Genomic DNA, 144,179 nt, shown 5'->3' with positions numbered 1-144,179 from the left:
CTCGTGAGGAATCTGAAAAACAAATGCGATTAGATTTGTACATAATAAGGATTAGTTTATTCAGAGTTGTGATTGTCACATTCAAATAGCTTCATTTTATCTGCGGATGCGACACCTTCGTATGGTTTGCGGGATCTTTTAGATCCAGGCATATCTTTTATAATATATCTGTCGTTACCTAAATATTTGTAAATCTGATATGGCCCAGAGTATTTGGGACTCAACTTACGTTTCCCTCCCGTGGCTTTTGTGTTCCTAATTAACACTAGCTGCCCGGACTTAAACTCTCTGCATTTCTTTTTCTTTTGGTCATATTTATATTTTTGATAGTTCTGGCTTCTTTCAATGGCTGCTTTTGCCTCATTCCTATGTAAAGAAACATCATGTAATTCCCCATTGGAAATTTCGCAACTTAGAAAGGAATCATGTTTTCCTCTTGGAAGATATCCAAATAAAAGTTCGTTAGGTGTCTTTCCAGTTGCCTTGTTAACAGTTGAATTTAAACCCCACTGAATATCAGTAATACACTCATCCCATTTCATCTCGTCAGTAGTAGAAGAACTCAGTGCCGACAGTATCGTTCTGTTATATCTTTCTGCTTGCCCATTTGCTCTGGGCGTTGCAGTAGCATTATGTACAACTTTTATTCCGTACTTATGTGAGAAATTTTTAAATTTGTGACTAGTGAAAGTACTTGCTCTGTCACAAACAATTCTTCGTGGTGTACCAAATATACCCATGAATTCATTTAAAAATGTTATAAATGGATCAACTTTTGTACTTTGGACCGGTCTAAGGAAAACAAATTTGGTAAATCCATCGACTAGCACAATAATATACATATTCCTATGGATACTCCTTGCAAAAGGGCCAATATGGTCGACGTGGACTGTATCAAATGGCACATTTATCTTCTCTATTGGATGTAGTTGCCCTGCTTGTTTTCCTGGTGGAACCTTATTGTAGGCACACGGAAGGCAACATGAAATGTAGCGGTTAACGTAACGCTTCATATCCGGAAACCAGTATTTGCTTTGAATACCGGACAAAGTTTTATCAAGTGAGAAATGGCCGTTTTTATCGTGATGGTTAAACACAATTTCCCGCCTATAACTTTGTGGGACTACCCACTTACATCCCGTATTTGTTCTCCTGTACAATCTTCCCTTCTTCAACTCATACTCCTTGTGAATTTGTTCACTTTCTTTATCCTTTGGAATATTTCCGAGTGTTTCGATTAGAAACTTACAACGATCATCCTTAAGTTGCACAGCCAAAACCCAATCCACATCTGAAATATCTATTTGTAATACCTCTAATGGACTAGACTCGATGGGATTTCTACTCAGTGCGTCTACGTGAGCCATGTGGTTACCAGGACGATATTCGACCGTAAAACTATATTCCTGCAATGTAAGCCACCATCTACCTATTCTTGGTACTAAATCTCGCTTTGAAAATGCAGTTCTTAAAGCAGAGCAGTCCGTTAATATCTTAAATTCAATACCAAGTAAATATATCCTAAAGTGTCTCACCGCATAAACTACAGCTAATGTTTCTAATTCATAAGAATGATAGCGTTGCTCTTCTTTTGATGTGGAATGACTGAAATACGATACGGGTTTTAAATTACCGTCTGTCTGTTTTTGAAGCAATACCGCTCCAACGCCCCATTTACATGCATCGGTGTGCAGCTCGGTATACAACTTACTATCATATAAAACTAATATTGGTCGCTTTGTCAATTTTTGTTTTAGCTCTATAAATGCTTTATTCTGTTCGCTACCCCAAACGAAATCCACCCCTTTTCTAATTAAATTTTGAATTGGCCTTGCAATAAGTGCGAACTGCCCTATGAATTTGCGAAAGTAATTGGCCAACCCCAAAAACTGACGTACTTCATGTACATTTGTAGGCGTAGGAAACTCAGATACCGCCTTTATTTTCTCCAATCCTGGTTTAATCCCACCTGCATTAATATCAAAGCCTAAATATTTGATGGACTCTTGTAAAAAGAAGCACTTCTTCAGTTTAAGTGTCACTCCGTTATCACCCAACCGTTTTAATATAATTTCTAAATTACGAAAACCCGTTTCAATTGTATCAGTTGGAATTAAAATGTCGTCCATATAAACCATTGCTGTTGTAAATCTTAATTCCCCTAAAACCTTATTCATGGTTCTCTGAAAAACAGCCGGCGCATTTACTAAACCAAATGGCATCCTTAGAAATTCATAATGTCCATCTGGTGTAATAAAAGCAGTCTTCTGAGAGGAGTCCTTATCCATCGAGATTTGATAGTAACCACTTGCACAATCTAGGCTAGTGAAATATCTACCACCTCTTAATCTATCAATTTCATCATCCATCCTGGGCATTGGAAACATTTCTTTTATAGTTTTCCGATTCAGAGCTCTGAAATCAATGCACATTCTGTATTCCCCCGTTTTCTTTTTGACTAAAAGAATAGGGCTAGAATACGATGATGATGAGTCCTGAATGAGGTGAGCATCTTTTAACTCTTTGATCATTTCTCGAACGACTTCCCTCTCAGACCAAGACATCCGATATGGTTTATATGATACTGGAGTATCATCAGTTAGTGTTATTTTCATTTCTGAATGTTTTATGTTTCCCAATTCCGATAACTGCTCAGCAAAGCAGTGCCTGTACTTATTTAATAATGACACTAAACGTGTAACATGAGCCTCATCCAAGCCTATTGCCTGTTTAGCTATTTCAGGTTCAGTGAAATTTCTAAATTTTCCAGGTTCGTCTATAATATCCAAAGAATAACAGGGGTACGTCTCCGTGTCGTCCAATTTACAAACATATACTCGGCTGATAAGCGACCCTTTCTTAAGGTGGAGGTCTGTGTTGGATAGATTACACACAAAAATGATCCCTTCTTTACCTAAGACACACCCCATTGCCCAAAACTGTGCATTAGGTTTATCGACAAGTAGATCATCCATATAAAAGCTTGTATTTGCATTTTCTTCCGTTACAACGTCAATAAAATATGAATGATTCTTAGGTATTGTCACATCTTCATTCACAAACAACGAATATTTTATCTTAGGGTATTCGATTTCGGGTAATTCTGGACTAAACCTTGTCGTTATTATCACAACGTTATTTTTCACCGTCATAACAATATTTGGATGATTAATGAAAGCTCTCCCGATTAAAACATCGAAAGTCTGTGCCCAATCTGGAACAATGAATAATTCAACAAAAATAGAGGCCTTGTCTACCTCGACATCACAAGACGTTTTGGATAATATGTGTACCACTGATCCTCCGTAACCAGTAACCTGTACATTACACTCAGTAAGTTCCACGTCTAATAGACGGGCACACGATTTCTTGATTAAGATAAGTGAGCTACCGGTATCAATAAATCCATTAAATTCGATATGATTAATTTTACATTTTACAAAATAACAATTACATGCAGCTGTCCCCTTGCTTTCATTTTGAACAGCGAATATAGAAGACTTACCATTTTTCTTTAAACAATCTCGCGATAAATGGCCCCATTTCTTACATTGATCACATTTCTTCGTTGGAAGTTTGCATTTGCTGGCGTAATGGCCTTTGGTTTTGCAGTTGTAACAGATAATTTCTTTTGCATCACCTACTATTGTGATCGAACGTCCCTCAATTTTGCGAGCCTTTGAAGGGGGTTCGCTAGTGCTTGGAAAAGTCGATAAATAATGTCCAAATAGATCTTCTGGAGAAACGAAACGACCAGCTCTTGCACCAATTTGTAGACTTCCTTTTGGAAGTCCATCGATAATGCAAGAAACAGCATCACTTCCAGAGATCTTGCACACATCTGCTAGCATTTTCTTTTCGAAGTAATAGTTTGCCATAGTTTCATCTGGTTGTTTTACTCGATTTACAAACCGTTTGAGGTTCTCAGCAAAGTCTCGATAATCAGGAAATGATTGAATAACCAAATTTTTCCATTCAGTCCATGTGGATACATATGATTGCAAGTTTTCAAACCAAGATCGAGCTAAACCTTTTAGCTTATTTTGCAATGCAAAGATTTTACTTCTTTCATCCCAACCATTCAATTCCCCAATCTGGTCAATTTTTTGTATCCACATTGTGGCGGACATATTTACCATTCCCGGCTCGAAGTAAGGGATACAATCTATATTCATATGGCTATGATTCGTTGCTCGTGTTGGTGTTCGCTCACTCAATGTTCTAACTAGGCTTTCAAGCGACTGCATCCGCAAAAAGATTTCCGATTGAGATATTCCTGCATCTCCATGATCTGTACTACTTAAATAGCAGCGTTCTCTTTCGTTGTCTTGATCTGCTGTGCTTCGTCCTATTTCGGGACGTTGTGCATTCATATTCGCCCTTCGATTTCTATTGGACATCCCACCGCTGTCACCAATTATAAGACTTTTCAAAGAAACGATCTTTTATTTTCAATTTCTTAACACAAATTAAAATTTTATTTTTCTCTCTCCCATACATATTTCAAAAGGGTTCCTTTTCTATTTTTCATTTCAAATTTGAATTCTTTAATCTCCAAAGTTTATTTTTCAGCAGTGCTTACAGACCGGGTGTGGCTTACTGCATGAGATGTCATCCATGGGATTATCTTGCATTAATACTACGACACCGACTCACTACACTTCAACGAATAGTACACTACTTGATTTATTTTTTGTTAGCGACGCTTCAGATGTATTGTTGTATAACCAAATCTCGGCCTCAATATTCTCTAGACATGATCTTATTTTTATGGTGTACGATATCCCAGTACAGCGATCCGTTGAGACTTTTTCTTATATGGATTTTTCACGAATTGATTACAATGAACTGGAGAATCTTCGCGTTTCACTTAATTGGGAGGATATTTTTCTGTCGAATAATGTATACGATCAGGTTTCTCTGTTCCAGGACAATATTACGTTTCTATACGATTCATGCGTACCGATTCGAACTAGAACTGTCTCAAATGGACGTCGACCATGGTTTTGTAGCGATATAGGACAGGCTATAAGGCAGAGGGATTTAGCGTATTCAAGATGGAAACGCTTTAGAACGGATGCGTTAAAGGAAGAGTTTAGAGCGGCTAGGAGACATGCTAATTCCGTGATTAAAAGAGCCAAGATTGCTTATTATAATGATAGATTTCACACAGCGTTAGGAACGAAAAGTACATGGAAGACCAAAAGAGGATTGGAGTCGAGAATTCTACTAATGCGCTTTACAGACTATCAGTTATTACGGACGACAGTGCTCGTGTCGAACATATCCCATATATTGTGCACATTATAAGTTAAGTCCGAAGGAATAATAGATACTGCTGCATGTTTATGGGATCGATAACACATTTACCCATTATTTAGTCTTCGCCGACAAGTCGTATTGATCCGACATACTGTAAGATTCTTTACAAACACCGACATTCCGTCCGGAATAACTGATAGTCTGTAAAGCGCATAAAAGGAGATGCAATCAGGATGCTAATATTCTGAATGACCAATTTACAGGATTTACGGCACCCCAAGTAGATACTGAGTACTACGATTTCGGCAGGAATTTACCGCAGTTGGAAGGAGATACTGATTTTGAATTTACTTGTGTGACGGAGAATGACGTGTTTCGCTCTTTCTGTGAGGTAAAATCAAACTCGATGAGATACTACAATATTTATCCGAGGTTTATTAAAATTTTACTTCCTGCAATATTACCATATGTGACGTATATTTTAAATTCCATTTTAACATCAAGTTACTTTCCTAGAGTTTGGCGACATGCTAAGGTAATCCCAATTCCAAAGGGAAATTCCGAATTTCGGCCCATTTCTTTATTGCCTTTTTTATCCAAGGTTTTTGAGAAAATTGTACAGAGACAAATGACAGAATATATGTCTTTTAATGATCTTTTAGTCGTCAGCCAATCCGGATTTCGCTCGGGTCATAGTTGTGTGACTGCTTTGGCTGATGTCTGCGAGGATTTGAGAAAGGAAGGTATCTATGCTCGTATTACTTGATCACTCAAAGCCATTTGACACAGTGGATCACGATCTTCTATGTCTCAAATTGAGATATCTTTTTAATTTCTCTCGAAGCGCGACAAGTCTTTTAGCATCGTATCTTGCTAGAAGGGTACAGACGGTTTATACGGGAAATGGAATATCAGACCCATTCCACATGTCACGAGGTGTTCCACAGGGTTCGACGCTAGGGCCACTTCTTTTCTCGATATATATTAATGATTTACCAGGCATTTTACTCAATAGCAAGATTCATATGTATGCTGACGATATTCAGATAGATCTTGCACAGGATCTTAATTCTTATTAGATCCTGATTAGAAGGCTTAATGATGACCTGGCAGCAATTCATAGGTGGGCGACTGCTAATGGTCTATTCCTTAATCCATTGAAGTCAAAGTGCTTAGTGCTACACAGGCGGGGCTTACAGATTCCTTATGAACCGGATGTCAGAATTGATGGACAACGAATAGGCATTGTTTCTTCTGCTAGGAACCTTGGCATTGTCATGAATAGTAAGTTGTCGTGGACGGATCATATTAAATTGTGGTAGGTCAGGCATATGCTAAGTCGAGATCATTATGGTTTGCACAAAGGTTGATCCCATTGAGGACAAGGATTCTGCTTGCTAATACTACTTTCGCACTAGACTCGAAATCTAGCTATTTAGAACCAAAATCTCTTTACAAATCTCAAGTATTCGGACTGGCAAAATAACGAGATTTCGTAGATTTGAGGATTTAACAGCTGTTTGTAAATATATCAATACAAACACAAACCCGTATATGCACACGCACATACACACTCATCTACAAGGAAAATTGGGGCAGGGTTGCAAAAAGTGAATTTTGAGTACTAAAACCACAGTTGTACCAGATAGTATAGGGGATTTTGAAAGTGATTTTGTTGAAATCCTCTACGAGCCAGCTACGAGCCTATTGCAAATCTACTGAGATCTATGAGGATTTCGGCCAAAATCCCCGTTTAAGAGGATTTCGTGTCTAGTGCGAACGCAGTATAAGACATATGTGTTGCCTTCTTTGTTATACGGATGCGAATTGTTTGCTGGTTGTGACGCGGCAAGCAAACGTAAACTTAATGGTGTCTATAATGGTGTAGTAAAATACGTATACGGATTGAGGCGTTATGACCCTATTTCACGATATAGATCCTTGATATTTGGGGTATCATTTGATGATATGATTAATATAAGATCACTTGTATTCCTTCACAAAATAATCAACTCGGGTCAACCACGGTATTTATATGAGCAGCTTCGTTGTAATAGATCGACCAGGGGTAAAAAAAAATTGTTCCAATGTGGTATCCAAGCCTAGTCTCTGAGTGGCATTTCTTTGTTTACATCATAACATAGTCATAGGACGGTCTGAAAGAAATAAGATCCCGATATCTTGTTTCTTCTGAAAGATAGTGCTGAACACTGGCACTGGAAGTGAAGTGAATCTTCCGTAGCCACGGAGTCCAAACGCCACCTACAAATATCATCATTCGCTAGACCGATCCTTACCATGTGTTTTCCCAGAGTGTTGTGTCCTGTTATGATACCTATTATCGGCCTCACATCCTCTCTTTGCAATGTCATCAGGATTCCAGAGTTCCTAATATTATTCTCGTCCCATATCAGTTTCGTTTGTTCACAGCCCATAGAAGAAGCCCATCGTCTCTTCCATAAATCTGCATATTTGCTACTGATCCTGTAAATAAACAAAGAAAACGGAGGAAAAACATCCGAAATGACGTTATCCATGCCACCTGCGCCTTCCTTAGCCAGTACATCTGCCTCTTAATTCCCAGTTATGCCATAATGTCCAAGTATCCAGCACAGAGTTACATTATGCTGTTCAGTGAGAACCGTACGTTTGTATTACCCAGGGCCGAGGTTTATTAAAATTTTACTTCCTGCAATATTACCATATGTGACGTATATTTTAAATTCCATTTTAACATCAAGTTACTTTCCTAGAGTTTGGCGACATGCTAAGGTAATCCCAATTCCAAAGGGAAATTCCGAATTTCGGCCCATTTCTTTATTGCCTTTTTTATCCAAGGTTTTTGAGAAAATTGTACAGAGACAAATGACAGAATATATGTCTTTTAATGATATTTTAGTCGTCAGCCAATCCGGATTTCGCTCGGGTCATAGTTGTGTGACTGCTTTGGCTGATGTCTGCGAGGATTTGAGAAAGGAAGGTATCTATGCTCGTATTACTTGATCACTCAAAGCCATTTGACACAGTGGATCACGATCTTCTATGTCTCAAATTGAGATATCTTTTTAATTTCTCTCGAAGCGCGACAAGTCTTTTAGCATCGTATCTTGCTAGAAGGGTACATACGGTTTATACGGGAAATGGAATATCAGACCCATTCCACATGTCACGAGGTGTTCCACAGGGTTCGACGCTAGGGCCACTTCTTTTCTCGATATATGCCATAATGTCCAAGTATCCAGCACAGAGTTACATTATGCTGTTCAGTGAGAACCGTACGTTTGTATTACCCAGGGCCTTTATAGCCTGACTATCGATGAATATCGCACCTAAATAACGGTCTCATCGATAGAAGTTCCGCAGCTTTTGCAATAGCAAATATCTCAGCATGAAAAATGCTGCATTTATCGTCCAATGAGGACTCCTTATTTCCGCTGCCTGTACCCTCGGCCATTTTCGAGCCGTCAGTATAGATGTTGAGATTTCCAAATGACCTCCGCGGTCCCCCTAATATGCAGGTCCAGGGGACATATCCCCATTAATACCTCCAGTGCGGCGGCGGTGTCCTCATCGCCCCGGTCATGTAGATAAAGGCCGTTCTATTTATTCTGCCCAATCTCAGTATATGATTGTTGTGGTTTGTGATAGGTCACCAGACGTGACATCCATACACAGCTGCTGGCCTTATCACAGCTGTATAAAGCCAGATGAAAATGGACGGTTTCATTCCCCCCCGCTCCCCAACAAGCTTCTGACATGCGTATAATGCCGCATAGGTCTTCTTCATACGATCCGCTATATTCTCTAGGCAATTCAATTTAGAGTCCAGGACAATCCCCAGGTAACGTGCCGAATTCGAGAGTGTCAATTTCAATACCAAAATCCTTAAGGAAGGTCAAAATCTTTGGATCCAAGTAAACTTTTTTTGAGTGCAGAAACTGGTGTAGTCTCCATTTGTAGAAATTTTAAATATAACTTCAGTAAGCATACCATTTGAACCGATATGCTTGGGAGATAATCTCTCTTTCACTTGTCCTTTATTTCTCTTCCGCGTCCTAATCTTTCATATTGGGTCAATATTTTTTCAGTGTGGGTGTTTGTTATAAACGTGTTCGGTTGTATAGGCTTATAAATTGTTTGTATTACAAAAGGACATCTACAAGTTTCTATAAAAATAACAATAGGATGTTTTCAAACGTTTTTTTATCGAAGCTATGGATCAAGTCGCCCACCGAGATTCGAGATTCGGTTGTATATGCTTCTAAGTTGTTTGTATTACAAAAGGACATCTACAAGTTTCTATAAAAATTAAAAATGGGATGTTTTCAAACGTTTTTGTTTTATCGAAGCTACGGATCAAGTCGCCCATCGAGATTCGCCGCCGATGTGTTCAAACATCTTATCTCTCACCAATTCAGAGATTTTTTGAACTTGTGAGGCTGCATAATGATCATATGGAAATCCCATTAAATATTTGCAAATAAGTTAATTAATTCAAAGCAAAGAAGCTTGATTTCTTTGCGCCTTTATGGATAACATTTGTTGTTTCTTTCACAACCATACAAACTCTCACTCTCATGTACCCAAAAACGAAAAAAAAGAGTACCAAATCAGTCAAGAGCCCGAAACTTTGCGATCGCAAAAGTAAGCCCTGTCTATTTGATACTGATGCTTCGATTAAACAAACAAAACTTAAACACCACCACCAGCAACAACAACATTGTTGTGGCCAAAATCTCTAGCTGCGAACTAACTGAATGTGACGACCTTCGTCGATGCCGATAGAGCCAAGTCAAGACAGGTAATAATTGTCAAGTCTAACAAAAACACGCCAATAAAATATATGCGTTTTATTACAATCCGAATACTGGCCGAGAGACAATGTAAATGGAGGCAACAATGGGACAATCGATAAATAAATAATAGCCAAATGACAACAATTCCATTTGAAACTCGAAATTGGTTATAGCTGAACTTCCGGTCTTGTTTGTTATGCCCCCACCCCTATCCATTTGCCCAGATTGGTATGAGCCAAGACATAAAATTACTTTTATTGTAACAGTACATCACCCCCATGCTAAACAAGTGGAAACTGTAATACTAAAGTCCATTGTATTTAAATTCGAGGAGACTGAAAACGGTCGAATTTTGTGATATATCCTCAGGCTCTGGCTTCCATTTGTGAAAGTTAGCCGACTTGAACTCGAATTTTATACCGAACAAAATTTTAATTTTTTACAGAACGGGAGAAAATCTATTTTGTCAAATCCAAAATAATAAATTGAGTACAAACAAGTATTAAAGCCTATGTGGACAACGGTATACAACTATGGGGTTGAACTACGAATAACATAATTCAAAACAGAGTATTAAGAGATATAGTAGATGCTCCGTGCTATATAAGAAACAACGAACTGATTAAATATACAGAAAAAATATTTTTTGTCTTCAATCACGAAAATGATAGTCAATTAAAAATTTAATTGATCCAATTAAAAAGTAAGTGATACATTTAATTTTGTGATTGATTTTTGTTTCAATTAAAAAAATAATTGTTTCAATAAAATTTTTAATTGAATATTTTTTAAAATTTAAATTAAAAAATTTTGGTGTTATTTTTTTTGTTTACCCACCACCATGGAACGTATACAATAATTTTCTTTGTAGACATCTCCTCGTAATGGATTGTCATATATAGTACATATATAATATCACGGCTTTTGCTGTGAATTTAAAAATGGTGCAAATTCGTTCAAGAATGAGAATATCAACTTTCTTATGATTTCAACCCAGTAAATAATACTTCAGCGGTAAGAGTTTAGTTGCTCTTTTTGGTATACAATAAAGTAGGCAGTGCATCCACACTACATGTATCGGTGGCAATAACGTAAACGTGTAATCAAACTAGTTTATGATCATTCGTTTACGTTATTGCAACCAATTCATGCAGTATAGATGCATGAAAAGTAGTGCTGTTTTCCTTCATACCAATAGCAATGTTGCTCACTTCTGACCAATATTGTTTTTGAAATGAGCAATTATATCAGCGCTATGTAGAAGCTGCTATAAATCGGGGCATCCCCCACAAAAATCAGCGCTGATTCGGTTGATTTGTAAGCAGTTGGTACTGCCTCTCTCCCTTACAATCCTGTTGAAATAGTGCTCCTTTTTTTGCTGGGATATACCAAAAGCCAAAGTACAGCTCTTTACTACATTGAAATATTGTTCTATACGAGAGCTACACACAAAAATAATTCATTTATTTTATGAATTGTGTTCACAAAAAATTTCCATTAATGGGATTCATGAATTGTACAAAAATCACTTTGTTGTGGTTCTCTCACGCTGAGAAAAACCCGATAGTTTTGGGTATATTATGAAAAACTTCATGAATTTTATGAAATAGTTCATGAACATGATTAAAAAATCATAATTTTATAATAACAAAACAAAAATATTATGTAAACGTAACAAAATATATAATTTAAACCTAGATCTATTTTATTGAAGAGTTCATATATTTTCGAAAATGTACAAATTTATATTTTATTTTTTTGTGTATATCAAATCATGGATCGATATATACCAAACTAAAATTATTATTCGATGTTTGAAGCGAATCGGATAAAAATTGCGGTTTGCATGCTCGCAAGAAGTCAAATCGGAGGATCGGTATATGTGGGAGCTATAGCAAAACTGTGCCGAATTTGGCACAACTATATAGGAACCTAAACTATTTGTAGATTTCAAATTTCAAGCAAATCGGCTGAAAATTGAAGCGTCCATGCCCTCAGGAAGTCGGCCTGTACGGGGTCTATATCAAAACATGAACGGACACATACCACATTCAGCATTTCCGGAATTAACCTACATTTTATTACCGGATGGTTGCACTTTTTTTGAGTGTACTCTTGACAAGGATTAATTGATTGATGGGACTGCTTAAATAGTTTTCTTTTAATTGAATAGTTTCCACATGCATACAAATCGATTATATTGCATAAACACTGAAAAATTAGTTAAATTAAGTTATCAGTGTGTTTCTTAATTAATTTTTCTTACTTTTATGCTGTCAAAAATTTCCATAAATCTTCGCTTTTAATTAGAAGGCATGAAATATCAATAAACGGGAATTATGATATAACATGCATGAAAGGTTAACATAAATTCTGTTTCAAATTTTATCATTTTCCTGTAACCGTTTCTTTCATGGGAAATTATAATGGCATTGAAATTCGTATCTCTATTAAAAAATTTAATGTTGCTACATTGTGATGTTAAAAATAGTGGAAAATTATGCTTCCTCAAATTAGGTCTAGGTATAGCGGCAGTCCGTTATTTATTTGTAGGCTCACTTAGACTATTTAGAGAAGTTCACCACTGTGGTATCACAATGGACTGAATAGTCTAAGTGAGCCTGATACGTCGAGCTGCCATCTAACCTAACTTAGACTATTTAGAGCTAATGACGAAAAATTAAATTAATTTGGTATTGCTCCAAGATAATTTGGCAATGACAATAAAAAATTGAATATATGCAAAGTCGGCCTATAAGTGAAATGGATTATTCAGCAAACTATAAGTGTGAAATTTATGTCATAATGATACTAGAATAATGATTTTTGGATTGTATGTGAAAATCTCTTATATGTATGTGCGGTGGACTAAGCGAAAACTACTGTAAATGCTAAGGGACCAAATGATGGTGTCTTTCGTTATCTCTCTCATTCGCCATCTTAATTTTTTCTCTATACTCTCTCGCTCTTTCTAAACATATAGACGTTTATACGCAGTTTATAATTGTGATTCACGCGAGTCGTGAACAAAATCCAATGTAACTCACGTGAATGTGCGTAAATGGGACTAAAATAAATATGTCGTGCGTGAGAAATAAAATCGGTTCGTGAATGTGCGTGAATAAAATTCCTGCAAAATCACGCTCACGAAAATAATCAAGATTTAATTCACACTTGTATGTTAACTGAAATTAATTAAGCTCTCGAACTGTATTCTATTTTTGAATTTTGTTACCTTTGCTGATTTCCTTTGGAAAATATCGTGAGTCTCTTGAATTTATCGTGAATCACGACAATTGTCGTGAATCGTGCGTGAACGTGATTCTTTAAAAGTATCTCGTGCGTGAATACTGGTTTTCATTTCGTGAATGTGCGTGAGTTGGATTTTCTACCACACGTATCGGGCGTGAGTGTGCGTGAATAAATATTTTGCTTCGTGAATGTGCGTGAGTTTGAGTGAAATTTCAGTCACGCGCACACCTCTTGTTTATAAATTGATATATGTTTGCATCAACACATAGTATATTTTAAAAAATCTTATGTCCAAACATACACCCAGAAAAAAGTGTCTTCGAAACTAAAGGAAAAAATGTTCATCAATTTAGTTTAGCCATTTTATTTCCATTAAGTTAAATTTTTATGTGAAATAATAAAATTTATTGTTTCAGTAAAAAATTCTAAAATGATAGCAGTAAGGAATAGTTCATTAACTAGAATAAGGCATGGAATGTTTGCGCGTGGGTTGTTTTTTAGTTGGAGTCGCGTTGTTATGGTATACGGAGAGATTGTTAAAAAATAATATAGTAAAATAATAAATAACAAATAAAATATATAAAATATTTGTTATTTTAAATTAGTGAGAAAAAATTATGTTCATTCTTCTTCATTTTGGAATCTTCAATTAACGGGTAACATTCAGTGACGCTACACTGAAAAAACAGTGAACCCACCAAGAAGAAAACTTTCGGTTAATTTTAGAAAATTTTGAATATTTGTTGAAAATTTTAACTAAACAGTATTACAAACGTTGGCCGATGTCGTAAAAATAAGTACATATTTTTCGACAAATTCAAGAAAATTTATTAGATATAACTAAGTTTTTTCACTTGTTAAAGAAAACTTCTAGTTTGTAGTGGAAAAACTTGGAGTTCAAAATTGCAAGAATGTCTTTAGTGATATACGAAGTTCATGATGGACGCATTTTTGGTAAAATTTACAAATTTAAAGAAATTCTGAACTATTTTGTGGAAGACACGAATTTAGTTCATCTTTATGCTTCATTTAAATATATTTTTTTCCTCGGGTTTAGTTAATTTAACTAAGGTACACAAAAAATTATTAGAGTAAAGAAAACTTTCTCTAAACATAATAATTCCATGAACTATAATAAAGTTAAATTGGCTTTAGTGAAATAGAGAGTTCACTTGTTTTTGAGTGTAACCTTTTGAAAAAATTTGTTTATGATTTTTTATATTTGTAGGTATTGAAATTGTAAAAGGAGGACAAAATCGTTATGCAGCAACTTATTAAAGTGAAAGGTACAAGAAGAAGAAAAAATTACGTTTTACAGTTGATAACGTTACATGGAAATTGGTAATAGTGGAATAATAAACTAATATTTCGATGCTGTTGATTCTTAATAAATATATTCAATATAATAATAAAACATGTCTTTTATTGAAGAAAAAATTGCTTATATAAATAAATAAACTTGTATTTAAAAACGAAGATAAGCAGTTCTAATTTTGAAGTAAAAGGTTTACAACAAATATGTAAGATTTGTCGAAATGAATGAAAAAGTTCAATAAAATCATTCCATATATGAATTCAATTCATATATTTTCATTGCTCAGAAGTGAGCAATATTGTTATTGGTATGAAGGAAAACAGCACTACCTTTCGCGCATCTATACTGCATGAATTGGTTGCAATAACGTAAACGAATGATCATAAACTAGTTTGTTTACTCGTATACGTTATTGCCGCCGATACATGCAGTGTGGATGCACTGCCTACTTTATTGTATACCAAAAAGCACAACTAAATTTTACTGCTGAAATATTTTTTGCTGGGTATTAAATTTTTAATATGAAACTGTTAAATGTGTCTTATTAAAGACTTAAAGTCAGAAAAGAACAGTGCTTGATATAAACGAAATGTATTATTGGTTAAAAAATAATTATACCCTGCGCCACACTGTGGAACAGGGTATTATAAGTTAGTGCATATGTTTGCAGCACCCAGAAGGAGATATATGGACATATGTCATTGACATATGGACATATGTCATAGACATATGGTGTCTTTGGCAATATTGTTCAGGGTCGGCCCCTGAGTCGATATAGCCATGCCCGTCTGTCCATTAGCGTAGCTAGACAATTTTCCTAGGGGGGGGGGCTATAGCCCCCCTAGCTAAAACTTTTTTTAGACTGAACTTATAGGTTCAACTAATGTTTTATTTCATAAAATTGAATAAAACAAGTAAGGAAAGTCTAAAGTCGGGCGGTGCCGACTATATTATACCCTGCACCACTATGTAGATCTAAATTTTCGATACCATATCACATCCGTCAAAGGTGTTGGGGGCTATATATAAAGGTTTGTCCCAAATAAATACATTTAAATATCACTCGATCTGGAAGAATTTGATAGACTTCTACAAAATCTGTAGACTCAAAATTTAAGTCGGCTAATGCACTAGGGTGGAACACAATGTTAGTAAAAAACAAGTAAGGAAAGTCTAAAGTCGGACGGGGCCGACTATATTATACCCTGCACCACTTTGTAGATATAAATTTTCGATACCATATCACATCCGTCAAATGTATTGGGGGCTATATATAAAGGTTTGTCCCAAATACATACATTTAAATTTCACTCGATCTGGACAGAATTTGATAGACTTCTACAAAATCTATAGACTCAAAATTGAAGTCGGCTAATGCACTAGGGTGGAACACAATGGTAGTAAAAAAAATATGGGAAACATTTAAATCTGAATCAATTTTAAGGAAACTTCGCAAAAGTTTATTTATGATTTATCGCTCGATATATATGTATTAGAAGTTTAGGAAAATTAGAGTCATTTGTACAACTTTCCGACTAAGCAGTGGCGATTTTACAAGGAAAATGTTGGTATTTTGACCATTTTTGTCGAAATCAGAAAAACATATATATAGGAGCTATATCTAAATCTGAACCGATTTCAACCAAATTTGGCACGCATAGCAACAATGCTAATTCTACTCCCTGTGCAAAATTTCAACTAAATCGGAGCAAAAAATTGGCCTCTGTGGTCATATGAGTGTAAATCGGCCGAAAGCTATATATTGGAGCTATATCTAAATCTGAACCGATTTCAACCAAATTTGGCACGCATAGCTACAATGCCACCGTGGTGCAATTGTTAGCATGCCCGCCTTGCATACACAAGGTCGTGGGTTCGATTCCTGCTTCGACCGAACACCAAAAAGTTTTTCAGCGGTGGATTATCCCACCTCAGTAATGCTGGTGACATTTCTGAGGGTTTCAAAGCTTCTCTAAGTGGTTTCACTGCAATGTGGAACGCCGTTCGGACTCGGCTATAAAAAGGAGGTCCCTTGTCATTGAGCTTAACATGGAATCGGGCAGCACTCAGTGATAAGAGAGAAGTTCACCAATGTGGTATCACAATGGACTGAATAGTCTAAGTGAGCCTGATACATCAGGCTCACTTAGACTATTACCTAACCTAACCTACAATGCTAATTCTACTCCCTGTGCAAAAAATTCAATCAAATTGGGGTAAAACTCTGGCTTCTGGGACCGTATTAGTCCATATCGGGCGAAAGATATATATGGGAGCTATATCTAAATCTGAACCGATTTCTTTCAAAATCAATAGGGATCTATTCTGAGCCAAAACACATACTTGTGCCAAATTTGAAGTCGATTGGACTAAAACTGCGACCTAGACTTTGATTACAAAAATGTGTTCACGGACAGACGGACAGACGGACATCGCTATATCGACTCAGAAACCCACCCTGAGCATATTTGCCAAAGACTCCCTGTGTCTATCTCGTCTCCTTCTGGGTGTTGCAAACATATGCACTAACTTATAATACCCTGTTCCACAGTGTGGAGCAGGGTATAAAAATAGACATCAAAATAACTCGACTAAAAGTACCCTACGGGAAATTGGTGCAAATTGCCACTGACGGAACTATCACAGAACTGGTACCTGTGCTCCAGTTAGTTGCAATTTTCACATTTAGTGAAATAAAATTATCAGAACAACCTTTTGTTCGACAAAGTATTTTTTCCTTTCGGGTTCTATTAGCAGCCCAATTTGAAAGAGATTTCTAAGAGTTTGTCCGAGACTGGTTCCTGAGGACCTGTTTATGGGTTGCTCCTGCTAAATTGTCCCAGGACGTGTCCTTTGGGATGAGTCCAGACGCGTCCTAAAATGTAAGTTTACTCCGTCAATGAAAAACCCATGTTAAAGTGGACGGTCCCTTCCATACGTTTTGATCAGAACTGGGACTGGTCCATACACACCAGGGACTAGTCCTGTACCAGTTCTGTGGTTGATCAATTTCCCGTAGGGTAGTTCCACACTTTTCCCAGCAAAAAATTGGGAGTTGTTCTAAAGGCACAACTTTAAAAGCACTTCCAAACATGTCCTCACAAAGAAGTTAACTATTTTAACTACACAGGAAGTTTTTTACTTCATTTTTTTTATATTTTAATGCGTAATTTTTTGTTTTATTTTTTCAAATAGTTTTAAAAAAGAGTAAGAATAAATAAAATGGTACAAATTATTCAAATTTTGCCACAAAAATGCTAAATCCATTATAGAAAAATCGATAATATTTGAAAAAAAACGTTTCAAACAAGCGTTAGAATGCATTAAAAATCATAAAAAAGTATAAAAAATATTTATTTGGGAAAATATCACAAAATTTTTAATTCACATTCAAAACACTGAATTCAGATCACACCTTAAGAATTGATGCAAATTCATTGCAACGGTGGACATTCGTTCTATGAAAAGTTCATATTACATTCATCGCTTCTCCGCCAATTTTGTACCACTTCCAGGCCCAAAAAGAACATTTTCACTTCTTTTTGGCGACGCTTTTTTTGCAGCATTATTAAGATATTAATTTATGAAAGAATAGTTTTAATATCAATTACTATTTTTTATTCAACTAAATCATAAGTTCAACCACAGCTTTATTTCATAAATATCAGACTTCTACCACAACCCAAGTAATTCGATTGTGCATGAAAGTCTTTAGTGAAACTTTGTGCGTTGTACGAGTATATACTTGTTTAATTTTTATAACAAGTAAGGAAAGTCTAAAGTCGGGCGGTGCCGACTATATTATACCCTGCACCACTTTGTAGATCTAAATTTTCGATACCATATCACATCCGTCAAATGTGTTGGGTGCTATATATAAAGGTTTGTCCCAAATATATACATTTAAATATCACTCGATCTGGAAGAATTTGATAGACTTCTACAAAATATTTAGACTCAAAATTTAAGTCGGCTAATGCACTAGGGTGGAACACAATGTTAGTAAAAAATATGGGAAACATTTAAATCTGAAGCAATTTTAAGGAAACTTCGCAAATGTTTATTTATGATTTATCGCTCGATATATATGTATTAGAAGTTTAGGAAAATTAGAGTCATTTGTACAACTTTTCGACTAAGCAGTGGCGATTTTACAAGGAAAATGTTGGTATTTTGACCATTTTTGTCGAAATCAGAAAAACATATATATAGAAGCTATATCTAAATCTGAACCGATTTCAACCAAATTTGGCACGCATAGCAACAATGCTAATTCTACTCCCTGTGCAAAATTTCAACTAAATCGGAGTTAAAAATTGGCCTCTGTGGTCATATGAGTGTAAATCGGACGAAAGCTATATATGGGAGATATATCTAAATCTGAACCGATTTCAACCAAATTTGGCACGCATAGCTACAATGCTAATTCTACTCCCTGTGCAAAATTTCAACTAAATCGGAGCAAAAAATTGGCCTCTGTGGTCATATGAGTGTAAATCGGCCGAAAGCTATATATGGGAGCTATATCTAAATCTGAACCGATTTCAACCAAATTTGGCACGCATAGCTACAATGCTAATTCTACTCCCTGTGCAAAAAATTCAATCAAATTGGGGTAAAACTCTGGCTTCTGGGACCGTATTAGTCCATATCGGGCGAAAGATATATATGGGAGCTATATCTAAATCTGAACCGATTTCTTTCAAAATCAATAGGGATCTATTCTGAGCCAAAACACATACTTGTGCCAAATTTGAAGTCGATTGGACTAAAACTGCGACCTAGACTTTGATTACAAAAATGTGTTCACGGACAGACGGTCATCGATATATCGACTCAGAAACCCACCCTGAGCATTTTTGCTAAAGACACCCTGTGTCTATCTCGTCTCCTTCTGGGTGTTGCAAACATATTCACTAACTTATAATACCCTGTTTTTTCTGATTCAATCACGAAATTAATTGATCCAATTCATTTTTAAATTGAAATGCCTTCAATCACAGAAATGATAGTATCAATTAAAAAATTAATTGACAGTCAATTAAAAAATAATTGATCCAATTAAAAAATTAATTGATACTATTAATTTGTGTGATTGATTTGTGTTTCAATAAAAAAAAGTGTTGAATCAATTAAATTTTTAATTGAATATATTTTAAAATTGGAAAAATTTTCGTGAAATTTTTTTCTGTGTACTGGGAATAATGTTGACCTAATATATAAGATTATGCAACCTAAAATTTAGGACACGCAATTTACAATTCTTTAATATAAAGAAACTTTAATTAAAGTCGTATGTCTTTTATGTAAGGAAATTTTTTTTTCTAAAGTTAAACAAAAAAGGTTTAAAGGAAACATCTTTAAATTAACTGAGATATTGATGAGATTTAAGACAAAAACGCTTCAAATATAGGGAAAGACTTATTTGGAGGATTTTGCATCTTTGGTTTAAATACACAGAAAAAAATGTTTCCAATTAAGGTCTTAATTGAGTTTTAAAAAATATTCAATTAAAATTTAATTGATTCAACAATGTTTTTAATTGAAACAAAAATCAATCACAAAAATTAATAATATCAATTAATTTTTTAATTGATACTATCATTTCTGTGATTGAAGACATTTCAATTACAAACTAATTGGATCAATTAATTTCGTGATTGAAGACAAAAAATATATTTGTGTGTAGTTGGACAAAATCATAGAACTTCATTATGATTTTCAATAAGTATTTTTTACAAATTGAAAAATAACAAATTTCGACAACTGTTTTCGAAACCAATTTTTTAGGGGGAAAGCAAAGCGGAAAGGGATTATTGTGGTAAAGTGCATATTTCGTCGTGCAAAAATTAAAAATGTGGCAATAAAAATGTAGTGTACTGCAAAAAATATTGCCGTTTTTGCTTAGCATAAAAGACGCATTTCCCTGATAAAAAGTTTTTTTCCTTGTCCAAAAGTCGATAATATTTCCAACGAAGTACTTATAATTAAGTGATTCGATTAAAAAATGGACATCGTTATATGAAACAAAACATATTTTTTCTCCTAATCTTAATCGGTTCAGATTTAGATATAGCTCCCATATATATGTTTTTCCGATTTCGACAAAAATGGTCAAAATACTAACATTTTCCTTGTAAAATCGCCACTGCTTAGTCGAAAAGTTGTAAAATGACTCTAATTTTCCTAAACTTCTAATACATATATATCGAGCGATAAATCATAAATAAACTTTGGCGAAGTTTCCTTAAAATTGCTTCAGATTTATATGTTTCCCATATTTATACCCTGCGTCACACTGTGGAACAGGGTATTATTTTTTACTAAAATTGTGTTCCACCCTAGTGCATTAGCCAACTTAAATTTTGAGTCTATTGATTTTGTAAAAGTCTATCAAATTCTGTCCAAATCGAGTGATATTTAAATGTATGTATTTGGGACAAACCTTTATATATAGCACCCAACACATTTGACGGATGTGATATGGTATCGAAAATTTAGATCTACAAAGTGGTGCAGGGTATAATATAGTCAGCCCCGCCCGACTTTAGACTTTCCTTACTTGTTTTCTACTAACATTGTGTTCCACCCCAGGGAATTAGACTGAAATTTTAAGTCTACAGTTTTTTGGATGTCTAACAAATTTTGTCCACACGCAGAGAAGGAATATGATCACCCCAACCATGTTCCAAGAGCAAAATGTTACTTTTTCACGGAAAACATGTAGCAAGTTTGTCGAAACCATGTTCTTTTCTCGGAGATTATGTATCTGATTTCGGAAAGCATGTTATGTTTGACGAGAAAAGAATATTTTTGCGACAAAAATGATACATGGTCGCTGTGAAAAAGTAACATGGTGCTCTTGAAACATGTTTGAGGTGATCATATTCCTTCTCTGGGTGCAGGTCGAGTCAGATTTAAATGCATGTATTGCGGAACATAAATGTTTATATATAGCACCCAACACATTTGACGGATTTGATATGGCGACAATGTGGCTCTACAAAGTGTTGCAGGGTATAATATAGTCGGCACCGCCCGACTATAGACTTTCCTTACTTGTTTTTTATTGAAATAATAAAAATTTTGTAATAATGGAATTTTTTTGTTGATAAAAGTTTAAAATTTTCGAAGAAATTCAAACAACTCTAACAAAAGAAAAACGTTTCCGGTAACGGTCTCCAAACGTTTTTTTTTGTTGCGTGTGGTGACAGTGTTACAAAAGTGAGAAAGATGTCAGGGAAAATGCAATTAGCCACAAAAGATTGTTTTTTATACCCACCACCATAGGATGGGGGGTATATTAACTTTGTCATTCCGTTTGTAACACATCGAAATATTGTTCTAAGACCCCATTAAGTATATATATTCTGGGTCGTGGTGAAATTCTGAGTCGATCTGAGCATGTCCGTCCGTCCGTCCGTCCGTCCGTCCGTCTGTTGAAATCACGCTAACTTCCGAACGAAACAAGCTATCGACTTGAAACTTGGCACAAGTAGTTGTTATTGATGTAGGTCGGATGGTATTGCAAATGGGCCATATCGGTCCACTTTTACGTATAGCCCCCATATAAACGGACCCCAAAATTTGGCTTGCGAGGCCTCTAAGAGAAGCAAATTTCATCCGATCCGGCTGAAATTTGGTACATGGTGTTAGTATATGGTCTCTAACAACCATGCAAAAATTGGTCCACATCGGTCCATAATTATATATAGCCCTCATATAAACCGATCCCCCGATTTGGCTTGCGAGGGCCCTAAGAGAAGCAAATTTCATCCGATCCGGCTGAAATTTGGTACATGGTGATAGTATATGGTCTCTAACAACCATGCAAAAATTGGTCCACATCGGTCCATAATTATATATAGCCCCCATATAAACCGATTCCCCGATTTGGCTTGCGAGGCCCCTAAGAGAAGCAAATTTCATCCGATCTGGCTGAAATTTGGTACATGGTGTCAGTATATGGTCTCTAACAACCATGCAAAAATTGGTCCACATCGGTCCATAATTATATATAGCCCCCATATAAACCGATCCCCCGATTTGGCTTGCGAGGCCTCTAAGAGAAGCAAATTTCATCCGATCCGGCTGAAATTTGGTATGTGATGTTAGTATATGGTCTCTAACAACCATGCCAAAATTGGTCCACATCGGTTCATAATTATATATAGCCCCCATATAAACCGATCACCAGATTTGACCTCCGGAACCTCTTGGAAGACCAAAATTCATCTGATTCAGTTGAAATTTGGTACGTGGTGTTAATATATGGCCTCAAACTCCCATGCAAAAATTGGTCGATATCGGTCCATAATTATATATAGGCCCCATATAAACCGATCCCCAGATTTGACCTCCAGAGCCCCTTGGAAGAGCAAAATGCTTCCCATTCGGTTGAAATTTGGTACGTGATGTTAGTATATGGTATCCAACAACCATGCAGGAATAAGAAGTTTTAACATACCACAACCAAGTAATTCGATTGTGGATGACAGTCTTTCGTAGAAGTTTCTACGCAATCCATGGTGGTGGGTACATAAGATTCGGCCTGGCCGAACTTGCGGCCGTATATACTTGTTTTGAGTTAGTATTTATGAAATTGTTTTTAAAGGTTTATCTCATAAAGTATATACTTTTCTTCCAAATAAACTTCCTTACAGCAAATGAGAAACGATCTTTGTCTGTCTAAAATTTCGATTGAGAGGAAAGAATTATTTTTTGCGTGCAGTATTACTGAGAGACGGATACGGTCGTGGTTAAACTTTAATGATTCACTTTTTTCTGCGTAATTAAAACATGAAAGCCGTTCCTGATTAGAGACAACAAAATTAGGGTACGAGAAACCCTCTTCGTTTTTTTCTAAGATTTCCAGAAAATCCCATCAGCTTCCGTTCGCTTTATCATACTATACCACAGTACATTTTTCAAGTATTTAGGTTTTCCCAACAGCACTAATTAACATTAACATCATTCATCTACCCCACTAATGTATCAATAAAACACGAAGATATGGCAACTATGGTATATGGATCACAGAAACCCGGCCTTATTATAGAGCACATGTACTGGGATTTGGTCGGAGGCCTTAGATAAAGCTCAAACCTGTATGCAAGGCACGTTGTGAGATTCTCATCTAACCTGAGTATGACTCTACGTTGAATGATTGTGTGTACGAGTAGTGGTATAGGAGAGGTTTGATGGCAAAAAGAAAAAAAACCAAAAACAAAAAACGGAAAAACATTTGAGCCATGGCCCAAACACATTGCTCACAAACAAACATTCAGTTTCGATTCAAGATCGGTACAATACGGTACAACTTTACGGTCGATTCAAGTTGCTATTCAAGTAAATCTCCACGAAACGTAACGATCTCGAATTTGCATTTCTTGTTATTTCGATTTTTGTTAATTTTTGAGTTATCACCTTTTTCGGTGTTTATTTCTATTTCGTTTAGTTCATTGTTTATTGGTTAATGGTCATAGCTTCTATTTGTTTTCGAAGGTAGGTAGGTATGTACGTAATTGGCAGAAAGGTGGAGTGAAGTGACTATATTGGCAATAAGAGTGCGTCCACGTCTATTCGTTCGCATGTCGTCGTTGTTACGGTTTTCGAAAGTTAACGTGCCCGGATTATAAATTTTATGTTATCGTCACCACCCGATCGTCTCCCCCACACAGTTATATCTGCTGAACGTTTCATTAAGAAAAATTTATTCCAAATAAAAGAGGAAAACCCCACAGCGGAAGAGGTTTCTTTCCCAATCGTTTAATTGAGATCAAATAACAAAAGGTAAAAAGCCCAAAGGAAAATACGCGGCAAAAAAAGTTACAATTGTAATTCCATAGAAATTTTCAAAAATTAAAAGAAAAACGTGCTTGATTTGTATCACCGCTCATAGCGGCAGTCAGAATATCAACATCATTAACAGCAGTAGCAGTAGCAGCAGCAACCACTTGACTATCTCCCGCTTTATTAGCATTCAATGCATTTAACTGCTATTTTGAGCTGAAAACAAGGTGAGTAAGAGACTTCATTCACACGAAATGTAGAACACAATGCAATGTCAAATTCGAACCAGGTGTCTTAATGAACGTAGATCCACTTTTAAGTATACCGATCGATTTAGAATAGTGATTGTTATCGAAATTAAATAGTTTGACATATCTAATTTTCAAATTTTATGTGGCATTTAATATTTCAAATTTGTTATCGAAAATGGTTTCGTCTAGAGCTTTCGTCAAAAAGCGAATATTGACTTTGCGACTAATCGCAAATTTTTGGCTATCTTCAAACTTAACTTTTGAAATCTTCGAATATCGTCTTAAATCTTATGCTGACCAAAATCGACTACTCGACCTTTAAGGAAAAAATTTGAATTGAAAGGGAATAAGGCGGAAATCCTTTCTATGGTAACTGCGACAATATCCCAGCAAAAAAGTGTCACCAAAAAAGTAGCGAAAAATGTTCTTATTGGATCCTATTGGATCTTATTGGATGTGGTGCAAAATTGGCACAGAAGCGATGAATTTGTCATGGGCTTATCATAGGACGGATGTCCATCATTTTAATAGCCGTTGCACTGAATTTGCATCACTACTTAGGTGTCATGCGAATTCAGTGTTTTGGATGTGAATTAAGAAATTTTGTGATATTTTTACAAATAATTTTTATGATTTTAATGCATTCTAACACTTGTCTGGAACGTTTGACAGAAAGTATTTTCAAAAATTCGCAATTTTTCTAGAATGGATTTAGAATTTTTTTCGACAAAATTTTAATAATTTGTACAATTTTATTAATTCTTAATCTGTTTTTAACCTATTTGAAACAAAAAAAAAAATCCCATTAAAAATATGAAAAAAGCGAGTTATAACAAAATTGACTCATATTAACTTCTTTTGCAGTTAAAATAAAGAAACACATTGGGAGGACATTTTTGGAAGTGGTTTTCAAATCGTACCTTTAGAACAACTTTCAATTTTTTGCTGGGATGTTAAAGTATATCATTTCACAGAAAAAAATTGGATGTTGTTCCACAAACATTTCTTTTAAAGCGCATCCAGGGATCCCCCATCGATTTCTTTCCATTTACGATGCAGTCCTTTTGTGAAGAAGTATGGAATTAGACAGTTTAAGTGAACAAAAAAAAAAATAATAATAAAAATAAAATTAAAAATTCCATACCCGCTGGGATTTGAACCAGTGTCGTTTGACTTTTTCACTTCAATGGAAGTTCTTTTGAGAAAATGTTTCACATTTTTAGAATATATTTATACAAAAATATATGCCGAAAATAACAAAATAAAAACGATGTATAGAATAAAAAATAATATTTTAGAAAAATATTTAATAAAAAATTCACCACTGGTGAGGTTCGAAACTGCCTTCTTCATTCATACTAACGAAGAACATCTCGAGAAACAGTTAGAATGTTATGCCTTGGTGACATATTACGATTCCATTATAAACATTTGAATTAACGTTTCGACGCTTTGTGCTTAATGGCGTTTGCGGCTGTGTGTGCTAAGGCGTTGTGCCAACTTATCCAGGGTAAACCCCCGGTGGAGGCAAAAGAGTTTTTCAAATTGTAAAAAGTAGATAATATGAAAATAAAATTATAACAATAAAGATTGCTAAAAATAAAAAGTGAAAGTGACTTGCCCTATGACCCATGTAAACTTCATTGGATGATAAGTCCCCGGTCTGACACATAGATGGCGTCGCTGGTATTAAATGCATATTATTTTTATATAGTACCAACCTACAAATGATTCGTGTCAAAATTGGACGTCTGTAAGTCAATTAGTTTGTGAGATAGAGCGTCTTTTGTGAAGCAACTTTTGTTATTGTGAAAAAAAAATGGAAAAAAGGGAATTTCGTGTTTTGATAAAATTTTTTTGAAAATTCGGTGGAAGCAAAAACTTGGCTTGATAATAAGTTTTCGGACTCTGCCCCAGGGAAATCAACAATAATTGATTGGTATGCAAAATTCAAGCATGGTGAAATGAGCACGGAGGACGGTGAACGCAGTGGACGCCCGAAAGAGGTGGTTACCGACGAAAACATCAAAAAAATCCACAAAATGATTTTGAATGACCGTAAAATGAAGTTGATCGAGATAGCAGAGGCCTTTAAAGGTATCAAAAGAACGTGTTGGTCATATCATTCATCAATATTTGGATATGAGGAAGCACTGTGCAAAATGGGTGCCGCGCGAGCTCACATTTGACCAAAAACAACAACGTGTTGATGATTCTGAGCGGTGTTTGCAGCTGCTAACTCGTAATACACCCGAGTTTTTCCTTCGATATGTGACAATGGATGAAACATGGCCCCAGCGACTCCATTGAGTGGACAGCGAGCGGTGAACCGTCTCCGAAGCGTGGAAAGACTCAAAAATCCGCTGGCAAAGTAATGGCCTCTGTTTTTTGGGATGCTCATGGAATAATTTTTATCGATTATCTTGAGAAGGGAAAAACCATAAACAGTGACAATTATATGGCGTTATTGGAGCGTTTGAAGGTCGAAATCGCGGCAAAACGGCCCCATATGAAGAAGAAACAAGTATATACGGCCGCAAGTTCGGCCAGGCCGAATCTTATGTACCCACCACCATGGATTGCGTAGAAACTTCTACGAAAGACTGTCATCCACAATCGAATTACTTGGGTTGTGGTATCTTAAAACTTCTTATTCCTGCATGGTTGTTGGATACCATATACTAACATCACGTACCAAATTTCAACCGAATGGGAAGTATTTTGCTCTTCCAAGGGGCTCTGGAGGTCAAATCTGAGGATCGGTTTATATGGGGCCTATATATAATTATGGACCGATATCGACCAATTTTTGCATGGGAGTTTGAGGCCATATATTAACACCACGTACCAAATTTCAACTGAATCAGATGAATTTTGGTCTTCCAAGAGGTTCCGGAGGTCAAATCTGGTGATCGGTTTATATGGGGGCTATATATAATTATGAGCCGATGTGGACCAATTTTTGCATGGTTGTTAGAGACCATATACTAACATCACGTACCAAATTTCAGCCGGATCGGATGAAATTTGCTTCTCTTAGAGGTCTCGCGAGCCAAATCGGGGGATCGGTTTATATGGGGGCTATATATAATTATGGACCGATGTGGACCAATTTTTGCATGGTTGTTAGAGACCATATACTGACACCATGTACCAAATTTCAGCCGGATCGGATGAAATTTCCTTCTCTTAGGGGCCTCGCAAGCCAAATCGGGGGATCGGTTTATATGGGGGCTATATATAATTATGGACCGATGTGGACCAATTTTTGCATGGTTGTTAGAGACCATATACTAACACCATGTACCAAATTTCAGGCGGATCGGATGAAATTTGCTTCTCTTAGAGGCCTCGCAAGCCAAATTTTGGGGTCCGTTTATATGGGGGCTATACGTAAAAGTGGACCGATATGGCCCATTTGCAATACCATCCGACCTACATCAATAACAACTACTTGTGCCAAGTTTCAAGTCGATAGCTTGTTTCGTTCGCAAGTTAGCGTGATTTCAACAGACGGACGGACGGACGGACGGACGGACGGACATGCTCAGATCGACTCAGAATTTCACCACGACCCAGAATATATATACTTTATGGGGTCTTAGAGCAATATTTCGATGTGTTACAAACGGAATGACAAAGTTAATATACCCCCATCCTATGGTGGTGGGTATAAAAAGTGTTGTTCCACCAAGACAATGCACCGTGCCACAAGTCATTGAGATCGGCAAAAATTCATGAATTGGGCTTCGAATTGCTTCCCCACCCACCGTATTCTCCAGATCTGGCCCCCAGCGACTTTTTCTTGTTCTCAGACCTCAAAAGGATGCTCGCAGGGAAAAAATTGGGCTGCAATGAAGATGTGATCGCCGAAATTGAGGCCTATTTTGAGGCAAACCCGAAGGAGTACTACCAAAACGGTATCAAAAAATTGGAAGGTCGTTAATCGTTGTATCGCTCTTGAAGGGAACTATGTTGAATAATAAAAACGAATTTTGACAAAAAAATGTGTTTTTCTTTGTTAGACCGGGGATATATCGTAAATCGAAGTTTAGTTTGTTCACTACACTTGAAAAAAGTTAGGCTAAGGGAAGCATTCCGATCCGACCAAATATCGAATATGAAGTATCTTTGTATAGAAGCCATCCCAAACATTTGCGGAAATTTTCAAGCACATCGGTGAGATTTACTTGAAATTTTAAAAAGTCGGCAAAGAGGAAGTGCCCCTCCCCGACTAGATATCGAAAAATCAGGTATATTAATATCATATTAATTTCATAACTTCTACCCACGTTATCTGCAAATGTCAAGATCGGATGATGTTTGTTCTTCCAATAGGCTTTGAAAATCAAATCTTGGGGTCGGTTGACACGGGGGCTATACCTAATACCTAAAAGTGGTCCAATATGTAATACCATTTGACCTATATCAATAATAGCTAACATATCGAGAAGAAGTTAGAATGTTATGCCTTGGTATCATGTTAGCGGCATTTGAATTGATATTTCGATGCATCAAACCCAGGTTCCACCCCCGTCCGGGGCAAACAATTTTTTAAATTGTAAAAATTAGATAGTATGAAAATAAGAGTGTAATAAAGAATTTTTTTCATTTCTAAACGAATAAAATAAAAGAAACTCAAAATAATTTTATTTTTCCTTTATTCATTCTTCAATTCTAAATAAAGCAACAAAAAGCGCAAAACAAAAAGTAAAGAATTCAGAGAGATAAATAAACATAACAAAAACAAACTCGCATGTACTCAATTTTGTATTTTTCTATACCGGTGTCAGTTGGAAAATTTTCCAATACTTGGCCCTTTATTTTTTAATAGCATATTTATACGCTTTGGCATACTTTCAACCAATTCCTTTATAATTTCATCTGCACTCAAAAAAAAGTGAACTCTCTATTTCACTAAAGCCAATTTAACTTTATTTTAGTTCATGGAATTATTATGTTTGGAGAAAGTTTCCTCTACTCTAATAATTTTTTTGTGTACGTTAGTTAAATTAACTAAAACCTAGGAAAAAATATACACAAATGAAGGATAAAGATTAACTAAATTCGTGTCTTCCACAAAATAGTTCAATATTTCTTTAAATTTGTAAATTTTACTACAAATGCGTTCATCATGAACTTCGTATGTCACTAAAGACATTCTTGCAATTTTGAACTCCAATTTTTTCCTTCAAACTACAACATTTTCTTTAACAAGTGAAAAAACTTAATTATGTCTAATAATTTTTTTTTCATTTTTATTTGCTCAATTTTGTAATTTAAAGCCGTAAGGCCGATGCAAGATAAATTACAATAGAACTACTAATACAATACAAACATTCCATAAACAATATAATGATGATAAATTAAGGTAAATAATAAAAATATTGACGAATAAAATTACAATACATTTTTTTTACTTAAAATTAAAAGTTAAATAGTTAAATAATAAAAATATTGATCAAAATTACAATAATATTTATTAATATATTTATTTATTTATTTTTTCAGTTTTCTTGAATTTATCGAAAAATATTTACTTATTTTTATGACATCGGCGTGATGCCAGCGTTTGTTATACTGTTTAGTTAAAATTTTCTAAAAATATTCAAAATTTTCTAAAATTAACCGAAATTTTTCTTCCTGGTGGGTTCACTGTTTTTTCAGTGTGGTATATTCTCCCACTCAAGCTGTACTCGTTCCCACTGGTCTTCTAATTTTGATGGAACTGATTTTTAGAATCCCAGCCGTCTTCCCACGATTGACTATAAATTCTCAATTTGCTCGAGGTCGGGGCTTTGCTGGCCAATTCATCACTTGAAATTTTTGGTCACTAAGCAATTTTTTCACTATTTTTGCACTATGCTTCGGATCATCATTCTGTTGAAATACGACTTCATCTTAAGGATAGGCACTCTTGTCAACAAACTCGGGAAAACGAGTCTGCAAAATTGCGAGGTAGTCTTCCTTCTTCATTATACCAATTTTCTGCAATGGACCACTGTGTCACCAAGTGAAGCAGCCCCAAACTATGATGCTTCCACCACCATGCTTCAAAGTTTGAATGGTGGCACAGTGGTGGCGTTGAAAGGTATCACCGCCAGCAATATTGTTTCCCGTCCGATTGGAAACAGTTAAATTTTGATAACACGTTTCCAGTCATCTGTCGTCCAATTTTTATGCTCTCTTGCAAACTTCATTCGCGCCTTTTGATTCTTTTCGGACAATGCAGGTTTTACAGCTGAAACATAACTAATGTTGTGGAGCGCTCGTCTTGCTGTCCATTCACTAACTTGCTTATTTTTGGACTTGTTCTGCCTCATTTCTGCTATCATAAGGCGAGCGTCCGCTTCGGTCAACAGTTTTCGGCGGCCTCTGGTTTGCTCTTTGGGAGTAGTATTTCGTCTTTTTTGGACGCGAATGGCCACAGACTGAACTATATTTAGTGCCTTGGCTATTTTTCGCGATGAAGACCCATTTTTTGTTAAGGAAACTATATTGTCCTCCACATCGTGCGATAACTTTTTCATTTAATTTTTACTTGATATTATTGCAGTACACTTCGAATAAATCTTTAACTCTTAGTACACCCAGAAAAAGGTGACCACTTCTTTAAGTTAAAATGAACTCATTGTGAAGAAAGTTAAACTTCGTATAGCGGCAAAGGCATTTTTATTTGTTTGAACGATGTAATTTTTGTAGAAATTAGATCATATATTAGTTAACATTTTCCTATATTTATGTACCACTATGTTTTATTAATATATTAAATATATTTATTAAGAATTAATAGCATCGACTGGTCTTGAAATATTAGTTTATTATTCCACTATTTCCAATTTCCATGTAAAGTTACCAACTGTAAAACGTAATGCTTTTCTTCTTCTTGATCCTTTCACTTTTAATAAGATGCTGCGTAACGATTTTGTCCTCCTTTTACAATTTCAATACCTACAAATATAAAATAATCATAAACCAATTTTGTCACAAAAGGTTAGCGTCACTGTATGAATGTTACCTGATAATTGAAGATTCCAAAATGAAGACGAATGAAGGGGTTGTTATTCTGTTGCTGGTTTCTTTCTTTATACACCATCACGAACATTGATAGACTTATTGTTTGTTATTTCTGTTCAAAAATTTTGAAAAAAAAACGAAACATTTTCTCACCAATTTAAAATAACAAATATTTTATTCGTTATTTATTATATTATTTTACTATATTTATTATTTTTTAACAATCTCTCCATATACCATAACAACGGGATTCCAACTAAAAAACAACCCACACGCAAACATATCCATTACATCGATGACAGGTATCGATTACAGGTAGATAAAAGAAATATAGGGAAATTTCCTATATTCTAAAAAGTGTGTTTCCTTAAGTTTTGAAAGGATTGAATACTTCTTAGTACGAATGGACTAAAATATTTTTCTATGCCAAGTGTTATTCGTATGTATGGTTAGGTTAGGTTAGGTTAGGTTAGGTGGCAACCCGATATATCAGGCTCACTTAGACTATTCAGTCCATTGTGATACCACATTGGTGAACTTCTCTCTTATCACTGAGTGCTGCCCGATTCCATGTTAAGCTCAATGACAAGGGACCTCCTTTTTATAGCCGAGTCCGAACGTCGTTCCACATTGCAGTGAAACCACTTAGAGAAGCTTTGAAACCATCAGAAATGTCACCAGCATTACCGAGGTGGGATAATCCACCGCTGAAAAACTTTTTGGTGTTCGGTCGAAGCAGGAATCGAACCCACGACCTTGTGTATGCAAGGCGGGCATGCTAACCATTGCACCACGGTGGCTCCCAATGATATGTATGATAAGCTTTCTATAATAAAGGAATTCAGTGTTACCGTTTTACAAGAAATTTTACTAAATTTGAGGAAACTTGGTTTTAGTTCGGTTTTTGTTTAGTTTTACGAATGCTTTGCTATCAGTGAATAAAATTTTCTTGTAGAGTAGTAAATTCTTATACCCAGCGAAGAAAACAGTATTAGTAAAATTCCATGCATTATTCTAGTTAATGAACTATTCCTAACTGCTTTCAGTTTAGGATTTTTTTACTGAAACAAGTAAATTTTATTATTTCACACAAAAATTTAACTTAATGGGAATAAAATGGCTAAACTAAATTGGTAAACATTTTTTCCTTTTGTTTCGAAGGCACTTTTTTCTGGGTGTAGCAGACACGTTTCTAAACACAAAGTTGTATTATTGATCATAAAGAAAGATAAAAAATAAAAAGTAACGGTATATTTTCGTTCTATGCTGAGTCCATCTAAAAGTGCAAAATTGAGTACATGCGAGTTTTTTTTTTGTTATGTTTATTTATCTCTCTGAACTCTTAACTTTTTGTTTTGCGTTTTTTTGGTGTTTTATTTAGAATTGAAGAAGGAATGAAGGAAAAATAAAGTTATTTTGAGTTTCTCTATTGTTGATTTTTTATTCGTTTAGAATTGAAAAACGTTAATTATGTACTCTTATCTGCACGCCACTGTATATATTTTATGGGGTCTAAAACCAATATTACTGGTAGGGACGTGGTTAGGGTTTAAAAAATTGACAAAAAATAGGAAGTGATCTTTTTGGTTCTTCACATTTTTTCATTCATATGAACTTTCAAGGCATAAATTCAAAGGTAATGCAAAGGATCGGAAAACGGAGTACTTATGTCGTATGATGAGCCCGCGTATAATTTATTGGAGATCATTCAAATTTGCATTACTTTCGAATCACAAGTAGGGGATCCTCTTGGAAACTCTTTGTTTGCTGGGAACATGAGATGGAAGTTGATGAACGTTGAGACTATATATACCAGGGATCCGAAGCGGAGCGGAGCGGAGCGTGGAGCGGAGCAAGCCCTTTTTTTGCCGGAGCGGGAGCGGCATTTCTAAAATCCGGAGCGGAGCGGTCTCCAAATGAAAAACCGCTCCGCTCCGAATAAAATATTACTTGAATGAAATGTGTAACTTTGAAATTACACTGTGTAGGTAATTTCAAATTTAGCTAGTACTTAGCGTAGTGTGAGTAAACGTTTAAAATGTACGATATGTATATTTGTACGTACGTACATTGGGGAAAACACAACGTGTTTTTTAGTAATTGTTTTCAAAAACGGCAAATGTCAAAATATATATCTAGTATGAGTTGTAAAAGTAACAACAGTACTTTCGATCAATTTCATCCCGTATTACTACAAAGATGTTTGTAATCAGCGTTGCCAGAATTGTTTCACCAAAAACCGCTAGATTTGCCCAAAAAAATAGCTAAAAAAAGCTAAAAAATGTTAAAAAATAGCTAGAAAAAAAGCTAATTTTTTTTGTATCAAAAGTCACATTTTTGATTGAAATTTAACAAACTTAAAGGCTTTATTTCACTTACAATGCATATTATTTTCATTTTAATTCCACTTCTGTGAGACTGTAACAATATCTAAGGCATAGTAGCTCTGTTTGCGTATTCGATACATTTTGATTACTATCACAAATTTTTTACTGGAAGTCCTTCGTTTTGTGGGAGTTACCTTCCCAACATCTCTATTTTATTTACTTGTTATTTTAAAATATTAAATGATCTAAGCATGCTTTGGATTTGGTAAAAAAATGATTTCTCATTTTTTTTAAATAAAATTTTAGTTTGGTTTTGAAATTGTGAAAAATTCGAAATACATTACTATTATTTAAATTGCAGAAAATACCTATTGTTTACATTTCCCAGTAAAAACATTTTCCTTTTCTTCATGAGCTATCAAAGTGCTTTAAAAACGTGCTAACGCCAACTTAAATTTCCAAATTCAGACTCGACTTCAAGTAGAAATTATTGTATATATACGTTTTTAAAATAAAGTGTTGAAAAACATCTTCTATTTTTGAACGCTATTTTGGTTTGTGGTTAAGATGCAAAAACTCCTCACATTTAAAGACTATTTCATTAATTATTCCTTCTTTCATGAAAACATACCCATTTTTAAGTTGAATCACTTAATTATAAGGACAAAACGACTTTATCGTCTTTTGGACAAGGAAAACAGTTTATATAAAAGAAATTCACAAATGCTATTATAACCAAAATTCGCGTTCGTATTTTAAGGCGATGAAATCTTTGGCCTCACGACAATATTTTTTCAGTGCACAAAGCGATTCACATCTACTATTTTAATTTAGTAATATCGTAATAACTTTAGAATATTATAATAACATAAAAAGGATAAACGAGTCAAATGATAATATTCCCAATAATTTACTGACAGTCTATCTAACAAATTTGTATGGTAATAGTAGATTTAAATTTTACGATAACTTTTATGTATATAATGAAAAAACTTTACAACAAGGTGTATTTGCTACAAAAATGCCCGCATAATGGCTGGAATCATTATTAATGTTTCAACTGAGCTTTGAAATATGTGGAAACCCTTATTCTTGCAGCAAGGCTTAGATAAAAACGTCGATTTATCCATATTTCAATAGAAACATGTCGAAAATAAAACCAGTAAGGAAAGTCTAAAGTCGGGCGGGGCCGACTATATTATACCCTGCACCACTTTGTAGATCTAAATTTTCGATACCATATCACATCCGTCAAATGTGTTGGGGGCTATATATAAAGGTTTGTCCCAAATACATACATTTAAATATCACTCGATCAGGAAGAATTTGATAGACTTCTACAAAATCTATAGACTCAAAATTTAAGTCGGCTAATGCACTAGGGTGGAACACAATGTTAGTAAAAAAATATGGGAAACATTTAAATCTGAAGCAATTTTAAGGAAACTTTGCAAAAGTTTATTTATGATTTATCGCTCGATATATATGTATTAGAAGTTTAGGAAAATTAGAGTCATTTTTACAACTTTGCGACTAAGCAGTGGCGATTTTACAAGGAAATTGTTGGTATTTTGACCATTTTTGTCGAAATCAGAAAAACATATATATGGGAGCTATATCTAAATCTGAACCGATTTCAACCAAATATAGCACGCATAGCAACAATGCTAATTATACTCTCTGTGCAAAATTTCAACTAAATCGGAGTTAAAAATTGGCCTCTGTGGTCATATGAGTGTAAATCGGGCGAAAGGAGATATATGGGAGATATATCTAAATCTTAACCGATTTCAACCAAATTTGGCACGCATAGCTACAATGCTAATTCTACTCCCTGTGCAAAATTTCAACTAAATCGGAGCAAAAAATTGGCCTCTGTGGTCATATGAGTGTAAATCGGGCGAAAGCTATATATGGGAGATATATCCAAATCTGAACCGATGTCAACCAAATTTGGCACGCATAGTTACAATGCTAATTCTACTCCCTGTGCAAAATTTCAACCAAATCGGAGTTAAAAATTGGTCTCTTTGGGCAAATGAGTGTAAATCGGGCGAAAGCTATATATGAGAGCTATATCTAAATCTGAACCGATTTGGCTGGTATTTTGCTAGTTTTTCGAGACCCATAAAATATTCGGATCTACGGAATTTGAGGAAGATCGGTTGATATACACGCCAATTATGACCAGATCGGCGAAAAATATATATGGCAGCTATATCTAAATCTGAACCGATTTTTTCCAAAATCAATAGGGATCGTCTTTGAGCCGAAACAGGACCCTATACCAAATTTTAGGACAATCGGACTAAAACTGCGAGCTGTACTTTGCACACAAAAATACATCAACAGACAGACAGACAGACAGACAGACGGACAGACAGACGGACAGACGGACAGACAGACAGACGGACATCGCTAAATCGACTCAGAATTTAATTCTAAGCCGATCCCTATACTAAAAGGTTGGTCTATGATTACTCCTTCTTGGCGTTACATACAAATGCACAAACTTATTATACCCTGTACCACAGTAGTGGTGAAGGGTATAAAAAGCCAAAAATAGCTAAAAGGGTCATGAAAAAAAGCCAGAAAAAAAGCTAAAAGCTAAATGCATTTTTTTCCCGCTAAACGTCTTCAAAAAAAGCCAAATCTAGCGGGAAAAAAGCTAAATTGGCAACGCTGTTTGTAATGAACGTCAAATAAATGCAATTAAACGATCTTATTTATATTTAATTTTTTAGTTTTCTACACTGAAAAAAATATTGTCGTGAAGTCAAAGATTTCATGTCCTTAGAATAAGAATGCAAATTTTGCTTAACATGGAACACGCATTTCTCTAAAATAAAGTTTTTTTCTTGTCCAAAAGGCAATAAACTTTTGAATGAAGTTGTAATGTCCTTATAATTAAGTGATTTTACTTAAAAATGTGTATCATAACATGAAAGATAAAATTTTTGAGGTAAGGTCAACGTGACTTTAATAATTAAGAAAAATTCTTTAAAATTAATAAAATTGTCTTTAAATTTGTTTCCTTTTTGCATCTTGCCTACAAAGCAAAAAATCGTTAAAAAATAAGACATGTTTTTCAACACTTTATTTTAAAGACGCTTTTTACTTGAAAAATAGCATAATTTCTACTGGAAGTCGAGTCTTAATATGGAAAAAAAAATAACTCGTTAACTCGTTTTTAAAGGATTTTGATAACAACTGACGAAAAAAATCTAAAAAAATGAAAAATTAACATTTTTCTTCCTAGAAGCAAGTACATAACCCCCAAATTTAAAAGAGAATTACGTCTTTAAAGTATCCTTACTTGTATTCTCCGCTTCTTTGGCTCGGAATTAATACCCAAACTGTTAAAGCAAAGACAAAATCTTTGGAACCGGGCATGATTTTTTTCATTCACATTTGCTTTACTATTGTACTACACGCACAGAAAAACCATGTTTGGACATGGTTGCCGCATCCATTTAATGCTTATTTAGAGTATGTAATTGTCGCGAAAACCATGTATTTTGTCTTTGTAAAAATAATTTTCGAGCGGAGAAAAATATATGTTGGTAATAAGCATTTAAATGGTTCTCAAATGCCGCAAACATGTTCTATTATTTAAATGATAGAATTTGAGACCATTATATGGTCAGGAAAATCATGTATCTGACCATTCAATTTTTTGACTTTTTTGCAGAGAAAAAAATATTTTTATAGTTTACGTATAGACATGTCTACAACCATTACATGGCCATAAAGACCATGTACATTGTTTTCGTGACCATTTAATTTTTTAATTTTTTTGCAGCGACAAGAATTTTATAAAAACATTGAGCAGGTACACACGATTTTCATTTTGCGCGTCAGTCGTGTGTTGATTGTTTCTTGGAATGGACGGAGAATACGGAATTATTGTGTTTTGTGTTAATTTATTTATTCAGAAATGGCACGTGGTTTTATGTGAATACAAAAAAGGAAAGTGTAATTGAAAAAAATATACCTGGTTTTTGTTCTGCATTTTGATATATGGTATAATTTATTTTTATTTGCAGTTACATGATGTCTGCGTTTGTACATTTGATGGGCACGAAGTAAATATGGAATGATTACTTATTGTTGAAATTGAACCAAACTAGAGTGTGTAAAAATATGTGAAGTTTGCTTGCACGACATTATAAATACAAATAAACAATGAATTAGTTTATAAATAAATAAAAACAAATAAATAAAGTTGATTTTGTGTTTTCTTTTCTCAAGTGGCGTCCTTTTTTCGACGACGAAAAAAGTTTTTTCATAAAAATCAAAACATTTTAGGTTGTGACCATGTTCTTTTAACTAGAAGAAAAACATTTTTGACGAATAACATAACATTTTAGATCGTGACCATTGTCTTTTAATGGAAACAAAATTCTTTTTATCAATATAATAACATTTTAGATGAGGACAATTGTATTTTTCTTAGAACCATGTTCACTGAGCCAACATGGTTGCAGGTTAAAATGTTACATGGTCGCCGCAAAAATAGCTGCTATCATATTATTTTGCTCTTCGAATATGATTGTGGCAATCATGTTTCTTCTCTGCGTGTATATCCTAGCATTCTCTTATTTCTGATATTAGTTCTCGAAAATTTAATTAAAATTATGGATAGTTTCAATTTTGGTTGAAAAATGTGCGCATATACATTTATTATACAATAAAGGGGAAAAAGCGAAATTAGGTAACACTAGATCTGAGTAAGAATATTCGTAGGTATACCACGGACTGATGTCGATGGAGGTTGTTGCAAACATAAACATACACACACATTACAAATATAACAAAACCTCTTCTCTACGTCTGTTGCAAAACAAAAAAAACTTTCGGAGAGTAGTTACTTCTACTCTGTGTATAGACTTTCAATTCCAATCAGCGTTGCCGTTTTGGTCCGATCGGACCAAAATTGGTCCAAAAGATTTCTAATTTTTAAATTTGGTCCGATGGTCAGATCAAACAGAATGTGGTCCATTTTGGTCCATTTTCATAAACCACATAGTGGTTAGGGTATAATAAGTTTGATCTGCCAAAAAATGTGCCTACAAGAAATATTGATTTTAGACCCCATAAAATATATACCGATCGACAGAATCACCTCCTGAGTCGATCTAGCGCTTGGCGTCCGTCCGTCCGTCTGTCCATGTATTTGTTGTTCACAGGATTTCGGTCGCAATTATTAACCGATTTTAATGAAATTTGGTACAGGGAGTTTTTTTGGGCACAAGGACGAACGTTATTGAATTTGGAAGAAATCGGATCAAATTTAGATATAGCTCCCATATATATGTATTGCCCGATTTCGACAAATGGGGTCACGTTGCACTTTTTTTACTAACCGATCGTCGTCAAATTTAGCACAAAATAATCTTCTGTATCACCCTTTAAGTCTGAAAATTTCATCGAAATCGGTTCAGATTTAGATATAGGTCCCATATATATATATCGCCCGATTTTGTCAAATTAGGTCATAAAACCCTTATTTATCAACCGATCTTACTCAAAGTTGGCGAAATGTAATCTTCTATAGCACTATCTATATGTGCAAAAAATCATCGAAATCGGTTCAGATTTAGCTATAGCTCCCATATATGTACCGCCCGATTTTTCTAAATAAAATAAAACTCAATTGAACAAATAATACAATGTTTGTACTATAATTTTCTCGAAGAGGAGCGGAGCGGAGCGATTTTTTTTCTCGGAGCGGAGCGGTTTTTTTTTTCTCCGGAGCGGGAGCGGAGCGGAGCGAAAAAAATGGACCGCTCCGGATCCCTGATATATACACCCTCAAAAAAAAAATCGCTTCTCTAACATAGGTTCCAAACATATTTTGCAGGAAGCACATATATTATTGAATACTGCCTAAACATTAATATGTTTGTTTTATGTAAACATATTATATGTTTGGAAGCATTTTGAGCCCAAAAATATTATATGCTTGGAAGAATTTTCCCCAAAGAAGATTGTGCTCATTCCCTCACATAATTTTCACTTCCACGAATTTTTTTATTCTTGGCACCTTTTTCTGTAATACAAATAATGTTGAAGAAATTATTCAATTTTATAAATTTTTTAAATTTTACCTTTTGCCTGGACGGAGAATCGAACCGAGGACCATACAGTTTGTAAGCCAACACACTATCCACTGGGCTACGTAGCTGTTATAGTCACCAGTAGACAATTATCGTTAAAGTTACATTTATATAGCATAGTTTGCAGCGCCCACGAGCCCATGCAAACATATCATTATTTAACAGAAACATACATTTGTTGGCCACGTGGAGCAGTGGTTAGCATGTCGTGGGTTCAATCCCTGCTCCGCCCGAACACCATTTTTTTTTTTTAATTTTCACATTTATATTTATACTATATCAAATTTTTATAATGAAAATTTGAAATGTGGGTTATAAAAGATTGATATAAACGAAATGGACTGAGCTTTTGGATAAAATATTATTTTTTTAATGCAAAAATAACAATTTTGTAACAAAAAACTGTTTTTGGTATAAAAGTTTGAAATTTTGGAAGGAATTCAAAAACTCTAACAAAAGAAGAACGTGGAGTCGAGTATAAAAATACATAAATAATTTTATAATATACACATAAATTTATTTAGGCGTGAACAGTTTTTACTAGCATTTAACACCATTTTTAATGCATTTAAAACTTTTCGTGTATTGTACTTAATTTCATTTTTACCTTTAAGGCCGATATTAAGTTGGCATTATCGCTCTAAAATGACCCTGTTTTGCTTTTTACTTTTCTTTAATAATTCATTTTAAAGAAAATAAACTTTTTCAATTGTTTTAGCTGCAAAACTCGAACTTAATGCCCGCTATTATATTTGAAGGTTTCCGTCAACTCCTCTTGGACTATTTATTAATAAAGAGGAATTAAACTTTGTTTTTATACACTTTACTGTTTATTTTTTCACTATTTCCTCCTTTTGTCAGTATAGTGTCCTTTCGTTATTTTTATGAAGATCCCTTTGTAATTTTTGTATATTTTTCTCCGTTTTTTTTTTAAATTTCCTTTGCCTGAATATTTTGACTTACTCCTCGTACGTTCCGATTTCTTTCATCGAACCAAGAAAAAAAATTGTGCACATAATGCCAAAATGATAAACAAAACACGTGTCCACACATACATAAAATGCTGCTCTCAAGGCGAAAACACATGCTGTTTTTTTTTCAATGTCTATTCTCTTGGTTCCGAATGTATATTCTCTTTACTCCGAATACTCATTCTAATATTCAAATTAAATAATATTTAGACTTAAGCATATCACATTTTTGGCCTTATCATAAAACAGTTTTCCGAAACAACATACAAGCGGTTTCACAGAAATTCTCTCGCTGTGTTATGTTGATATCTTTCGTCAACCCTCCCGGTTTCCATCTCTCTTTCTTTCTCTATGGTTAGGTTAGGTGGCAGCCCGATGTATCAGGCTCACTTATGGCGATTTCGATTGGGGAAAAAGGTGCAACATTCTCGAAATTGATTGGAAAATATAAAGAAGACTGTCATAGATTTTGTATACTGTATTCCTCACAATGTTATGAATTAACAATAACTTTGGAGTGACACTATAATTTGGGCGAAAATACAATGAGGGGAAAAGTAGTGTAACACCAAGTCCACATATTTTTTGCGAATCGAAAACGCCCTTAGACTATTCAGTACATTGTGATACCACATTGGTGAACTTCTCCCTTATCACTGAGTGCTGCCCGATTCCATGTTAAGCTCAATGACAAGGGACCTCCTTTTTATAGCCGAGTCCGAACGGCGTTCCACATTGCAGAAATGTCACCAGCATTACTGAGGTGGGATAATCCACCGCTGAAAAACTTTTTGGTGTTTGGTCGAAGCAGTAATCGAACCCACGACCTTGTGTATGCAAGGCGGGCATGCTAACCATTGCACCACGGTGGCTCCCATCTTTCTCTATACTCTCTCTCTCTCTCCATCGCTCTCTGAATAAAATATCACAACATATATATGTTTACTCGAAATTTGTAAATTTATATATGTTTACATTCACACATATTATTTTTATGAAACATTCATGCCCCAAACATAATATATTCTAACATATTAACATATGTGTCCCAAACATTTAGTTTTAGTTTAGGGACATTTCATGTTTGAACTTAAATATATTGTGTTTAAAAATTGTGCCCGAAACACATTTTGATTATATCGGAACATATGAAAAACATATTTTTCTAACAGTGTATGTATCGACCGATGGATAGCTAGATCTACAATAGATCGACTCATGGTTTGCGGCAGATAGATACAAATTCGAATTAATGGGATTTACAAGTAGATCGAGCATTTTTTCCTTTATGTGTATGCGCTTAACTCTTAACTTTGCATTTGTTTCCTAGAGTAGGTAATCACAAGAGTACATTGAAACTACAGATTACGGGCGCACATGCGCATATGTGTATGATGAGTTATTACGCTCATTCACCCATTCTTATAATAAATTTCTGTGTCAAATTCTGTGCTAGTCATGGATGGTGCCAGTCATACTATTTTGACCATAGTTTCAGGAAATATTCCAATGATGTATGCAGCAACGTTTTATTCTGATTTGGATTTTAGCAACAAAAGAAAACGAAGAAGATTAATTAACCAGTTTTATTAGCTAGCGTTTTATTGTGAGTCAAGCATTGTGGATGCCCTTGTTGTTATTCTTGGATATAATTTAAATTTTTGGACGAATTATAATGTCGACGGGGTATGATGAGTCGCCTTAGAGGCAGGGAAAGACAATGGTTTATAAAAACTTTCTCGATTTACTTTGTGGCGCCTTCATCATTATATCATCATTATCTTGATCGAAAAATTCAATTCAATTCGATGGAGAGTCAGAGAAGGTGTCAATAAAAATTACAGCGTAAGTGTTAATGGGCCACAGTGGGCATTAGCAAATAACCACAAACACTCATACGTGAACTGGTAAATTCGTAAAAGCGATTTTGGTGGATGACAACCAAAAACATTTGAAAACGAATTGAAATTGAAATTTTTCTTCAAAGTGTGCTCATTTAGTTGCCAAACCCATACATGTAAAATTGCATCGGACTAAATTGTTTATAACTTCTATCATGAAATGAATCACAAAAAAACATGAATTTATACACAATTATTTTACATTTTTATATATTGATGGAATTTTGGTTAGTGTATATGAACCTTTATATCATGTATTGTTTTCGTAAATACTTGCTTTTAAATTATGAACTTTTAATAAATAATGTAAATTAAGCCATTCATAAAATACTTTTTTTCGTGAGAGAACCTTCACATAGTGCTGCTCTCATGTACACGCAGAGAAGGAATGTGGTCACCCCAACCATGTTCCAAGAGCAAAATACAGGTGTACAATGCAAATAATGCGAGACAAGAAAACTCAAAACATTTATAATTAAAACAAATGAGTAAAGCAGAAAGTCGGGAGAGGCCGACTATATCATACCCTAAACCACCCCTACTGAATTAGTAAACATGGTTTGTTGGATATCAATGGTATAGGTTTGGGGAAAAACCGCATTTCCACATTTAAAAACATTAAGGGGTACATGGGAGTTTTATCACAATCTGAACAGAAATGTCTGATATTAGGAGCTATAGTTGGTTCTGAGCCTACAGAGTTAGTATGCCACTAATATTGAGTCCATTATTAAAAAAAGATGAAATCGCTCAATTAGTGGGATAATAAAGCCAGATTTCTGAAAATAAGATAATAGATTTAAGAGCTACATATAAGTCTAAATACGATCAGCTCATACATATACATTTGAAATTTGAGCAACATTGGTTTATAAATAAGAGTATTATAGCCTAATTTGGGAAAAATCGATCGATGCATATATATGGGAGCTATATATAAATCTGAACCGATTTCGATGATATTTCCCAGATTTGGTTGAAGGTTACCTTGTGCTAAATTACAGTAAGATCGGGTACTAAATAAGGCTATTATGGTCAGAAATAAATTTGTAAGGGGTAATTTTTTCAAAAACGGCCGATACATATATATGGGAGCTATATCTAAATCTGGACCGATTTGGATTATATTTTGCAGGCTTTGTTGATATTACAGGAGATTACCTTGTGCTAAATTTGAGTAAAATCGGTTTATAAATGAGGCCACTACGGTCAAAATTAAAGTTATAAGGGCCAAATTTCTGAAAATCTGGCAATACATATAAATGGGAGCTATAGCTAAATCTGAACCGATTTCTATGATTTTTTGCACATATACACGGTTGAAAAAGACTGTTTTTCATATGTTTGGCTATAAACATTATATGTTTGGAACACAAATTTTTAAACACAATATTTTTGAGTGCAAGCATATAATGTTCATAAACTAGCATAACATGTTCGGGACATATATGTTAATATGTTAGAACATATTATGTTTGGGACATAAAATGTTTGTAAATATAATATGCTTGAATGCAAATATATATTAATTTAGAAATAGCCTATAAACATATATGTGTTCAGTAGCTTGGAGCGCTATTTAACAGGGAGCGATATTGAATTAAGTTGGTGGTTGTGGCTTGTTATTACAAAATTAACATTTTATTTTTCCTTGGGCAATTGATCAGCTACTTCTTTGATCCTTACAAACTGTGTGGTCCGCTGTTCGAATCCCCGTCCGGCAAAAGGTAAAATTAAAGTAAAAAAAAATCATACAATTGAATAATTTCTTCTACAATGTTTGTATTACAGAAAAAGGTGCTAAAAAATCTCGTGGAAGTGAGAAAGATGTGGGGGAATACACAATTGGGCAGAAACAAAATTTTGAGCATTCAGGTCGAAAACCTATGTTGTTAGCACCTATATTACCTGTTTATTTTCATAATTCATTATGATTGTAAATATATAAATAAATAAATAAAATTTTGAGCACAATATTGTTTGGGAGAATTTTTTAAGCATATAATATTTTTGGGTGCAAAATGCTTCCAAACATATTATATGTTCACATAATGACATATTGTTTTTTGGAAGACAACATTATTGAATTTGGATGCAAAAATACAAAATGTTTGGAACTTAGACTACCCAAACATATATTGTTTAGACCAATATGCTTTCAAACATATTATATATTGGAAGAGATCAAACATATAAATGTTTGGGCAATACCCAGAAATGTATATGCTTGAAGCAAAATATGTTTGGGAGTATATGTTACAGAAGCGATTTTTTGAGAGCGTGTACTAAGTATTAGAGAAAATTAGATTTGGCCAAGTTTGAGTCAGATCGGTTGATAAATAAGGGACTTATGGCAAAATTTGTGAAAATCGGGCGATACATATATATGAGATCTATATCTAATTCTGAACCGATTTCGATGAAATTTGGCACACTTAAAGGGTGGTCTATTGGAGTACTTCATTTACTAACCGATCGGTTAGTAAATGAACGCAATCTGACCCCATTTATCGAAATCGGGCGATACATATATATGGGAGCTATATCTAAATTTGATCCGATTTTTCCAAATTCAATAGCGTTCGTCCTCGTACCAAAAAACGCCACATACCAAATTTTATCAAAATCGCTTAATAATTGCGACCGGAATCCTGCGAACAACAAATACATGGACGGACGGACACCAAGAATAGTCTTAAAAAATGATGGAATTCATAAATTGCATGACAACATTTTTTGTTGAAATACATATGAGAGCCGTGGTGTTTACAAAACTATATATTTTATGGAGAAGTCCATAATGTTTTTATAACTGCACAATAGAGCTCGACCGAAGCGGATTACATGGGATACATCAAAGATTATAGATTACAGAAGATTGGCTACTGAGCACATCAAACCATTTACCACATTAGTTTAATACTCGAACCAAACGCATATACAATAAGTATTGACATAGCATTAAAATGCAAATAAAAAGAAATTAAGAGCACGAAATAAATTTGCATAAAGGGGAAAATGTATTTTTTTGTTGTTGCCTAAAATTTAACATTGTTTCATTAAGAAAATTACATTTTTCATTTAAGCAATAAAAACGAAAAACAACTAAAAGATTACAAACATGTATTAAACTAATCTGGTAAATGCAACATTTGGTGTGACGCAAGCCAATCTCCCATCTTCCTCAAATCTATAATCTTTGGGATACAACTGTATCCAGATATTTCGAAAATGTTCGTAGAAAAAAGTTTGACACTTATTTTGGTCAAATATTTGCCAAATGTGAACATATCCTTATAAATTCTTGTATACCTTACAGACTTTTTAATATTCAAAATTCTGTAGTTTGATATTATAATAAAAAGGAATTTTTGTACACTTGCTCCATGCAAACTCGATCTTCGTTCGGAAAAAGACGTTTCGTCGCACTGAAGAATTGTTCACTGGCCACATTTGTCGGTGGAGTACCTAATTTGTTTATTGCCACTACTCCTAAATGTTACATTACATAGTATAGTAGGCTCCGTAAATAATATATGCATCCATTTCATTCTCTAATACTGTTATGTACTGTTCTGAGTTTTATTGGGCATGGATTTGTTTTCTCCATAGGGAGAACTTTTTGTTTAAAACACTGTTGAATTTAGTTTTAAATAAACTAATGAAGTGAATTATTTAAAATCTTCAGCTTCGGTTAATCGACCTCTTGATGCCGAAGGTAAATCGATCCTTCGGTCGAGCTCAAATGCACAAGTTTATGAACAGATTCATATTCTATTTTTTCTCTGTAATGTAGATCGCTTTTCGTACACATTATGTAAGGGTACCTACACACAAAAAAATTTCACCAACATTTTTCCAATTAAAATTTTAATTGAGTTTTAAAAAATATTCAATTAAAAATTTAATTGATTCAACAAATTTTTTAATTGAAACAAAAATCAATCACAAAAATAATAGTATCAATTAATTTTTTAATTGGATCAATTATCTTTTTAATTGACCTTCAATTAATTTTTTAATTGATACTATCATTTCTGTGACTGAAGAAATTTCAATTAAAAATTAATTGGATCAATTAATTTCGTGATTGAATCAGAAAAAAATTGTTTGTGTGTATTTTTCATTGTCGAAAGGATTGTATATTTAATATATAATTAGGTATGTACACAGAAAAAAATGTCCGTAATTAAACTAACGGTAAATGTAACTTATTTTTATTGCAAAAAAATATTTGTTTGTAATTAAATTTTATTAATAGTTGCGTAATTTTTCACATTCCAATGAAATTTTCATCTTTTTAAATGTGTTACAAACATTTTATGGACTAACAGCCGGTTTCTGTATGTCGATCGACTGAAATGCCTAGAAACAGCTGATTTTTGTTTGTAAATTCAGCTGTTTGTTGTCATTTCACCGATCGACAGAGCTCGATCGACATACAGAAACAGGCTGTAAACGTGTGTATACAGTTCAGTAAGAATGAACTGCTGTATGGTATGGTTCCTTACTTTTACTTCATTTTTTCTTCCATGAGAGGATGGTATTTCGTGAGTTGTAGTTCAAAAGTACACCAGGACATTCAATTTTCCTGGTTTTAATAACGCTTTGTGGAAATATCAAAATGTGGAGTATAATTTAGTTAAATTTTCTTACGAGTTAGTTTATTCTTCTTATGAAACAATTTATGTTTTTTCGGTGTTATTTCGATTGGTATAAAATGTCCTGCATATTTTACACTTTTTCCCTATAAATTGAAAATTTTTGTTCGAAAATCTATCAATTAAAAAATTTTGTTTTTAAGTTTTTGATAACATTTTTGTGGTCTATGAAAATTTATTTCGTGGAAAGAAGTATTGCTTGCAATAATATATGTGTATAAATATCCCTTTAATTGTAAATGTGTCGAGTTTTTAGCTTGTACCAACAAGGGAGAGTTACTACTTTTACTCACAACACAAAATTTAAAATTTTTAAAGATATTGAATTTATAGAAAATTTTGTGAAAATTTTATTACTATAGAAAATTTTGTCAAAATGTTATTTCTATACAAGATTTTGTCAAAATTTTATTTCTATAGAAAATTTTTCAAAATTTTATTTCTCTACAAAATTTTGTCAAATTCTTTTTTCCTTTAGAAAATTAGGTGAAAAGTTTATTTCTATAAAAAATTTTAAGCTGGAATCAAAAACAACAATAATGATTGAAGAGAAAACCAACAATAACAAACAAAACGAATGAAAATAGAGGAAGCACGCTCAAAAACAAACCAAGCCAACTACATTCAAATCGATGATTTGAGTTTGGCAAAGGAAAGAGATATGCTTGCAAATTTGTTTAGCCGACTATCTTACCTTTTTTTCAGAAGGTTCAAGTGTAGTTCACTTTGGGTTGAGTGAATTACCCGAATTTATTCTGATAATTGGTTGATATTTTTGCTGCAAGTAGAGGATGCTGATGAGGAATGTGGTAATTCCGAAACACCTGTACATCCAACCATCTTGCAGTCTATAGGGCTTTGCCCAAGGTTAGGTTAGCTTAGGTTGCAGCCCGATGTATCAGGCTTACTTAGACTATTCAGTCCATTGTGATACCACATTGGTGAACTTCTCTCTTATCTCTGAGTGCTGCCCGATTCCATGTTAAGCCCAATGACAAGGGACCTCCTTTTCGAACGGCGTTCCACATTGCTTTGAAACCCTAAGAAATGTCACCAGCATTACTGAGGTGGGATAATCCAACGCTGAAAAACTTTTTGGTGTTCGGTCGAAGCAGGAATCGAACTCACGACCTTGTGTATGCAAGGCGGGCATGCTAACCATTACACCACGGTGGCTCCCTGGGCTTTGCCCAACTAAATTTGACAAGCATACTTTTCCTCTGTTGGTTAATCTACACTTGTAGTTTAGTCAATGCATGGTTTTAAGCTGAAATCAAAAAAAAAAAAAAAAAACAATAAAATTGTATTTCTATAGAAAATTTTGTGTAAATTTCATTTCAATTTTGTCAAAATTTTATTTTATAGAAATTTTGTCAAAATTTTATTTCTACAGGAAATTTTGTCCAAATTTGTTTTCTACAGAAAATTTTATCAAAATTTTATTTCTATAGAAAATCTTGTCAAAACTTTATTTCTATAGGAAATTTTCTCACTTTGTTTTTTCTATACACAGAAAAAATTTCACGAAATTTGTTCTAATTAAAATTTCAATTGAGTTTTAAAAAAATTTTCAATTAAAAATTTAATCGATTCAATATTTTTTAATTGAAACAAAAATCAATTACAAAAATTAATAGTATCAATTAATTTTTAATTAAATTTAATTTTCAATTAAATTAATTTTTTTCAAAATTTTATTTCTTTAGAAAATTTTGCCAAAACATCGAGAATTCTACCAATCTACCAATCAGCGAAATACTACAATGGTAGAATTCTACCAAATGTGGCAACCGTGGATTTAAGCAATCGCAAAACCAAAAGTGTTGCCTCTTTTGCACTGTAGGTAGTCTGCTATGCAGATGATTGTCACCGTGGTGCAATGCTTAGCATACCCGCCTTGAATATATAGGGTCGTGGGTTCAACCCCAGTTTAGATCGAACACCAACAATTTTTCAGCGATGGATTAGCCCGCAATGCTGGTGACATTTCTGAGTGTTTCAAAGTTCTGTAAGTGGTTTCACCGCAATGTGGAACGCCGTTCGGACTCGGATATAAAAAGTAGACCACTTGTCATTGAGCTAAACAAAGAATCGGGCAGCACTCGGTGATAAGAGATAAGTTCACTACTGTGGTATCATAATGGGCTGAATAGTCTAAATGAGCCTGACATAGCTGGCTGCCAATATATCTAATTTATCCTAACCTACGGTGTAGATGGTTGTACATTGAAACAGTCAGGATTGGTCCAAACAAAATATTGTTTTTATTGTTCAAACATATTATGTTTCACCTTAGGGCATACGCTGGTAGTAGAAAATTTTAATGACATTTTCTTTGTGTGGATGTATTTTTAAGGTGCCAATTGGTTACTTCCATTAGTTTTCTTTCAGCATACTCTCTAGGTCTCTCTTTCTAAACACATATATGTTTATAAGCTATTTCCAAATTAATATATGTTTGCATCTAAGCCATTAGCGTAGCTAGAAAATTTTTCTAAGGGGGCTATAGCCCCCTTAGCTAAAAATTTATAGACTGAACTTATAGGCCTCTGGGGAGGGGTCTAAGCCCCCTCCCCAGAGGCCTTCCTACGCTTATGATCTAAGCATATTCTATTTACAAACATTTTATGTCCCAAACATAATATGTTCTAACATATTAACATATATGTCCCAAACATGTTATACTAGTTTATGAACATTATATGCTTGCACTTAAAATATTGTGTTAAAGAATTTGAGTTCCAAACATATAATTTTTATACCCAACCATATGAAAAACAGTATTTTTCGTCCGTGTGGTTGAAAATACAAAAGAAATTGTATGACGCGTGTATCGTGGTTGCTTTTCAATTTCTTCACCACAGCTGATGAATTTACCACGAAGAAGCATTTTAATTGTTTAGTGCCCTGACAACAAATTTGAGATTGTATATATTTAAAATAAACGAAAAATTCAAAAAGCAAATGGGTTTTTTAATTACAGTTGTTAACAACAATTGAACAATTTGGCTTGCAGACCCTCTATGAGAAGCCAATTTCATCCGATCCCGCTGAAATTTGGTACATGGTGTTACTATATGGTCTCTAACAACCATGCAAAAATTTGTCCACATCGGTCCATAATTATATATAGCCCCCATATAAACCGATCGCCCGATTTGGCTTGCGGGGCCTCTAAGAGAAGCAAATTTCATCCGATCCGGCTGAAATTTGGTACATGGTGTTAGTATATGGTCTCTAACAACCATGCAAAAATTGGTCCACATCGGTCCATAATTATATATAGCCCCCATATAAACCGATCACCAGATTTGACCTCCGGAGCCTCTTGGAAGACCAAAATTCATCTGATTCAGTTGAAATTTGGTACGTGGTGTTAATATATGGCCTCAAACTCCCATGCAAAAATTGGTCGAAATAGGTCCATAATTATATATAGCCTCCATATAAACCGATCCCCAGGTTTGAACTCCGAAGCCCCTTGGAAGAGCAAAATTCATCCGATTCGGTTGAAATTTGGTACGTGATGTTAGTATATGGTATCCAACAACCATTCATGAATTGGTTCATATCAGTCCATAATTATATATAGCCCCCATATAAACTGATCCCCAGATTTGACCTCCGGTGCCTTTTGGAGAAGCAAAATTCATCCGATCTGGTTGAAATTTGGTACGTGGTGGTAGTATATGATATTTAACAACCATGCCAAAAGTGGTTCATATGAGTCCATAATCATATATAGCCCCCATATAAACCGATCCCGAGATTTGGTTTTGGAGCCTCTTGGAGGAGCAAATTTCATCCGAGTCAGTTGAAGTTTGGTACATTGTGCTAGTATATGGCCGTTAACAACCATGCCTTACTAGGTCCATATCGGTCTATAGTTATATATAGCCCTCAGATAAATCGATCCCCAATCTCACAAAAATTGGTCCATATCAAGTTCATAATTGTATATAGCCCCCATATAAGCGACCCCATTTCAATTCTGGCTTCCTACGTACCGTGCAAAAGTCCATATCGATTCGTAATTATTTGTAGACTTACCTACACATACCTTTTTTGTCTAATATATACCACGTATGGACTAACACACAATTTCGAAAACGATTTTAGATACCACAACCCAAGTAATTCGATTGTGGATGACAGTTTTTCGTAGAAGTTTCTACGCAATCCATGGTGGAGGGTACATAAGATTCGGACTGGCCGAACTTACGGCCATATATACTTGTTTTTCTTTTTGATTTTATATCAGTTCAACTTTTTGTTTTAAATGTAAACAGTATAGTCTTCGCAAGGGGTTTCGGCAACATTATGGTAGCACCATAAAATGATTTGTCATTTGTATACGACACATTTTCCACAAACGAAATCACCATAGGTTAGGTTAGGTTAAGTGGCAGCCCGATGTATCAGGCTCAATTAGACTATTCAGTCCATTGTGATACCACAGTGGTGAACTTCTCTCTTATCACTGAGTGCTGCCCGATTCAATGTTAAGCTCAATGACAAGGGACCTCATTTTTATATCCGAGTCCGAACGGCGTTCCACATAGTAGTGGAACCACTTAGAGAAGCTTTGAAACACTCAGAAATGTCACCAGCATTACTGAGGTGGTATAATCCACAGCTGAAAATTTTTGTTTTCTGTGTATGCACACAGAAAAAAATTTCCGTTGTTAAACTAAGGCCCAATTTAACTTATTTTTATTGGAAAACATTTATTTGCTTGTAGTTAAATTTTATTATTTTCATCGAAATTTATGTCCGTGAAGTTAAAGTTAACATTAGACAAAAACCGAGATATGTTCAGTTGGTACAACAGTTCAGCTAAATAATGAACATAGCTCAATTACGTACGAGAGCTGTCTCCACCACTACTTGGTATATCCCCCCATGCCGATTTTTGGCACAGTGGCCCAAATACTAAAATCGACTCAAAATCTGAATTTCAATTTAAGACCGAAATTTCTCAAAACTGTTAACCAATTGAATATTCTGATTTCAGATTCGTATTCTACTCGTAGAGAGCTGTCTCCACCACTACTTGGTATATACCCCCCATGCCGATTTTTGGCACAGTGACCCAAATTCTAAATTTTAGCTTTCAGTTTTATAGTCCAATTTTCGCCGACTCTGTGGGATTTTCAATAAATCTTTGTATTTTTTCAGCACTTTATACATATTTCTATTAAATTGCTTTAGCTTCTTGTACCTACAGGATGTTTTGCATTAAAAATTAATAATTTTATTTAATATTCATTTTTCCTTCGTACGTAATTGAGCTATGTTCATTTTTTAGCTGAACTGTTGTACCAACTGAACATAGCTCGATTTTTGTCTCCGCTAAGATAAAGTTAACTTTAACTTCACGGACATTCGAAATTTTCCACAGCTTAATAAAATCTTACTTTTTTAAGTATTAAAGATTTAATTTTAAGAACGTGAGTACACATAAGTTCAATATGAACTAAAGCAAAAGAAGATTTTCGTACGATTCCCAAAAATAGAACTACTGTATGGTTAAAATGGTCATGATTTGGTACGAATGATTTTCTTCTTTACTTTTAGTTAATTTTTTCTTCTATGAGATGATGTAATTTCGTGAACTGCAGTTAAAAAGTACAACAGGGCATTAAAATTTCCTGGTTTTAACAACGCTTTGTGGAAATCTCAAAATATGGAGCAAAATTTAGTTCAATTTTCGTGCGAGGTAGTTCAATCATCTTATAAAACAGTTCACTTTTTTCGGTGTAAGGCGGGCATGCTAATCATTGCACCGCGGTGGCTCACCATAAGTCAATATTTTTACGGCGTAGGTCTACACACTTGAATTAAAGGTTAAAATGGCAACCCGATTAAGTTTCAGGCTCACTTAGACTATTCAGTCCATTGTGATAATTGGGATACTCTAACTTGTCAATATAAACAAACACATAAGCAGTTTATTTTGTCACATACATAACATCTTATGTCGAACATCTAGCATATTTCCATATTTCGATATCCTGTTGGAAGATCTAAAAGCGAGCTCTTACATAATATTATTACGTTTCTACAAATTTAGGAATGAATAGATATGTATTCATTCGAAGAAAACAATTGCTTTACCACTTGATATAGATTCCAATGTCCACAATAAAACAGCATGTTCATTGGACAAACAACATTCTTCAGAATTACTACAAACCCTAACTAAAGAGACATTAGACTTGGAGCAATAAAAAAAGAGATCACTTGACAAAAAAGAAAACGGCGAATTATTCAATCGACATTGCCATTAGAACTGTCATTAAAATCAGAGCACAATCGTAGTCAATTCATTTGATTGATTGACGGCTTAATTAATGGACATTTCAAAAGCAAAAAAGCGAAATGGGGATAACATGTGTACATACATGTTGTCAAGTGATGGAATGTGTTGGAATGGTAACGTTTAGGGCGTTACTTCTAAAACATTTGATCCCGGATCAAGAACAACCACAATTGTTTTTGCAGATTTCAATTGAAATATTTCCGTAAAACGGCAATCCCCTTGTACGTCATTGTGGTCAATCAGCTATTAAAAAGCGATCATTAAGATTGTAGTGAACATGACTCTATTAAAAATGCGGGAGGAGGGTTTTTTTTTATACACAGATAAAAATACCGTTTTATTAATGTGATCACTAAACGTTATTTTGTTTTCACGAGGCTGGGCAAAACAATTATTTGAAAAAAGAAAGAAAATCCTTATCCCAAGGATTTTTCAAAAATTGTACGAATTTATCGTCGGTATTACAAAGATTGTGCAAACGTGTTTACATTAAAACTAAACCAGAAGCAAAATTCCCTTACGATTCCCAATTATAGCAAGAATGAACTACAGCACGTTTAATACACTAATGCGCTTTACAGACTATCAGTTATTCCGGACGACAGTGCTCGTGTCGAACATATCCCATATATTGTGCACATTATAAGTTAAGTCCGAAGGCATAATCGATACTGCTGGTTATGGTATCGATAACACATCTACCGATTATTTAGTCATCGCCGACAAGTCGTATCGAACCGACACATTGTAAGATTCTTTACAAACACCGACATTCCGTCCGGAATAACTGATAGTTTGTAAAGCGCATAACAAACGCCTACCCAGTTCCACAGATTTTGTTTGTACTTAAGTTATTTTGGTATGGTTTCTGAGCCAAAGTAGCGAAATATTTAAGATACAATTCACTTCTAAACTTAGTTTTGGATAAGTGATACTTTATTTATTTGTTTTTCTCTCTTTAAAATTCCAAACTTAAAGTACAAATTGTTCCATTTTTCAAGTAAAAGGCGTCTTTAAAAGTTTTTAAGTTTTTTTACTTTAAACATGGCATGTTTTGTATATAAAGTAGGCTTGCCAGATGGCCGGGACTCGACTGGAATGGCCCGGATTTTCGTCTTCAGGAAGTGTCCCGAATCTTTTACAAATTTTGCCAAAAAAACAATCCCGGAATTTCAATTACTCAACGCATATCTTCAACATTTTCCGATCCGAACATACCGGGAAACTGCGAAGCGGATGAGTTAACAAGGCTAGGAACTACCTTTCATATTCCAGAGGAACTAGAATCTGTTGGTATACCTCCGGCTACCTGCAAGCTCTTACTGCGTCAGAAGGCTATTATGATGGCAAATGTTCGATGGGAGAATTGCAAGGGTTGTAACGACACCAAGCAAATATGGCCCCATTTAAACTTAAACCGCACACTAGATATGCTAGTATTCTCGAGACGTCAGATATCACTCCTGAGACCTGTTATAACGGGTCGTTGCCTGATAGGCGATTTTGCAAAAACTATTGGCGCGAAGTATAATGACTATTGTATGAGCTGTCATGATGCGGAGGAAAAGGAATCAATTAAACACCTCTTGTGTGAGTGTCCTTCATTTTGTGTAAGGCGTAAGCAAATTTCTGGGGCATATAGCTTTAGATTACTGGCGGACCTGGAAAACGTTATCTTAAGCAGTCTGCTAATGTTTTTGGAACAGTCTGGTTGATTCCACAGAAGAAAATAATCGAGAAGGTTCAGCGGTTAAAACTAGAAGTGCCCATATGTAATAGGTACTTTTAGTTAATGTGGTATCACAATGGACTGAATAGTCTAATTGAGCCTAAAACTTAATCGGGCTAAAGTGGCAGCCTAACCTAACCTAATATTTTCCGATTTTCTAGAAAAGAAAACGATTTGAAATCAAATCGCTTTCAAATTATTTTTGATTTTAGAATTTCATACATTTTAAAACCCCATTTGACTGTCAGATTTTGTTCCATTTCATTCAATCTCATCACTAACAAATACAAATCAATTTGCCATCACTGTCTTTCGAACCATCAGCTGTCACAAAGTAAAAGAAATGTACCTAAATGTATAATTTTGTTTCAAATTCACGTTTTTGTGTGAAATGTTTTTTTTTTGTTAGAAATTATAACAATCGGTTCCCTGTCAACATTTTAATGTTCGATTTTATCCCCATTGCTACCATAGACTGTTAAGTGACACTATACCAATCGCCACCTGTGATTGGAAATGTACCTACAAAATGTAAGAATTTTGTCCACGAAGTACCAAAATGTCAAATTCAAAAGATTTTGGCAGGGCACATTCAATGAATCTAAAAATATATTACTATAGTAATATGCCAGTGAATATGAGCATAGTTTTCGATTTTCTAGAAACAACAACATTTGCAAAAAAAAAGAAAGTTTCAGAGGCTCCAAAATATTTAGAAATTTCCCAGTCTGTAGATAATGTACTTTATAATATACTTTATAACGATAAAAAAAATAATTTAATATAATTTTTATATAATTTAATTTTATATGAACTTGACACTCAAATGTGACTGTTTTTGTTTATCCCGACAAATCCCGAAATGTACGGCACAAAGTCCCGGATTGGGGCAACCATCATCTAGCATCCCTAATATGAAGTCGATTTGGTATTTGAAAATTTAAGTTTGAAATTTCAAGTTTTGGAAGGACTAAATTGAAAATTGAATTGGAATCAATATTAAAGCCATTAAAGCTTTTTCTTTGCTTTGGAAATAGTATACAGTATGGACTTTCTCCTATGAACAGGCAAATTAAATTAGTGAATACAACAAAAAAACACACAATTTAATGAAGTAAAAAATAAATTATTTTCTTCGTACACTGAAATTTGGACATACAAGTTGTCATTGAGACGTTTTTGAAAGACTTTGATGGCACGTAAAAGAAGTAGAAAAAACGAATTCATTAAAATTTGTTCCCCAGAATAAAGTACGCTAAAGTCAAATTTAAAAGAGAATTGTGTCTTAATGTTAACCTTACTTGGGTCGGAATTAAGACAAAGACAAAACTTTGGAACTACCATCAGTTAGTGTTAATTTTCACACACTCAAAAAAAGTGAACCCTCTATTTCAATAAAGCCAATTGAACTTTATTTTAGTTCATGAAATTATTATGTGTGGAGAAAGTTTCGTTTGCACTAATAATTTTTTGCGTACGTTAGTTAAATGAACTAAAAACGGAAAAAATTATACACCAATGAAGCATAAAGATTTACTAAATACGTACTTCTCACAAAATTGTTCATTATTTCTTTAAGTTTGCAAATATTTTACTACAAATGCTTAACATGTCATTGAGCTTAACATGGAATCGGGCAGCACTCAGTGATAAGAGAGAAGTTCACCAATGTGGTATCACAATGGACTGAATAGTCTAAGTGAGTCTGATACATCGGGCTGCCACCTAACCTAACCTACTACAAATGCGTCCATTTCCAATTTTCTCCAATTTTGTCCTTCAAACTACAAATTTTCTTTAACAAGTAAAAAACAATTATGTCTAATAAAGTTTCTTGAATTTGTCCAAAAATATTTACTTATTATTGTGATATCGTTTAGTTAAAATTTGCTAAAAATAATCTAAATTTTGCTAAAATTAACCAAATTTTTTCTTCCTGGTGGGGTTACTGTTTTTTTCAATGTTTCTTTCGAATCAAAAGTGAAAATGAGACCTAATTTTACTTTGGGGTCGATTTTCATGCTTCATTCACATTTTGTTGAACTCATTTTCATGGAGCTCATATTATCATTATAAAGAATCGCCCCTGTTTTGGAGCCCGATATTTTAGGCAATGTTAGACTATTGTAACCATTATGTTACCACAAGTGGTGAACTTTTCTCCTATCATGATTTTATGTTAAGCCCACTGATAAGGGTCTTCCTTCTTATAGCCGAGTTCGAACAGCGTTTCACATTACGATGAAACCACTTTGGAGAAGCTTTGAAACTCTCCAGCTTTACTGAGAGGGGTAAAACGCCGCTGAAAAACTATTTTTGGTCGAAACTGGAATTGAACCCATGACCACTTGTAAAGTTAAGCCACCACCATCGGAACCATTACTTTCATTGGTGTCTGGAACAACACTACAATCAAAACATTCCCTAGCACCAAATGACGTCATTTGGTGCTAACAATATTGAAAGTTTAATGCCAACATTTAAAGTACCCACAAAAAAACATTTTGCTTATTCAATCACGAAAATGATAGTATCAATCACAGTTTCAACTGGGCATACAAAATGATTTTATTAAAAATTGATTTGACTTGAAATTTTCAAATAATTTTGTAATTGATTCAAATAAAAATTTTATTTATGTTGATTGCAAAAATCAATTGATTTTTTAATTGATTCAATCAAAAATGTAATTGATGGCGATTGGAAAACTCAACCATTGCATCACGGAGCCACCGTGGTGCAATGGTTAGCATGCCCGCCTTGCATACACAAGGTCTTGGGTTCGATTCCTGCTTCGACCGAACACCAAAATAAAGTTTTTCAGCGTTGGATTATCCCGCCTGAGTAATGCTGTGATATTTCTGAGGGTTTCAATGCTTCTCTAAGTGGTTTTACTGCAATGTGGAACGCCGTTCGCACTCGGCTATAAAAAGGACGTCCCAATCATTGAGCTTAACATGGAAACGGGCAGCACTCAGTGATAAGAGAGAAGTTCACCAATGTGGCCTGATACATCGAGCCTTTAATAGATTCAATTAATTATTCAGTTAAACTTTTTAATGAAATCAACACAACACAAAACAATCAGTTGAGGTTTGCAATCGACATCGATTAAATTTTTAATTAAATTGATAATTGGAACCATTAATTGTTTAATAAATACCTCGAAAATGTTCATTCATTTTCTTAACTAACTGGGTGTTCTTAGTTTGGTTAAAAAATGATTGCTTCAATTAATTTTTTAATTATAGACAACTATTTTCAATAACTTTCTTAATTGACTATGTGTTTTTATTTTGATTAAAAAATTGATTAAATCAAGTTTTTTTTTAATAAAAATTGGAATAATTTTATAACAGACTTCCGAGTGATTCGAGTTTGATTAAAAAGTTAATTGTATCAATTAATATTTTAATTAAAAACTTAAAAATTGTCAATCATTGACTTAATGTTTCTAGTTTGATTAAAAATTTAATTGTATCCATAAATTTCTTAAGTGAAAAAGTTTTCAGATTCAATTAACTGTTTAATCCGAAATGTTTGGGTGGTATTTTTTTCTGTGTACAAGACCAAAAATATCTCAATTTTGACAATTTTGACACAAACTTTATTCCATCAGCATAATGAATTTGTTATAATATACCGAATGCCACCCGATAATCACAAACTAATTCTAAAAACTGATAAAACGCCAGTAAATAATAAAGAAAAATAAATGAAGTTCATAATATCCTAAAAGGCAACCACATTAGTTTTATTACCACTATGATAACTGGGTGAACATGGTTGCGTTGAAAATGAAATATTATTTTGATCTTCGAATATGTTCATAACATGCATGCAAGATATTAGCTCGACTACAATATACACTCTAGAATTATCAAGTTTTCAAGTTATTCAAAATTTGAAGTTGACTTTTCGACTTTTGCAAAATTTGGAAAAATCAATTGAAACTCGACATTTTTGAAAAAAGTCGATTAGTTGCAATGTCGATTTTCGACATTTGTCTCCCTAAGATATACTGATAAAAACGAGCAAATCTCCATGGTCTTAGAATTTCACGCTATTCCACGTTCAAAAGCATGACAATGAATCCAATTACATATAATATTTTATGACTAGAATATATCTGTGTTTGACTCAAACCCTTTTCTTTTCTGTGTGTAGAGTATATCGTTCTTGAATTTAGCTTGAAACATTGTGCTCGTATTATGTTTGGTTAACTTGAATATGGGGATAGGGAGCCACCTGCCAGCCAAGACTTAGTTCACATTTGTAGTTGAAAAATTGCGACAACGTTTATCGCTTCTACTTGATTACATTGGTCAATCTAAAAGTAGCTCTTTTTTGTTTGTTTCTCGATGTCCGTCCCAGTAGGTGTAATAAATTATATGGTGCGAGATATGAAACGGACATATGCTACTTTACGATAAAGAACAGCTCCAGCTCTACAATGGAAATATCTCATTTTAAGATTGACAGGGAGTTACAAACGTTTGGAAACTCACTCATACCTACTATATGTCCCAAATGAATCACAATAGAATTGTGTTCCGTATTACGGTTTCTCATGCCATTAATATTGGAACATTGTACGTACATCCGGTTATTGGTGAATTTATGACCATGTTACAATTAGTGGTTGGTAATTAAATTTGCATGTTTACATTCAAATGTAATTCTAATATCTAAATTATATGGCCATTCTGATTGTATAGAGCTATACTACACATGACACTTATTATAGGTATCTTTTGAGAACGTGGTGGGATGCCCACCTTTTACTTGTTTTAATGTACATGCAATGCCAAATGAATGGAGTGAACTTTTTATTGTTGCCCAATTTATAATTGATGGATCTATTGCTATATTTTTTTACTAAATGTAAATCTTCAATATAAGGTTTTTGTATCGATAACAGTGTTGCCAGGTTAGGGTTTCCCCCCAAATTTAGGGGGTTTTCACGTTTAGTGGGATTTTTACACTGAAAAAAAAGTATGCCGGGTTCCAAAGTCTTAACTTTAAAGATTTTCTATTGATTCCGAGCCATAGAAGCGGAGAATGAGATTGAGATTGAAGATGTAGAACACTTCATAGTACGATGTCCAGTGTTTCGTGAAAACAGATTAGCCATATTTCAAAAGGAATGTCTTACTCTAAACGAGTTAGTCCTTATTATGGATGGTCAAGAAACCAATAGCTGGAATAATTTCGTAAAATACCTAAAATACTCTTTGAGATATCGAACTTTCCTAATGAACGAAAACGCCTAACAGACATGGAATTACGCCTGACGCTACAAAGTAGCATGGCTTTAAATTAATAAATATAACTTCTTATATATTTATTATATATATTCAAATTTGTCCATAGTTAATATTTAATAGATTAACAATTTGTATATCCAGATTGCAGTTGGATGACTCATGGGGAAAAGTGCAGACTCGTCTAACGAAAAAAAAAAAATAAATTTCGTTATACAATGAATAAAATAAAAGTTCCCACCAAACAAACATAGAAATCACAACAACAATCACACCAATTCAATTTACAACAAATACTAGGAAGTTCCCAACGGCACGAATAAAAAATCGAGAAAAAAATCCCAAAAAATCAGACGCAGTACCAAATGAGTGCAACAACAACTATGTATCATAAACCATCATGAGCACTTCACCGGGCAAACAAGTTTCATTTAAAAGAAGAAGACAGAAAAATAACACCAAAATAATCATAAAAAAATTAAATAATAATAAAATAAAGTTCAATGCACCAAGGCAACCGATCGCACAGCCAAATGTCTCAGACACTGTTAGGCAAAATGAAAAACAAAAAAAAAAGAATCTGCAAAAGTATCAACTCACGATCGGCGGCGGAATCGATTAACGACAAAAATAAAAACAAAACGGCTAAAAACGTTACAATAACAGTCACGTTAGTACGTGTCACTAGTCAAGCCAAAGTCTGTCGTCAGTCTATTGATGAGTAAGTAGTCTTCCATTTTATGTACTTAGCGGAGGTCACAATTGTTTTGGGCACAGTAAATGAATATACAATTGACACCACATCATGTGTTGGAATGTCCAAAAACTTTGGAACTTCTTCCTAAGTCATTACTTTTAATGTACATCCAAAAATGCTCTTTTAGAGATGGACATAATTTGCATATCATAAGAATTTCTTTTGAGGTGATAAATCGGCTGTTAAACGTAGTTTTCGCAATAAATTTAATATTTCTACCTTTTACTGCTACTTGCACAGTAAGGATAATAATAAGAATAATAAAACAATGTGCTAAATAGTCTAAGTGAACCTGAATCAAATCGGGCTGCCACTTTAAGGATAATTAATATAATGGAAAATTCAAAAAAATATGGGAAAAATGTACCCATCCATTTTTCGCTAGACATGGAATTTGAGCTAATATATTTGTAGGTTTCATTCAACATGTTTCTAATAATTTTTATACCCTCCACCATAGGATGGGGGTATATTAACTTTGTCATTCCGTTTGTAACACATAGAAATATTGCTCTAAGACCCCATAAAGTATATATATTCTGGGTCGTGGTGAAATTCTGAGTACGTGGTGTTAATGTATGGCCTCAAACACCCATGCAAAACTTGGTCGAAATCGGCCCATAGTTATATATAGCCCACATATAAACCGATCCCCAGATTTGACCTCCGGTGCCTTTTTGAGAAGCAAAATTCATCCGATCTGATTGAAATTTTGAACGTGGAGTTAGTATATGGTATCTAACAACCATGAGCAATTGGTCCATATCAGTCCATAATTATATATAGCCGCCATATAAACCGATCCCCAGATTTGACCTCCGGTGCCTTTTGGAGAAGCAAAATTAATCTGATTTAGTTGAAATGTGGTACGTGGTGTTAATATATGGCCTCAAACACCCATGCAAAACTTGGTCGAAATCGGCCCATAGTTATATATAGCCCCCATATAAACCGATCCCCAGATTTGACCTCCGGTTCCTTTTTGAGAAGCAAAATTCATCCGATCTGATTGAAATTTTGAACGTGGTGTTAGTATATGGCATCTAACAACCATGCAGCAATTGGTCCATATCAGTCCATAATTATATATAGCCCCCATATAAACCGATACCGAGATTTGACCTCCGGTGCCTTTTGGAGAAGCAAAATTCATGCGATCTTGTTGAAATTTGGTACGTGGTGTTAGAATATGATATTTAACAACCATGCCAAAAGTGGTCCATATCGGTCCATAATCATATATAGCCCCCATATAAACCGATGCCGAGATTTGGTTTTGGAGCCTCTGGGAGGAGCAAATTTCATCCGAGTCTGTTGAAATTTGGTACATTGTGCTAGTATATGGCCGTTAACAACCATGCCTAACTAGGTCCATATCGGTCTATAGTTATATATAGCCCGCAGATAAATTTGATAAGGCTTCCATATAGACCAATTTCACTTCTTGAGGGTAAAGATGGCGCACTGATCATGAAAATTGCTTGAAACTGAATGTAAAATTTCCAGATTTTACTTCTCGTAATCATTTAAAAAATGGAGGTGAAAATCTGCAGATTTTAGATTTCAAATCCAGGCGTTATTTCATCATTTTCTTGCACACTTACAAGAGATATTAATGATTCCTCTAATACTCAAACAAAAAAGGTTCTTGTAAATCCAGAATCTGATATAGTCTTCATGTCTGTCATCAAACCCCCCTGAAATTTCAAAGGAAACTATAATATTTGATTCATGGTGGTGGGTATTTAAGATTCGGCCCGGCCGAACTGCTGTGTATACTTGTTTTTTATTACGTTTTTCACAGCAATTAACTTTTTAATTGGAAGTATTTTGGCTATATTTTTTGCTGTGTATGTAGCCCCAAAATAAGTATTACTTTATTCGGGTATGTTTTAATATGATAATATACCAATAACAATTGTTGTATTAGCTGTTACCTTACACCTATGGCCCTGTATGTAAATCGTGATGCCATCAAATTAATGGGCTTGAATTAAGATTTATTGCATATTGGACAGCCTCATCTATATTACCGAATTACATGGTAATGACAAATTCCACTGGATATACATTTACATGATAAATCAATTATGTCATCGATTGCGGCTTACATCCCATTCCCCACCTATCCCATTAATGATCGATTAGTGTAAAAACTACTCCAACTAACATTCCAGGGAGGCATTATTCACTTCGTTACAACAGGTAGTTAAATGACAAACTATCTCACTTAGAATCAGGTGGACTTCCTAATCTGGCAGCAAGCTTAGCTGACTGACTTTAATCGCAGATAAATTATTGAAAAGCGTGCTAAGTATGCCAATAATTTATACGTTTCCCCAGAGTGATCGAGTGGTCGATCAATTGTGATTGGATGGAAACGTACAATTAAATTGAATGATAGTTTCCATTCGATAAATATTTATTATCACTTGTTTTGCAATTAACACATTTATGAAGGCAATCATTATTTAGCCTGTTTGTGGCTAATATTTATTAATAGGCATAATTAATATCGATGGCTTTTGCAAAGTTTATCTAACTGGGTTAAACGATTCGTAAATACATCTGGTGAAATAGAATATGGATCACATGCATTGAGTAAATAAGTCAGAACGACATGAAGTCTACTAGAGTCGTAGCTCAAATGCACTGAAAAAGATTTTAAAATAATAAGGGCCGGTTTCTCAATGTGTTGTTATTATTTATCGTGTCGATTAAACAGCTGATCACGTACACGACATTTACTAAAAAGTTGTCTATCTTCCAGTTAAGTATTAATCGGAGGATGACCATGATAAATATTATATAACCGACATTATAGAACCCAATATGTGTTAAGGGAAAAAGTCTTTATTTGAAAGGAATATTAATATATAGAAAATATGGTTTAGTTTCAAGTTTTTGGTTTTTAATTTTTAAGAACTATTAGGAATTAAAAAAAAAACTAACTAAAACTAAAATGCAGAAAAGTGCACACAATACACACAAAATTTTTTTCCTATTCAATCACGAAGTTAATTGATCCAATTAATTTTTTAATTGAAATGTCTTCAATAAAAAATGATATTATCAATCATAGCTTTAATTGGGCACACAAAATATACTTGATTAATAAATTAATTGATTAAAATTTAAATTATTTTTTAATTGATTCAATTAAAAATTAAAAATAATTGTTTAATTAAAAACGTAGCTATTTTAAATTAGTTTCGTAACAGTCTCACGGGCATTTTCATGTAGATACGTTAGGTTTTATCTGTCAGTTAACAGAAAGTAAATTGGAAATATCTTTAAACTTTAACTGAAGAATTGTCAGCAGTTAAGTGTTTAACTGACATATGGAATACAATCAAAAAGATGACAGATATGCCCATAGTACGGTTCGTTAGCTAACGTAGCACTTACAGAGCTTTATAAAATTTTATAATTTATAATTAAAAATTAAAAAAATTCCATCACACTTAATTTATTAATTGAAACAATTTTCAACTTCAATACATTTGGTGATATTTTTTCTGTGTAATGTGTGAAGAATATTTCATATAAATGTTGGCCACGACTGCGTCTCAAATGGTTCATCTGCTTAGTACAATTTCGACCTACATTTCGGTCAGTATCTCACGAATAAATGCTTTAAAATAGCTCTGCCCAAAATAATTTTAAAGGCCTTAAATCGCACGTCAAAAAAATGTTCACCGAACTCGCCTCAATCATTGTTATGCGTGGTGGGTGGCATGTGGCACCGCTTTGTTGAACCCACATGTCATGGAAGTCAATATCTTGCATTCAGGACAAAAAAAGTTGAAGATCATCTCACGGTAGCGCTCACGTTACGTTATGATTCATATCATCTTTGAAGAAGTAAGGTACAATGATGCCACCGGTCCATAACCTAGAGCTGTAAATTCTTCATAAAAAGCGATATTCAAATTTATTATCGTATTTGGATGTACGATCAATCGTTTAACCTAATAGGTTCAGGTTTAAAAAACGAATCTCGCGGATAATGATTAGCGTTTTGGCTGAACAATATATGGGAATAAGGAAATATATTTCTAAAGCAAAATTGAACACACAAATTTAAAAAATGCGTCCTTTTTAGTGATAATTTCGCTAATAAACACTTTTTAAATTTAATAACAGACGTAAGTGAAAGATAGTTAGTTTTTATGTTTGTGTGTTATATTGAGATGTTTATTATCTATGTTGAAAATATATTTAATATTATTATAAACAGATTGTAATCATATAGTTTATAATATTAATTTAATTTATTATAATATACTTATTGTAGATCAATACTTCCTGAAGAAGCAATTCAAGGAAATTGCGAAATATTGAAGAAAAATAAGAACTATATATCTCAAGCTCAAAAAAAACAGAAAAAAACTTTTATTTTAAATTTAGCATTATTTTTGTACAATTTAATATTTAGTTTAGCATTATTTCAATGTTGATTTAGCAGCAACAGTTTTTGAGATCTAATCACACTGATCAGATATGACAAACGCAATGGATTATACTCTACCGGCCTTTTTTCGACAAAAGATTTAAAACACTAATTCCCAACAGTGAGGCCTGGTACACACAAACTCCAGGAAATAAAAGTTATGCAGGATTTTATACCGATGCCTTCAAAGACTTCGAACTTAAATCGCGAAGAGATAACCAAATCACTGTAGTGTTTTCTGAAATATCAGCAATAAAAGAAGTGGGAAGTATTGTTCCAATAAATGTTGTCATAAATTTATACACCTGCAATAAAATGATTGGTCTCTGCGTTCCTCAACTCGAAAGCGGCCATAGACTGCCGCAAATCTCTCAACGAGATGTCTAACCAGTACTATATTCACCTGGTCATAGCAAAGCAGATGAGTTAGCAAGGTTATGAATTACCTTTCATATTCCAGGGGACCTACAATCTGTTGGTATGCCACTGGCTATGTGCAAGCTCATACTATATGAAAGGTTGTTATGATGACGAATATGCGATGAGAGAATTGCAAGGGTTGCTAGCGTTTACAAGACGTCAAAACTAAACTGGTTGCACAGAAAGAAAAACTGGTAGTAGACAAGGTTAGGTTAGGTTAGGTTAAAGTGGCAGCCCGATTAAATTTCAGGCTCACTTAGACTATTCAGTCCATTGTGATACCACATTTAACTAAAAGTACCTATTACATATGGGCACTTCTAGTCTTAACCACTGAACCTTCTCTATTATTAACTTTTGCGGAACCAACCAGATTGCTCCAAAAACATTAACAAACTGCTAAAGTTAACGTTTTCCAGGTCAGCCAGTAATCTAAAGCTATATGCTCCTAAAATTCGCTTACGCCTTACACAAAAAGCAGGACACTCACACAAGAGGTGTTTAATTGATTCCTTTTCCTCCACGTCATGACAGCTTATACAATAGTCATTATACTTCGCACCTATAGTTTTTGCAAATTCGCCTATCAGGCAGCGACCCGTTATAGCAGATATTAGGAGTGCTATCTGACGCCTTGAGAACACTAGCATATCTAGTGTGCGGTTTAAGTTTAAATGGGGCCATATTTGCTTGGTGTCGTTACAACCCTTGCAATTTTCCCATCGAATATTGGCCATCATAACAGCCTTCTTACGCAGTAAGAGCTTGCAGGTGGCCAGAGGCATACCAACAGATTCTAGTTCCCCTGGAATATGTAAGGTAGTTCCTAGCCTTGCTAACACATCTGCTTCACAGTTCCCCGGTATGTTCCAATGACCAGGCACCCATATTAGGTGAATATTGTACTGCTCAGCCATCTCGTTGAGAGATTTGCGGCAGTCTATGGCCGTTTTTGAGTTAAGGAACACAGAGTCCAAGGATTTTATTGCAGGTTGACTGTCTGAGTATATATTAATGCCAATATTTGTTGGAACATTACTTCTCAGCCAATTCACCACCTCTCTTATTGCCAATATTTCAGCCTGAAAAACACTACAGTGATTAGGTAATCTTCGCTATTCGAATTTCCAGATCTTTAGAATATACTCCGAACCCCACTTGTCCATTCAATTTGGAGCCATCAGTATAGAAATCTATATATCTTTTATTCCCCGGGGTCTGTGTACACCACGCCTCACTGTTGGGAATTAGAGTTTCAAACTTTTTGTCGAAAAGTGGTTTTGCCAGGGTGTAATCCACTACGTTAGGCACATCTGGCATTACTTTGAGGACCGAACTATGACCGTACATTTTTTCCGACCACAGCGATAGCTCGCGCAACCGCACAGCCGTTGTTGCAGCTGACTGTTTGGCCAAAATGTCTAAAGGCAATAGATGTAGCATGACATTAAGGGAGTCTGTTCCTGCCTTACTAAATGCGCCTGAGATACATAAGCTCGCCATACGCTGAACTTTATCTAAACAAGTCGGTTTCTGAAGTGCCGGCCACCAGACTACAACACCATATAGCATTATAGGTCTAACCACTGCCGTGTATAGCCAATGCACAATTTTTGGTCTTAGTCCCCACTTTTTCCCTATTGCCTTTTTGCACGAGTACAAAGCTACAGTGGCTTTTCTCGCCCTCTCTTCAATATTAAGCCTAAAATTCAGCTTCCTGTCCAAAATAACGCCAACGTATTTTGCACACTCACCAAAGGGAATTTCAGTACCCCCTAAGGAAATGGGCCTAACCGTGGGAGTTTTGCGATCTTTGCAGTACATGACTATTTCTGTCTTTGCTGGATTTAAACCAAGACCATTATCTTTCGCCCATTTCTCAGTCATCCGGAGAGCTCTCTGTATAATATCTCTGATTGTGGATGGGAATTTTCCCCTGACTGCTAGCGCCACATCATCTGCGTATGCCACCACTTTTGTCCTTTCTTTTTCTAGAGAAACCAGAAGGTTGTTTATAGCAACATTCCAAAGAACAGGTGATAGAACTCCTCCTTGGGGAGTGCCTCTGTTCACATACCTTTGTATGTTTGCTTGCCCTAGTGTGGCTGAAATACGTCTCTTCATTAGAAGTTCGTCTAACAGCCTAAGAATACCTGGATCAACATTCAGAGTTGTCAGTCCATTTAATATCGAGCTCGGATGGATATTATTGAACGCCCCTTCGATGTCTAGAAACGCCACGATTGTGTATTCTTTGACAGATAGTGAGCTTTCAATAAAGCTGACCAGTTCATGCAATGCGGTCTCAGTAGACCTGCCCTTCGAGTATGCATGCTGTCGTTTCGAGAGCAAACCTGAATCCACGCTAGTTCTAAGATACATGTCTATCATCCTCTCCAGGGTCTTAAGTAGGAATGAGGATAAGCTGATTGGTCGGAAATCCTTCGCACTCGAGTGAGAGGCTTTTCCTGCTTTAGGTATGAAGACGACTTTTGTTTCCCTCCACTTTTCTGGAATATATGCTAAGTTTACACATTGTTTATATATCACCGTCAACCAGGGGATAATTCTTCCAGCCACTGCCTGTAACTCCGCCGGAGTAATTCCATCAGGTCCGGGGGATTTGAATGGTCCAAAGCTATTTAAAGCCCATTTTATTCTAGATTCCGACACAATTTCCTCGATAGGAAATGATCGCTGAGCCTCTGTTACACCGCCGGAACATGGTTCAACCGTCTGATTTCCAGGGAAGTGTGTGTCCAAAAGTACCTCCAACGTCTCCTCACTGGACGTTGTCCAATTTCCCTCCGATGTTTTAATGAAACCTGGAGCGGTGTTAGTGGATGCTAGTACCTTCCGTAGTCTGGAAGCCTCTGACGTATTCTCAATACTGCTACAGTAATCATCCCAAGAGTTTTGTTGAGACCTTCTCAGTTCTCGTTTATATTCTCTCAGATTCATCTTGTAAGTGTCCCAATCCTCCGGAGCTCTTGTGGACTTTGCTTTGTTAAAGAGCTTCCTGCAGGATTTCCTCATATTACTTAACTCCGTAGTCCACCATGGCGGCCGATTTTTTCCCCTTGGCTTTCCTCTAGGGCATGCAGCTTTCAGTGAAATGTTGAAGGCCTTAGTAATCCGCTCCACTGCGTGTTCGATATCGTGCACAGTGCCCATATTTGTCTCCGGCACTTCCGGTATCATCAAATTGAACGATTCCCTATACCTATTCCAATCAGCTTTCCTAACATTTGGCGGAAATATGGTCTTTGAAGTACGAACAGCCAATCTGAAACTGATGTAGCGATGATCTGAGAAGCTATGTTCCCTCAAAACTTGCCACTCAGATATCTTATCATTCAGTTCCGGAGAGGTCAACGTTACGTCCAAAACCTCTTGTCTGTTCCTGGTGACGAAGGTTGGTGCATCTCCCTTATTGCAAACTACCAGGTTAGTACGCAAAATAAACTCTATAAGCGACTCTCCCCTTGCATTAGTATCACTACTTCCCCAAATACTATGATGTGCATTTGCATCACATCCCATAATGAGTTTTATCTTTGTTTTTAGTGACTCCTCAACTAAGGTCTTAACGGCACAGGGTGGCATATCCCTATCATGTCCCATGTAGACCGAAGATACCCAATATTTGCATGTGGATATCTCTAGACTGGCTACGACAGTGTCTGCATTGCTCAATGAAGGAAGCAGAAACAAGTTTAGTTCGTTTTTAGCAATTATACATGCTCGATTTATATCGTTACCGGTATTATGCAAAAGTTTGAAACCCGGAGTGCTTAATTACCAGATCTTGTTCTTATATATGTATGGTTCTTGAATAAGAACTATATCTATGTCTCCTTTCATCAGGAGAACTTTTAAGGCAGCACAAGCGGCCTTACAATGGTGAAGATTTATCTGGAGGAACCGTAGAACCATCCAAATTTTCAACCACCGTCACATCAGCCGCTTCAATTGAGTCATCAAGGGCTTCCTCTTCACAGATCTCGGTGACTCTCGCAACAATCCGCGGTTCTGCTTTGGTGAGGTTTGAGCCTGTAGAAACTTCCCGCATATGATTTTCGCCATAGTCTGTAGGTTTTATGTCTCCTTCGGCTTCGCTAGGAGATTTTTTCACTGCTGACTCTACCGGAGGCTTGTCCGTTTCGGTATCCTTTGGCTGATCGCTTTTGTATACCTTCATATGGATATCATGAAAGCCATAACTTACGCGTCCTTGGGTCTGGGCTAGATGTGGCAGCGACTCTATGTTTAATATAAACACCGCATGTCGTCTTGGTCCATCCACCTCATCCAAACGACCAACCTTCCAATCGGCGGTTGGAAGATCTGGGTTACATTCTTTTAGTCTCTCTAGTATTGACTCAGGATCAGGAGGGTTTGCCGGTATCCATGCATGTGCTCTAGGTTTAGCCGGTATGTCTTTTTTATCGACTAACTCCAAAGCGGCTCCTTCCCAAACTTCACCAATTAGCATCAATGCAGCTTTAAAGCAATCCATAGACCTCTGGTCTGCAAAAGCTATTAACTTATATCGTCCTTGATACCATCCAGCATCTTGCCGTCGAGGACTTGGTCCGGGAAACTTTTTTCGCACCTCTGAGTAGACACCAGACATCGCGTTCTCAATTTCCCCCCATTTTTGCCTTGGAATCATACCGTCCAATGCTCCTTTATTAATAATAGCCATCACAAGGCTGTCTTTTGCAACTGAGGCAAACGATCTTTGATCCCGTTTAGAGGATGGTAGCTCATCCGGTGATCGTTCCCTTTTTCCAGCTTCAAGAATTCCTTGAGCCCATTTTAAGGAATCGCTTTGCTTAGCCGACAACGTGCTTGGGTCGACTGATCCTAATTTCTTTAGGATAAACAAAGCATTTCTTCGTTCCTTGAATCTCTTTCGAGAGGGATTGCCTCCTTTTGATGTCGTCACCTTAGAAAAGGTTCGACTTGCCAAAGTGTCACTGCCAGTCGACCCGTCTACAGGTCGACTAATTGGGTCTGACTCTTGGTCGCTGCCCAAATTTATAACTTCAGTCGTTACCCGTCCACTGGGCCCTGAAGTTAGCAACCCAGTGGATGACTTTGAATTTCGCTGCATGGTGGTTTATTATTTCCACCACACGTGAAATTCGTAATAAGTACTTATTACGATGAAATACTCCGCTATTAGAAAACACGTCCGTTCAGTTCGACGGTTGAATAATAACTAGTAGACAAAGAAAATTTCATAATTGAGCCAACGATATTTTGTTTATTGATATAACGAAACATTTTCATGACCACTATGATAATGTTCGTTAATACAACGAAAAGTTTTTTTGTGTAATAGCCAAATCATTATAAAACAAGTGAGTAAAGTAGAAAGTTGGGCGGGGTTGACTATATCATACCCTAAACCACCCATAGTGAATTAGTAAACATAACCATTTGTGGGATATCATTGGTATAGGTTTGGAGTATAAACCGCATTTCCATATTTACTCGTAAGAACATTATGTACCCCTTAATTCATGGGAGTTGTATCACAATCTGAACAGAAATGTCTGATATTAGGAGCTATAGTTGGTTCTGAACCTACAGAGTTAGTGTGGTTAATAAATCAAAATTTGTGAAACTTGGGAAATATATTTATGTAAGAGCTACATGATCGGCTAATACTTCAATATTCGAAATTTAAGTAACATTAGTTAATAAAAAAGTGTTTTATGGCCAATATTTGGGAAAATCGAGCGATGCACATATATGGGACCAATATCTACATCTGAACCGATTTGGATGAAATTTTCCAGGTTGGGTTGATACCCAGAAGGTTACCTTGTGGTAATTTTGAGTCGAAAATTAATAAATGATGGTCAAAATAAGGTTATTAGGGGAAATCTTTCAAAATATATATGGGAGGTACATCTAAATCTGAACCGTTTCGGATGATATTTTGCAAAGTTACTTTGTGCTAAATTTCAGTAATAAATAAGGATATTATGACCACATTTTGTAAAATCGGGCGATGTATATATATGAGAGCTACATCTAAATCTGAACCGATTTCCACGATTTTTGGCACATGTAATTAGTACTATATAATATTAGAGTAGGCCAACTTTGAGTAAGATCGGTTTATAAATAAGGGTTTTGTTTTGGCAAATTTGAGAAAATCGGGTGATACATATATATGGGAGCTATAGCTAAATCTCAACCGATTTCGATAATTATTTGCACATATAGTAAGTACAACTTTGAGTAAGATCGTTTTATAAATAAGGGATTTATGGCCAAATTTGGCAAAATCGGTTAATACATATATATGAGAGCTATATCTAAATCTTTCAATGATTTATTGCACATATAGTATGTGGTATAAACATTTTGATTTGGCCAACTTTGAGTCAGATCGGTTGATAAATAAGGGACTTGTGGTCAAATTTGGAAAAATCGGGCGATACATATATATGGGAGCTATATCTAAATCTGAACCGATTTCGATGCAATTTGGCACACTTAAAGGGTAGTCAATTGGGTTAGGTTAGGTTAGGTGGCAGCCCGATGTATCAGACTCACTTAGACTATTCAGTCCATTGTGATACCACATTGGTGAACTTCTCTCTTATCACTGAGTGCTGCCCGATTCCGGGTTAAGCTGAATGACAAGGGACCTCCTTTTTATAGCCGAGTCCGAACGGCGTTCACATTGCAGTGAAACCACTTAGAGAAGTTTTAAAACCCTCAGAAATGTTACCAGCATTACTGAGGTGGGATAATCCACCGCTGAAAAACTTTTTGGTGTTCGGTCGAAGCAGGAATCGAACCCACAACCTTGTGTATGCAAGGCGGGCATGCTAACCATTGCACCACGGTGGCTCCCACTACAGTCAATTGGGTTACTTTGTGACAAATTTAATGCCGTTCGGTTAGTAAATGAGCGCAAACTGACCCCATTTATCGAAATCGGGCGATACATATATGTGGGAGTTGTATCTAAATTCGATCCGATTTTTTCCAAATTCAATAGCGTTCGTCCTTGTGCCAAAAAAGCGCCACGCTCTTGGCGCTCTTTTCTGATGCAATCACGAAATTAATTGATCCAATTAGTTTTTTTAATTGAAACGTCTTCAATCACGAAAATGATAGTATCAACATAATAAAAATACTTGATTAAAAACTTAATTGATTGCATTAGCAAATTCAATTAATTTTTTAATAAAGTGAATTAAAAATTTAATTGATTTGATTGCAAAACACAATTAATTTTTTAATTAAAAAAGTAATTAATTTGAAGAACTTTCTTAATGGCTTAGAGTTTTTGTTTGATTAAAAATTGATTGTTTGAAACTCAGTTAAAAAAGTGACGAAATTTTTTTAATTTTTTATTTTTAAAAAATTTCCATCACTTTTTTAACTGACTTCGTCTTCAGAGTTTGATTAAAAAGTTAATTGTATCAATTAATTTTTTAATTAATTGACTTCATTAACGTAATGTTTCTATCTTGATTAAAGAATTCATTGTATCAGTTAATTTATTAATTGAAAAAATTTTCAACTTCAACCAACTTTTTAATTCGAAATATATTAAGGATATTTTTTCTGTGTACACGCAGAGAAGGAATATGGTCTGCCCAGCGAAAGTTTTGACAAATGACATTTTCTTTTTATTTCAAAAATGTTCTTTAAAAGCATATAAAAACAAGTAATGAAAGTAGAAAGTCGGGAGGGACCGACTATATCATACACAAAACCACCCCTACTGAATTAGTAAACATAAGCAAATTCAATAGCGTTCGTCCATGTGCCAAAAAAGCGGCACATACCAAATTTCATCAAAATCGGTTAATAATTGCGACCGGATTCCTGCGAACAACAAATACATGGACGGACGGACACCAAGCGCTATATCGACTCAGGAGGTGATTCTGAGTCGATCGGTATATATTTTATGGAGTCTAAAATCAATATTTCTGGTAGGCATATTTTTTGGCAGATCAAAGTTATTATACCCTAACTACTATGTGGTTTAGGGTAAAAAAAGATGAAATCGCTCAATTAGTGTGGGTAATAAAGCAAAATTTCTGAATATAGGATAATAGATTTATGTAAGAGCTACATATAAGTCTAAATATGATCAGCTCATACATGTACATTTGAAATTTGAGAAACATTTGTTAATAAATAAAAGTATTATGGCCAAATTTGGGAAAATCGATCGATGCATATATATGGGAGCTATATCTAAATTTGAACCGATTTCGATGATATTTCCCAGATTTGGTTGATACCACAGAAGGTTACCTTGTGCTAAATTAGAGTAAGATCGGGTACTAAATAAGGCTATTATGGTCAGAAATAAATTTGTAAGGGGTAATTTTTTCAAAAACAGGCGGTATATGGGAGCTATGTCTAAATCTGAACCGATTTCGATGATTTTTTGCATATATAGTAAGTAATATAGAAACTTAGATTTGGCCAACTTTGAGTCAGATCGGTTGATAAATAAGGGACTTATGCCTAAATTTGGGAAAATCGATCGATGCATATATATGGGAGCTATATCTAAATTTGAACCGATTTCGATGATATTTCCCAGATTTGGTCGATACCTCAAAAGGTTACCTGTGCTAAATTAGAGTAAGATCTAGTACTAGCTATTATGGTCAGAAATAAATTTGTAAGGCGCAATTTTTTCAAAAACGGGCGGTACATATATATGGGACCTATATCTAAATCCGAACTTATTTCCATGAAATTTGGCACACTTAAAGGGTGGTCTATTGGATTACTTTGTGGCAAATTTGACGCCGATCGGTTAGTAAATGAACACAATCTGACCCCATTTATCGAAATCGGGCGATACATATATATGGGAGTTATACTAAATTTGATCCAATTTTTTCCAAATTCAATTTCGTTCGTCCTTGTACCAAAAAAAAAACGCCACACACCAAATTTAACAAGTATATACGGCCGTAAGTTCGGCCAGGCCGAAGCTTATGTACCCTCCATCATGGATTGCGTAGAAACTTCATCTAAACACTGCCATCCACAATCGAATCACTTAAGTTGCGGTAACGCTTGCCGATGGCAAGGTATCTTAAAACCTCCTAACACCATCTTCTAAATTGTATGTAAGTCCATACGTGGTATATATTAAATCAAAAAAGATCGATCCAATACGTATATAATTCTTTTTGACAAAGTAGACATAAAATTTTGACAAAATTTTCTACAGAAATAAAATTTTAACGAACTTTTTTATAGAAATAAAATTTTCACAAAATTTTCTACAGAAATAAAAATTTTGACAACATTTTCTATAGAAAGAAAATTTTGACAAAAATTTCTACAGAAATAAAATTTTAACAAAATTTTCTATAGAAATAAACTTTTGACAAAGTTTTCTATAGAAATAAAATCTTGGTAGATTATTTTTGGCTCGAGTGTCAACCATGATTATGAACCGAATAAAATTTGAACAAAATTTTCTATAGAAATAAAATTTTGACAAAATTTTCTATAGAAATAAAATTTTGACAATGATGAAAATTTTATTATGAACCGAATACAATTTTAACAAAATTTTCTCTAGAAATAAAATTTTGACAAAATTTTCTATATAACTAAAATTTCGGTAGATTATTTTTGGCTCTAGTGGCAACCATGATTATGAACCGATATGGACCAATTTTTTTGTGATTGGACCAATTTTGGTATGGTTGTTAGCGACCATATACTAACACCACGTTCCTAATTTGAACCGGATCGGATGAATTTTGCTCCTCCAAGAGGCTCCGGAACCAAATCTGGAGAATGTTTTATATGGGGGCTATATATAATTATGGACCGATATGGACCAATTCTGGCACGGTTGTTAAAGATCACATACTAACACCATGTTCCAAATTACAACCGGATTGGATGAAATTTGCTTCTCTTGGAGACTTCCCAAGCCAAATCTGGGGATCGGTTTATATGGGCGCCATATATAATTATGGACCGATGTGGACCAATTTTTGCACGGTTGTTAGAGACCATATACCAATACCATGTATCAAATTTCAGCCGGATCGGATGAAATTTGCTTCTCTTTGAGGTTCCGCAAGCCAAATCTGGGGATCGGTTTATATGGGGGCTATATATAATTATGGACCGATGTGAACCAATTTTTGCATGGTTGTTAGAGACCATATATAAACACCATGTACCAAATTTCAGCTGGATCAGATGAAATATGCTTCTCTTAGAGGCTCCACAAGCCAAATCTGGGGATCGGTTTATATGGGGGCTATATATAATTAAGGACCGATATGGACCAATTTTTGCATGGTTGTTAGAGACCATATACCAACATCATGTACCAAATTTCAGCCCGATCGGATGAAATTTTCTTCTCTTTGAGGCTCCGCAAGCCAAATCTGGGGATCGGTTTATATGGGGGCTATATATAATTATGGACCGATGTGGACCAATTTTTGCATGATTGTTAGAGACCATATACCAACACCATGTACAATATTTCAGCCGGATCGGATGAAATATGCTTCTCTTAGAGGCTCCGCAAGCCAAATCTGGGGATCGGTTTATATGGGGGCTATATATAATTATGGACCGATGTGGACCAATTTTTGCATGATTGTTAGAGACCATATACCAACACCATGTACCATATTTCAGCCAGATCGGATGAAATATGCTTCTCTTAGAGGCTCCACAAGCCAAATCTGGGGATCGGTTTATATGGGGGCTATATATAATTATGGACCGATGTGGACCAATTTTTGCATGATTGTTAGAGACCATATACCAACACCACGTGCCAAATTTCAGCCGGATCGGATGAAATATGCTTCTGTTAGAGGCTCCACAAGCCAAATCTGAGGGTCCCTTTATATGGGGGCTATACGTAAAAGTGGACCGATATGGCCCATTTTCAATACCATCCGACCTACATCGATAACAACTACTTGTGCCAAGTTTCAAGTCGATAGCTTGTTTCGTTCGGAAGTTAGCGTGATTTCAACAGACGGACGGACGGACGGACGGACGGACATGCTTAGATCGACTCAGAATTTCACCACGACCCAGAATATATATACTTTATGGGGTCTTAGAGCAATATTTCGATGTGTTACAAACGGAATGACAAAGTTAATATACCCCCATCCTATGATGGAGGGTATAATAAAATCGGTTAATAATTGCGACCGGAATCCTGCGAACAACAAATACATGGATGGATGGACGGACACCAAGCGCTAGATCGACTCAGGAGGTGATGCTGAGTCGATCGGTGTTTATTTTATGGGGTCTAAAATCAATATTTGTGGTAGTCACATTTTTTTGGCAGATCGGGTATAAAAATAGTTACAATAACGAAAAACTGTGTGTGTATATGTACAATCCATTGTGTTAAGATGTGCACCCTCAAAAAAATCGCTTCTGTAACATAACATATGCCCCTAATACATTTTGCTTCAAAAATATATATTTGCAGGATCGGTGCAAAGAAAATATTGTTTGTATTGTTAAAATATATTATGTTTCACCTCAGGCATACACTGGTAGAAAAAAATTTTAATGAAATTTTCTTTGTGTATATATATTTTTAAGTCGCCAATTGGTTACTTCCAATATTTTACTTGCAACATACTCTCTAGGTCTCTCTTTCTAAACACATATATATTTATAGGCTATTTCTAAATTAATATATGTTTGCAACCAAGCATAATATAGTTACAAACATTTTAAGTCCCAAATGTAATATGTTCTAACATATATGTCCCAAACATTTTATGCTAGTGTATGAACATTATATGCTTGCACTTAAAAATATTGTGTTAAAAACATTGAGTTCCAAACATATAATTTTTACACCCAGACATATGAAAAACAATCTTTTTCGTCCGTGTGGTTATTTAAGAATAGACCCATCCGCACTTTTGACATTATATATTTGTCTCCACTCACGGAATATACCTCATCACAGGTGCACATAGGCCCTCAATCAGTATTCCATGATCATGTCCAATTTGTTCAGAAATCCATCATGATTAGTTTGAGGATAACTAATTTGTTTCAAAAACCATTGGTGAAATTTCCATACAAAACTTAACTACACGCATTAACTTGATCACGACCACACTTTGGCATGTGCTATGGCATCCGAGCCCAAATGCGAATTAGCAAGTATCTGGTTTGGGAAGATTGCAAATTTTCTATCCGCATTTCACTACACTTGTATGGCCTACAAATTACATCCATTGGTTGGTTTTATTGGATCTTCATCATTTGAAAAATTGCAAATGGTAAAATCGAGTGACACCCCTACACAAACCATTCACTTTCACTACATTGGCTGGCAGGTAATTAAGTAAAAACAATCAAAGTTTGTCTCTTTGTATCTCTATACAATCTGTGCACTTTATGTTTTCCCATTCGAAATGACACCTCTCTGTGTTTGAGGTTTTATTGTCTGGGACATATTAACACCTTCTTTGTGGACTTGAATGGGAAGACGATTGATTGATTTTTACAAATCGCCACACAATTAATCAATCTTCATGGGAGGAGATATCCAATCGATCATTTTATGGGAGAAAAACAAAATGGAACGATGGTCCACTGGTCGTATTTGCATATAAATAAATGAAACCCCTCTCCACACTCCATTTCATTGTATTGTATTGTAAAATTGATTTTATTGACATTTTGTTAATTGTTTTGCTTTATCTCATTGTTTTGTTGTTGTTTGAATTTCAGGTGCCTAGGCGCGAAGCAAACCCAAATGCAGATACAACGACGCATGCGTGAACAATGAAGAGTATTATTTGTCATCTTTCTAGTTATAATGGAATTAAATTAATTTATGTGGTGAGTATTTGTAAAAGAATGCATTTTGTTTAATGGCGTCTATCACAAACCCAGTGGGATAAATACAAAAACATAATTCATTTATTTAATGAATATGTTCACAAAAATCTTTCTAATGATGCAATTCAACAATTGCATGAAGAAATTTCGTATATTATAAAAATATTAGTTTTTAATGGAATTAATGACGAATGCAGGTTTACAAAATATAATAGGATGTAAAAATCAATTTCTTACAGACAAACAAAAAATGTTCGAAAGATTCCGACATTACATACTACTATATTACATGTTTACTATGAAGGTTCAAAATGTGTCTTATTAAAGACTTAAGGGAAGAAAAGAACATTGTTTGATATAAACGAAATGGACTGTGCTTTTGGATCAAAAAACATTTTTTATTGCAAACATAAAAGTTATGTAAGAAATTCAAAAAACTCTAACAAAAGAAAAACGTTTTCGGTACACGTTTTCCAAACGATTTTTTTTCTTTACGTGTACTAACATTACGTACCAAATTTCCACCGGATCGGATAAAATTTGCTCTTCCAGGAGGCTCCGGTGGTCAAATCTGGGGATCGGTTTATATGGGGGCTATATATAATTATGGACCGATATGGATTTCCAATTTTTGCATGGTTGTTAGAGACCATATACTAACATCACGTACCAAATTTCCACAGAAGGACGGGCATCGCTATATCGACTCAGAATTTCACCACGACCTAGAATATATATACTTTATGGGGTCTGAGACAAATATTTCGATGTGTTACTGGCTTCATATCAGACTTTTTATAATATGCGAAAATAAAACATTCGTTACTTGAACGAAAAACTACACACAATTGTTTTTCTGATGCAATCACGAAATTAATTGATCCAATTAGTTTTTTAATTGATACGTCTTCAATCACGAAAACGATAGTATCAATTAAAGTTTTAATTGGACATAATAAAAATACTTGATTAAAAACTTAATTGATTGCATTAGCAAATTCAATTCATTTTTTAATAGAGTGAATTAAAAATTTCATAGAAATCGATTCAGATTTCGATATAGCTCCCATATAAATTTGAGTAAGATCGGTTAATAAATAAGGCTATATTGACCACATTTTATAAAATCTGGCGAAGGATTTATATGGAAGCTATATCTAAATTTGAACCGATTTGAACATATAGTTAGAGTAAGATCGTTTGATAAATAAGGGTTTTATGGTAAATTTTTTGAAAATCGGGCAATACATATGTATTATGGGAGCTATATCGAAATCTGAATCGATTTCTATGAAATTTTGCACACTTGAAGGGTGGTAAATTATCGGGCTATACCGACTAAGGAGGTGGTTCTGAGTCGATCGGTATTTATTTTATGGGGTCTAAAATCAATATTTCTGGTAGCCCCTTTTTTGCAGATCAAAGTTATTATACCCTGCCCACTATGTGGTTTAGGATATGATGATTTGAGACAATCGTCAAAGCACTTCTGGTAAATTAGGGGTTATTTGCTCTCAAAGAAAGGACTTTACCGCAAAGCCGAATTTCGTTTGACTAAAACTTCGTTCCGGAGGAAAATATTTTTTGTGCTACTTAGTGAAAACGTGTTGTAAGTAGTCAGTTGTTTCTCATCTTCAGTACCTCTTTACAAAAAGTTCAATTTTCGGAAGAAATATATGACAAGGTAACTAGAAATTTCATTGAAATTCACACAACCGATGGTCAAAACCCGGTTTTCGCGATTAACCGCAAATGCCAATTATTTGCGCAATAAAAAACGTTTATTGAGTCCAATTGCTACAAAATTTATTTAGTTTATACTTTATTTCCTGATAAACAATACTATACATTCTGATAAATTATATATCCATCCTACTACATTAATAAAACTAAAATAAAAATTAGCCTGTATCCAGTTTTGCACTTTATGCATAATACATTAAAATCAAATGTTTTAGTATTTTGCTTCTAATTATAGATTTAACTCGTCTGAACTTGGCATCTTTATTTTTTGGTGCTCTTTGGCGTAATCTTCAGCGCCTTTTAACCAGAGACCATAAATATTCAATAGGATTGAGATCGGAGTTTTATGGTGGCCATTTGAGCATTTGAAAACGTTGCTCCGTTTATATACAATTTTATAAGTATGCTTGGGTTTGCCGTTTGGTGTTTTTGGAGCCTTTGTCGTTACCAGTAATATTCCGAGGTCGTTACCAGTAATGTGATTTTGCATTGGATGGAAGACGGTTTATTTTTTGTTTCACATGACCATATAACTTATTTCCAGTCATCTACCGTCCAATCTCTGGGCGCTTTACTAGACATTTTCTATTTAATAAAGATTGCGAAAAGTGAAAACATGCACTCTGTTTTGCTCCCCACTGTATGTATTAACAACCTATATTTTCTGACATCTGAAAGTATTTATTATCGCATGGCAGTAATAAATATTAAATTTAGAATTTTGATTTTTGGAATGGGCCCTCCAGACCATAGTGCGTTGTTGCCACAAAGATAATAGCTAAAAAATCACCCGTTATAAACTTCCTCTGAAACTTAGAGCCGTTCTTATTTGGTTAATAATAGACTCAATTAGACGCAAAAAATAATTCTTTCCTACCAAACGAAATTTTAGACAAATAAATATTGTTTACCATTTGTATGTATGTTGTATATATGTCTTCATTATTTTTATACCCTTCACCACTACTGTGGTACAGGGTATAATAAGTTTGTGCATTTGTATGTAAGGCCAAGAAGGAGTAATCATAGACCAACCTTTTAGTATACGGATCGGCTTAGAATTAAATTCTGAGTCGATTTAGCGATGTCCGTCTGTCTGTTGGTGTATTTTTGTGTGCAAAGTACAGCTCGCAGTTTTAGTCCGATTGTCCTAAAATTTGGTATAGGGTCCTGTTTCGGCTCAAAGACGATCCCTATTGATTTTGGAAAAAATCGGTTCAGATTTAGATATAGCTGCCATATATATTTTTCACCGATCTGGTCATAATTGGCGTGTATATCAACCGATCTTCCTCAAATTCCGTACATCCGAATATTTTATGAGTCTCGAAAAACTTGCAGAATATCAGCCAAATCGGTACAGATTTAGATATAGCTCCCATATATAGCTTTCGCCCGATTTACACTCATATGACCACAGAGGCCAATTTTTAACTCCGATTTAGTTGAAATTTTGCACAGAGAGTAGAATTAGCATTGTTGGTTGAAATCGGTTCAGATTTAGATATAGCTCCCATATATATGTTTTTCTGATTTCGACAAAAATGGTCAAAATACCAACATTTTCCTTGTAAAATCGCCACTGCTTAGTCCAAAAGTTGTAAAAATGACTCTAATTTTCCTAAACTTCTAATACATATATATCGAGCGATAAATCATAAATAAACTTTTGCCATTAATAAACTTTTTTTACTAACATTGTGTTCCACCCTAGTGCATTAGCCGACTTAAATTTTGAGTCAATAGATTTTGTAGAAGTCTATCAAATCCTGTCCAGATCGAGTGAGATTTAAATGTATGTATTTGGGACAAACCTTTATATATAGCCCCCAACACATTTGACGGATGTGATACGGTATCGAAAATTTAGATCTACAAAGTGGTGCAGGGTATAATATAGTCGGCCCCGTCCGACTTTAGACTTTCCTTACTTGTTTCGTATTAGGTTTGGTTGTACAAGTACAGTATGTGTATTTATATAATATAACATAATATAATATAAAGAAGATACTATATTCTAATTAATACGCCATGTTACATTGTAACGTCTGGCAATAATGTTTGCCGTCAATTAAATTCATTGATAAGAAAGTTTCTATATCGTAAATAGTAACTTATAAATTTTACAAGATTTTTCCAATGATTTCTATCTCGGCCATCTAATATATCAATTACTTCATTTGCGTTTAGGTAGTTCTTTTCAAATATCGCCAAACTATTTTCTCTAAATTCAGAACATCGCCCGATGAAGTGTTCTTCTTCTTGTAAATTAAAGAGACTTCATTTTCTCCTTTCTTCATTAGCTCCGAATATGTTGCAGTTTAACTTTATCACTCCTGCTCGAGCTCGAAATATTGTTGAAACAATTTCTTCACGGTTTGAGTCAATTATATAATATTGCGATCTCATATCATCAAGATTTTTGTATATCCTCGTCTCACTTGCCTGCTTTCTCTGTATGCGTGTGGATAAATTGTGTATTTTTGTCGTATATAATAATTCATTGATAAAGGAGTTCCATTGTTGTGGCTTCGAAATAAGTTGTGGTCACGTTATGTTTATTTTATTAGTGAGCGCTTTTAATTCTTTAACCCAAAAAATAATCCTTTCGAGTAGAAGATTTGTTAATTGTTTCGGCAACAGATTTGAATTGCATTTAAGCACAAGTTTTCCTATGTATTGGGTGTGTAATTTCAGGGTATATAAGCTTGTTTCATCAACATGGGTCTCCAGTGCAGGAGCGTAATTTGGTGTGTGACTTGGCAGTCGTAATATTTTTTTGAGAAAGAATCTCTGAACAGTATTCACTTCTTCCGTAAATTCAAAGCCCCAAACTTGTGCTGCATACGATAGAATCGATTTGCAAACAGCATTGTATATATTCCATTCCGTGCTCAGGTTTATGTCTTTCTTACTGATAAAATCTTTCCAAGTTGTGTTTATACCATGTTTTGCTTTATTTGTTCTATTATTTAACATACATGTTTTATAAAATTCACCCTTGAAGTTAATAATACTTCCAGATAGTTTAATTCATTGACTATATTCAGTTGTGTTTCTTTATATGTTCACATTTCTTCCGCTCTTATAGATCCACCATTTCGAAAGATAACCACTTGTGATTTTTCCCTATTGACCTCCAAGCACCAAATATCACGGTACTTCGAAAGTTTATTTATCATGCTCTGCAGTGTATCTACAGTTACTCCCAGTGAAAATGGCCCATTTTCTAAAAAAATGTAATTTAGTCTAAACTTCGAGTGTATATTTTAAATTATTCGTTTTATTAAGGGAAATACAAAAAATATTCTTAAATAACATGAAAAATTCATTTCTAAATGCGAATTCACAAAATAAACTTAAAATTCAATCTCACACTCAAAATTGTCCACTTATATTACAAGTTAAGAAAATGATTACAAATATTTTTACTTTATCATCCATACTTTGTAGGGAATCCACGTTGTTTAATAACAGACTTTAGCCTATTTTGCATAGACAATTTTTTTGTGTATGTGGGGTTAATATTTTCCCATTCTAAGAGCAGGACCCTCGTTTTTATTGGAAATTTTGTGTTTTCTTATCTCATGCTCTAGTTGATTCCACAAATGTTCAATAATGTTTAAATCTGGTGAGTGTGGAGGCGTTTTAATAACTCGGGGACAATTACAGAGCAGCCATTCCTTTAAATCAATGATGTATGCTTGGGCTCGTTGTGAAAAGTATACAGTATACCCAATTTTTCAGCACTTTGCTTCAGATTTTCTTTAAGGATGTTTAAATACTGATACTTGTCCATATTCCTTTCGATAAAATGTAATTTGCCGACTCCAGCTGGTGAACAAGCACCCCATAGCATAACATGGCCCCGCCATGTTTAACAGTAGGACGTAAATGTTTGGGATCTAGTTCGGCATTTGGTTTTCTCCACACATTTACTCTACCATCTGAACCGAATATGTTAAATTTACTTTCGTCAGTAAATAAAACATGTTTCCAGAAAGAAATATCTTTCATTATGTAGTTGTGGGCGAACTCCAAGCGAACCTTCTTGTTTTTGGCGGATATAAAAGGTTTTTTTTTTCGACAATTCGACCATTTAAACCGGCGTTTGGTAAAACTCTTCGAACTGTCTCTGCACTGCACTTAATGTTTAATTGTTTTTCGATCATATCCCTTAATTTTGGAGCTCTCAGTCGAGGGTTATTTTGAGATTTTCGGAAGATCCAACGCTGATGTCGTTCACTGAAGATTTTTTGGGGACTTTTTCGGATCTTATTATTTATTCTTTTCTCTTCTTTATATCTTTTAATAATGTTTTTCACTGTTCCTCGAGGCCCTTGCACAATTCTAGAAATTTCTCTTTTACCGTTTTTGGTGTGTTTTATTATCAATTTCCAAATTTCGTTGGAGGTGTGACGACCCATCTTTAGAATGCGAAAAAAGGGAACCAACCTTTCGCGAACATAGTTTAGTAATGACTAAGATAACGCCGACAGTCAAAACAACGATTTATTTGACAACTTCACCCTAAAAAAAATCGCCTCTCTAACATATGTTCCAAACATATTTTGCAGGAAGCACATATATTATTGGATACTGCCGAAACATTAATATGTTTGTTTAATGTGAACATATTATATGTTTGGAAGCATTTTGAGCCCACAAATATTATATGCTTGGAAGAATTTTCCCCAATGAAGATTGTGCTCATTCCCTAACATAATTTTCACTTCCACGAAATTTTTTAGTTCTTGGCTCCTTTTTCTGTAATACAAATAATGTTGAAGAAATTATTCAATTTTATAATTTTTTTTTAATTTTATCTATCGCCTGGACGGAGAATTGAACCGAGGACCATACAGTTTGTAAGCCTACACACTACCACTGAGCTACGTAGCTGTTATAGTCACCAGTAGACAATTATCGTTATAAGTTACATTTATATAGCATAGTTTGCAGCGCCCACGAGCCCATGCAAACATAACATTATTTAACAGAAACATACATGTGTTGGCAACGTGGAGCAGTGGTTTGCATGTCTGCCGTACATCAATTGTTTTTTTTTTTAATTTACACATTTATATTTATCCAACTCAAAACATTTTTAACAAACTCGCCAATTCTTGCATTCCCAGACGAGTCCGGATTATTTATTTTGGATACCGATGCGTCTAAAAATGGCATTGGCGCAGTGAGTCAATGCCAAAATGGGGAAGAGAGGGTCATAGAGTACTATAGTTCAACTTTGGATAAGGCTGAACAAAACTACTGTGTAACAAGAAAGGAACTGTTGGCCGTTGTACTTGGAACTGCCCATTTTCGTCACTATCTCATCGGTAGAGAATTTGTACTCAGGACAGATCACGCATCGCTTCGCTGGTTGTACAATTTTCGTGAGCCTGAGGGACAACTGGCACGATGGATAGAGAGACTTGAAGAGTATCAATTTCAAATACACCATCGCCCTGGGAACAAACATTTAAATGCTGATGCATTGTCCCGTCGCCCCTGTGGTGATTGCAAATATTGCTCCCGCGAAGAAACCCGAAGTGGACTAGAAGTTTTTGTTTTGGCCGTAGGCATTGAGGTCGAGAACTTAAAAAGGGATCAACTTGAAGATCCCGTGCTTAAAGTAGTCCTGAAATAGGTTAATGATAAACATCGCCCTGCTAAGTCTGATATATTGTCGCTTGAACCAGAACTCAAAACCTGGTGGACCCTATTTGATCAATTATGCGTAGTTGACGGCCTTCTAAAAAGAAAATTTAAGAATAGGCTCGGAGAGACCATGCTGACCATTGTGCCACGTAAACATATACGTGATATCCTTATACAAGCTCATAACAGTGTAACAGGTGGACATCTTGGTCGATATAAAACAATGCGTAAAATTCGAGAGCGGTATTACTGGATCGGGTGTACCGATGAAATTAATCGGTGGTGTGCTATGTGCAAGATTTGCTCATCGAGGAAAGGGCCACCACAAAAGACTGTGGGACGTTTACAGCCACCCTCAATTGGGGCACCTTTCGAGCGTATAGCGATCGACATTTTGGGACCCCTGCCAGTAACCGAAAGAGGCAACCGGTACATTATTGTCATAATGGACTACTTTTCAAAGTGGCCCGAATGTATTGCCGTTGCAGATCAGTCGGCTGAAGTTGTATCCAATCGTTTAATAGAAGATGTAATTTCTCGCTTTGGAGTGCCGCATATTATACACTCTGACCAAGGTCGCAATTTCGAATCGAATGTTTTTCAAAACGTGATGCAACTTTTAGGAGTTCAGAAGACTAGAACAACGGCTTTACACCCGCAATCAGATGGAATGGTTGAGCGATTTAATCGCACGTTACTTGATTACCTTGCAAAATTTATACACACCAATCAGAGGAATTGGGATAGGATTTTGCCTTTGGCCCTGTTGGCCTACAGATCAGCAGTTCATGCATCCACAGGGTATACACCAGCTCACCTTGTATTTGGCAGGGAAATTCGTTTACCAGTGGACATAATGTTCGGAAGCCCTACGCCAACGAATAACTCATTTCACGAATATGTCAACAACCTTCAGGAGGTTATGAAGAGGATCCACGACATCGCCAGGGAAAATTTAAAAATCTCTGCTGCATCAATGAAATCACGTTACGACCTCAGATCAAATCATGTCGAGTTTAAACCAGACGATTTAGTTTGGGTTTTTATGCCAATGAGACGTAAGGGTTTTTTGCCCCAAACTTCAAAATGACTGGCTTGGACCTGGAAGGATCATATGGAGAATAACGGACCTTGTGTATGACATACGATTACCGTCAGGGAAAAGCAAAATACTTCATGTTAATCGCCTTACACCATATAACGGAACTTAAGACTTTTGCTCGGTCAGGAGCCGCGAGCTTAATGGAAGGGGTAATTTTGTAAATTCCTAACGTGAGCAGAGTCCATAGATCCCCTTTTAAAGGGTGATTCTTTTGAGGTTAGGATTTTCATGCATTAGTATTTGACAGATCACGTGGGATTTCAGACATGGTGTCAAAGAGAAAGATGCTCAGTATGCTTTGACATTTCATCATGAATAGACTTACGATCTGCCACAACGTCGAATTTTCAGTGAATGGGCCCTAGAAAAGTTGGCAGAGAATCCGCTTTTTTATCGACAAATTTTGTTCAGCGATGAGGCTCATTTCTGGTTGAATGGCTACGTAAATAAGCAAAATTGCCGCATTTGGAGTGAAGAGCAACCAGAAGCCGTTCAAGAACTGCCCATGCATTCCGAAAAATGCACTGTTTGGTGTGGTTTGTACGCTGGTGGAATCATTGGACCGTATTTTTTCAAAGATGCTGTTGGACGCAACGTTACGGTGAATGGCGATCGCTATCGTTCGATGCTAACAAACTTTTTGTTGCCAAAAATGGAAGAACTGAACTTGGTTGACATGTGGTTTCAACAAGATGGCGCTACATGCCACACAGCTCGCGATTCTATGGCCATTTTGAGGGAAAACTTCGGAGAACAATTCATCTCAAGAAATGGACCGGTAAGTTGGCCACCAAGATCATGCGATTTGACGCCTTTAGACTATTTTTTGTGGGGCTACGTCAAGTCTAAAGTCTACAGAAATAAGCCAGCAACTATTCCAGCTTTGGAAGACAACATTTCCGAAGAAATTCGGGCTATTCCGGCCGAAATGCTCGAAAAAGTTGCCCAAAATTGGACTTTCCGAATGGACCACCTAAGACGCAGCCGCGGTCAACATTTAAATGAAATTATCTTCAAAAAGTAAATGTCATGGACCAATCTAACGTTTCAAATAAAGAACCGATGAGATTTTGCAAATTTTATGCGTTTTTTTTTTAAAAAAAGTTATCAAGCTCTTAACAAATCACCCTTTATTATCAAATGGCAAGATTAGCAGCAAGCAGCTGTTGTTTTTTTTTCATGTGTATTTTTTTTTTGGAATGAATTATTCTTACCTTTGGCACGTGCGTCTCTGTTCAAAGAGATACAATTTGTTTTCTTTTGTATAAATTGAATAAAGAGTTTTGAAATTATATAAAAACAAATAAATCCTCTCGGGAACCATTATTCAAATAAATAATTTCTCACTCACCAAACAAAACTTAAAAATTCGCCACACTATATTAAATTTTTATAATGAAACTTCGAAATGTGGGTTATTAAAGATTTACAGTCAGAAACAGTGCTTGATATAAACGAAATGGACTGAGCTTTTGGATAAAATATTATTTTTTATTGCAAAAATAACAATTTTGTAATAAAAAACTGTTTTGGTGTAAAAGTTTGAAATTTTGGAAGGAATTCAAAAACTCTAACAAAAGAAGAACGTGGAGTCGAGTATAAACATACATAAATAATTTTATAATATACACATACATTTATTTAGGCGTGAACAGTTTTTTACTAGCATTTAACACCTTATCGTGTTTTGTACTTAATTTAATTTTTACCTTTAAGGCCGGTATTAAGTTGGCATTATCGCTCTAAAATGACCCTGTTTTGCTTTTTACTTTTCTTTAATAATTAATTCTAAAGAAAATAAACTTTTTCAAATATTTTAGCTGCAAAACTCGAAATTAATGCCCGCTTTTATATTTGAAGGTGTCCATCAACTCCTCTTGGACTACTTATTAATAAAGAGGAACTAAACTTTGTTCTTATACATTTTTTAATTTTTCACTATTTCCTCCTTTTTTCATTTTACTGTCCCAACTCTAAAAAGAGTATAATGGCCTTTCGTTATTTTTATGAATATCTCTTTGTAATTTGTGTATATTTTCCACCGTTTTTTTTTTGTTTTTTTTTTTTTAATTTACTTTGCCTGAATATTTTGACTTACTCCTCGTACGTTCCGGTTTCTTTTAACGAACCAAGAAAAATAGTGTATCCATAACGCCAAAATGATAAACAAAACACTTGTCCACACATACGTAAAATGCTGCTTTCAAGACGAAAACACATGCTGTGTTTTTTTTTCAACTGTCTATTCTCTTGGTTCTGAATCTCTATTCTCTTTATTTCGAATACTCATTCTAATATTCAAATTAAATAATATTTAGACTTAAGCATATACAATTTTTGGCCTTAGTGTTAGTTTGGGAACATTACATGTTTGCACTTAAATATATTGTGTTTAAAAATTGTGTCCGAAACACATTTTGTTTATATCGAAACATATGAAAAACATATTTTTTCTAACAGTGTTGGCATACCCTGTACCGTTATTTAATGTAACATTTATGGTGGGCCATTTTCAGTGGTACATGCAGTTTTGACATTTATCCTAAATTTCACTTACCCATTTTATTCTTATGTTTATAAAGAGACATTTTTCAGTTATTATAAATGTAAATGCATTAGTCATTACAAAAATGTGGGTCAAATTTCAAAATTTGAATACATGTTTTATAAAATAATAGGGAAAACCAAATCTAGGGCCATTTCGCTGGGAGTCACTGTATATCATCAGCCAAAATGACAATATCGTCTGTGTATAGTAGAATTCTGATATTCTACTGATCAATGTTGAGCCTGTTATCCAAATATTGTTACAAGTCATTTACATACAATGCGAATAACAAGGGGGATAATAAACATTCTTGTTTGACTCCTACATTCGTATCAAAGCATTCGGATATCTCCTCGCCATTCCACACCGCTGATGTTGTACATTTGTATATATTATTTATCACATTCTTATATTTCATGTTAGCCTGATACCGAAACAGGCAATTAACGTCCAAATGCATTATGTCTAATTTTACAATTATTAATCGAGCTTTATGGACAGATTTAGATTAAGGAACATGATTAAGGAACGCCTGGACTGTACATGTTTCGATTCGGGCGAATGAATCTTTCCACAGCCTTTAGTATAGATCTGGCTGGGAGAGATAACTTAATTTTGGGCTCTTTATGCTAACTCCTTATGGAGAAAACATTTCGGAATATTCATCTTACAAATTGAATCATTTTTTCCCCACTGTACATCATCACATTCACAAACTTTGACGAACCACCTGCAGTGTGCACTTTATAAATAAGTGACGATCTCGCTATTTTATCAAATATCAAAAATACCTTAAAGTCGACGAAAAAAGTGTAGACTTTATTTTTTTTTTCGGCCAATTTCAGGTGGACGATAGCAGCTTGGCTTTATATATTATCTGTTGTGGAGTAATTTCTCCTAAATCCGGCCTGATATTAAACCGAAACCTAATTTTTGTCCACCCAGTTGAAAAGCCATCATGACTTTGGCAATGCAATTCATGAACGAAATTCCTCGATAATTCCTCGTTTCCCATTTGCTTTTCGCTGTAAAGTTGGGTATTATGTTCGGTTTTCGAGTTGAAAATCATACATTCCTGTAAAGTCTTCCCGAAATCTAGAGGAACAAGAAACTGTGCACTAATTGATTTAATTTATCTGATTTATATTGAACTATTTTAATAAAGTAAACGCGAAAAGCGAACATAATGCTGACATAACCCAATATTTTTTTAGTTTTCTGTCTAGTTGCATCTTCGTTCACATCTTTCTCACTTCAAGGAGGTTTATTTAGTCCTTAGTCCTTGATTTTATGATTTTTTTACTTTACCTTTCGCCTGAACGCGGACTCAAACTGCGGACTTTGTAAGCCAACAGTCTATTTCTGTAATAAAAAAAGGTTTATGTGATAAACTTTCTATAGACATTTTCCAAACATCTTTGTTTTCTTTGCGTGTATAAGTACAGTTTCAGTTCAGCGCACCATATACTCGGATAAGCCCGACTATAGCTCTTTCTTATTTATTTCTAATTTCATTCCACTTCCACTAAAAATCTTTAGTAATGGTGGATTTAAATCTCGCTATATCGGATTGATGAGGGCTTTTTATGGTTTATGATTTTACAAACATCGCTCTCCTAATTGATTTTTATCTTCTCGTCTCTTTTCAGATATTAGTTTTTACAACATATATAATCAGCTGTACGGCACACACACCACCCCCGTGTGGACTATATGGTGCACCGCCATGCCGATTTTTACCAGCACCACCAGGCCAAACACCCTCCTGTGCCCGACCAGGAAAGACCTACTGCGAGCACATAGATAACTATCCAACGTAAGTAAAAAGTGCGTTTGTTGTCATCGATTCAGCAAAAAATACGCTTCAAATTCTTATGTAATATTTGGCCATAGACACGGGCCATGTCTTGGAAATTCCTAAATTCAAAGACAAGTTCACATGCTAAACCAGCATGTCCGTCCTTCCTCACCCGGAAAGCTATAAATTCAACTGTGTGTTTTCTTGTTCATTTAGTATGAGCAAATTGCCATCTCCCACGTCGATGGCTTTGAGGTCGTTTTCTTACAGAGAAACTACGGACCACATGAGCCATGCAATGACTAGACAACCAAGTACAATTTATCGTTGTCGCCGCCATAAAGAAGACATTAATACAATGTGATAAATGACCTACCTGACCAGCAACAACAATAAAACGCCAAATGAGAAAAAAGACTGGTTTTCCATACTTTTTGAGAGAAGAAGACACCTATCGATCGATCGATTGTAACACGAGATAGACGAATGGGCACAATCGATAGTCAATAATAACGTTAGATCCAAAAACTGTTGAGTACTTAGTTGGCGTTAAGCTTGATGTTCTTTTTCATAAAATTAATTAACGCACTGTAAAGTAAAACCACAATAATATCCCAACTAAAAGGAGCTTTCAAAAAAACTAGTTTGGATACCCAAATTGTGGTCCGGAAGTAGTGCAAACTTTGATTATCTCCAATGAATTTGACATGGGCTTGTTATAGGACGTAAGTACTCCAATTTTGGATCCTTTGCCTTGCTTTAGAAGTTCATTTGAATGAAGAAATTTAAAAAAGTAAAAAAAAATACTTTTTCACCAATTTAACTTCTTATTTTTATCAATATCAATTAATCACCTGTACTGAATAACAGGCTAACATGAAAAATAGTTTTTATTAGAGCCGCGTCGCTGGCTCCTAATTTTTTATATTATTTTGAACTGTATGTCGGAGAACATATTAACATATGTATGTCCTAACATACTAACATATATGTCCCAAACATTTTATACTAGTTTATGAACATTATATGCCTGCACTTAAAATAATGTGGTAAAAATTTTGAGTTCCAAACACATAATTTTTACACCTAAATAAATGTATGGAAAACAGTCTTTTTCGTCCGCGTGCTATTGTAGAATTGTGATGGGAGTGTAATAAGTTTGTCATTCCATAGTACATCGAAAAGTCGATATGCAACTATATAAAGTAAATATATTCTTGATCAGTAAGAAATTGTGAGACTATATAACCTGTCCGCCTATCTGTTCGTTGTAATCAAGCTACAGACTTCAATAATGACACAATAATCGTGAAATCTCGCAAAAACTCGTATTTTGTCTTCAATCGGTCCATACACGTAAAGAAAAAAAAAAACGTTTGGAAAACGTGTACCGAAAACGTTTTTCTTTTGTTAGAGTTTTTTTTTTAATCTCTTCGAAAATGTTAAACTTTTATTACAAAAAAAAATCTTTTGTTACAAAATTTTTATTATTTCAATAAAAAAAAAACTATTTTTGAACCAAAAACACAGTCCATTTTGTGTTGGTTTACAAATTGTATGGTCCGCGGTTCGATTCTCCGTCCAAGCGAAAGGTAAAATTAAAAAAAATTTATAAAATCGAAAAAATTTTTCTACATTGTTTGTATTACAGAAAAATGTGCTAAGAACTAAAAAAACATCGTGGAATTGAGAAAGATGTGAGGAAAAATGCAATTAGCCAGAAAAGATTGTTTTTTTAGTTGTCTTTTTAGTTAGTCTTTATGAAATTGTTTTCACATCCTGGAAAAGAATAAACACAAAAAGTTTATACTTTTCTTCCAAATAAACTTCCTTACGATCTTAGTTTGTCTAAAATTTCGTTTGGGATGAAAGAATTATTTTTTTTTAGTGTATAGACAAATCTCTCGATTTGATTTTATGAGCGTTTAGACACCCCAATGTTTATCCGATTTGCCTGAAATGGGAAATGTATAGCTGTTTTAGACCGTTCTACCCACGAAGTTCAAATTCTAGCGGAATTTTAGGTCCAAAAAGACCTGCACACAAAAAAATATTTTTCTGATTCAATCACGAAATTAATTGATCCAATTATTTTTTTAATTGAAATGTCTTCAATCACAGAAATGATAGTATCAATTAAAAAATTAATTGACGGTCAATTAAAAAATTAATTGATCCAATTAAAAAATTAATTGATACTATTAATTTGTGTGATTGATTTTTATTTCAATAAAAAAATTTGTTTATTCAATTAAATTTTTAATTGAATATTTTTTAAAACTCAATTAAGATTTTAATTGGAAAAATTTTCGTGAAATTTTTTTCTGTGTGGGTAGAATTTGGTTTTATCGGTTTATGTTTTGGTAAAGCCCCCACATAGACCGATCTCCCGATTTGATTTCTTTGGCTTGTTTCGGGAACTTTGGGAAGTATATGATTTGAACCTATCTGTTTGGGACGGTATCTATCATTGAATTCACCTAAAAACTCCCGGCAGAACTTGGGGTCGTATGTACTTGTTAAACTTAATTAATCGGATCGTAATTAAATGCAAGAGGCATAAAAGAAATGCGATTGATATTGTGTATGCCTGCTCTAAAGGCTCTTCTCGCAGCACATTGTTCCGTATTTCGCTATTTTCTTGTAAAGAATATTGCCGTAAGCGTGACATTCGATTTCGGGATTGGTCGTTGCCTTCGGCACGCTCTCTTTGTGTCTGTTGTAAGCTTAGCACACTCATATGATTTGGGAGCTGATCACGGCAACCAATATTTGCACGTGGTCGTGATATTTTTTACTGTAGTACCTTTTTCATGAATTTATTTTTTTTTTGTTATTGCTGGGGTGGGGAGGCTGTCTTCCATGTAGCTTGATTACTTTCTTCAATAACCTTCAATAAAAAAATTAAATTTCTTTCACAAGCACTTTTCATGAAAAGAGGTGTCCAGATTGTGTCGGCTTATTAAGCACCCTACCCCTTGGGCGAAATGCAGCATAGGCTTACCGCTCAATTCCATCGAGCAAAACCCAAAGAACTACATAGTTTGCTAGGGTTAAAAAAAAGTATATACGGTCGTAAGTTCGGCCAGGCCGAAGCTTATGTACCCCCCACCATGAATTGCATAGAAACTTCTTCTAAACACTGCCATTCACAATCGAATTAGTTGAATTGCGGTAACGCTTGCCAATGGCAAGGTATCTTAAAACCTCCTAACACCGTCTTCTAAATGGTAAGTAAGTCCATACGTGGTATATATTAAAACAAAAAAATACCGATTAAATACGTATAATTCAGTTTGACAAAGTTTTCTATAAAAATAAAATTTTGAAAAAATTTTCTATAGAAATAAAATTTTAACAAAATTTTCTATAGAAATAAAATTTCGACAAAATTTCTATAGAAATAAAATTTTAACAAAAGTTTTTAAAGAAATAAAATTTTGACAAAATTTTCTATAGAAATAAAATTTTGACAAAATTTTCTATAGAAATGAAATTTTAACAAAATATTCTATAGAAATAAAATTTTGACACAATTTTCTATGGAAATAAAAATTTGACAAAAGTTTCTATAGATATAAAATTTTGGTAGATTATTTTTGGCTCGAGTGGCAACCGTGATTATGAACCGATATGGACCAATTTTTGTGTGATTGGAGATCGGCTATATATAACTATAGATCGATATGGACCAATTTTGGTATGGTTGTTAGCGGCCATATACTAACATCACGTTCCAAATTTGAACCGGATCGGATGAATTTTGCTCCTCCAAGAGGCTCCGGAGGTCAAATCTGGGGATCGGTTTATAAGGGGCCTATATATAATTGTGAACCTATGTGTACCAATTTTGCATGGATGTTAGAGACCATATACTAACACCACGTTCCACATTTGAACCGGATCGAATGAATTTTGCTCCTCCAAGAGGCTCCGGAGGTCAAATCTGGGGATCGGTTTATATGGGGGCTATATAATTATGAACCGATGTGGACCAATTTTTGCATGGTTGTTAGAGACCATATACCAACACCATGCACCAAATTTCAGCCGGATCGGATGAAGTATGCTTTTCTTAGAGGCTCAGCAAGCCAAATCTGAGGGTCCGTTTATATGGGGGCTATACGTAAAAGTGGATCGATATGGCCCATTTGCAATACCATCCGACCTACATATATAACAACTACTTGTGCCAAGTTTCAAGTCGATAGCTTGTTTCGTTCGGAAGTTAGCGTGATTTCAACAGACGGACGGACGGACATGCTTAGATCGACTCAGAATTTCACCACGACCCAGAATATATATACTTTATGGGGTCTTAGAGCAATATTTCGATGTGTTACAAACGGAATGACAAAGTTAATATACCCCCCACCCTATGGTGGAGGGTATAAAAAAAGAAATAAATAAATATTGTCGGACAAACAAACCGGAACATACCTCACGGCCCATATAGCATGAATTTACTATTTGGTCAAAATCAGTCCAGTAATTTTGAGTTTATCGATTACGAATATACACTCCATTTTATTTATATAGAAATTTATTTATTGCCACATATTTAAGCCTTAAGAGGCCGATTATATAATATTTACGAGACGAGACGCCACAAACGCAGGTTCAAATCTCACCAGCGGTAAATTTTTTATCAAATATCTTTTATGTTATACATCGTTTTTAATTTGTTATTATAGGCATATATTTTTTCCATTTAAACTGTTTTCTTTGCGACATTTAATTGTCGTAAATTTTAATTTTGACTTTCAGAGGCCATACAGCGTTCTTCTAATATTGGTGCAAAAAAACATTCGAAACCTTTTTTGGCGAAAATAAGGAATTTTTATATATCACATCAAAAGAACTTCTTGTGAAGTGAAAATCAAGTCCATCTCTGAAAGAGAATTTTTCGATGTAACATACATTATTAATGTAATGACTTAGAAAAAACTTCCCAATATTTTGCTGGGTAATGTCTATGTCCACAGCAAAATCGGTATGTCTGCCTACATAGATCCAGGCATAAGAGCTGGTGTACGAGTACAGTGAAACCTCCCAGAAGTGGATACCCGCGGTCGCCTACATTTTGTCCATATTTGAGAGGTTAATTTTAATGTGTTAAATAGCAAACTTCTCACGACAATTGCCCACTTTTGAGAGGTGTTCGGTTATCAGAGTGTTCAAATTTGAGAGGTTTCATTGTATTCAAGAATATTTCTAGAATACGGGACATAAAGGGTGATTTGTTAAGAGCTTGATAACTTTTTTTTTTTAAAAAACGCATAAAATTTGCAAAATCTCATCGGTTCTTTATTTGAAATGTTAGATTGGTCCATGACATTTACTTTTTGAAGATAATTTCATTTAAATGTTGACCGCGGCTGCGTCTTAGGTGGTCCATTCGGAAAGTCCAATTTTGGGCAACTTTTTCGAGCATTTCGGCCGGAATAGCCCGAATTTCTTCGGAAATGTTGTCTTCCAAAGCTGGAATAGTTGCTGGCTTATTTCTGTAGACTTTAGACTTGACGTAGCCCCACAAAAAATAGTCTAAAGGCGTCAAATCGCATGATCTTGGTGGCCAACTTATCGGTCCATTTCTTGAGATGAATTGTTCTCCGAAGTTTTCCCTCAAAATGGCCATAGAATCGCGAGCTGTGTGGCATGTAGCGCCATCTTGTTGAAACCACATGTCAACCAAGTTCAGTTCTTCCATTTTTGGCAACAAAAAGTTTGTTAGTATCGAACGATAGCGATCGCCATTCACCGTAACGTTGCGTCCAACAGCATCTTTGAAAAAATACGGTCCAATGATTCCACCAGCGTACAAACCACACCAAACAGTGCATTTTTCGGGATGCATGGGCAGTTCTTGAACGGCTTCTGGTTGCTCTTCACTCCAAATGCGGCAATTTTGCTTATTTACGTAGCCATTCAACCAGAAATGAGCCTCATCGCTGAACAAAATTTGTCGATAAAAAAGCGGATTTTCTGCCAACTTTTCTAGGGCCCATTCACTGAAAATTCGACGTTGTGGCAGATCGTTCGGCTATTCATGATGAAATGTCAAAGCATACTGAGCATCTTTCTCTTTGACACCATGTCTGAAATCCCACGTGATCTGTCAAATACTAATGCATGAAAATCCTAACCTCAAAAGAATCACCCTTTATAATCTTATCCTCCTATCCAAAAATTGGATGCAAAACACTGTGAAAAATTGGATATGTGTAGACTTATCAAAATTCCTTGACCTACTAAACTTGCTTTGACAGCTCGAAAAAAATCGTTGATAAAATATGGCACTTGTATTTTTGTTGTCTTCGAAATTTATGGCCTGAACTGGGGATTTTTGCTTCTAACTGCTGATTGTTTCTCCAAACGTCTAAGCGTAGGCATTAAATACAACAAAGCTCTAACATTTTTCTCTCCACCGGTTGACTAAGTTAATAGATTTTGTTGTTGGTGTTGTTGATGATTTGTTTTTTGGTTTCTCTTTGTTATAAATCGGAAACCAGTTTACATTCCCCCTGTCACAATATGAAAGACAACAACAACAAATGAAAAATGGCAAAATAATTCTATGGCAGACGATCTATCGATCGATCGAATTAATTGGTTATTACTTAATATCATCCGTATTAAGAAGAGCTTTTTGATGGGCATCATCATCCCCAAGTGTGGTATGAATCACGGGTATGACTATAAACATTCTTTCGTTATCGGAATTTATTTGAATCAATTTGGAATATGACATATTTACGATTTGTTTTTGTCGATTGCTCTTCTGGTGATTTGCATACTACGTCAATGGAATTCCAGACCAGTATTGTGGTATGTGGGCACACGCCTGCTTGATGATGGGTTTGTAAGCCAGAAAGTTTTCTAAAAATAGACACAAAAAATAATGGCATATTAATAGGTCTTCTTATTGGATTTGTGACCAAAGAATGCAATGGAAACCCATATGCATTGGAATGCAGTTGGGTTCAGCGATCTACGTACAATCGGGTTTTTGATGGGTCCATTTAAATGACCATAAAATACTAATGGAAATGTTACAATCTGGTTATACCGAATTACGCACAACTTCACCCTTGGAACTGTAATCTCGATTAATTGCTGATGATAAAGACGCCACTTTGGAATGCATTTAATAGCTTTAACACGATTGACCACTCAATAAATGATATAAACCTTAAAATATACGAAATACAATTGGTGAACTGTGATCGTCTGGTGTGTGCCAGTGATAACAATGGGCATTTTCCATTAGGGACAGACGAAAATTTTACAATAGAAACTAGCACATAGGGACAAACCATGGATCACATGCAAAATATTTCTAATAGGTTTTAATCGCATAACTGCCATTGTTGGAAGTTGGATTTTTTTTGTTACACAATAAATAAAAGTTTAGCCAAAAACGTCTTTAAATGATAAGGATTTGTATATAGAATCAGTGCACGCAAAAAAATAATTCTTTCCTCCCAAACGAAATTTTAGACAAACAAAGTTCGTTTCTCATTTGCTTTTCGCTGTAAGGAAGTGTATTTGGATGAAAAGTATGTACTTTTTGTGATAAACGTTTATTCTTTTCCAGGATGTAAAAACAATTTCATAAAGACTTACTCAAAAAAATTGTTTTCTTGCTAATTGCATTTCCCCTCACATCTTTCTCACATCCACGAGTTTTTTTAGTTCTTAACACCTTTTCCTGTAATACCAACAATGTAGAAGAAATTATACGATTTTATAAATTTTTAAATTTTTTTTACCTTTTGCCTGGACGGAGAATCGAACCGCGGACCATGCACTTTGTAAGCCAACACACTAACCACTGAGCTATGTACCTGTTGTGGTCATCAATAGATAATTATCCATATAAATTATATTTATATAGCATAGCTTGCGGCGCCCACGAGCCGAATAAACAAAGTTTATTTAACAGAAACAAACAGTTAGTTTGGCGCCGTGGAGCAGTGGTTGCTACATCTGACTTGCATGCCAAGGGTCGTGGGTTCGATCCCTGCTTCGACCAAAGTTTTTTTTTGTTTTTTTTTTTTTTACATATATTCCAGATATGTTCGGAAGATTCCGAAAAAATGTTGAACATTACATTGTACTATATTAAATTTTGAACTGTAAAATGTGTCTTATTGAAGACCTAAAGTCAGAAAAGAACAGTGTTTGATGTAAACGAAATGGACTGTGTTGTTGTTTCAAAAATAATTTTTTTTATTGAAAAAATAAAAATTTTGTAACAAACGAATTTTTTTGGTGATAAAAGTTTAAAATTTTTGAAGCAATTCAAAAAATTCTAACAAAAGAAAAACGTTTTCGGTACACGTTTTCCAAACGTTTTTTTTTGCGTGTGTAAATAAATAAATTTAAAACTAAAATCCTCAAATTTTGTCCACATGATGACTAACTATGATACGTCCCACAGATGTATGTTTAGCTTATCCGGTATTTTTGATAGGTTAAGCTTTCTAGAGTTAAGACTTCTTTACTTTGGGCCGATATGGTTGTTAGAGGATTTCAAAGGTTCTCCAGTAGGGTAGGCTCCGACACCAACTTGTACATCCAATTTGGAGCCCTTGGTAAATATAATGTTTATTCCCCGGGGTATATATGCACCACGCCTCACTGTTGGGAATTAGAGTTTCAAACTTTTTGTCGAAATGCGGTTTCGACGTTTGCCAAATCTGGCATTATTTTGAGGACCGCACAGTGATCGTCCTTTTTTCAGACCATAGCGATAGCTCGCAACCGTATATCCATTGTTGCGGCTGACTGTTTGGTCAATATGCCTAAAAGCAATAGATGCAGCATGACATTAAGGGATCCCTGATCTTACTGAATGTGCCTGAGATACACAAGCACTCCGTCAGCAGAACTTTATCTAACTTATCGGCTGCTGAAATACCGTCCACCAGACCACAACACCATAACCACTTTCGTGTAGAGCCAATGCACAATTTTGTGTTTTAGTACCCACTTGTTTCCTATTGCCTTTTTGCACGAGTACAAGGCTACCGTGGCTTTTCTTCAATATTATGCATAGTTCAATTTCAATTTCAATGCCACTTAAGGATATAGTATTTACCGTGGGAATTTTGCGTTCTTTGCAGTACACGACTAATTCTGTCATTGCAGGATTTACCCCTAGACCATTCTCCTATGCACATTCATTTCATTTCATTTATTGAATGGTATTTCCAGTACAACAAGATTACATCTTATAAATTATAGTACTGGAGTAACATGGTTAGATTATTACAGTATTGTTATTAATATGTATTAAATTAAATTTAATTAAAATAACATATAAGTATACATAACAATATTCTAAGGTGTATTAGTGTGAAAAAAAAAGAAAAATTTAGCGTCCCCAATATTAAAAAATATTTATCAGTCATCCTGAGGGTTCTCTGTGGACGTTTTTCTAGGACAACCAGAAGAGGTGATTGAACTCCTCCTTTGGAGATTGCCTGAAAATAAATCGGGCTACCACTTTAACCTAACCTAACCTAGTGTGTAGTAAGTATCCCTGGATCAACATTCAGAGTTGTCAATCCATTTAATATCGAGCTCGAATGGTACAATGACAAAAAAAGTAAAGTACGTGTAAGTAAAAATTTCGTTACTGGCACGAAATAATTACCAAATCTTTGTAATTTCAAACTATATCGGAGTTCACCACTTTAAGTAAAATTTGTAACTAATTTTAAAGAGTCGCTTGAACTGCAAAAGAGTTAAAAATAATAATTATTACGAGATTTTCATAAAATTTTTGAAATTTGAACTACCTGGGTAGAGATGCGCCTAACTAAATTGAAGTTCAAAATTTGCCATAAATTACGAGCTACTTTTTTTTCTTTGTAGTTATGTCCCTACGTTATTTAGAAAAGCCACGATTGTGTGTTCATTAACAGATAATGAGTTTCAATAAAGCTGACTAGTTCATGCAATGAGGTCTTAGTAGGTCTGCACTTCGAGTAAGCATGTTGTCGTTTCGAGAACAGTCTAGAATCAATACTAGTTCTAAGATAAATGACTATCAGCCTCTCCAGGAATTAGGATATGCTGATTGGTTGGAAATCCTTCGCACTCTGGAGAGGACTTTCCCGCTTTAGATATGAACACGATTTTTCATTGTTAGTTTTCCACATAGCATCATAGAACTCTATAGCCTTAGGCTGTTTCTAATTTCCTGATTTCCAAAAAGAGTACCATAGGTTAAATAGGTATAGTGGCTGCCCGTTATTTCTGGCTCACTTAGACTATTCAGTCCATTCTAATACCACAGTGGTGAACTTCTCTCTTATCGTTGATTGTTGCCCTATTTCATGTTTAGCTCAATGAAAATGGACCTCCTTTTTATAGCTGAGTCCGAGAAGCTTTGAAACACTATGAAATTATACCACGCTACGCCTTATCAAAGGAATTTTTTTTTGAGCGGGATCCTGGGAAAATTTCCGCTATCCCAGGTAAACAAAAGATCTTGATATAAACCAATCACACGATCAACCTTGAATTCCATCATGAATCACTTTATTTTTGAATTCAAAAAATTAAAATGTTTTTATAACCTTGTAAACAATAAAATAAACTGTCCCTGTAATAAGTCTGTCAGCTGCCAGACGAGTGGCTTAGAAATGATAGCAACCTGAAGTTCACATATCAGCCATACTGTATGTGGGAGCTCACTAATTACGTCATAAAGACAATTACAAAAAAAGGCCGTAGTAACGAAATTCTTCTTTACTAAACAAACAATTCATTCTAGCAGTGTACGTCAAATTTAAATCGTTTAACAGAGGTCTTACTCTCTTTCAGATATGTCATTAAGCACCTTGTTCACAAGTGGGGATACGAGGCAAAAAATCTACTGGTCGATGAGACTTGGGATGATTTTGCGACAGTGGCGTGGCATGAAACGCCAGTGTTCTATGACCCAGCTTACATATTCCCCCAACACAATAATGGCAAAGATTTCAATGGGTACAGCTATGACACACCGCCCTTTGGCAGCAGTAGTAGTAGTAGTAGCAGTAGCTCTTCTAGCAGTATAAGCAGTGGATCTGCAAACAACTACAATGATGATCCTTACCAATACACCACCAAGTCGTCTTCTACCACGGAGGGACCCACGTAAGTATCTTGGTGTGTGGATATAACATATTTTGACTTGTTGCTATAACCTTTGATCTTACTTTACAGATTTCTTCTATATACATCGGCAGGTCAGCGCCTTAATTTCAATAAGAATCAAATGTCTTCTTTTGGTAATGGCAACTCGAAGACGACTCCTAATAATCCCACCTTGTGGTTGAAGCGAATTGTACGCGACCTTAGCAGGAAAGTCAAAGAAAATGAAACTAACAAGTCCCTCATCATTGATACCATAGATGGCGCTGATGCTTCAAACCATCCAGTATCGACACGTGATGTCTCTCTCAATATGGATCTCTTGGATATTGTAGGAGTTGACCGAGGACAAAAGTCGCGTGTGCGACGTCAAAGTCCTGGTCGCACTTCACTTTGTCCAACCACTTCTCAATTTATAACTCCACAAGCCGCCTTAAATAGCAAAGGTAAGTTGGTAACCGGTAGACAACCAAATACAACATTCATGGCGCATTGCTTCTTCTGTTTCAGGAAATTGGATGTTTGTGGTCAACGAAGCCAGCACAGCTCGTCAAATGGTTAAAGCTGAACTGTGCGCGTAAGTATTTGAATTGTGAAGAGTTAATGGTTTTCGGATGTCCATAGTAATTTGAATAGAATTTTTAATCCTACAAACTTATCGAGAAGCTAATTTTCTATGTACACTCAAAGAAAATGTATGCATTATGATGTGTGAAGTAATTCATCTACACGCAAAAAAATAATTCTTTCCTCCCAAACGAACAAACAAAGTTCGTTTCTCATTTGCTTTTCGCTGTAAGGAAGTGTATTTGGAAGAAAAGTATATACTTTTTGTAATAAACGTTTATTCTTTTCCAGGATGTAAAAACAATTTCATAAGGACAAACCCAAAAAACAAAAAAACATTGTTTTCTTGCTAATTGTATTTTCCCTCACATCTTTCTCACATCCACGAGGTTTTTTAGTTCTTAACACCTTTTCCTGTAATACCAACAATGTAGAAGAAATTATACGATTTTATACATTTTTAAAATTTTTTACCTTTCGCCTGGACGGAGAATCGAACCGCGGACCATGCACTTTGTAAGCCAACACACTAACCACTGAGCTATGTACCTGTTATGGTCATCAATAGATAAATATATATAAATATATATTTATATAGCATAGCTTGCGGCGCCCATGGACCGAATAAACAAAGTTTATTTAACAGAAACAAATATTTAGTTTGCCACCGTGGAGCAGTGGTTGCTACGTCCGACTTGCATGCCAAGGATCGTGGGTTCGATCCCTGCTTCGACCAAAGTTTTTTTTTTTACATATATTCCAGATATGTTCGGAAGATTCCGAAAAAATGTTCAACATTACATTGTAGTATATTAAATTGTGAACTGTAAAATGTGTCTTATTAAAGACCAAAAGTCAGAAAAGAACAGTGTTTGATATAAACGAAATGGACTGTGTTGTTGTTTCAAAAATAACTTTTTTTATTGAAAAAATAAAAATTTTGTAACAAACGAATTTTTTTGGTGATAAAAGTTTAAAATTTTCGAAGCAATTCAAAAAACTCTAACAAAAGAAAAACGTTTTCGGTACACGTTTTCCAAACGGTTTTTTCCTTTGCGTGTAAGAAGGTTATAATTATGAGCCAATAAGTTTTGTTTTTTGAATCACGATAGTTCATGATCTCACACTTGAACTCACGGCGGCGGGTTCTCTGCACTGATGGTTTCAGCTCATCGGCCAGTGGCTGCCACAGGAGCCTCCCGGGTAGCTTTCCCCGTTTGCGTTAGGTCCAAGCCGGGATAGAGAGAAACCCCGGACCATGATACTGTTCAGTCTCTGAAACCAGATCCACCATCTGGGTTGGGTGCACTTCCGGAACTGTTAGTCCTAACCTCGCTACAGGAGTATAGTAATAAAGGCTACGTGGCAGGACGTTGTCCCAACGACAGCAGCAGTGAGTCGTCAGACTACTTAATTCGCAGCAGCATGTGATTCCGTGTGTGTAAATTGAACAATTAATCAATTATCTTGGCGAGATCTAGCAAAAATCCTTACAAAATCGCCACTGTTAAGAAATTGCCTCAAATTATCCTATGCCTATAATACACATGTATCGCCCGATTAATCATAACATAAATTAACTTTTGTGCAATTGCATAAAAATGGCTCTAACATAGCTTTATTCTTCCCATATTTATACCCTGCGCCACACTGTGGAACAGGGTATTATAAGTTAGTGCATATGTTTGTAACACCCAGAAGGAGACGAGATAGACACATGGTGTCTTTGGCAATAATGCTCAGGGTGGGTCCCTGAGTCGATATAACCATGTCCGTCTGTCCGTCTGTCCGTCCGTCCATCCGTCTGCCTGTGAACACATTTTTGTGATCAAAGTCTAGGTCGCAATTTAAGTCCAATCGCCTTCAAATTTGGCACATGTTCCTAATTTGGGTCAGAATAGAACCCTATTGATTTTGGAAGAAATCGGTTCAGATTTAGATATAGCTCCCATATATATCTTTCGCCCGATATGGACTAATATGGACCCAGCAGCCAGAGTTTTATACCGATTTGCTTGTACAAACATAACACTTAGTCGTATAGTAAAGTGTACAAAATTTGATTGAAATCGGTTTAGATTTAGATATAGCTTCCATATATATCTTTCGCCCGATATGGACTTATATGGCCCCACAAGCCAGATTTTTGGCCGAATTTGGTTGAAATTTTGCACTAGGAGTAGAATTAGTAGTATATTCAAGTGTGCAAAATTTGATTGAAATCGGTTCAGATTTAGATATAGCTCCCATATATATATATTTCGCCCGATATGGACTAATATGGTCCTAAAAGCCACAGTTTTGGCCCAATTTGTTTAAAATTTTGCACTAGGAGTACAATTGGTAGTGCAGTGAAGTGTGCAAAATTTGATTGAAATCGGTTCAGATTTAGATATAGCTCCCATATATATCTTTCGCCCGATATGGACTAATATGGTCCTAAAAGTCAGAGTTTTGGCCCAATTTGGTTTAAATTGTGCACAGGGAGTAGATTTAGCATTGTAGCTATGCGTGCCAAATTTGATTGAAATCGGTTCAGATTTATATATAGCTCCCATATATAGCTTTCGCCCGATTTACACTCATATGACCATAGAGGCCAATTTTTTACTCCGATTTAGTTGAAATTTTGCACAGGGAGTAGAATTAGCATTGTAGCTATGCGTGCCAAATTTGGTTGAAATCGGTTTAGATGTAGATATAGCTCCCACATATATGTTTTTCTTATTTCGACAAAAATGGTTAAAACACCAACAATTTCCTTGTAAAATCGCCACTGCTTAGTCGAAAAGTTGTAAAAATGACTCTAATTTTCCCAAACTTCTAATACATATATACACGGATGAAAAAGACTGTTTTTCATATGTTTGGCTATAAACATTATATGTTTGGATCACAAATTTTTAAACACAATATTTTTGAGTGCAAGCATATAATGTTCATAAACTAGCATAACATGTTTGGGACATATATGTTAATATGTTAGAACATATTATGTTTGGGACATAAAATATTTGTAAATATAATATGCTTGGATGCAAACATATATTAATTTAGAAATAGCCTATAAACATATATGTGTTTAGTAGCTTGGAGCGCTATTTAACAGGGAGCGATATTGGATTAAGTTGGTGGTTGTTGCTTGTTATTACAAAATTAAAATTTTATTTTTCCTTGGGCAATTGATCTGCTACTTCTTTGATCCTTACAAACTGTGTGGTCCGCTGTTCGAATCCCCGTCCGGCAAAATGTAAAATTAAAATAAAAAAAATCATAATATTGATTAATTTCTTCTACAATGTTTGTATCACAGAAAAAAGTGCTAAGAACTAAAAAATCTCGTGGAAGTGAGAAAGATGTGGGGGAATATACAATTAGGCAGAAACAAAATTTTGAGCATACAGGTCGAAAACCTATGTTGTTAGCACCTATATTACCTGTTTATTTTCATAGTTCATTATGATTGTAAATATATAAATAAATGAATAAAATTTTGAGCACAATATTGTTTGGGAGAATTTTTTTTAAGCATATAATATGTTTGGGTGCAAAATGCTTCCAAACATATTATATGTTCACATAATAACATATTGTTTTTTGGAAGACAACATTATTGAATTTGGATGCAAAAATACAAAATGTTTGGAACTTAGACTACCCAAACATATATTGTTTAGACCAATATGCTTTCAAACATATTATATATTGGAAGAGATCAAACATATAAATGTTTGGGCAATACCCAAAAATGTATATGCTTGAAGCAAACTATATTTGGGAGTATATGTTACAGAAGCGATTTTTTGTAAGGGTGTATCGAGCGATAAACCATAAATAAACTTTTGCAAAGTTTCCTTAAAATTGCTTCAGATTTAAATGTTTCCCATATTTTTTTACTAACATTGTGTTCCACCCTAGTGCATTAGCCGCCTTAAATTTGGAGTCTATAGATTTTGTAGAAGTCTATCAAATTCTGTCCAGATCGAGTGATATTTAAATGTATGTATTTGGGACAAACCTTTATATATAGCACCCAACACATTTGACGGATGTGATAGGTGTCGAAAATTTAGATCTACGGACATAAGATCTACCCAACGGACATAATGATTTTTGGACGTTATGATCTCCATTGGGGCGGTCACCTCGCCCAATTTTAGTTTGGGCTTTATGTCCTCCCTCATCGCGGTCTTATGTCCCAAAAAATAGGCGGTCAAAACGCCCAATATTTTATGGGGAAAATGAATGTCTGAATACAAATCACGCACGAAAACGTCGTGACTAACGAAAAATACCGTGATTCACGAAATATATCGTTACTCACGGAAAATATCGTGACTCACGAATAATTTTATGATAAATTTACCTTACCGAAGTGTCTGAAAACATGAGCATTATTAAAATCGAGAGCGTTATTAAACTCTTAACATCCCAGGTGTCATTAAATTGTAATTGAATTTAACTCTTAAGCGTTTTATGTTGGTGAGCAGGAATATTTTCGTGAGTATAATTGGTTACTCACGCACACTCACGAAGATATTATTTTCGTGACTCACGCTCACGCACAACATTTTGTTTTGTTAATCACGCTCACGCACACTCACGCTGTTGTCATGAGCGTGACTAACGACTCACGCACGAATCACGAAAATTTTCGTGAGTCACGACAATTTCGTGTCACGTGCACACCTCTATTTTTTACACGCTTTCAAAGTTTCTAGTTGCTAATTGTGCATTTCCTATTTTGTTGCGTTCAAGTAAAGTAAAAGTTTAAGCAGGCCGTATTCAGTTGAAACATATAAGTAAAATGGAAAATTGTAAAGCAGGTAAATATTATTTAATCCAATTAGCCAAATAAAATTATAATTTAAATTCCTACTAGTAAAGCAGCATTGAAAAATATGGTATTTTAGTAAATTTCAATGGGTACCAAAAGCGAACTCTGGTCAAAAAGTTATGCCCCACCACTCACCACCACTTCACGGTGGTCATATGTTTGGGTGTAAAAATTATATGTTTGGAACTCAAATTTTTAAACACAATATTTTTAAGTGCAAGCATATAATGTTCATAAACTAGCATAATATGTTTGGGACATATATGTTAATATGTTAGAACATATTATGTTTGGGACATAAAATGTTTGTAAATATAATATGCTTGGATGCAAACATATATTAATTTAGAAATAGACTATAAACATATATTTGTTTAGAAAGAGAGACATAAAGGGTATGCTGGAAGTAAAATAATGGAAGTAACCAATTGGCGCCTTAAAAAATATATACACAAAGAAAATTCCATTAAAGATTGGAAAAATACTATGTGTGAATATAAACAAGTATAAATTTACAAATTTGGAGTAAACATATATATGTTGTGATATAAGACCGCCAAAAATTGTATATGCTTAAGTAAAAAGATTAAAATGAGTATTCGGAGAGAAAATTCATTCGGAACCAAGAGAAAAGACATTTAAAAACAAGTAAGGAAAGTCTAAAGTCGGACGGGCCGACTATATTATACCCTGCACCATTTTGTAGATCTAAATTTTCGATACCATATCATATCCGTCAAATGTGTTGGGGGCTATATATAAAGGTTTGTCCCAAATACATACATTTAAATATCACTCGATTTGGACAGAATTTGATAGACTTCTACAAAATCTATACACTCAAAATTTAAGTCGTCTAATGCACTAGGGTGGAACACAATGTTAGTAAAAAAATATGGGAAACATTTAAATCTGAAGCAATTTTAAGGAAACTTCGAAAAAGTTTATTTATGATTTATTGCTCGATATATATGTATTAGAAGTTTAGGAAAATTAGAGTCATTTTTACAACTTTTCGACTAAGCAGTGGCGATTTTACAAGGAAAATGTTGGTCGAAATCAGAAAAACATATATATGTGCAAAATTTCAACTAAATCGGAGTTAAAAATTGGCCTCTGTGGTCATATGAGTGTAAATCGGGCGAAAGCTATATATGGGAGATATATCTAAATCTGAACCGATTTCAACCAAATTTGGCACGCATAGCTACAATACTAATTCTACTCCCAGTGCAAAATTTCAACTAAAGCGGAGTTAAAAATTGGCCTCTGTGGTCATATGAGTGTAAATCGGGCGAAAGCTATATATGGGAGATATATCTAAATCTGAACCGATTTCAACCAAATTTGGCACGTATAGCTACAATGCTAATTCTATTCCCTGTGAAAAATTTCAACTAAATCGGAGTTAATAATTGGCCTCTGTGGTCATATGAGTGTAAATCGGGCGAAGGTTATATATGGGAGCTATATCTAAATCTGAACCGATTTCAACCAAATTTGGCACGCATAGCTACAATGCTAATTATACTCCCTGTGCAAAATTTCAACTAAATCGGAGCAGAAAATTGGCCTCTGTGGTCATTTGAGTGTAAATCGGGAGAAAGCTATATATGGGAGCTATATCTAAATCTGAACCGATTTCAACCAAATTTGGCACGCATAGCTATAATGCTAATTCTACTCCTTGTGCAAAATTTCAACTAAATCGGAGCAAAAACTTGGCCTCTGTGGGCAAATGAGTGTAAATCGGGCGAAAGCTATATATGGGAGCTATATCTAAATCTGAACCGATTTGGCTGATATTTTGCAAGTTTTTCGAGACTCATAAAATATTCGGATGTAAGGAATTTGAGGAAGATCGGTTGATATACACGCCAATTATGACCAGATCGGTGAAAAATATATATGGCAGCTATATCTAAATCTGAACCGATTTTTTCCAAAATCAATAGGGATTTGAGCCGAAACAGGACCCTATACCAAATTTTAGGACAATCGGACTAAAACTGCGAGCTGTACTTTGCACACAAAAACACATCAACAGACAGACAGACAGACGGACATCGCTAAATCGACTCAGAATTTAATTCTAAGACGATCGGTATACTAAACGATGGGTCACAGACTTTTCCTTCTTGGCGTTACATACAAATGCACAAACTTATTATACCCTGTACCACAGTAGTGGTGAAGGGTATAAAAAGCATGAGTTTTGTTTATCATTTTCGCATTACGGGCACTTTTTTTGTTTCGTCAAAACAAATCGGAACGTACACTGAAAAAACAGTGAACCCACCAGGAAGAAAACTTTCGGTTAATTTTAGAAAATTTTGAATAATTGTCATAAAAATAAGTAAATATTTTTCGACAAATACAAGAAAATTTATTAGACATAACTAAGTTTTTTCACTTGTTAAAGAAAATTTTGTAGTTTGAAGAAAAAACTTGGAGTTCAAAATTGCAAGAAATGGAACACAATGTTAGTAAAAAACAAGTAAGGAAAGTATAAAGTCGGGCGGAACCGACTTATACCCTGCACCACTGTGTAGATTCTCATTATCGATACCACATCAAATCTGTCAAATGTGTTGGGTGATTTATATAAAGGTTTTTGTTCCCATACACATACATTTAAATTTGACTCGATCTGGACATGACTTTTTACTTCTACAGAATCATAGACATAAAATTTAAGTCGGCTAATGTCCTGGGGTGGAACGCAATGTTAGCAATAAATATGGGAAACATTTAAATCTACAGCAATGTGTATTTATGAATTAGCGGTCGATAGATATGTATTAGGATTATAGGAAAATTGGAGTCATTCTTATGAGTTTTCGACTTAGCAGTGGCGATTTTACAAAGAAAATGTTGGTTTTTTGTCCATTTCTGCTGAAATCAGAAAAACATATATCTCAATTTGAACCGATTCAAACCAAATTTAGCATGCATAGTTACAATCCTAATTCTACGCCCTGTGCAAAATTTCACTTAAATCGGATTAAAAATTTGACCTCTGTGATCATATGAGCGTAAATCGGACGAAATTTATATATGAGAGCTATATCTAAACGTGAACCACACGCACAGAAAAAAGATGTTTGGACATGGTTGCCGCATCCATTTAATGCTTATTTAGAGTATGTAATTGTCGCGAAAACCATGTCTTTGTAAAAATAATTTTCGAGCGGAGAAAAATATATGTCTTTGTAAAAATAATTTTCGAGCGGAGAAAAATATATGTTGGCAATAAGCATTTAAATGGTTCTCAAATGCCGCAAACATGTTCTATTATTTAAATGATAGAATTTGACACCATTATATGGTCAGGAAAATCATGTACCTGACCATTCAATTTTTTTTACTTTTTTGCAGAGAAAAAAGTATTTTTATAGTTTACGTATAGACATGTCTACAACCATTACATGGCCATAAAGACCATGTACATTGTTTTCGTGACCATTTATTTTTTTAATATTTTTGCAGCGACAAGAATTTTATAAAAACATTGAGCAGGTACACACGATTTTCATTTTGCGCGTCAGTCGTGTGTTGATTGTTTCTTGGAATGGACGGAGAATACGGAATTATTGTGTTTTGTGTTAATTTATTTATTCAGAGATGGCACGTGGTTTTATGTGAATACAAAAAAGGAAAGTGTAATTGAAAAGAATGTACCTGGTTTTTGTTCTGCATTATGATATATGATATAATTTATTTTTATTTGCAGTCACATGATGTCTGCGTTTGTACGTTTGATGGGCACGAAGTAAATATGGAATGATTACTTATTGTTGAAATTGAACCAAACTAGAGTGTGTAAAAATATGTGATGTTTGCTTGCAAGACATTATAAATACAAATAAACAATGAATTAGTTTATAAATAAATAAAAACAAATAAATAAAGTTGATTTAATGTTTTCTTTTCTCAAGTGGCGTCCTTTTTTCGACGACGAAAAAAGGTTTTTCATAAAAATCAAAACATTTTAGGTTGTGACCATGTTCTTTTAACTAGAAGAAAAACATTTTGACGAATAACATAACATTTTGAATCGTGACCATTGTCTTTTAATAGAAACAAATTTCTTTTTATCAATATAATAACATTTTAGACGAGGACAATTGTATTTTTCTTAGAACCATGTTCACTGAGCCAACATGGTTGCAGGTTAAAATGTTACATGGTCGCCGCAAAAATAGCTGCTATCATATTATTTTGCTCTTCGAATATGATTGTGACAATCATGTTTCTTCTCTGCGTGCATTTTCAATTAAATTTTGCACACTTGACGACACTACTAAATGTACTCCTCGTGCAAAATTTCAAGCAAATCAGGGTCAAACTCTGGCTTCTGGGGCCATATAAGTTCATATCGGGCGAAAGATATGTATGGGAGCTATATCTATATCTGAACCGATTTCTTCCAAAATCGATAGAATTCTATTCCACACAACACATACTTGTGCCAAATTTGAAGTTGATTGGACTAAAATTGCGACCTAGATTTGATTACAAAAATGGGTTCACAGACAAAAGGACAGACAGACATGACTAGATTGATTCAGGGGTCGGCCCTGAGCAATATTGCCAAAGACACCATATGTCTATCTCGTCTCCAGGGTGTTGCAAACATATGCACTAATCTGTTCCACAGTGTGGCGCAGAGTATAAAAATCAGAAGGCACAGCGAAGTGGGCCGGGTTCGGCTAGTGTTAGATAAAAACTACAAAAATAGCTTAACCAACAGAGACAAAATAAAAATAATAAAATATTTTTTTGTATATATGAAATTACAAAACAACACTAATGTTTTACTTTAATTTAATTTTTTTCTTTTCAGTTCGAATACATGTACGAGTCTATGCCAACTGCCGAATGGTTACAACTCTCGATGTGAGCAGAAATTCGTACAAAAACGTCTGATTGCTTTGCAGGGCAATGGACAAAATCTGTATACGGATAGTTTTTGGTTCCCAAGTTGTTGTGTGTGCACAATTTCAGCCAATTAATACCAACCTATTTAAGAATTATGCATTTTTTTATTATTATTTTTATTTGCATTCCTCATTGAATTAATTTCGATATTGGTAGGAGATTCAGCTGACCTTGAACCATTTCGATTTTTATTTTCACTAAACCTTATAAGTGCAATAGCGAAATTTTTCATATAAAATTTAAATAAATTTTCATTACATTTTCATAAAATTTTCAATTTTGTTTGTTGTTATTCATCGATATAAAGTGGGCGAGGAAAAGTTTCAGTGTAGTTTTATGTATGTAGGCATTGGGAAAGTATACTTAAAGGCCAAAAATAACTAACTTCATCACATCATCATTATGCTGATTTACTGTCAAAATACTTCACAAAAAAAAAAATAATTTTTCCATAACAATATTGAAGCTTTAAAAATAATAACTTTGCCATAATCATATTGAGGCTTTAACAAGTATCCTATATACACTGAAAAAAATATTATCATGGTGCTAAAGAGGTCGTGTTCTTAAAATACGGATGCGAATTTTACTTAGCATAGAAGGCGCATTTTCTGATATAAAGTTCCTTTCCTTGTCCAAACGTCGATAAACTTTTCGATGAAGTCGTTGTGTCCTGATAGTTAAGTGATTCGACTTAAAAATGGGTATCTATCCAAACGTCGATAAACTTTTCGATAAAGTCGTTGTGTCCTGATAGTTAAGTGATTCGACTTAAAAATGGGTATCTATATATCATGGGAAATATTTGACTAATTTGTCAACTTGACTTTAATAATATCTGAAAAATTCTTCAAAATTAATGAAATCGTCCATTGACTTTTGTATATTGACTACAAAACCAAAAAGCATTCAAAAAAGAAGATGTTTTTCAACACATTACTTTAAAGAGGGTTTAACTTGAAATATAGCATACTAGACATATTTTGTTATTTTTTTAAAGAATAAGTTAAGAAAATTTCGTAGTTTGAATGAAAAACTTGGAGTTCAAAGTACCCAGCAAAAAAAATTGGAAGTTGAACCAAAAGCACAACTTTAGAAGCGCTTCCAAAAATGTCCTCCAAAATATGCTTTTTTGTTTTCACTACACAGGAAGTTTTTATACCCTCCATCATAGGATGGGGGTATATTAACTTTGTCATTCCGTTTGTAACACATCGAAAGATTGCTCTAAGACCCCATAAAGTATATATATTGTGGGTCGTGGTGAAATTCTGAGTCGATCCGTCCGTCCGTCTGTTGAAACCACGTTAACTTCCGAACGAAACAAGCTATCGACTTGAAACTTGGCATAAGTAGTTGCTATCGATGTAGGTCGGACGGTATTGAAAATGGGCCATATCGGTCCACTTTTACGTATAGCCCCCATATAAAGGGACCCTAAAATTTGGCTTGTGGAGCCTCTAACAGAAGCATATTTCATCCGATCCGGCTGAAATTTGGTATATGGTGTTGGTATATGGTCTCTAACAACCATGCAAAAATTGGTCGACATCGGTCCATAATTATATATAGCCCCCATATAAACCGATGCCCAGATTTGGCTTGCGGAGCCTAAAAGAGAAGCAAATTTCATCCGATCCGGCTGAAATTTGGTACATGGTGTTGGTATATGGTCTCGAACAACCATGGACAAATTGGTCGATATCGGTCCTTAATTATATATAGCCCCCATATAAACCGATCCCCAGATTTGGCTTGTGGAGCCTCTAAGAGAAGCATATTTCATCCGATCCGGCTGAAATTTGGAACATGGTGTTAGTATATGATCTTTAACAACCGTGGCAGAATTGGTCCATATCGGTCCATAATTATATATAGCCCCCATATAAAACATTCTCCAGATTTGACCTCCGGAGCCTCTTGGAGGAGCAAAATTCATCCGATCCGGTTCAAATTAGGCACGTGGTGTTAGTATATGGTCGCTAACAACCATACCAAAATTGGTCCAATCACACAAAAATTGGTCCATATCGGTTCATAATCATGGTTGCCACTAGAGCCAAAAATAATCTACCAAAATTTTATTTCTATAGAAAATTTTGTCAAAATTTTATTTCTATAGAAAATGTTGTTCAATTTTTATTCGGTTCATAATCATGGTTGCCACTAGAGCCAAAAATAATCTACCAAGATTTTATTTCTATAGAAAATTTTGTCAAAAGTTTATTTCTATAGAAAATTTTATTTCTATAGAAAATTTTGTGAAAATTTTATTTCTATAGAAAATTTTGTTAAAATTTTATTTCTGTAGAAAATTTTATCAAAATTTTATGTCTACTTTGTCAAACTGAATTATATACGTATTGGATCGATCTTTTTTGATTTACTCTATTATTTACTTTTGTGGAACCAACCAGATTGCTCCAAAAACATTAACAAACTGCTTAAGTTAACGTTTTCCAGGTCAGCCAGTAATCTAAAGCTATATGCTCCTAAAATTCGCTTACGCCTTACACAAAAAGCAGGACACGCACACAAGAGGTGTTTAATTGATTCCTTTTCCTCCACGTCATGACAGCTTATACAATAGTCATTATACTTAGCACCTATAGTTTTTGCAAATTCGCCTATCAGGCAGCGACCCGTTATAGCAGATATTAGGAGTGCTATCTGACGCCTTGAGAACACTAGCATATCTAGTGTGCGGTTTAAGTTTAAATGGGGCCATATTTGCTTGGTGTCGTTACAACCCTTGCAATTTTCCCATCGAATATTGGCCATCATAACAGCCTTCTCACGCAGTAAGAGCTTGCAGGTGGCCAGAGGCATACCAACAGATTCTAGTTCCCCTGGAATATGTAAGGTAGTTCCTAGCCTTGCTAACACATCTGCTTCACAGTTCCCCGGTATGTTCCTATGGCCAGGCACCCATATTAGGTGAATATTGTACTGCTCAGCCATCTCGTTGAGAGATTTGCGGTAGTCTATGGCCGTTTTTGAGTTAAGGAACACAGAGTCCAAGGATTTTATTGCAGGTTGACTGTCTGAGTATATATTAATGCCAATATTTGTTGGAACATTAGGTTAGGTTAGGTTAAGGTGGCAGCCCGATTAAGATTCAGGCTCACTTAGACTATTCAGTCCATTGTGATACCACATTAACTAAAAGTACCTATTACATATGGGCACTTCTAGTTTTAACCGCTGAACCTTCTTGATTATTTTTCTTTGTTGAACCAACCAGATTGTTCCAAAAACAGTAGCAGACTGCTTAAGTTAACGTTTTCCAGATCCGCCAGTAATCTGAAGCTATATGCTCCTAAAAGTTGCTTGCGCTTTACACAAAATGCAGGACACTCACATAAGAGGTGTTTAATTGATTCTTTTTCCTCCGCATCATGACAGCTCATACAATAGTCATTATACTTCGCGCCAATAGTTTTTGCAAAATCGCCTATCAGGCAGCGACCCGTTATAGCAGATATCAGGAGTGATATCTGACGTCTCGAGAACATTAGCATATCTAGTGTGCGGTTTAAGTTGAAATGGGGCCATATTTGCTTGGTGTCGTTACAACCCTTGCAATTCTCCCATCGAACATTTGCCATCATAACAGCCTTCTCACGCAGCATGAGCTTACAGGTAGCTAGGGGCATACCAACAAATTCTAGTTCCCCTGGAATATGTAAGGTAGTCCCTAGCCTTGCCAACTCATCCGCTTCGCAGTTCCCCGGTATGTTCCTATGGCCAGGCACCCATATTAGGTGAATATTGTACTGCTCAGCCATCTCATTGAGAGATTTGCGGCAGTCGATGGCCGTTTTCGAGTTGAGGAACACAGAGTCCAAGGATTTTATTGCAGGTTGACTGTCTGAGTATATATTAATGCCCACATTTTTGGAACATTACTTCTCAGCCAATTCGCCACCATTCTTATTGCTAATATTTCAGCCTGAAAAACACTACAGTGATTAGGTAATCTTTTCGCCATTCGAAGTTCCAGATCATTAGAATATACTCCGAACCCCACTTGTCCATCCAATTTGGAGCCATCAGTGTAGAAATCTATATATTCTTTATTCCCCGGGGTCTGTGTGCACCACGCCTCACTGTTGGGGATTAGAGTCTCAAACTTTTTGTCGAAAAGTGGACTCGCCAAAGTGTAATCCACTACGTTAGGCACATCTGGCATTATTTTGAGGACAGAACTGTGACCGTAACCTTTTTCCGACCACAGCGATAGTTCGCGCAACCGCACAGCCGTTGTTGCAGCTGACTGTTTGGCCAAAATGTCTAAAGGCAATAGATGCAGCACGACATTAAGGGAATTTGTTCCTGTCTTGCTGAATGCGCCTGAAATACACAAACAAGCCATACGCTGAACTTTATCTAAACAAGTCGGTTTCTGAAGTGCCGGCCACCAGACTACAACACCATATAGCATTATAGGTCTAACCACTGCCGTGTATAGCCAATGCACAATTTTTGGTTTCAGTCCCCACTTTTTTCCTATTGCCTTTTTGCACGAGTACAAAGCTACAGTTGCCTTTCTCGCCCTTTCTTCAATATTAAGCTTAAAGTTCAGCTTCCTGTCCAAAATAACGCCAAGGTATTTTGCACATTCACCAAAGGGAATTTCAATACCCCCTAAGGAAATAGGCCTAACCGTGGGAGTTTTGCGATCGTTGCAGTACATGACTAATTCTGTCTTTGCAGGATTTACCCCAAGACCATTGTCTTTCGCCCATTTCTCAGTCATCCGGAGGGCCCTCTGAATAATATCTCTGATTGTGGATGGGAATTTTCCCCTGACTGCCAGAGCCACATCATCTGCGTATGCCACCACTTTTATCCTTTCTTTTTCTAGAGTAACCAGAAGGCTATTTATAGCAACATTCCAAAGAAGAGGTGATAGAACTCCTCCTTGGGGAGTGCCTCTGTTCACATACCTTTGTATGTTTGCTTGTCCTAGTGTGGCTGAAATACGTCTCTTCATTAGCAGTTCGTCTAACAGCCTGAGTATACATGGATCAACATTCAGAGTTGTCAGTCCATTTAATATCGAGCTCGGATGGACATTATTGAACGCCCCTTCGATGTCTAGAAACGCCACGATTGTGTATTCTTTGACAGATAGTGAGCTTTCAATAAAGCTGACTAGTTCATGTAGTGCGGTCTCAGTAGACCTGCCCTTCGAGTATGCATGCTGTCCTTTCGAGAACAACCTTGAATCGATTCTAGTTCTAAGATAAATATCTATCATCCTCTCCAGAGTCTTAAGTAGGAATGAGGATAAGCTGATTGGTCGGAAATCCTTCGCCCTCGAGTGAGAGGCTTTTCCCGCTTTAGGTATGAAAACGACTTTTGTTTCCCTCCACTTTCCTGGGATATATGATAAGTTGATACATCCTTTATATATCACTGACAACCAGGGGATAATTTTGTCAGTTACAGCTTGTAACTCCGCCGGAGTAATTCCATCAGGTCCGGGGGATTTGAATGGTCCAAAGCTATTTAGCGCCCATCTTATTCTAGTTTCCGATACAATTTCCTCGACAGGAAACGACCGCTGAGCAACTGTGGCACCGCCAGTACATGGTTCAACCGTCTGATTCCCAGGAAAATGTGTGTCCAATAGCACCTCCAGCGTCTCCTCACTGGACGTTGTCCAATTTCCCTCCGATGTTTTAATGAAACCTGGAGCGGAGTTGGTGGATGCTAGAACCTTCCGTAGTCTGGAAGCCTCGGACGTATTCTCAATACTGCTGCAGTAGTCATTCCAAGAGTTATGCTGAGCCTTTCTCAGTTCTCGCTTGTATCCTCTCAGATTCCTCTTGTAAGCGTTCCAGTCCTCAGGGGCTCTGGTGGACTTTGCCTTGTTAAAGAGCTTCCTGCAGGATTTCCTCATATTACTTAATTCCGAAGACCACCATGGTGGTCGATGTTTCCCCCTTGGCTTTCCTCTAGGGCATGCAGCTTTCAGTGAGATGTTGAAGGCCTTAGTAATCCGCTCCACTGCGTGTTCGATATCTTGCACATTTCTCATATTTGTCTCTGTTATACCTATTCCAGTCAGCTTTCCTAACATTTGGCGAAAATATGGTCTTGGTGATATGAACATCAAATTTGAAACTGATGTAGCGATGATCTGAGAAGCTGTGTTCACTTAAAACATGCCACTCAGATATCATTTCATTCAGTTCTTGCGAGGCCAAGGTGATGTCCAAAACCTCTTGCCTGTTTTTAGTGACAAAGGTTGGGGCATCTCCCTTGTTGCAAACTACCAGATTAGTATGCAAAATAAACTCTGTTAGCGACTCTCCCCTTGCATTAGTATCACTGCTTCCCCATATACTATGATGCGCATTCGCATCGCATCCCATAATGAGTTTCGTCTTTGTTTTCAGTGACTCCTCAACTAAGGTCTTAACGGCACATGGAGGCATCTCCCTGTCATGTCCCATATAGACCGAAGATACCCAATATTTGCATTTGGCTATTTCTAAATTGGCAACGACAGTGTCTGCATTGCACATTGAAGGAAGCAGAAACAAGTTAAGTTCGTTTTTAGCAATTATACAGGCTCGAATTACATCATTACCAGTATACTGCAATAGTTTGAACCCCGGAGTACTTAATTCACATATTTTGTTTCTATAAACATATGGTTCTTGAATAAGAACTATGTCTATGTCCCCTTTCATCAGGAGAACTTTTAAGGCAGCACATGCAGCCTTACAATGATGAAGATTTATCTGGAGGATCCGTAGGACCATCGAGATTTTCAACAACCGTCACATCAGCCGCTTCAATCGAGTCATCAAGAATGTCCTCTTCAGAGATATCGGTGACTCTCGCAATAACCATAGGTTCGACTTTGGTGAGTTCTGAGGCAATAGAAGCCTCCTCACGCATACGGTATCTATCCATGTCTTCAACTTTGGTATCTCCCTCGACTTCGCAAGAGGATCCGCTTACTTCTGATTCAGACAGAGGCTTGTCCATTTCTGAATCCTTTAGCTGATCGTTTTTATACACCTTCATTTGGATATAATGAAAGCCATAACATACACGGCCCTGGGACTTTGCCAGATGTGGCAAAGACTGAGTGTTCAATATAAACACTGCATGCCGTCTTGGTCCATCCACTTCATCCAAACGGCCAACCTTCCAATCAGCTGTTGGAAGATCTGGATTGCATCGTTTCAGTCTATTTAAAATAGATTCAGGGTCAGAAGGGTTTGCAGGTATCCAGGCATGTGCTCTAGGTCTAGCCGGTATGTCTTTCTTCTCGACTAACTCTAGAGCAGCTCCTTCCCAAACTTCACCAATTAGTATCAGAGCAGCTTTAAAACATTCTATAGACCTCTGGTCCTCAAATGCGACTAGCTTAAATCGTCCTTGATACCAACCAGCCTCTTGGTGTCGAGGATCTGGGCCGGGAAACTTTTCCAGCACCTGTGAGTAGACGACAGACAGAGCATTCTCAATTTCCCCCCATTTTTGCTTTGGAACCATACCGTCCAATGCTCCTTTATTAATGATAGCCATCACAAGGCTATCTTTAGCAACTGAGGCAAACGATCTTTGATCCCTTTTGGAGGATGGCAGCTCATCCGGCGATCGTTCCCTTTTTCCAGTCTCAAGAATTCCTTGAGCCCATTTTAAGGAATCGCTTTGTTTAGCCGACAGCGTGCTTGGGTCGACTGATCCTAACTTCTTTAGGATAAACAAAACATTTCTGCGTTCCTTGAATCTCTTTCGTGAGGGATTACCTCCTTTTGATGTCGTTACCTTAGAAAAAGTTCGACTTGTCAGAGTGTCGCCACCTGTCGACCCGTCTACAGGTCGACTAATTGGGCCTAACTCTTGGTCATTGCCCAGATTTATAACTCCAGTCGATACCCGTCCACTGGGCCCTGAAGTTAGCAACCCAGTGGATGACTTGGAATTTCGCTGCATGGTGGCTTAATATCCCACCACACTTGAAATTCGTAGTAGGTACCTATTACGATGAGTTTATCCGCTATTGAAAAACACGTCCGTTCCGTTCGACTTCCAGTAGAAAATATTTGTTGGAACATTACTTCTCAGCCAATTCACCACCTCTCTTATTGCCAATATTTCAGCCTGAAAAACACTACAGTGATTAGGTAATCTTTTCGCTATTCGAATTTCCAGATCTTTAGAATATACTCCGAACCCCACTTGTCCATTCAATTTGGAGCCATCAGTATAGAAATCTATATATCTTTTATTCCCCGGGGTCTGTGTACACCACGCCTCACTGTTGGGAATTAGAGTTTCAAACTTTTTGTCGAAAAGTGGGTTTGCCAGGGTGTCCACTACGTTAGGCACATCTGGCATTACTTTGAGGACCGAACTATGACCGTACATTTTTTCCGACCACAGCGATAGCTCGCGCAACCGCACAGCCGTTGTTGCAGCTGACTGTTTGGCCAAAATGTCTAAAGGCAATAGATGTACCATGACATTAAGGGAGTCACCTTAAGAAGTGAATGCATCGCTTCAGTGCCAATTTTACATCACTTCCGTATCCAAAAAGAACATTTTAACTACTTTTTTGGCGACGCGTTTTTGCTGGAAGACAATGCCGAAGTTCAAGTTTGCAAATTTTAAGAAATTCGGAACTATTTTGTGGGAAGTTTGAATTTATTAAATCGTTATGCTTCATTTGTGTATAATGTTTCCACTCTTTTTAGTTAATTTTTCTAACGTACAAAAACAAAGAATTATTAAAGTAAAAGAAATTTTTTCACATTGGGGAAATATTTACTAAAAAATATTAATTATCATGACCTAAAATAGAGTTAAATTGGAGGGTTCACATTTTTGAAGCATGCGGTTTGCCCTGAAGAAGGGTATTAAGTTGGAGTTTAGCAGCTAAACTAAAAAAAGAATTAGTAAAAACAGTATAATTTGGCACATTTTAGGAAAATTATGCGAAATATCGATTCAAACATTTGTTCTCTTGAAATATTAATATTTCTATGAAATAGAAAGAGAATGGTCTTGGAATAAATCCTGCAAAGACAGAACTAGTCATGTACTGCAAAAAACGCAAAATTCCAAAATTCCACGGTTAATCCCATCTCCTTAGGGTGTATTGAAATCAGGGCTGCCAATAAAATTTCAAGAAAAATCGTCACTTTTTTCTGAAGAAACCATCATAATCGTCACTTCCATTTTAAAAATCGTTAAAAAATTGCAATGTAAATAATATTAACACCAAACTAATTTTTTGGCGATAAGTATTGTTACGTTTTTATATTTAGGCGTTTTTAATTACCCGACAATTAAAACACAGTTCTTTTAAATAACGACAATCTACAATTTATTTACTATGACTTCACACTTTACAATTCGTTCACACTGAAGTTATTCGTTTGACGCTTTAATTAAGACTGACTCGTTAGCAGCATGCGAGCGCTTTTATATATGACGGTGTGGCAATACGAGAACATTCTGGTAGCACTACAATATTCTGGCAACGCCAGAACATTCTTAGACAATGCTAGAAGGATCTACGACCATTAAGATGTTCATCTGGTGGCTGCCAAACACATACACACTCACATAGATATATGCTCGCATTACTACAACAACAACAATAATGACAATAGACAATGAGATGAAATGAGAATGCAGAATAACAAAGCAAAGGGGTTGCTATTCTATGAGAGAGTAAGAACTAACATTTCGGTAAGCAAACAAAAGAACATAAACGAAATTCAGGAAAATACTAGAAAATGAATAGATGGTTCCAACAAGTGATAGCGAAATTTTATCGTTACAATTTGAAATTTTAAATTAACGGAAACTAATTTAAATAAACTTATATCAGAAATTTTGATTTTATTCGATCTTTCTTTTTTCGATCTTAATTATTTTCTATAAACTTATATCTATAATTATTAAATTCGTAACACTGCCTCCCGCTTAAGCCACAGAACCTGTTCCGTAAGGAGCCAATCGTTCCAGATGTACAACTTTCATCTTTGATCTTGGGCTGTCGTCCTTCTGAATCCGGTATACAACATCATTGATCTTCTTGATGACTTTGTATGGGCCTTCCCACTGTGTTTGCAGTTTAGGACACAATCCTTTCTTTCGTTGCGGGTTAAATAGCAGAACCAATTCTTCTTCTTGGAAGCCCTCAGTATTTACAGCGCGATCGTATCTCGCCTTCATTCTGTTGCTGACCATCTTTATTTTGTTGGGCACTGATTCGTGAACTTCACCGAAAGTGTTTGGGATGTCGTTTCTGTTTTCTTCCATGGCGAGCTCATTAGGTTTAGCGCCGAATATCAGATCTCCAGGCAACTTCAACTCAGTTCCGAATAGAACATTGGCCGGTGTTCGAGAGGTGGAATCATGAATGGCAGATCTATACGACAGCAAAAACTTTGGTATATGCTCGTCCCAGTCCCTCTGGCCGTTGTCCACTACTTTTCGAAGATGTTCCTCCAGAGTGCGATTAAACCTTTCTACCATGCCATCGGATTGTGGATGTAATGGTGTAGTCCTCGTTTTCTTGATACCAAGGGATTCACACATCTCTTTGAATATGGCCGATTCAAAATTTCTTCCCTGGTCTGAGTGAATCTCGGATGGCACACCGTAGCGACATATCCAGTTTTTGTTGACAACATCCACAATCGTTTTTGCCTCTTGGTTTGGAATTGCATACACCTCCGGCCATTTGCTGAAGTAATCGATGACCACAAGGACATAACGGTTTCCAGAATCACTTACTGGGAAAGGGCCTGCCACGTCCATTGCTATTCTTTCAAACGGGGCTCCTGGTCTATATTCTTGCATAGGACCTCGACTTTTCCTTGTTGGACTTTTCGCCTTCATGCACTTCTCGCAATTGGCTACCCATTCAGCAATTGATTTCTGGCATCCAACCCAGTAGAATCGTTGCTTCACTTTCTCGGCGGTTTTGATTATTCCCAGATGACCTCCACTGGGACCATTATGGAACTCCGCCCAAACGTCTCTTATTTTGGAATCTGGAACGATGATCAAATTTCGGCTGTTCTTGCCATCTTCGCTTTCCCATTTACGTTGCAGGGATCCATTGACTAGAACTAAACTATCCCATTGAGCCCAGTATGCTTTCATAAGTGGACTTTCGGCTGCGATGCCTTTCTTGCTGGGTTTCTTATTTTCTTGTTTTGCCGAAATAATTTTTCTCAGAATGGGATCTTTACGTTGCTCTGTTGACCAGTCTGTGCCAGATGCGATGTGTAACTGCCTGACATTTACAACTGTCTCCTTTGGTTCAGCCTTCGAGTAGCGTCTGTTTTCTACATTGCAATGCCGTCGTGTCAAGGCTTGATCAATAACTTGTTTGCCACCTTTTCTATTATCCGCAAAATTTGAATTTGAGTCGCTTGGCTTTGTGGTCGCCTTCTTCTGATTATTGTTTAATGGAGATGGCGAGATTGACCCCGACGTTTTACGCCACGCTTTACATTCCCAGGAAAGATGTCCAGCCTTATCACAGTTATATCATTTCATTCTAGATTTATTTGCTTGCTGCTTCATTTCTTGCATTATCTGCTTTAGAGCCTCTTTTACCAATTCAATGACCGAATTCGAGTCTTCACACTCGGTCTCTACTCTGCGTACTTTGTGAATTTGAGGCCATGCCAGCAATCTCGCAGTCTCTTGTACAAGTGCAAATGTTACTGTTTCTGTGAATGTAGCTTTTTGTGCGGCATATGTTGCACATTTTATCTCAGGGTCTCGAATGCCATTCACAAAAGTCTCAATCTTGATACGATCTATAAGAGGATGATTCTCTCCAGGGTATGCCAAAAGCACTAGCCGCTCAACTTCTGTTGCGAAGTCTTGTAGGGTTTCATTCGATTTCTGGATTCTTCCTCTCAATTCCATTCTGAAGATGTCCTGCTTGTGCTCTCCACCATACTTGCGTTGAAGTGCCGCTATTACTTCATTATAGTTATTTCTAGAAGCAGCGGGAATGCTTTGTATCACATTAGCAGCATTGCCCTTTAATGCCAATAGAAGTTCAATTGCTTTATCATCGTCATTCCACAAATTTCTACAAGCAACCATTTCGAATTGGAATTTGAAGACATCAAATGACGTTGAGCCATCGAAAACAGGACTTTTGATTTTTGAGCCCTCGATGACGCGCACTGGACCACGTTTAATTTCCAGCTCTGAAATTTTTTTCTCGATGTGCAGAAACTTCTCATCATGAACCATAATTTTCTCATCCACGGAAAGAACTTTCTTATCCAATTCCACAATTTGATCTTCTATATGGTCCACACGTTTCTCCATGCCTTCAGAAATTTGTTGTAATTTTTCGTTGACCATTCTAGAATTTTCGTCGAATTTTTCTTCCAATTTTCTAGAATTTTCTTCCATTTTTCTAGAATTTGCTTCCAGCATTTCGCTTAAAACATTGAGTATTGATGTGTAATCCACAACACTCGAAGCCACAGATGGAATTTCTACACTGCTTGTATTGACGAGTATTGATTCATCAATGTCTTCCTTATAATCAAACTCATGCGTCGCAATGTCCATATTACGCCGATCAAACTCTTCCAGTAGACGCTTTTGAAGCTGGGCCTTATTGCCTGTTGTCGGCAGCTCCAGTTTGCTCAATTCCTTTTTAAAGTCTTCCACACGAAGCTCATTAAACTTCATTGTAGATTTTTTTTTTCGTTATTTCACTTCCGACACCAATTGTTACGTTTTTATATTTAGGCGTTTTTAATTACCCGACAATTAAATCACAGTTCTTTTAAATAACGACAATCTACAATTTATTTACTATGACTTCACACTTTACAATTCGTTCACACTGAAGTTATTCGTTTGACGCTTTAATTAAGACTGACTCGTTAGCAGCATGCGAGCGCTTTTATATATGACGGTGTGGCAATACGAGAACATTCTGGTAGCACTACAATATTCTGGCAACGCCAGAACATTCTTAGACAATGCTAGAAGGATCTACGACCATTAAGATGTTCATCTGGTGGCTGCCAAACACATACACACTCACATAGATATATGCTCGCATTACTACAACAACAACAATAATGACAATAGACAATGAGATGAAATGAGAATGCAGAATAACAAAGCAAAGGGGTTGCTATTCTATGAGAGAGTAAGAACTAACATTTCGGTAAGCAAACAAAAGAACATAAACGAAATTCAGGAAAATACTAGAAAATGAATAGATGGTTCCAACAAGTGATAGCGAAATTTTATCGTTACAATTTGAAATTTTAAATTAACGGAAACTAATTTAAATAAACTTATATCAGAAATTTTGATTTTATTCGATCTTTCCTTTTTCGATCTTAATTATTTTCTATAAACTTATATCTATAATTATTAAATTCGTAACACTGCCTCCCGCTTAAGCCACAGAACCTGTTCCGTAAGGAGCCAATCGTTCCAGATGTACAACTTTCATCTTTGATCTTGGGCTGTCGTCCTTCTGAATCCGGTATACAACATCATTGATCTTCTTGATGACTTTGTATGGGCCTTCCCACTGTGTTTGCAGTTTAGGACACAATCCTTTCTTTCGTTGCGGGTTAAATAGCAGAACCAATTCTTCTTCTTGGAAGCCCTCAGTATTTACAGCGCGATCGTATCTCGCCTTCATTCTGTTGCTGACCATCTTTATTTTGTTGGGCACTGATTCGTGAACTTCACCGAAAGTGTTTGGGATGTCGTTTCTGTTTTCTTCCATGGCGAGGTCATTAGGTTTAGCGCCGAATATCAGATCTCCAGGCAACTTCAACTCAGTTCCGAATAGAACATTGGCCGGTGTTCGAGAGGTGGAATCATGAATGGCAGATCTATACGACAGCAAAAACTTTGGTATATGCTCGTCCCAGTCCCTCTGGCCGTTGTCCCCTACTTTTCGAAGATGTTCCTCCAGAGTGCGATTAAACCTTTCTACCATGCCATCGGATTGTGGATGTAATGGTGTAGTCCTCGTTTTCTTGATACCAAGGGATTCACACATCTCTTTGAATATGGCCGATTCAAAATTTCTTCCCTGGTCTGAGTGAATCTCGGATGGCACACCGTAGCGACATATCCAGTTTTTGTTGACAACATCCACAATCGTTTTTGCCTCTTGGTTTGGAATTGCATACACCTCCGGCCATTTGCTGAAGTAATAGATGACCACAAGGACATAACGGTTTCCAGAATCACTTACTGGGAAAGGGCCTGCCACGTCCATTGCTATTCTTTCAAACGGGGCTCCTGGTCTATATTCTTGCATAGGACCTCGACTTTTCCTTGTTGGACTTTTCGCCTTCATGCACTTCTCGCAATTGGCTACCCATTCAGCAATTGATTTCTGGCATCCAACCCAGTAGAATCGTTGATTCACTTTCTCGGCGGTTTTGGTTATTCCCAGATGACCTCCACTGGGACCATTATGGAACTCCGCCCAAACGTCTCTTATTTTGGAATCTGGAACGATGATCAAATTTCGGCTGTTCTTGCCATCTTCGCTTTCCCATTTAGGTTGCAGGGATCCATTGACTAGAACTAAACTATCCCATTGAGCCCAGTATGCTTTCATAAGTGGACTTTCGGCTGCGATGTCTTTCTTGCTGGGTTTCTTATTTTCTTGTTTTGCCGAAATAATTTTTCTCAGAATGGGATCTTTACGTTGCTCTGTTGACCAGTCTGTGCCAGATTCGATGTGTAACTGCCTGACATTTACAACTGTCTCCTTTGGTTCAGCCTTCGAGTAGCGTCTGTTTTCTACATTGCAATGTCGTCGTGTCAAGGCTTGATCAATAACTTGTTTGCCACCTTTTCTATTATCCGCAAAATTTGAATTTGAGTCGCTTGGCTTTGTGGTCGCCTTCTTCTGATTATTGTTTAATGGAGATGGCGAGATTGACCCCGACGTTTTACGCCACGCTTTACATTCCCGGGAAAGATGTCCAGCCTTATCACAGTTATATCATTTCATTCTAGATTTATTTGCTTGCTGCTTCATTTCTTGCATTATCTGCTTTAGAGCCTCTTTTACCAATTCAATGACCGAATTCGAGTCTTCACACTCGGTCTCTACTCTGCGTACTTTGTGAATTTGAGGCCGTGCCAGCAATCTCGCAGTCTCTTGTACAAGTGCAAATGTTACTGTTTCTGTGAATGTAGCTTTTTGTGCGGCATATGTTGCACATTTTATCTCAGGGTCTCGAATGCCATTCACAAAAGTCTCAATCTTGATACGATCTATAAGAGGATGATTCTCTCCAGGGTATGCCAAAAGCACTAGCCGCTCAACTTCTGTTGCGAAGTCTTGTAGGGTTTCATTCGATTTCTGGATTCTTCCTCTCAATTCCATTCTGAAGATGTCCTGCTTGTGCTCTCCACCATACTTGCGTTGAAGTGCCGTTATTACTTCATTATAGTTATTTCTAGAAGCAGCGGGAATGCTTTGTATCACATTAGCAGCATTGCCCTTTAATGCCAATAGAAGTTCAATTGCTTTATCATCGTCATTCCACAAATTTCTACAAGCAACCATTTCGAATTGGAATTTGAAGACATCAAATGACGTTGAGCCATCGAAAACAGGACTTTTGATTTTTGAGCCCTCGATGACGCGCACTGGACCACGTTTAATTTCCAGCTCTGACATTTTTTTCTCGATGTGCAGAAACTTCTCATCATGAACCATAATTTTCTCATCCACGGAAAGAACTTTCTTATCCAATTCCACAATTTGATCTTCTATATGGTCCACACGTTTCTCCATGCCTTCAGAAATTTGTTGTAATTTTTCGTTGACCATTCTAGAATTTTCGTCGAATTTTTCTTCCAATTTTCTAGAATTTTCTTCCATTTTTCTAGAATTTGCTTCCATCATTTCGCTTAAAACATTGAGCATTGATGTGTAATCCACAACACTCGAAGCCACAGATGGAATTTCTACACTGCTTGTATTGACGAGTATTGATTCATCAATGTCTTCCTTATAATCAAACTCATGCGTCGCAATGTCCATATTACGCCGTTCAAACTCTTCCAGTAGACGCTTTTGAAGCTGGGCCTTATTGCCTGTTGTCGGCAGCTCCAGTTTGCTCAATTCCTTTTTAAAGTCTTCCACACGAAGCTCATTAAACTTCATTGTAGATTTTTTTCGTTATTTCACTTCCGACACCAATTGTTACGTTTTTATATTTAGGCGTTTTTAATTACCCGACAATTAAAACACAGTTCTTTTAAATAACGACAATCTACAATTTATTTACTATGACTTCACACTTTACAATTCGTTCACACTGAAGTTATTCGTTTGACGCTTTAATTAAGACTGACTCGTTAGCAGCATGCGAGCGCTTTTATATATGACGGTGTGGCAATACGAGAACATTCTGGTAGCACTACAATATTCTGGCAACGCCAGAACATTCTTAGACAATGCTAGAAGGATCTACGACCATTAAGATGTTCATCTGGTGGCTGCCAAACACATACACACTCCCATAGATATATGCTCGCATTACTACAACAACAACAATAATGACAATAGACAATGAGATGTAATGAGAATGCAGAACAGCGTTGCCGTTTTGGTCCTATCGGACCAAAATTGGTCCAAAAGATTTCTAATTTTTAAATTTGGTCCGATGGTCGGGCCAAACGAAATTTGGCCCATTTTGGTCCATTTTCATAAATTTGGTCAAATTTATAAATTGTTTCTAGTATTTAAAATTTCTATCACATATTCAATAGTATATGTGCACTATCGTGAAGCCAAAGATTTCATGTGCTTAAAATACGAATGCGAATTTTGATTAGCATAGGACGTATTTCTCTGAAATAAAGTTGTTTCCTTGTCCAAAAGTCTATAAACATTTCAATGAAGTCCTTATAGTTAATTATCCTAACATGAAAGAAAATTTCGTTTTACTAAAGTAAAAATGGCATTAATATTTCTGAAAAAATTTTCAAAATTAATGAAATCGTCTTTAATATTGTTGACGTTTTGCAGTTTGACTGTAAAACTAAAAGTGTTTAAAAATATGAAATTTTTTTTAACACATTATTTTAAAGTCGTTTTTTACTTGAAACATAAAATAATTTTCACTTGTAGTAAAAGAGAAATGTGACGTAAATGTGTCCTCACTTCAATTCTCTGCTTCTGAAAAAACAGTGAACCCATCAGGAAGAAAATTTTTGGTTGATTTTAGAACATTTTTAAAATTTTTAGAAAATTTTAACAAAACAGTATTACAAACGCTGGCATCACGCCAATATCACAAAAATAAGTAAATATTTTTAGACAAATTCAAGAAAATTTATTAGACATAATTATTTTTTTCATTTGTTAAAGAAAATTTTGTAGCTTGAAGGAAAAAATTGGAGTTCAAAATTGGAAGAATGTCTTTAGTGACATAGGAAGTTCATGATTGACGCATTTGTAGTAAAATTTACAAATTTAAGAAATAAAAATAAATAATGAACTAAGTTGTTAGAAACACGAATTTAGTAAATCTTAATGCTTAACTTGTGTATAATTTTGTCCTGTTTTTAGTTAATTTAACTAATGTTAAATTGGCTTTAGTGAAATATAGAGTTCACTTTTTTTTTAGTGGAGCTCGGAATCAATACCAAAATCATTAGCGTAAAGACAAAATTTTGGAGCCGTGAAAGCTTTTTTTCAATGCGGGATTAGATACCATTGCAATCACAGAAAATCGAATAAAAATTCGCGTTGATGTCAACTAAAATTGATTTTAAAATTCAACCTTTTGAAGTTGAAAAGTGGATGTTTTGATGTCAACCACTAAATCATATCACCCCTTTCTCATTTACTATACTTTTTTGATAAAAGCACTATGTACAACAATAAAATATTTTTTAAAGCCTGTTTCTTCAAAATTGGAAATTTGGTCCGCTGAGGGAATTTTGGTCCGATTTTGGAAAAATTTTGGTCCAAAATAAAATTTCGTAATGGCAACGCTGATGCAGAATAACAAAGCAAAGGGGTTGCTATTCTATGAGAGAGTAAGAACTAACATTTCGGTAAGCAAACAATAGAACATCGTTACAATTTGAAATTTTAAATTAACGGAAACTAATTTAAATAAACTTATATCTATAATTATTAAATTCGTAACAGTATTTATTTCATATAAAGAACCGAAAATTAACACACGTAACTATGCATTTCAACAACAAAAGCATAATGAAATTTGTTTTGTATAAAAATAACATAAACACATTTTATATGCAATGCTATGCTATGCATTTCAAAAAATTATATAAAAATTATTTTTTTTAATATATTGTTACTAACTCAGTAAGAATTTTATTTAAAAATAAAGATCTTCATTTTCTTTTCTTTGAGTACAAAATCGTCAAAATACCGATAAGTCGGCAAAATTAGCAGCCCTAATTGAAATTCTCTTTGGTGAGTGTGAAAAATATCTTGGCGTTATTTTGGTCGGATGGTATTACAAATGGGCTATATCGGTCCACTTTTACATATAGCCCCCATATAAACGGACCCCCGGATTTGGCTTGCGGAGCCTCTAAGAGAAGCATATTTCATTCGATCTGGCTGAAATTTGATACATGGTGTAAGGATATGATCTCTAACAACCATGCAAGAATTGGTCCATATCGGTCCATAATTATATATACCCCCCATATAAACCGATCCGCAGATTTGGCTTGCGGAGCCTCTAAGAGCAGCAAATTTAATCCGATCCGGCTGAAATTTGGTACATGTGTGTGTCTCAAATAGGTTACAAACAGATTGCGAATTAATAAAATGGTACATATTATTAAAATTTTGTCGAAAGAAATGCTAAAACCAGTCTAGAAAATTTGCGAATATTTGAAAATACTTGAGGTCAAACGTTTCAGACACGCATTAGAAAGCATTAAAAATCATAAAAAATTATATTATTTATTTGGCAAAATATTATTTAATTCACATCCCTTCAATGACAAGCACATCCCAGCAAAAAATTTAGAAGTTATTCTAAAGGCACAAATTTAAAAGCACTTCCAAAAATGTCCTCCCAAAGATGTTCTTTATTTTAACTACCCAGGAAGTTTTTTTAATCCATTTTTTTTTAACTTGGTTTTTTCATACTTTTAATGGATAATTTTAACTTTTTTTGTTTCAAATAGATTAAAAACAGAGTAAGCATTCATAAAATGGAACAAATCATTTAAATTTTGTCGACAAAAATGCGAAATCCAATCTGGAAAAATAGTGAATTTTTGAAAATATTTGAGATCAAACGTTTCCGACAAGCGTTAGAACCCATTAAAATTATAAATAATTATAAAAATTATTTATTTGACAAAATATCACAGAATTGTTTAATTTACATTACTCCTAAAGAAGTGATGCAAATTCAGTGCAACGGCTGTTGAAATGGAGGACTTCCGTCCTATGACAAGCCCATGTTAAATTCATCGCTTCTGCGTCAATTTCGCACCACTTCTGGATCCAAAAAGAACATTTTCATTACTTTTTTGGAGGCATTTTTTTGCTGGGTAGGGATACCCAGCGGAAAGGTAAAAGAATCATACATACACACAAAACATTTTTTTTTTTGATTTCAATCACGAAATTCGCGGATTCAATCATTTGTTTAATTGAAATGTCTTCAATCATGAAAATGATAGTATCAATCACCCATTTTGATTGAAAACCAACACGATTTTCAATTAAAAATTTAATTGAATTCTGTCACGGAATCAATTAATTGTGTGATTGAATCAATTAAAAATGTGATTGATTTTTGACATAAAATTCAATCACAATTTTAATTGAATCAATTAAATTATTAATTGATATGTGCAATAAATTTCAATCAAAAATATTGCGTCCCCAATATCTTATTTAGTTTTATTTGAAATAAAAGAAAATATGCGTTTCTTATAAAAAATATTCAATATGTTATTTTCCTGAATTATGCTATAGACTAAAGAATTTGGTTTTTGTTATTTGTGTGTTTTGTTCTAACATAACTTATGTTATGGTCACACTGGCCAAATATTTGACAGAAATCGAAAAAGAATCCGTCGCCACAGCCAAACCTGCAATCATTTTGAGCTCATATTGGATATATAACATCATGGCAGGGTTATTTTCCAAAATCCGTATCCAGATATTTGGAAAATATTCCTGGAAAAATGTTTGATACTCATTTTGGTCAAATATTTCCCTAGTGTGACCATAGCCTTAGACATACAAATATGGTTAATAACAATAACAACTAAAGGGTTAACAAATAAACTATATAAATAATTATCTTCCTTATCGTATTAACGATGTCAGCATGTATTTAGATGCGCCTAGATGTCCAATAAATCAGCAGCCTGTAAGCTAAATTAGTTTTTCTGAAAGTAAACAGAATAATTCGAATTTAATTTTGTTCAATTAAAAGTTAAGTTTGTTAAACATTACCTGCATAGGATATCAAGTTCCAAGTTGCATGTTTATAATCTTCTTTTGCAGTTGTAGTCTTTTAGCATAAAAAGGTGTATTAAGGAGCTCGATAATTTAATTGTAGTAACAATTCCTTTCCAAAATTTCCACACATTAAAATCGTCTATTAAAATTTGAACCAATCAAAGACAAAAATAATGGCAAAACAAAGTAACATTTGGTATTATATTGATGATACTTTGCAAATTCTGGAAAAAAAATAAATGGAAAATATATATTTTTATTATTTTCGGATATTTTTAAATCCAAAAGAAAGAACTTTTTTACCATTACATAATTCAGCTCATTAGTTTATATATCAGATATAATACTCTTTACTTGGGTTCAAACTGAAAAAGGCAAGTAAAACAAAAATGCAATTTAATGCCAACGCTACCTCGCAACTTAAAGGTGAATCTTCCAACAAACCCATACCGCTCTTGGTCTAACGAAAACTAGGATTGAAAAAAAATCTAATTTTAAAAGATCAATACGGTACCCACCTTTTGATTGCAAACATATTCTTATATATTTGATACGATGATGGAGTTGATTGGTCAATTTCACGAAATAAAATTGGTCACTAAAAGAAATTAATAAAAAAATATATTATTTTAGTCCATTTAAATAGGCTTCAATGGAAAACGGTATTCACATTTCACAATTTCTTACCTTCAATAAACGTAGACTGTTTTCCATTTTTACAATATCACAAAACACAGGTAATTTCAAATGCGTTCTTTCATATATATTTTCAAACCTTTACCACGTGGTCATTTGTTGTTGCACACAGAAAAAAAGTGTCTCGTAAATTTAAGAAGATTTTTACAATAATTTATTACAAGAATTTTCCAGAATTTTAGTTCATTTTTCGTATCTTCAACGAAAATTAACTACTCAAAAGAAAATGTTACAAATTCTATGTAGCAATCGTTTAGTTCATGGCCTACAAAATACGATGGAAATTTCCTTAAAAAATTTCTTAACTGGTAGTTAAAAATTCGTTTGTCATGCTATAAAACTACTTGTGAAATGTAAAGTATTTTCTAAATAATAAGTGCCATTTACTATAAAATTTTTGTGTATGAGAAAATATTTTTTTACGAAAAATGAACTTGAAAGTGGATAGCAATTTCTTATTGACAATTCCTATAGTTAATAACTGTTGGTAAAAAATTACCCAATGAAATATTTTTAGTTCACATGTAATTAAATTTATAGACATTTTCGTCAAAAATGGTAGATAACATTTCATGAAAATTTTGCAAATTTTAAGTTAAACGTTTCGTTGTTCATAAACTGGTGTGCCTTTACGAATATTATTCTTAGAGTAAATTGTCAGCAGATGCAATGAACTAATGCATAGTACAGAGATCTTTATTGGCATAGTGGAATGTGATTAATGTAAAGATGATGTTACTTGAGTTTTGTTGTGTATACATGAGCGTGGGGTTGTTTTTATTTTTGTTCATTTAGTGGTTTGTGTATGTGTGTTCGTTATTCGTGGATGGTTTATTTGGCTGGATGAGGTGTTGTTTTCAATAAAGGCACATATGTTTTTGTTGTTGTAGGAATGTTTTGGCTTTGCTTGGTTTTGTTTGGCATGCTTCAGTTGTATAGTTGGCGTTGGCGTGGGCTGTTGCATCTTTTAAGTAGGTATGCAACAAGGGAGTATAAAGGCATGGAATATTTTGGAGTTTGGAGACATATATTGGTGTTTGTTTATTAAACCTTTTAAATGATAGTTATTAATATTTTATTGGTAGTTTAGAAAAAAGTTATTAAGAATATTTAGGAAAATATGTTGAAATTGAAAGTGTATTGAAATTTTTATTATTCAATGTAAAAAATTAATATTCAATTCCAGATGAATTTGGAAAATTTTTGTTATATCTCAGCGTATAGTTTATTCATAAATTGGTAAGTATTTTTTAATATGACTTTCTTTTAAAAAGAATATTTTTTATGTATATTATTATTTGTTAATTAATTTTTTTGGAAACCAGTTTAATGTTTTTCTTTGTTGTAATAACAATATTTGATTTCAGAGCAACTCCAGATGGATTCGAACAAATTTAAAAAATAGAGAATTGGAAGTTTTCTTTTAAAAATTGGCTTTATTTCAACTAGAATATTTACGTTTTTGTGACCTTTTTATCATCAAAACTACAGGTTTTTAATACCTTATTTTAGTATTTCTTTAATCAAATTTTTTGGACACCAATGTAATATTTTTAATGTAAAAACAAATATTTAATTTCAGAATAACCCCTCAAAAATTTGGACAAAATTTTAGTACTCCTTTGCCTGTAATTTAATAGTGAATTGGTAAGGATTCTTTAACTTTCTTTTAAGCCTTGACAGTCATCCTTATTTTTTTTACATTAACGTCATCCTCCGCTTTCAAGACGTTATATTTTTCATCGTGAGAGACAAAGTGAACCAAACTTGAATTTATTTTCTTATTCAATTTGGATTTAAGTAGTATAAAACAAAAATGTATAAAACGGTCGAATTAGTATAACTTAAATTTACCATTTCCCAATAGACTAAAATGCATTTTAAATAGAAAATGAAATTGCGTGTCGTCATTTTGACGAATGATGACTGTCTAGGGTTATCAAGAGTATTTGGTTTTTTATGCATATTATTATTTTTTTCATTACATTTTTTGAAAACCTATTTAATAATTTTATTTAATGTAAAAAATAAATATTTAATTTCAGAGTAACCCAAATAAATTTGGACAACTTTTTATATTTCCCCTCAGCGTACAATTTAATAGATAATTGGTAAGTTTTATATTAAAACTTTGGCTTTCGTTCAACTAGAACATTTATTTTATTATATCCTTCACATCGATAACAACACAGTTTTATGAGTTATTTCTCATTATTTCTCTAATTGTTTCAGGTACAAATTTTATGAGATACATTTTCCAAAGAAAAGTTGAATTCCTTACACCATTTGATAAAATGCCCCCAAATATGGTAAGTTACAAGCTAAAATGAAGAATTAAAAATTATATTTCATTACATTGCGTTAATTTTTAACAATTTTCATTATTGTTTCCATTTTTTCCAGAAAGATATGTGAAAAAATTACCTACGATGAATAACAAAAAGATAAGTCAGAATGTCCAAACAGTGGGTTCAAATGAACTACTCTCTGTTCCACGTGGTCATAATTTTTATTCACAAAAACATTGTACTAAGAACTTTCATCATAAGTTTTTATAATAAAGTACTTTTGCTTAAAGAAAGTTTAATTTTAATGTATGAAAATTTTCATAAAAGTAAAACGGTTTGTTGTTCCTTTAATTATTTAATTTCTCTGTACTGTGTTATGATTGATTTATTTATAGTTTAGTCGTCGACATTTTAAAGAGATTGTTAACCAATTTTTATTATCGGGTTTCCCACAAAATAAGCAAGTAAACCAAAATAATACTGACTTTTTAACATGGTAAGGGTATATAAATCTTATGGTGTTGTAAAAATGAACTAAACTACAATGTTATAGATGAACTAAAATTTAAGAGAATTATAAACTACACAAGTTGAAAAAAATCTTAAGGGCTAAATCATGGTCAATATTACTACAGTTTAGTTCATTTTGCAATGGAAAAGGGTTCACTGTTTTTTCAGTGCACACTTTATTTATTTCAACCCTTTGCTATGATTTGTTGTTGCGTTCAAAATGTTTATGCACACATTTTGAATGCAGCAGACAGAATGTCGCCAATCATGTTTTTCAATTTACGCGAAAAACAAAAACCTAACCGTTCGTTAAGAGTTACTTCCACAGACTGATCTCTCCATCATACGTAGTTGAATAAATACCCATTCTCTTGTTCTCTTTTCGCTCTTTCCATTGCTCAAAATTATTCAATTTCAATCACAAAGGTGGTTGGATCAATCACATGTGTAATTGGAAACGGAAAAATTTATTTTGTAATTTTTATAATTTTTTATTTATAATTTTTAAAATTGTAATTAATGTAAAGGAAAATTTTTCAATCACCTTTGTAATTGAAAATTATTTCCGAATTGATTAACAAATTGATTGAATCAGTTAATATATTAATTGGAAACGTAACAAATATTAATCAATTTTTAATTATTTTTATTTAGGTTTGATTAAATAATTAATTGAATCCGTTTCCAAATTCAATTAAGTGATTAATTGAAAAAAATTAGGTGATAATTTTTTGTGTGTAAAACAGTAGTATTTTTTTGAAATACATAGGTCAATTAATTCGTTTACCTAACACACAGCAAACATCATGCCAATAAACTGAACTCCTAAAGTAGCTGTATCGACTTCATTTGAATTTTGAGCAGACATTGCGTCAATTTTCTTGACATATTCATCAATTTCAGCCTCCAATTTCTCACTGTCAGCATTATTGAAAAGCTCATCGATTTTCTTTGCCTCCTCATGACCATCTTCCTTTTCGTATTTCTCTACCAGTGCACTGAACTTTTCAAGCAAATCTGTTGATTTTTTTAAACAGAGGCCCTTTTTGGTTTTATATTCCTCAAAGGCATCTAAATAATCGGCCAACTCCTTTCGATATGGGGTATAAGCCTCAGTTTTAGGTACTTGTTCCAATACCGATGTTACCATTGGCCCAGTAGCCGTAGCTAAAGTTTTGAAGAGAACAAGCATAGATTCCAGACCATCCTCCGTAACATCACGTCTGAAGCGAGAAAGTACTCCGGCATAGGAAGCCTACGAAAGTTGCATGAAAAATGTCTTTGGGTGTAAATATATGATTTGCTTACCTGATTCATTAAAACAACGGATAGGACCACAAGAATGAATTTCATATTGCACAATGTTGATCTATTGCGATTATTAGAAATGAACTACATGTCCGTAATATTTATACTGAAAAATACGGCGAATTCATATGAATTCGTAAACTATATGCGTTAGACACGCGTTCTATTTTGTGCAAATATAAAGCAGCGATTTAGAACCCACCTTAAAGGTCTTAGCTTTTGGGCTGATAACAAAGTTTCCGAAAACACAGATAATTTTTTGGAATCTTTAAAATTTAATGGACTAATCTTGGTGATAACGAATTATCACTGTCATATTCAAATGTGCATGTTGTACAGAAAAAAAAAATCTTTAACATATTTTCAATTAAAATCTTAATAGAACCCCAGCAAAAAAGCGTAGTCAAAAAGCTATGAAAATGTTCATCCGGAAGAAATGCAAATTTGGTTCAGAAGCAATGAATTCCACATGGGCTTGTCATATGATGGAAGTTATCTTTTTAACCCTTTCACTACCGAAATAAACCTAATGATAAAAACTTTTATTTTTCTTATTTTTTTACTTGTACTAACAGCATGTAGAACAAAAATTGTCATTTTGAAACCCTACCTCAATTACTTCAAGAGCTATATGAGCTTCTTTTGAAAACTTGATTCTTGAATTGTGACCAAATGACCTTTTGAAAATAAGCGCTATTTGGCCCATAATATCTTTCAAAGTGTGAGAAAAAATACAAAAAAAAAAAACCGTAAAAATATCAGCTATAGTTTTTGTATAAATGTCCATTTACTAGAAACATACAGTACGAAAATTGTCTCAAATTTTCGTATTTTTCGTTTATTGTTAAAGAAGTTTATAAAAATGTATTTTAAACCTCACCAATATGGACAATATATATAGCTTATTTAGATGAAAGTCTCTACTTTAAAATAACATCGAGAAATAAATCGAAACTAAGTGGGAAAATAGAATTTGGTGTCTTTTTCGAATGTCCTTCTAAGTGGACATCAGTAGTGAAAGGGTTAAGCATCCGCTGCATTAATATCGCATTAGTTCCTCAGATGCGATTTTACTTCAGTATCTCGGATTTCGTTAAAAAAAAAAAAACAAATAACAACAAAATTTAAAACAAAAATATTTTTTTTAATTTTTTCGACTTGTATATCTACACACAAAAAATGATAGTATCAATCACCCATTTTGATTGAAAACTAATACTATTTTCAATTTAAAGTTTAATTGACTTTTGTCGCCGATTCAATTAATTGTGTGATTGAATCAATTAAAATCGTGATTGGTTTTAGACATTAAATTCAATCACAGTTTTAATTCAATCAATTAAAATTGTAATTAATTTCGCGACAAATATCCATCAACTATTTGATTGATTCAATTAAATTATTAATTGACATTGGCAATAAATTTCAATCGAAAAATGTATATATTGCGCCCTCCAAAATAGTTTTGGGAGTTTTATTGGAAATAGAAGAAAATATGCGTTTCTTATAAAAAATATTCGATATTTAATTTTTCTGAATTATGCGCCTAGATTTCCAATAAATCAGCAGTCTGTAATCTAAATTAGTTTTTCTGAACGTAAACAGAATTACTAGAACTTAATTTTGTTAAACATTACCTGCATAGAATATCAAGTTCAATTCTTAGTTCCAGGTTGCAGATTTATAATATTTTGCCGTTGTAGTCTTTTAGCGTAGTTGTATTAAGAAGCTCAGTAATTTAATTTTATTAACAATTCCTTTCCAAAATTTTCACACGATGTCTATTAACATTTGAACCAATCAGAGACAAAAATAATGGCAAAGCAATGTAATATTTGGGATTACATTGGCGATACTTTGCAAATTGCAAAAAAATACAAATGGAAAATACATAATTTTATAATTTTCGGATATTTTTCATATTTTTAAATCCAAAAGAAAGAACTTTTTTACCATTACATAATTCAGCTTATTAGTTTATATATCAGATTAAATGCTCTTTACTTGGGTTCAAACTGAAAAAGGCAGGTAAAACAAAAATGCAATTTAATGCCAACACTTCGCAACTTCAAGGTGAGTCTTCCAACAAACCCATACCGATCTTTGTTTTAAGAAAACTAGGAGTCAAAAAATATATGATTTTAAAATTTGAATACGGTACCCACCTTTTGATTGCAAAAATATTTTTATATTCTTATATATTTGAAAAAATGATGGAGTTGATGGGATTGATTGGTCAATTTCACGAAATAAAATTGGTCCCTAAAAGAAATGAATAAAAAATGTATTATTTTAGTCCGTTTAATGTAAACAGGCTTCAATGGAAAACGGTATTCACAATTGCTTACCTGTTTTACATTTTTACACTACCACATAACACAAACACAGGTAATTTCAAATGCGTTCTGTCATATATTTTTTTAAACTTTTACCACGTGGCCATTTGTTTCACACTTTATTTATTTCAACCCTTTGCTATGATTTGTTGTTGCGTTCAAAATGTTTATGCACACATTTTAAATGCAGCAGACAGAATGTCGTCAATCATGTTTTTTCAATTTACGCGAAAAACAAAAACCCAACCGTTCGTTACGAGTTATTTCCACAGACTGATCTCTCCATCATACATTGTTGAATAAATACCCATTCTCTTGTTCTCTTTTCGCTCTTTCCATCGCTCAAAATTATTAAATTGATTGAATCAATTAATATTTTAATTGGAAACGTAACGAATATCGATCTTGTTTTAATTGGTTTTTATTCGGATTTGATTAAATAATTAATTGAATCAATTAACATATTAATTGAATCCGTTTCCAAATTCAATTAAGTGATTAATTGAAAAAAATTTCGGTGATAGTTTTTTGTGTTCAGTAATTCCGTATTCTCCGTCCATTCCAAGCAACAATCAACACGCGACTGACGCACAAAATGAAAATCGTGTGTACCTACTCAATGTGTTTATAAAGTTCTTTTCAAAAAAGTTAATAAATTAAATGGTCACGAAAAAATGTACATGGTTTTTATGGCCATGTAATGGTTCTAGACATGTCTATACGTAACCTATAAATATACTTTTTTCCCTGCAAAAAAGTAAAAAAAATGTAATGGTCAGGTACATGATTTTCCCGAACATGTAGTGGTCTCAAATTCTATCATTTAAATAGTAGGACATGTTTGCGGCGTCTGGAAACCATTTAAATGCTTATTGCCAACGTATATTTTTCTCCGCTCGAAAATTATTTTTACAAAGACAAAATACACGACAAGTACATATTCTAGATAAGCATTAAATGGATGCGGCAACCACGTCTGTGCGTGTATTGGAAGCCGTTGTTAGATAACAAGCACATTGTTTTATTGTCCAGGTAACATATGGCAACAGAACATTGCAATTTAATTTAAATTCAATGTCCCAATTATTTATTATTCTGGGTCTAAAATATCTGAAATAAACTAATGTTTTATTTTTTGTAACATTTTAGTAAACTGTGGAAATAAAAAATTGCCAACATTTGTAGTAAAAATAAAAATCTATCTGCTTTTTCCTACGCTTGTAATTTTGGGAAAAAATTCCCTACAATAAAGGATTTTTCTACATCTGACATCACTGCTTGACAGCATCTGCAATAAAAGATTATATTAGTCAATAAATATACAAACTAAAAGTTATAAAACAAATATTATGATAGATAACACTATCTAATGATTTTAGTTCATTAACCCTAGAATGCGCACTGTATGTTTGAAGATAAAACAAGAAAAATTATATATAATTTAAATGCCTTCAACCACAGAAATGATAGTATCAACCACCAAAGTCAATTAATAAATTAATTGATCCCATTAAAAAATTAATTAATATTATTAATTTTTGTGTTTGATTTGTGTTTCAATTAAAAAATTTGTTGAATCAATTAAATTTTTAATTGAATATTTTTGAAAATTAAATTAATTGCAAATATTTTAGTGAACATGTTTTCTGTGTATATAAAGATTGATTAAATAACTATAATAGATAATATCCATCAATTGACTTTGATAAAAATTAATAAAATTTTGACAAAATTTCTATAGAAATAAAATTTTGACAAAATTTCTATAGAAATAAAATTTTGACAAAATCTTTTTACAGGAATAAAATTTTTACAATATAAAAATGGAAGAAAAAATTTTTTATACTAACCACTAAAATTTGATCAACAACTTTAAATTTTGATTTTTTAGTATGGTAGATGTTTGTTAATTTTTTTCAAATATTGGTAGATTATTTTTGGCCGGAGTGGCAACCGTGAGTGCAATCCCATGTGATAAGTACAATCTAAAAATAATTTAGCTTACCCCATAATTGCTATAACACTCGCTATCTTCTGGGATAATATGTTTGGTCCAAATTGATAGAGTTCTTCTCTTTCTTTGAACAATTTAGCACATACATCTCTTATGTAATAAGTGATGACAGTGGGTTGCCAAGTACCAGGTATAAATTTATACAATTCAATATGTTGCTGGAAAAATAAAAGATATAATTTTTGATTACACGTTGATAGATTTCGGCTTCACTTCTATGTAATCGCTTGGCTGGACATCTTTCCAAATGCATGTCAAATTGCCTGACAAATCCATCAGAAAAATCTATCTTGAAGTCGCTGAAATCGAATAGGTCGTATGTGGTTTTCGTTCCAGCAGGAGTATTGTCGCAGTTTGAGAAAATGTCCTCGCTGTCAAACACGAATTGGAAACGAACTCCTTCAACACATACAATAACTATTGCAAGGATATTTGGCACTATTTTATGATTAAACCACATTACGAAAAAAATTTGAAGACCGACGGAGACGAATAAATTTCAACTGCATTGAGGATATTTATACCCAGAGTAAGTGCAAATATTGTGTTAGATAATTCTATCTAGAACAAAACTGAATCCGTCCTTTTTATTGTCTGTAGGAGAAAAAAATAGTTGTAATTGTTTCAAAAAAGTGATCTTAATCTGAATGAATGACATATTGTGAAATGGGAAAAATAATCGGGCAAAAAAACAACACAG

The 144,179-nt window shown here is 34.8% G+C and overlaps 1 protein-coding gene across 15 annotated transcripts; it reads left to right on the top strand.

Annotated features, from left to right (window-relative positions):
- The first annotated feature begins 23,912 nt into the window (after positions 1–23,912).
- Positions 23,913–114,107, top strand: spz5 (spatzle 5 Toll-1 receptor). 15 transcript variants are annotated; one of them, XM_075305612.1, is made up of 9 exons: positions 23,913–23,973; positions 24,083–24,129; positions 24,306–24,644; positions 79,375–79,485; positions 92,189–92,355; positions 103,174–103,488; positions 103,558–103,931; positions 103,996–104,062; positions 113,736–114,107. In XM_075305612.1, exons 4-9 carry the CDS (start codon positions 79,429–79,431, stop codon positions 113,902–113,904), a joined length of 1,149 nt encoding a protein of 382 aa, XP_075161727.1. In that variant the 5' UTR covers positions 23,913–23,973; positions 24,083–24,129; positions 24,306–24,644; positions 79,375–79,428; the 3' UTR covers positions 113,905–114,107. The 15 variants fall into 15 exon arrangements, with proteins under 15 accessions (XP_075161727.1, XP_075161734.1, XP_075161733.1 ...); XM_075305619.1 differs by having other exon boundaries at positions 23,919–24,129; positions 24,354–24,417; positions 24,527–24,644; XM_075305618.1 differs by having other exon boundaries at positions 23,919–24,129; positions 24,306–24,417; positions 24,527–24,644.
- The last annotated feature ends 30,072 nt before the right edge of the window (positions 114,108–144,179 follow it).

The sequence above is a fragment of the Haematobia irritans genome, chromosome 4, assembly GCF_050003625.1.
Source record: "Haematobia irritans isolate KBUSLIRL chromosome 4, ASM5000362v1, whole genome shotgun sequence".
Taxonomy (NCBI): domain Eukaryota; kingdom Metazoa; phylum Arthropoda; class Insecta; order Diptera; family Muscidae; genus Haematobia; species Haematobia irritans.
Note: the sequence above shows the minus strand (reverse complement) of the source record. Positions and strands in the feature narration are given on the sequence as shown.

Bases quoted from the DNA above. Each gene is read 5' to 3' on its own strand.
- spz5 (XM_075305612.1), top strand. From the start codon at position 79,429: ATGAAGAGTATTATTTGTCATCTTTCTAGTTATAATGGAATTAAATTA. The intron at 92,356-103,173 runs GTAAGTAAAAAG...ACTCTCTTTCAG, and splicing joins CACATAGATAACTATCCAAC to ATATGTCATTAAGCACCTTG. The intron at 103,489-103,557 runs GTAAGTATCTTG...CTTACTTTACAG, and splicing joins TCTACCACGGAGGGACCCAC to ATTTCTTCTATATACATCGG.